Source organism: Pristis pectinata, chromosome 26, assembly GCF_009764475.1.
Source record: "Pristis pectinata isolate sPriPec2 chromosome 26, sPriPec2.1.pri, whole genome shotgun sequence".
Taxonomy (NCBI): Eukaryota; Metazoa; Chordata; class Chondrichthyes; order Rhinopristiformes; family Pristidae; genus Pristis; species Pristis pectinata.
The window spans coordinates 31,682,937-31,791,604 of record NC_067430.1 but is presented as its reverse complement, the minus strand read 5'-3'; the positions used below and the strand labels follow the sequence as shown (position 1 = coordinate 31,791,604).

Below are 108,668 nucleotides of genomic sequence, written 5' to 3'. Positions count from 1 at the left end.
AATGAAGACAACACTGGAGACAAGTTTTGAAGAGTTAGTGTTGTGCTGTGATAACTGTCTAATTTTTGATTATTGTCAATTACCCTACTGTAAGTGGTCAGATACATCATGTCCTCCCATGCAGTACTGAAACTATGCATGAAGCATTGCTGATGCTCCATCTCATAACTGGAAGCAGGCTAGGAATGGGCACTGTTATAAATTTATTTAAATTTAGTTTCTGGAAATTTCTAATTAGTAAGACAATTTAAGGAAATACATTAAAGGAACCAGCCAAGACATCACTCGTGTCAAACTGCTTTATTACATCTTAAATAACAGTACATTTTAATATAGTATCTATCTTGCATCCAGCTTTCTTGTAGTACACCGACTTTAAAATTAAATACAAAAGGCAAAAGGAAAGTTGAGGAAAGACCTACAGAATTAATGGAAAGTTGCTGGTCCAGGCCTACGCACAATTACAGCACATCTGTACAATTTTGCAGGGATAGAATGGAAAAGCTACTAATGCTAGTAAAGAGCACTTCTGTTTACAGTAAAGTATGGCTGCAGAAAGTTCTGCTGTTCAATTCAGCAAATTCAGAAAGCCAGAAACCTGTCCCTTACAAAATGATTCTAACATTAAGCTTTCTACAAATTTCAATTTTTAATGGATAAACAGGATGGTTTGTTTAAGAATCATTTGTGAAGATCATTTAAACAGGTCAAGTTTGTTGTGACGGCACTACTCAAGAAAGTGCATAGCTTTTTATTCATTATGCACAGGGCGGCCATGAGTACAATGGTTACAATTTAACAGGTGTGTCTTAAAAGAACATCTATTGACTTAATTCCATAAGCACTTTATGCAATTCTACAGCATGCTTCTATAAGAGTAAACCCATGGTAAAAGGAAAAACAAAAAAAAAACTCCCAAAAAAAATTAACTTAGAAATTTCAAGATTATTTTCAACATTGAACTTACATCATTTGATACACACATTGACCAGATCCAAGCACAGGACATCTGCAGCTGCTAAAAGCAGGAATCTCCAGTAAGCATAGGCCTGCTAGGCCCTGAACAACTTTACCAAGAAACCAGTCAGCTTAAAATTCATTGGGGAGTTTTCATTTTTCTATGTTATCCACTAAAGTGTAGAGGGGGAAAAATTACATTTTAAAAACAAGCGTTCATTACTATGACCACATCTTGGTTAGTTTAGTTCCAACATATTTCATACGCAATATCTGTGCAACAAAAGGTCCATGACACAGGACATGACCAAAAAAAGATAGCTTTGATACTAATTTACAGTCACTGACAAACCAGGATGATGCTGCTCAAGGACTCCCTTGTAATCCAGAAAATTTCATACTTAAATTGCTCAGCTAAAAACAACTTAAAAATTGAGATGCGTGTTAAAACAGTTTTTAACCCTTAACTGGCAGCAAACCCGCATGGTTCTAAAACTTTAAACTACTGAGAAAATTAGCGATGTATTCATGATTACCAAGTTTTCTTTTAAAGTTACATTTTGCGGGATAATAGTGTTTTCAAGACAAAACAAAATAATGGTCCCAAAAGGAATGCGCAATCTTTTTTTTATATATATACCACAGAATCTTCCATTTAAAGTTGTCTAACTTTGTGCTCTTCATTATAGCAAAGGTTAAAAGTACATTTTGCCCTTTGAAGTTGGGGGTGTCCAAGTCAGTATCAGTGGATCGGATATGCAACGTAATTGAATGTGGAATGATCTTCCAGTCACCTTGGAGTCCGTCTGCAATCTGAAAAGGTGAAAACAATTCATAATGACTGTTGTACCCTAACTTCTTGCTTAGGGTAACATTGGAAACAAGCATTCACTGAACCAGCATACACACAACTTAACCAAAAAACAAAAGACTGCATATGTGTTCAACTTAACCTTCCATTCCATGGCACTTGCTATTGTTAGACAACAAATACACATCAACATTATTTTTTTAAAACTAAGCAATCAAATTATGACCTATATTTCATTCATTAAATGATCACATCCCTTAGACTCCCGTATGAAACATTTAGCTTAATGCTTTGGAAATATGGAAGGTATGCCCAATTTTCAACTAGCTCTAATGCATCAGATAAGATGATCAGATAAGTCTTTCACCAAAATAAAACTTGTGGTCTTCCCTGGTGGAATGTCAAATCAAATGCTGATGATGCTTTGCTTGAAGTTAGTTTATTAACATAGCTAACACCAAGCAACCAAAGACTTGTATTTGTAGACATTTTTGGTATGGTAGCTTGCACAGATCAAGTTATGGCCAGTGATATTGTGGGACTAAAAGCATTATTTTACAAAACATTTGCTTAAAACATCATAGCAGCAGGTGATTCCCAAAACATCCAATTGGTCAAGAGGGATGTAAAAAAACACATGGAATGAAGGAAGAAACTTGTATACTAACTCAGGAACTGGTTGCCAAATGGAAGATGTTAACTTTTCAGTTCAATGATCCAAACTGCTTTACCAATGTGCAACTTTTTTTTAAAAAAAATATTTCTCTAGGATCATCCCATGAATTTCACACGACAGCTTCCACCTTTGAAAATGTGCAATTTTCACCTTGCTAATACTATAATTAAGCTCACTTATGTGCAACTAACCATGTCTCAAGTCTAAAATGCCCCAAGAAATCAGTTTATCATTAACATTACAAGTGAAATGCCTTTTTTCAGACATTTGATCAGTTTGCTGTATGAATATCAGATTTGGAGTACATCCAGCCATTCAATCTGGACCAGCCTAACACACAGATTGCTGAACTTTCTTTTGAATTGTTGAGAACCCGTCCCAGAAACTGCAGGAAAACTTTTCTGTTAATTTGTTACTTCTCTCCTGATTCCCAGTAAACTATATCCAAAAAAAAACTATTTTCAGAAACCTACAGTTACATTGGAAGAACATTCATCCTTCCAGACTTGTGCAACCTGGTTTGAACAGACTTTTCTCTTCACAAAACTATCACATTAACCAACAACAACCAGCACATTTTCTAGATTTTTTATGAATTGGCATTCCAAAATACAGAGGCCAATATAGATGTCACCAAATGCAGTGAGATTTCTTGGAGCACCATAACAAACTGTTCCACCAGTGTCTCCTATATATTAAGTGTTTAAAAAGTGCATGTGGACTCTGCCTATATTTGAAATAGCTGTGAATTCAGTGCAGGATGAAAACCTTCAATTTATATGACTTGAGAGATGAGAGGACACTAACTGCATTTTCTCGCATTAAGTCAAAGTGGATTAACGGAAATGATTTGCTTTTGTACTAGATTGTCACATCAAGTTTGAACTGAGCCCAGTAAAAGAAACAAGCCTGGAAAATAGTGACAAAAATGTTAGTTTAAAGCACGACTGGTGAACAAACTTACAGGTTTAGTTCCAGATCTTCAGAAAACTATCCCATGATCCTGTTGCAACTGCCATGCCATCATCAGTAACACCCAGGCAGCTCACGCGGTTATCATGGCCAGCCAGAACACCTGAAATAAAGAAGGTCAAAAGCTTCAATATTATGGAACTAAAAATTGTACTTGGCTTTTGATAAGGGAGGAGAGGGCAGTACAGAAAATCAGCAGGAAAAGAAATTTAGTAGTTTAATATGAATCAAATATTAAGAAGATTTGGGCCTCTGTTGACCCACATTTGGTATTTTATAAAACCATCATTTTTGCCATTATATACACATTGAAAACTTATTGCTAACATTTTAATGCTGTTTTCAGAAATGATGCAAAGATACACACTAGGAAACAGAACAGTATCAAATCAGAGATCTACTAGCAAATATTTTCATAACCAAAGGATAAAATGACATAATTAGGATGAAACAAATACCAGCACGGTCAGCTTTCAGAGTATCCCAAACATTGCAATTGAAGTCATCATAGCCAGCTAGCAGGAGACGACCACTCTTGGAGAATGCCACAGATGTAATGCCACAAATGATGTTGTCGTGGGAGTACACCATCAACTCCTGATCAGCACGCAGGTCAAACAGCCTGCAGGTGGCATCATCCGAGCCAGTTGCAAATGCATTTCCATTAGGGAAGAACTGAAAGTAGGAAGAGACTTGCATTTATACAGCACTATTCACAACCTCAGTACATCTTACATTTTAGTACCAATGAAGTCCTTCTGAACTGTAGTCATGGATAAAATGTAAATTGATAGCAACCTACTCACAAAGCAGTCTGGTAATTTAGTGATGTTGGCAATGATACCAGTGATAAATCATCTTATGGTTCATGGGTTCCTGTATGTTCCTTGGTCTAACATATTCATAAGACAGACATTAAACTCGAAAATGGTCACAGACATTGAACAGTTTTTTCAGACTTTGAAAAGTCTGCCATCAGTATCCACATGAAAGATTCTCTTATGTTGGATTTCTAGGTTCCTATCTTCTTGAACTGCTCCACAGATGTCATTTAGAGGAAGGGGCCTAGCCCTGCCTTAGAATGACCAAATTAATTTTAAAAGGAGTCAACTTTTGCAATTTACCTGACAGCTGACTCAGGAACTGCTGAACGAAAATGTTCAAGCACTGGCATGTTGCAATGTTTTTCTGAGGAACACAACTGAAGATGAAGTATTATTTTGAACGTCAAGGCCAAGATTGTGGGGTAACTAAGTTTCTCCTGCTCTTTGGGCACTATGCACAAAGAAAATCGACAAGCCGACAAGAAAATCAACAATTCAAGGAATGAGAGGGGGCACGGAAGTGAACCTTTCCAGTAATGTCCACACAATTTTAAACTTCGATGGCAAAGCAGCATGAGAAAAAGCTACCAAGACTTGCCCCAATTCTGCGTGAGCTTCAAAATAATATGGGTTTGCTGGGATGCACTTCCCCCAGAACACAAACACTGCACATCATGACAAGCAGTGATAGATACATTGTTACATTGAGAAGTTTTGCAATCCAATCTCATCTAACTGTAAATGTATTAATTTGAACTAGAAGAATCTGGGAAAATCTAAACCTTAAACCTTATTTTTATGCCATTTATTTCAGGAAAATAATGGATATTTTACCAGAACTCTGTATTGTGGTGAAAAGGCAGCAGTACTGCAGTCATACTTAAATGGACTGAAGAAAAGGCTAGACTTACACAAATGGCATTTATATCAGACTCATGTCCAGTGAAGGTCTGTCTGCACATGCCTTCTCGAATGTCCCAAAGTTTGCCCGAGGCATCACAAGCACCAGAGACAAAAAGCCTTGTATCAGGGGCAAGAGAAAGGCTCATAACATCACCAGTATGGCCAGTAAATGTGGTTGTTTGCTGCCCAGTTTCAATATCCCAAAGAGCACTGTTGATAGAATATGGAAGAAAAAACTTCAGATTTCACAATAAATGTATAACACAAGTAACAGTTAAACTATTTCAACAACTTTACTTGGCAACATATTCAGAGAAATCAGAACATTAAGGTGTGCTTAAATCTGCATGGATCTTTAACTCGATGTTAACAATAATCTTTGCTTCCTCCCTGGCTACCGGAGTGGTACCAGAGCATTGGAGGATGGCAAATGCTGTTCTGTTGTTCGAGAAAGGTAATAAAGATAATCCTGGGAATTATAGACCAGTGAGTCTTACGTCAGTGGTGGGTAAACAATTGGAGACGATTCTTAGGGACAGGATTTAGAGCATTTGGAGAAGCATAGTCTTATTAGGAATAGTCACCATGGCTTTGTGCAGGGCAGATCATGCCTCACGAGCCTGAGTTTTTCGAGGAGGTGAAAAAAACAAATTGATGAAGGTAGAGCAGTGGATGTGGTGTATATGGACTTTAGTAAGGTATTTGATAAGGTTCCACATGGTAGGCTTGTCCAGAAAGTCATGAGGCACAAGTCCATGGAAACATGGCTGTGTGGATTTGGAATTGGCTCGCCCACAGAAGACAGAGGGTGGTAGCAGATAGAGAGTATTCTGCCTGGAGGCCGGTGACTATTGGTGTTCTGCAGGGATCTGTTCTGGGACCCCTGCTCTTTGTGATTTTAATAAATGATTTGGATGAGGAAGTGGACGGGTGGGTTAGTAAGTTTGCAGATGACACAAAGGTTGGAGGTGTTGTGGATAGTGTAGAAGGTTGTCAGAGGTTACAATGACAGGATGCAGAGTTGGGTGGAGAAGTGGCAGATGGAGTTCAATCTGGTAAAGTGTGAAGTGATGCACTTTGGAAGAACAAACTTGAACAAGGTTAATGGCAGGATTCTTTGTAGTGTGGAGAAACAGAGGAATCTTGGGGTCCAAGTCCATAGCTCCCTCAAAGTTGCCACTCAAGTTAATAGGGTAGTTAAGGCAGCATATGGTGTACTGGCCTTCATTAGTCAGGGGATTGAGTGCAAGAGCTATGAGGTCATGTTGCAGCTCTATAAAACTCTGGTTAGACCACACTTAGAATATCGTGTTCAGTTCTGTACACCTCATTTATAGGAAGGATGCAGAAGCTTTAGAGTGGATGCAGAGGAGAACTACCAGGATGCTGCCTGGATTAGAGAACTTGTCCAATGAAAAAAAAGTTGAGCAAACTACAGCTTTTCTCCTTAGAACGTAGGAGGATGAAAAGCGACTTAATAGCGGTGGTATGTCTCATAAGATTATGAGAGGCATAGATAGAGTGGACAGCCAGCACCTATTTCCCAGGGCAGCAATGGCCAGTATCAGAGGACATCTGTTTAAGGTGAGTGGAGGGAAGTTTAGGAGAGATGTCAGAGATAGATTTTTTTTTTAAAAAACAGGATGGTGGATGCCTGGAACGCATTGCTGGGGGTGGTGGTAGAGGCTAATACAATAGGGACATTTAAAAAACTCTTACATAGGCAAGTGGAAGGAAGAAAAAAAAAGGAGGGTTATGGGTTGTGTAGATGGCCAGATTGATCATGGAGTAGTTTACAAAGGTTGGCACAACATCATGGGCCGAACAACCCATACTGTGCTATACTGTTCCACGTTCTACAAATCCAGCATTGCTTTTGGATAATCAAGGTTGTCATTAAAATTTCAATTCTGAAACACGATTAAAGAAACATAGCCAATTAAAGTAGACCATTTAGTCCCATGAGCTAGAGTTATTCACTAAGATTGCAGTGGAACTGTTTCTTTAGAAACTGTTTACTCTCACCTTTCTGCTCTTTAAGGACAATTTTTAGTGACTTTTCAAAGCAGACAAAATGCATATGGCATTGAATATGCTTAGATCTTCAAATAAGTTGCTGCAAAACTAAATATTGTAAGGAAAGCATGTTGCCCATTTGACAAAGTAGACCTAAAAGATGAATCTGTTGAGCAGGATCGTCAATATGGTTTCAACACTAACCAGGTGGTGTCTCCTGAACTGGTTACAATTTGGTTATCATCCAGGAAGCGGCAACAGGACAGGTAACCTGTAATCAGCAACAAGTAGAAATTAATACAGTGAGAAGGACATACAAAAATGCCAGTTTGCATTCATCTTTAACAAACCTGCTCCTGTAGTCTTTAAACAGTGAATTAGTTTACAGTAATTCAACAATATGCATTATGCACTTTTTAATCAATTCTTTCAAGCTAACAACCTTTTTTCTGCAATATAGTTTCAGTCACTTATCTTTCTGTAACTTAACTCCATGCCCATTTTTGGGACAGCCTAGATATATGGCAAGCTATTCAACTCTCGTAGAATCACAGACAAGCCAAATGCCATCTTCACATATGTCCTGCTTGTAGAATCTACAAATGAGCTAGTAAAGCCACTGTCTCACAGCTCCAGTAACCAGTGTTTTATCTTGACTTCTGGTGCCGTGTGGCGCTTGCATGTTCCCCCTCTGACTGTGGGTTTCCCCTGGTTGCTCCAGTTTCCTGCCACATCCAAAGACATAGATTGGTAGATTAATTGGTCACTATAGATTATTCTCCAATGTGTAGAATTTTGTTTTGGAAGGGGAGGCATGGGTAAGATTTGATGGGAATGGGGCAAGAATAAAATGAGTTTGTGCAAATATGGGTGCTTGATGGTGGACCCCGACTCAGAGGTCTGAAGGGCCTGTCTCAGTTTCTTCAAAATCCATACTGGTACACGGCCAAGATCAATTAATGCAACAAGTCAAGCACCGAAGCTGGGATTTTCTTGTATGGCTCCATTTGTCACAGACAAATTCAATGTGCATCGCAGTAGCACAGTAATCCACTTCAGCTTGTATCAATACACGCAATAGTGAGAGATGCAAGAGATGGGAGAGTTGTACTACTGATCAGGGAGAATGTCACAGCAGCACTTACAGGACATCCTGGAGGGCTCATCCAATGAGGCAATATGGGTAGAGCTCAGGAATAAGAATGGTGCAATCACTCACAATGGCAGAGTTATACTATAGGCCTTCAAAAGCCAGCTGGAGATAGAGGTACAGATATATAAACAGATTATAGAAAGATACAAGTAACAGGGTAGTTGTAGCAAGTGACTTCAATTTCCCCAATATTGACTGGGATTCCCTTAGTATCAGAGACTTAGATGTGGCAGAATTTGTTAGGGGGTTTGGAGAAAGTGCAAAAGAGGTTCACCAGGATGTTGCCTGTATTAGTTATAAGAGGTTTGACAAACTTGAGTCGTTTTCTCTGGAGCAGAGGCTGAGGGGTGACTTGATAGAAGTATATAAAATTATGAAAGGCATATAGAACCATAGAAAACTACAGCACAGAAAACAGGCCATTCAGCCCTTCTAGTCTGTGCCAAAACATTATTCTGCTAGTCCCACCTACCTGCCCCCAGCCCGTACCCCTCCAGACCTCTCTCGTCCATGTATCTATCCAATTTACTCTTAAAAGAGCGAGCCCGCATTTACCACATCAGATGGCAACTCATTCCACACTCCCACCACTCTGAGTGAAGAAGTTCCCTCTAATGTTCCCCCTAAACCTTTCCCCTTTCACCCTAAAGCCATATCCTCTCGTACTTATCTCTCCTAATCTAGGTGGAAAGAGCCTACTTGCATTAACCCTGTCTATGCCCCTCATCATTTTGTAAACGTCTATCATACCTCCCCTCATTCTTCTCCGCTAAAGTCCTAACATGCTCAGTCTTTCCCTGTAACTCAACTCCTGAAGACCCGGCAACATTCTTGTAAATTGTAAATCTCCTCTGCACTCTTTCAATCTTACTGACATCCTTCCTGTAGTTCGGCAACCAGAACGGCACACAATATTCTAAATTTGGTCTCACCAATGACTTATACAACCTCACCAAAACATTCCAACTCCTGTACTCAATACTTTGATTTATAAATGCCAGGATGCCAAAAGCCTTTTTTTTACAACCCTGTCTACCTGTGACTCTACTTTCAGGGAATTATGTATCTGAACTCCCAGATGCCTTTGTTCCCCCGCACTCCTCAGTGCCCTACCATTTACTGTGTATGTCCTCCCTTGATTTGTCCTTCCAAAATGCAACACCTCACACTTGTATAGAGTATATAGGATAGACAGAATCTCTCCCCGCCCCCCCCCCACCACCCAGAGTGGAAAAGTCAAATACTAGAGGGCATAGCTTGAAGGTGGGAGGGGAAAAGTGAACGGATTTATGAGGCAAGTTTTTTTAAAATTAACAGATTGGTAGGTTGCTGGGGAGGTGGTGGAAGTGATATGACAGCAATGTTAGAGGCATTTAGACAGGCATGTGAACAGGCAGGGAGTGCGGGGGTATAGACCATGAGCAGGCATTTAGACAGGCATGTGAACAGGCAGGGAGTGCGGGGGTATAGACCATGAGCAGGCATTTAGACAGGTATGTGAACAGGCAGGGAGTGCGGGGGTATAGACCATGAGCAGGCATTTAGACAGGCATGTGAACAGGCAGGGAGTGCGGGGGTATAGACCATGAGCAGGCATTTAGACAGGCATGTGAACAGGCAGCGAGCGCGGGGGTATAGACCATGAGCAGGCATTTAGACAGGCATGTGAACAGGCAGCGAGCGCGGGGGTATAGACCATGAGCAGGCATTTAGACAGGCATGTGAACAGGCAGGGAGCGCGGGGGTATAGACCATGAGCAGGCATTTAGACAGGCATGTGAACAGGCAGCGAGCGCGGGGGTATAGACCATGAGCAGGCATTTAGACAGGCATGTGAACAGGCAGCGAGCACGGGGGTATAGACCATGAGCAGGCATTTAGACAGGCATGTGAACAGGCAGGGAGTGCGGGGGTATAGACCATGAGCAGGCATTTAGACAGGCATGCGAACAGGCAGGGAGTGCGGGGGTATAGACCATGAGCAGGCATTTAGACAGGCATGTGAACAGGCAGGGAGTGCGGGGGTATAGACCATGAGCAGGCAGATGGGATTAGTTTCGATTGGCATCATGGTCAAAGGGCCTGTTCCTGTGCTGTACTGTTATGCGTTCTATAATACACAACTTTAGGAACAGTGAGAGACAACTATGGGCCCTCCTTCCACTTTAACTACAATCGTGCTTAGGTTCAACCTCCACATAGTGAATACAAAACCTGTGGAAGAGTTCTACCCACTTAATCAAATCACAAAGTTGAGTTTAAATCCTAGTCCATTTTGAGCATAAAATCTGAAAAGTACTGAACTCAGGAGGTTCCATCAGTCAAATAAAATATTACAGGGCGGTCCTGTCTACAACAAGAGGTAAAGACTTCACTGGCTATAAAGGAGAGATCCAAGGCAGTTTGAGGTCATAAAAAAGGTAATACATGGTTTAAAGTAATTTTTGATACAACAAAGAAATTTGGTAACTCCATCCAAATTTTATGCTGAATCTTATGATATAAGGGATGCAATACTGGAATAAGAGTCTATCTGGTTGTCCACTTCCATCAATCTGCTTGGGAGCTGGAAAGCAACAACAGTAATTTAACCCACTCAAAGGGAAGGCAAATTAACGATTTGACACACTGATTCATTTGAGGCTAGACTTCAAAAAAGCTTGTACGTTCTCCATAGGGAAGGCCTGCTAACGTCTGGAAATATCCTCAGGTGTTCATGTCACTGACTCTCCCAGAATGAGGTGGCCATCAGGGGCAGTGACTCAAACTGCCACCCCCTCAAAATAAACCTGTGAAAGCTATTTAGCAACAGCTGTCCCCTAAAGGCTGAGCATATTAGTAAATAAATAGCATTTGGTCTCCCACACAGGGTTCATTTATACTAATCTAGATCAGATTTGGAAGTTATTACAAAAATGACTGCTGCTATCAGTCTAAGCAACTGGCACGAGTTCTAACCTGAACAGCAGGATACAGGAACATCTTGGGTTGTTCTTTTCCAGGTGAAAAGTAATACCATGCCAGACGTGCCAGAGCACATGAGAAAACAATAAGCCTTGCACTGGTTGCAGCTGGGAACAGAACCCAACAAACCCAAGAATTAGTCTTTCTATGTTAAGTGGCTCAGACTGGAGCACCACCAGCATCAGGAAGATCAGTGGCGAATCATTCAAAAAGATGCAGTTAATATGCACATTATGCATCTTCTGGTCTCGCTAACCTCAACTGGATCTTAACTCTCCCTCAGCATTTTGTGCCAGAGAAGAACGAATAATTATTGTAATTCATATAGATGCTCATTAAATTTTACCAATTGCCTATCCATCATTAACCCATTTAGTAATGTTCCCCAATTTACAATAGCCAACTTCCACCTCGTATCTTTGTGACTTTCTTTGTTCAGTTTCAGTAGCCTAGTTCCTGATTCTATTGCCTCACTCTCCACCTTAATGAACAATTGTGCTTTGGCTGCTCTTCCCTCAAGGACCATGCACAAAATTGAGTAGTTCCTTTCACAATACCCAGTATAGTTCTGTCACATCAATATAATGGTCTAAGGAACTATTACAGCTACTTCAGGAATTCCTCTTCCAGTTATATTGCTAATTTAGTTTGAGCAATTAACGTGGATTAAAGTCGAGCACGTTTACAGCTGCACCCGTATTGCCTGCATCTAATTTCCTGTTTAATTCCATCCACTACCACCAGTGTCTGGGGGCTCAGACAGTGTTTTAGATCCTCTCTTACAGATTCCACATGATTTTGAGCTTGTGTCCATCCTCACCATTCTTTACTAACGCCTCCACCCCCAATTCCTTTCCCTTTTTGCCTGCACTTCCTAAATATTGAAAATACAGTAAACAAGCAAGTATTTTAGCCAAGGAATAAATTTTATGCAGTTAAGTTTGTCTTGTACCCAGGCTAACTACGCTGAACCATTGCACCTCAATTCTTAAATGAAAAGCTACCTGTAAATTAGGTTGACAAAATGGATTAATGAGACCATGTCTATGTAGATGGTGTTTTGTGAATGTACACACATCAGTTCTCTAACTTCATCATCTTTGTTAGGATTGGTACTACAGATTGCACGGCCATAACTTGCAGGCACGTAGGAAATTGGACATTGCATTTTCAGGTTTCAATTAATGCAAAACAGCTGATGCACTTTAAATGCAAGGTCGTTGATCTGAAGCATTAACTGTTTTTCTTCTCCACATGTGCTGCCCAACAAGATGACTTCAGCATTTCCCATTTTTCTTTCAGATTTCTAGCATTTGCAGTGTTCTTTTGGTCGACTAAAGAATTTTAATACATTCTTGAAGTAAAGCCCTGACACTAACTGGTAACAGTTTGACTATAGGTCCACTGCAATAACTTCAGATGATCAAACTTCACTGAAAACAAACTTTTACAATGCACATCTGGGAATTTTAAGTACCATCAGGTATAAAACACAAATCAAGACAGCCTCAAGGACCTTATCAAGTGGACACGTGTCAATTCATGTCTCGTCACTAAAAACTAAAATAGTTTAGGATGGAGACCTAAACAAAGAGGAAGAATGTGGCCAAGTTGACTTCAGGTTCAAAGCATGTAGGCAACAACGTTTACTTCACATTGATTTACTTATTTAACAATTTCATTTGTACCAACACAAAGTGCATATTATATATTGATTGCAAGCTTTAAGCAACAAACCATGTGGATTTCACCATTTTATCATCTGTAAAGCCATGTTGGAATATTCTTTGGATTCTTGAGGAATCTCAAACTATAAAATCTAATTTTGAATCAGAAGTTTGATTTCCACTTATATTACAACACTAAAAGCTAAAACAAAAATACTATTACTGGCAATCGACCTGCAACACAACCAATTTATAAGGAAGTCAAACTCACCACACATTATCTGGAAAGGCAAAGCCACATGTGGGTGCAGAAGGTCCATTAAAGTGAATATAAACACAAGGTTACCAGTTCAGGAATATGAAAATCAGCCACTCTGGTAAGGTTTTAACTTTGTAAAGTAGCTGATTGTGATACAATGATATTTTACAGAATAGAAAACTGTAATGACAATATTAAACACAGTTACAGAAAACACTAGAGGCACAGGTCATCAGTCTCTGCATAGAAAAATGGACTAGAGCTCATCACAGTGAACCATCTTTTTCCCAATTCTGATGGGAATCATAAATCTCTTGAAAATATCCAAAAGTAGAAAACTCTTTCCAGAAGAAATTGCAAGGTGTTGAGTTTTAGAATAGCCTCCCAGTTATCATGGCACTTTTGTATGAAATTACAGAATTACTAGAACATAGCTGGAAATAGCACAATTAGAAACAGAACACTGGTATACTGGTCCCAATTTGATGCAAGAATTGAAGGGAAAAGGTTTCGTCTGGAGTGCTTACCTGTATGCCCAGCCAGTTCACGACTGACACGGACATTCCCTTCACGGGTTTTTAGGTTGTAGATGGAGCAGATGTTATCCAAACCACCACAAGCAACATAATTACCAGAAGGAGCATATGCACAGGTCATGACCCAGGAAGATCGCAGAGGTATGGCATGAACCTATTTCACAAAGAGAGGAGTCAGCTTGAACTAAAAAATACTATTAAAAAGGCACTGCTTTCAAAGGCTCAATCTCAGCGGGGTTGCACTAGAGAGAAAGAAAAAGCAAATAGAACTTGCAGAATAATAAATGCTACCCTACTCCAACAGAAAATATAAATGCATCTTTCAGGGCTTGTTATGCACTACAAATGGAAATTAAAGTACAAAACAAACCTGAAAAGTTATCAAAAAAGCAGCTTCTGAAAATGCTACAAATAAATTGCAGGTCAGGCGGCATCTACAAAGGGAGAAGCAGGTAACATTTTAGGTTGATAACCTTTCATCCAGTTTCTATCTCCACAGGTGCGGCCTGATCTGTTGAGTATTTCTAGCATTTTCTGTTTATATCTTGGGTCTAAAAAGTTAGTTTTGATTAAAAGTTGGCAAGACCAACGACACCAACTCAAACATAGGATTAGCTTTGGATTGACCTTTAACATGTTTTTCATAATTTTATAGGTTAGCTGGAAATATGCCCACAAGGACCTTTGTCCAGTGCTATTCATTAGAATCCAACTGTAGTGCCACATTGAACACATTATGTGGACAATCTGAACCAACTTGAGGAGCATACCCAGTACACCCATTTTGAACTTAATTGTTTTTCACTTTGGTCAAAAACTTAATTTTAAAGAGACAGAGCAGTTAAACAATTCACTTGTATCTTTAAGGAATATCTTTAAGGGTTAGGGCTACAATATCTTTAAGGAAAACATCCTGTGTCCCATGGAGATATTTTTAGATTAAAAACTGCTTTTGGTGACCAAAAGTTTAGTCAAAACAGTGGGTATTAAACAGGTTTTAAAAGGAGATGGAAGGTGAAGAGGTAGATGTATTTAGGGAACAAATCCTACAACGTGGGGCTACAGGGATGAAGGTGTAGCCGCCAATAAGAAAAAAGTGCACGAGGGGTCAGAATGGAACTCTCTTCAAGAATTTGGGGGGCGCGGGGCAAGAGAGAGAAGGGGGATGGAATTTACAAAGATAGGTTCATGGCCTCAAAGAAATTTAAACAAGGATGATAAAAGCTAAATTACAAGGGCTGGGAACTGATGAAAATCTATGCCAACAAGACATGCAATGGACCAGTGCTTGGTTCAATGTAGGCCAAGAATTTAGCTGAATTTAGAATGAGCTGAAATTCATACAAAGGACAAGAAACTGATCAGGTGAGCATAACAACAGTCAAATTTGCAGTAACAAAGGCACAGATGTGAATTACAAAATGACCAAGAGCAGGGAAGTGGCCACATTGTTAAAGACGGAAGCAGGCAGTTTGTGTGATGAAATGAATAGATGGTCAAAATCCAGATGAATGTCAAAAATAACAACACTATGAACAATGTGAATTAATCCAATATAAGGTGATGTATTCATGGGCTGTATAGCGTCTATGTTTTATAGTAAAGACAGTGCCTTCAGAATTTCTAAAATTTTAGCTGCATAGGAGGCTATAACTGGGTAAAGCAAGCTGGGAACAAGCAAGGCTGGTCCCACTCAACAATCAAGAGGCACTGAAAAATAAAGAAACAGTCAATTGTATCAATAAGCACAGAGAATGAGGAAACTATTAACAATATCAGCTATAAGAGGCAATGAAGGGAAGCTAGAGGTCATTACCTAGTCTGATCTCATCATTCAGGGCCGTCTCATTTTAATGCTTACTGATCAGGATCAAACCTAACACTCTTAGTGCTTTTACAGCTTACTTGTGCACAAGGCAATGCCCCTTCTCTCCCACAGAGACGATTGTAAAAGTTGTGCAATAATCGAAAGCCACAAATCAAAGACTGCAGCTAAACAAAATTATTGTCCATGGTTTTCAAGGTGTTGTGGGCATATTTTGTAGGCTTATTTATAATGTTAGGTGCATCTGTGGAAACTTTAAAGCAAATTCAATTCCAAGTTTCAGATTGAACTAACCTTGTTTGTGGTGTAGCTATCCCAAATGATCAATTTCCCATCCTGGGAGGCACTGACAAGCAGTCTACAGGGGAAAAAAAACAGCTGATACCACTTTCAGAATTATCTGGAGTAGGTCCAAACAAGATTGTTCAAACATGGGTTTAAAATTCTAAAATAAACAAGTTTTATTTTACACTTGATATATATCCTTTAAGTGCATTTTTTTTCCAGAAATCAATACCCTAATGTACCATATAATAAGCAAAGTGCATCCCTCAGAAAATCCTGACTATCATTCAATTAATTGGAAGGCAAATCACAAGGATCATATCTGATGTTACTTCAAACTAGGTTAGAACATTATTCACATCTCAAATTGTCAGTTTTTCTTTATCATACTTGCTAAATAAGCTCAACAAAATACCCAAGATTTAAATGGAATCTTTTGAGTAACTATCAGATGTTCGTGCCAATCAATTTTCTTTTACCACAGCAGATTTAATATCGGAATGTCAGATTCAATGCACAAGGGGCTGTATGTCATTCAACACCAAAGGATTTCAATCCCAAACTGTTTGAATTATACATTTTAACAGATGTTCATTCTTAAAAAAAGTAATTCACATTAAATAAAGGCTATGGTATTGCAATATAAACATTGAACTTTAAGCATTTATAGAAATGCATATTTAATAAACATACTAGGTGTAATCAGGCAGCTTGAACTTGGTGCATTGAGCTCATGACACTCAAGCAGCAGTGCAATTTACAAATTACGGTAAATGTCACCGAGCAATACTAATCATGTTCTAATTTTATCACAATGTAAAAATTTAAGAATATTTTTTCACACTTTCATAGCAGTAAATTATTCCCACACGTGCAGCTATACACTTGAGAGCTTCCCTTGTGCGTCATTAATTATCAAGGGTTTAATAACTTGCCGCAAAAGCAAAGGCCTATAACACATTAAAATTTAAATAATCAAAACTAATCTTACTCTGTGTAGGCTTCTGTATTATCTTAGAGTTCACTGTTATGTTATAGCAGCAAATCAGGCCAATCCTTGCAACTTTAAGGCTACTTGACATCATAATTATAAACACCAATAAGCCACGATAACCTAATCACTATATAGTTTAGGTTCCTCCGTATCACCGCTATGGCTACAAAACAAAATTTAAGCTTTAACTACAATGCATCAAGGTATGTTTTTAAATCTTTCGAAAAGGTATACAATTCCTATATTCATTTCACTATTGGATTATACATGATGCATTTCTGTTAAGAGATCAAGACCATAAGGCACAGGAGCAGAATTAGGCCATTCAGCCCATCAAGTCTGTTCCACCATTCGATCATGGCTGATTTACTTTTCCCTCTCAACCCCATTCTCTGCCTTCTCCCCGTAACCTTTGACACCCTCACTAATCAAGAACCTATCGACCTCCACTTTAAATACACCCAATGATTTGGCCTCCACAGCCGTCTGTGGCGATGAATTCCACAGATTTACCACCCTCTGGCTAAAGAAACTCCTCATCTCTTTTCTAAAGGAACGTTCTTCTATTGAGACTATGCCCTCTGGTCCTAGACTCTCCCACTACTGGAAACATCCTCTCCACGTCCACTCTATCCAGGCCTTTCAATATTCGTTATGTTTCAATGAAATTCCCCCTCATCCTTCTAAACTCCAGCTTATACAAGCCCAGAGCCACCAAACACTCATACGTTAACACTTTCATTCCCGGGATCATTCTTGTAAACCTTCTCTGGACCCTCTCCAATGCCAGCATATCCTTCCTTAGATATTGTGCCCAAAACTACTCACAATACTCCAAATGTGGTTTGACCAACACCTTATAAAGCCTCAACATTACATCCTTGCTTTTATATTCTATTCCTCTCGAAATGAATGCTAAAGCTATGGAGGTCTACAACAAATGTTGTGCTCCAATCCATAAATACAAAAACACCTGATTTACAAAAAGCACTTTGCGTGTCATGTGTTATTTTCATGAAACCATAAACACAACAGCCAGAAGAATTGGTAAACAGCAAATCACCCAAGTGCAGGAAGCCTCTGCTGAGTAAGCAAGCAGTGGAATGTTTATTGTATTCAAAAGGAAGCCTGATTTATTAATAAATTTACTGGAAACAACAGCTCTCGTGCTATTATATGCCATGAGAAATTAGCAGTGATTGATACATCTCAACCAAATTAGACCCATTCTGCACAATAAGGAAGACGTTTATTATTTTGCTTGCTACTATTTCAAAATCTGCAGAAATGCTGGGTCATACCGATTACCTACAGATGAATAAGCTTATTCCTTGATGAGTTCTCAAGTGTATGTGCATCTTATCACATGGCAGTTAGATTTCCCTAATGGACCAATCTACACCTGCCTCAGTTTAATTAGCTGGCAATTTAGCTTGAACATTCGCACATGTGTACTTTAAAATCTGGAGGTCTTAACCCTTCTTTACATGAAAGGCAAACTTGCAGCTCTGTAACATCTTTCATGACCTTGGGTCATGGGAAATTTACAGCCAGTTATTTACTCTTGAAGCGCAGATGCAATGTATGAAGTAGTGCTTATATCAGCATGGCTGGCCACATCAAATGTGTGCAGGGGTTGTATACTCCAAAGATCCCACTACAAGGCCAACTATAGCAAGGAATGCACTCAACAGGACATCCATAAAAAAGATATAAAAAAACAATGCTCAAAACTGAAGGCTTGAGGCATTGATAATAGAACAAAGAAACTTGTTGTAAAAGGGGAAAGATTGGATAAGCTGGGCTTGTTTTTCCTGAAGCAAAGGGGCTGAGGGGTGACCTGTTGAAAGCATGTAGAATTATGAGTACCATAGATAGGGTAGCTAATCAAAATCTTTTTCCCATGCTAGGGGTATCAAAAACAAGAGAGGAAGGAGTTAAGGGGGAATCCAAAGGGTAATTTTTTTTTAAATATAGTGGTTGATATCTAGAACTCTGTCAGAGATGGTTGTACAATTACTACATTTAAGAGATATTTAGATAGACATTTACATAGGTAAAGCATGGAAGGATACAGTCCTAATGTGGACAAACAGCATTAGTGTAGATGGGCAACGAGGTTGGCATGGTAGTGACGGGCCAAAGAGCTCATTTCCGTGCTGTACAACTAAGACTATATGTGATGGAGATTTCTCATATTTGTATCCCAGTACAAAGTTTAAAGGAAACTTAGTGGTAGGTGCCTGGAATGTGCTGCTAGGGGAAATGATGGAAGCAGATACGACAGCAACGTGCAAGAGGCATTTAGACAAGCATGTGAACAGATAGGGAATATGGGGATGGGGTGTGGGGGGGGAAATGAGAGGAGAGATATAGACCATGTGCAGGCACATGGAATTACTTTGGATTGACATGGCATCATAGTCAGCACAGACATCATGTGCTGAAGGGCTTGTTCTTGTGTACCGTTCTGTGTACATGACTATTCAGTACATCTCATGCTAAGAATAAAATCCTTCCAATGTCATAACAACAAATTGAAATATAATTTTTAAACTTCTATCATGCTGCTTTAGAAGTAAACTTGTTGACATTTAAATTTTGGTTTCATTTACCATCTTCCCATTTCAGTGGATCTGGTTTGATAAAATACTGGTATGGAGTACTGAACTGTGTACAAGTATGAATGCAACCAAACAAGTTTCTCATGAAAAATAATTACTGCATTAATCTTATCAACTGGATATTCCAGTCACTGCTATGCTTGCAATGCATGCATAAAAATTTAGTGGTTTCATCACTTTGATGAAGTCGTTCCATTCTTGAATAAAGGGACAAAGATGACTCTGGATCATATTTGACTAGACTGCTAAATAATTAATTTTGTTTCTTACAAAATCAATTATTCCAAACCAAGGTGGCAATTGCACTGTGTTACAAAATGTATGGTTAACAATTTAGAAGTATGTTTTCATATATAAAAAATACCCAATTGTTTATGTTGTGCACTAGATTCCCTCCAGAGTCATTAGGTAATGAAAACTAGCCTTTAGGGAATATATTACCTGCAAACAAAATTCCATTTAAAATAATGCTGTGCCAATAACTAGACTGCTTGTTACCTCCCCTAGATGATTTATCCTTCATTGCTGCTCTACATTGTCACTATTCATCTGACTCAATATTAACACTTAGGAAACAAGAACTAACGATATACACACCTGGAGTCAGTACCCCAGTGCATCGCATAAATTTTAGCAAGGTGGCCTCGTAGTGTTCGTCTAGTACGCATCTGAATTCGACCCACGGGATCAATGTTAGCTGTGATCTACAAAGAAACAAAAATTATCCTTGATTAATCTTTATATACCACATTAACTTTTGTTAGCCATCACAATAACCAATCTGAAAACATCTAGTTACTGATGTCCTCTCAGCAGCTAAATAATTACATTTGTATTTCCCTTTTTACAAAATTGACTAATTGAGAGCAAGAAGGTTGGTGAAAAAAAATGCTACTTTAGTCCATACGAAGTTATCCTTCCTCACATAAGAACCAATTATGAAAAGGCTCTCATGGACTGTACTGGTTTCCTTAACCAACATAACTCTTCACAGAGAAGTTTAGGACTGTATTGCTAATTTAATTAACTCAAAGATGGAATGGAATGAAAGATTCTTCCCTAATAAAATTCCTGAACCTGAGAGTTTACAAAAAATGGCAGGAAAGGTACTTGACTTAATGTATGCTGGATGTTTCATCATTAAGTACCCAAGGATGAGAATAAGAAAGTTAAACCTAAATGTTTGAACCTTAAAGGCCATAATGAGAGCAAGTATTTTAGGCAATAATTCTGAAACGAGGTGATTCATGTCAAGGTTGAAAGTTCAAGACCTCTTAAGTCATGACAGAGTTCACCGTTCTTTTCTGTAAGTTAATTTCAGTGGATAAGTGGACTTGACAGGATATGCGGACTGACTGTTTCCTGCCTGAAACTCACTCAGTCTCTATGTGCAGCATTTCACAATCAATCTATAACCTTAGCAGCAACAATCCAATCAAATGCTTCCCCATTCCTTACTGAACTTACACACTAATGAATGTTATCCTAAATAGACATTTGTTACGCAACTTCTGAAGTAAATTAGTTGTAATATTATGCACCCTGGAACTTTCATGGTGGGTCAATGGCACAAAGACCAAATAAAAGGCAAGTCTCTGTCACACTGCTAAGTGAAAATCACTAATTGAAACTAAAGATATTTCTCCCCACATACTCCTGCTACATTTCAAAATGCACTAAATGAAACTTAAAATCCAACCAAGCTGTTAATGGAAAAAAAACAAGCTCATTGATTTAATACTGAAACAAGTGACCACCACCAATCGTCTTGGGAGCATGAACACATCCAAAAAATGTTGCTGACAGCGTGCGCATTTCCAGAAAATGTAATAGGCTTTAGAAGAAAAAAAAATTCCGCTATCATAAACCATCTGGATAATTCTGCAGAATGAACCACAGAACTCCATGTTAATAGTGGTAGTGGGCTAAACTGCAATGTCAAGTTTTCAACTGGTGATAAAACTCCACTATTTCCCTCTTTGTAAAACGCTTATTCAATTCTTTCAAATTCTCGTCTCTGTCTTGACTACCATTTTTAACTAGACTTATTCTAATAATGTTTTTTCCAATATCTCCCAATACCTTAGCTGACAGCTCACAATTAACCTCCAACATGCCACAGTATTCCCTTAATGACAAACTTCAATTTTAAACCTTAGATTCCTCTTCTTGCTTCTATTATTTCCCATTATAAATGTCCTAATCTTTATTTCTTTATTTCAATTCTTACATTCCCTTCCATTATGGCATGCCTAATTGGTGGCCAAACTCTAATAAGGTGTTCAGATTTACAAATGGTAAAGCCTTTCCAGTGCCTTGACTAAGTTATCACTTGAATGCTTAAGTATCAAAACATGAAATATTGTAGAAAAAATTAAGTATCTCTAATCACATTACCTGGGCCAAAGTGGCATCCGCACATGCTTTTCTGGCATCCTGAAAAATAACAAGACAGTAAATAAAAATACACCAACCTATTCTAATAAAAGTTCACCCAGAACCATATAAATAGGTTGTACAGCATTAATTCAATATGATCTATCCCTTGGAAAAAAGCCATTTTCTGTCAATCCTTTGATGTCACAAGGGTATTAAGGCTTGACCAGGTGAGAAACGTCAGGAGAGTTCAAAATAATGTAGCTTTTTTTTTGTAGTCCTAGATTTATATTTATTTAATTTTATGACTTTCTAATAACAGGATTTGAATTCATGACCCTTCAGTGCCATAAACATGCAAATAACTAGTTTGGAGCTTGGTGTATATTATCTCTAAAGATACATCAATAGGTAGGACTACAAATTTACCATTCCCATCAATTTAGACTGGATAGCAAACCAGGAAGCTAGCAAGAAATCAGTTGAAATGATGGTGCACCGGACTAGTGAATTCTGATGATTCTACCTGCAAATGGTTTTCACTCTTCTTGAACAATAGTGCAATGAAAATCTTGTGTTTGAAGACTGCATGGTAAACATCAATCCAGCTTGCTGAAATTGCTGTCAACAGCATATATCCACCAAATTAAGCATGAGTTGCCAAAATGGGAAAGTTAAAAGGCTAGAACATTTAGATTTTGAAAGTGAAAGTATGAATTGGGAGTCTTTTTTAAAACCAGGAACAGTGACAGGGGGTGAAGAGCAATACAAGGACATGATCAGAGATGACCCAGTGATTGAGATGATGAGTGGTGAGGCCATGTGAGATAGCACAATCTAGGGCCTGACTGTGAGCGTGTGTCAGGGAGCTTAGATAAATATAAGCAGTGGTTGCACCTGTTCTGATACACTGCTTACAAATTTTACAAACAGCTGTAGCTACAAGGGAGCAATGTTTTTTTTATAGCTTTTATAGCTTTCATTAACAGCCTCCAATTGTCCCATGAGAAAATTAAAGGCAGTATTCCTGTACAAATGAGCAGGTGCCTTAAAGTTTAAGTGCTCACAAAATGTCGAGGAAAACCACAGTGCAGGGGAGCATTCACAGAATCAAGAAAACGATCACACCTACATCAAGTTAGAGAGATCATAAATGTTTACAGAATAGGAAGCAGTCATTTGTCTGGCTGCACTGATACCACCCAAAAAATGGACTTGGTGTAATTCCATCTCCCACATCTTGAAGGTCAAGGCTTTTGAAGAGATCTTACTTACTTGGCAGAAGTTTGTTTTTAATTCTCTCTCAGGATATAGGAGGCATTAGCAAGTTCAGCATTTATTGCCCACTACTAATTGCCCTTGACCTGAGTGACCTGCTAAGCCACTGCAATATGCAGTTGAACCAACCTCATTGTTGTATCTAGGATCACATTCTAGGCAGAGTGGGCAATGGTGGCAGACTTCTATTTGATGACAATCCAGTAGTTACTGAAGTTAGTTTTTAAAAAAATCTCATAATTGATGTGTAATAAAAATTATGAGTTTAGTCTACTAAGTTACTGGTCCAGTAAATTAACTGCTGCACTGCTACATCCACAAGATTGCAAGTGATCAGGGTAGGTGGTTTCATTGCAAAGAGCAAATAACCCAGCAATCGGCCAGTCACAATTCAATATCAATAACTGGTCAGAAACACCTCTTCCATCAAACCATCAATGCTAGCCACACATCATCCAGAATTCTGTGTACAGTTGCTGTGTAGGAATTTACAGACAAACCCATATGCTTCCATACAGTCAAGTGCACTCATGCATCTACACACTCCCATTCAAGTTTAATTTTTAAATTTTAACATTAATGTAATAGTTCACATGCCAGAGAGGTAATACTCACTCTGATCTGATTCTTCAGTTGCTCAGCCTCCTGACGTAACTGCTCCAGCTCACTCATTTTCCTGTACTAAGCTTGCCTCCACTGGAACACTCCAATATCTTGAAAATAAACAAAAGCAAGTTACGATCTGAAGATGATCAGCGATTGGGTACAAAAGACACCAAAACAATTTCATATAATCTGGGTTATTCACTACGTGTGAACAGCACTTTTCATATTTTTAACTAAGGTAAAAATGTTGGAATTGGGCTAAAAACATGAAACTACAAAATAAATGCAAATTGCATTTAATTTTAGTCATTCTGAGGGGTAAATTATGATCAAAATTACAAGTGTGCTGACAGCAACTTCATTCTCTATTTTCCAGCTTTTAAAATTTATTCATTGAAAATAGACAAAGCATATTCAACAGATCGGCAACAATTTTACAGACAGCACAATGGACCATGCAACTTTTCCAGAGTCATACATTACTTTCTTTTAAATATGCAGCAGCCAAAGGCAGAAAATGAAATCCACCACCAGAACCATATGAATTAGGACTCCCATCCCACCAAAAAACTTAGTTACATACTTACTATTCTTTTTATCAGGTTCTAAATGTCAGCTTGCCCTAAAGCTTCAACACTTTCAAACAGTCTAGTCCATTCACTATGTGTGAATGGCAGAGTCTTCTCACAGTATAATTCACTCAAGGTTAAGGGCTGCTGATTTCACTGCTAAGCCAAATCGGTTTAACAAAAACCTGCTGATTATACAAACTCATGGCAATCCATGACCCAAATCCAGTTACAGCCACAAGACAATTTCTGTTTATGCTGCTATCTTTATGTTAAGCCAACTGAAAGCTGGCATTCAGGTGCATCAACGAGAAGGTTCCACTGGTGGAAGCAATATTACTGAATGTTATTTTCTGAGAAACTAGAAAAACTTGGGCAAAGAATCTAATCAATGTAGAATCATAAAAAGCCAGTTAGTCAAACACTCAGAAACAAATCTACCAGTAACAAACAACCTGCTGGAAGAACTCAGCAGGTCGTGCAGCATCTGTGGGAGGAGAGGAATCATCAGTCCTGATGCAGGTGTTCGACCCAAAACATCAACAATTCCTTTCCCTCCACAGATGCTGCTCGACCCGCTGAGTTCCTCCTGCAGATTGTCTATTGCTCCAGATTCCAGCATCTGCAGTTTCAAGTCTCAACAAATCTACTAGCCTAGGTCTCTATTATTAAATTTACAAAATATAACGGACATAGTATTACACCCTTTTTTGCTACAAGGCACCAACATTTTAAATTTTCTTGAACAATCGAACAATCAAACTACAAAAGTAAGCTTGACCAGCTAAATTTTTAAATTTGGTTTTGCTTTCGTTACAGATAAAATTAACAATTTTAAATAAGACAATTTTAAATTATGCAAATATTTGCTTATACCAATTAAATTTACAATATGGTGGTTGATTTAACTGTCACCGCCCTACTCACCCAAATGCCAGCTTTATTTGAAGTGAAGACTGACCAGCACTTCACCAGAATTAAGCCTTCGCTACAAACTGGCTTCCAACGTGCACATTGATTGGCCTATTCTTCTAAACTGAGCTTGTGGTTAGGGCAATGACACCAAATCCTTTAATCTTTTTATGAAACAGCATGCCTGGGTTAAAGCTATCAGAACAAGATCTAATCCGTAGGGTTGTCAGTACCATTTATTGCTCATTGTAGTAAATGACCTCTCATTTTAATCACACCAATTTACTCGGTTGCAATATTGCCTTAACCTCCTCAGTGCTACGTCAATACTGCTCCTGTATAGACTGAGACCAAATATGGGCCTTGTCTTGCTACTAATGCTATTAACTCCCATCATGTGGGCCAATGATAATAAATACATTGAGTCAGAGACTATATACATTGGCTAGATGTTTGCCATGTTAGCCTATGGATTAACATCTGGTTTATTTGATACATCTGAAAACTCAAATCAGATTTGCAGTCAAAATATTTAAATGTTCAGAATGAGCACCCTAGGTGCAGGGTAACAAGTAACAATCCTTATAAAGCTTGTGCTGCAATTATGGTGAGACTTTTGTGTGAATTGCCAAAATTTGTTATTAGTTAAATTTATAGTCTAACGTCAAAATATTGCATAAAGCAAGTTGAAAATTGCAACCTGAATGACAGCAATCTTAGCAAACACTTATGAACTGGCAAAAGTTAAGATATTTAAGTATTAGTCGTATGTATATCGAAACACACATTGAAATGTGCCTTTTTGTGTTACTGAGAATGTGCTAGGGGCCACTCTTCTGGCATCAACATAGCCTGCCCACAACTCCTAACCTGTACATCTTTGAAATGGGGGAGGAAACCAGAGAACCCAGAGGAAACCCTCGCAGACACATGGAGAATGTACAAACTCCTTACAGACAGCGGCGGGAATTAAACCCAGGCCGCTGGTGCTGTAATAGTGTTATGCTAACTGCTACACTACCGTGCCATCGGAAACCAGCTGATAGCCAATAAAAAGCTTGCCTCTTGATGGCATAGGGACAGGAATAAAATTAAAGGAATGCAAGAGTATTTTTTTTTTGCAAATGGACAATTAAAACCCATGGCCACAGAGCCTCACTAATTTTAATTAAACTATAGGTATCAGCTACATCTTTTATGTATATTCCAATGAGGAAAATATACTTTGTTGTACAGTAACAAGTTGATCTTAAACAACACAATTTACTGAATGCCGTTTGGGTTATACTAATTTATGTAACATTGGTATAGGGTATACATGTCAATGATGATTTACAATTGCAAAAAGCATTGCAAATATGCACAAACCAATTGTCATAGTCTAAAATAGTTGCTCTAAATATTTTTAATCAATGTTCCCGTGTTAAGATGAACAAAAGTAATGGGGCTGATATCGATTGAATCTGTGGTTTACAGATAACCCGATAAAGCAGTGGGAGTAGTAACAACAAAATAACCTGGATCCTCCTGAAAATCACTGGACGCAGAGCAGTGACACCAGAGCTCCATCATGCAAACTTCCCAACATTTCAACAACCACTTTATCTGATTAGTTTTTAATGTCCAAATTTGCTTTGGGATAAAATGGACCATTTTTTTTAACCCTAATGGAATGTCAAGCATTTAGAGCCAATGAATTCCTCCAAATGTAGTCACTTTACTAATAGAGAAATGAAAGATCCTACAAGGAGCAATACAATGACCAATTTAAAAAAAAGGTCAATTGATTAAACTCATGACCAGGCTCTGGCAGCTAGAAAATGAGTGCCTACTGCAGTCATTCTGAGCTGCTAACGTTGCATTTCTCCAAGTGGATTAGTAAACATGGATTGCATACAATAGCTGATTTGGTAAGATAGATGCTGACACATGCTGAGGAATTGAGAATAGGAATTAGGGAGACCAGAACGATTTAAGGCTCTGTTCTTTTACAGTAAGGAACAAACTGACCAATTGGTATTGGTTTATTATTGTCACTTGTACCGAGGTACAGTGAAAAACTTGTCTTGCATACCGATTGTACAGGTCAATTTATTACACAGTGCAGTTACATTGAGTCAGTACAGAGTGCATTGATGTAGTACAGGTAAAAACAAAAACAGTACAGAGTAAAGTGTCAAAGCTACAGAGAAAGTGCAGTGCAATGCAATAAGGTGCAAGGTCACAACAGGTAGATCGTGAGGTCGTAGTCCATCTCATTGTATAAGGGAACCATTCAATAGTCTTATCACAGTGGGGTAGAATCTGTCCTTAAGTCTAGTGGTACGTGCCCTCAGGCTCCTGTATCTTCTACCCAATGGAAGAGGAGAGAAGAGAGAATGTCCGGGTGGGTGGTCTTTGATTATGCTGGCTGCTACACCAAGACAACAAGAGGTAAAGACAAGGAGTGTCCAAGGAGGGGAGGCTGGTGTCCGTGATGTGCTGGGCTGTGTCCACAACTCTCTGCAGTTTCTTGCAGTCCTGGGCAGAGCAGTTGCCATACCAAGCCGTGATACATCCAGATCGGATGCTTTCTATGGTGCATCTGTAAAAGCTGGTGAGAGTCAAAGGGGACAAACCAAATTTCTTTAACCTCCTGAGGAACTAGAGGCACTGGTGAGCTTTCTTGGCCGTGGCATCTACGTGATTTGACCAGGACAGGCTGTTGGTGATGTTCACTCCAAGGAACTTTAAGCTGTCAACCCTCTCGACCTCAGCACCACTGATGTAGACAGGTGCATGTACACCGCCCCCTTTCCTGAAGTCAATGACCAGCTCTTTTATTTTGCTGACATTGAGGGAAAGGTTATTGTCACGACACCATTCCATTAAGCTCTCCCTCTCCTTTCCATACTCCGACTCATTGCTGTTTGAGATATGGCCTACAACACTGGTATCATCTGCAAACTTGTAGATGGAGTTAGAGCAGAATCTGGCCACACAGTCATGAGTGTATAGGGAGTAGAGGGCTGAGGACGCAGCCTTGTGGGGGGAAAAAAAAAATCACATTATGCTATTATTCTTCCCAATTCTACAACCCTACATTAATGTTTCCAGAAGACTCAAGATGTTTTCAGTTTTTCTCTATTACTCTAATTTTGGGCAAGTCATTATCAGCTAAACTTCACAATAAGAGCAGGGTACTGTGCTACCCATCAGGGAAGCACAGCATGCAACCAGCAATAATCTCAATATAAATTTGGCCAGAATCACATTGGTCAAGTCTAATCCATCAGATGAACATTAGGAGCTGCTAGAGACATTGAAAACTCAAGCAGCAGGAACTAGTGCAAATGCAACATTCAATATTAAGAGGAGAGAAGGTGGTGATAGTTCACAACCCAATGGCATGAAATTCAATTTTCCTACTTCAGGTAACCAACACTCCCTGTGCTCCTTTCCCCTTCTGATTCCACCCCCACCCCCACCACACCCCCCCCCCCCAAAAACTCTGTCACTCAGTTTTACTTCACCTCTCCCACCTGGTTCCATTTTCCAATCACCCACACACTCTACCTTCTGATTCTCCTAACCATCCCCCCCGGCCCCCCAACCAAACTGGCTCCTCATCACTCCCTTATCTGGTTCCACATTATCTTCCTTACTCATCAGACAGCACATCTGCAGCCTCTTGTTTCCACCTTCCAGCCAGTCTCCACTTCCACTCTCCCCTGGTTCCATCTGTCCCCCTTTTTTCTCTTTCTTTATTTGCCACTACCCATCACCCACCATCTCCTGACTCCAATCCTTTCCCACCTGGCTCCATTCGCTCATCTCCCTCTTCATCTAGTCCCACCTATCGCCTGCCAGCCCCTGCCTCATCCCTCCCTCCCACTTCTTTAAACTGGCTATCTCCCCTCTACACTCAGTGTTGATACAGGGTCTCGACCTAAAATATCGACTATCTCTTTGCCTCCACAGATGCTGCTTGACTAGCTGAGTTCCTCCAGCAGTTTTTTCTTTGATCTAATATAAATGCAGCTTAAATAATGATATACTAATACACTTTGAATAAACCCACAGATTTTACCTTTGTTATTCTCTTACAAAACTGCTAGTTGGGCTCCTAGAGGAAATCAAATATTAAATAATCAGTTTCTCTCATAGGTTTCATCAACCAGGCCAAGAACTGAGAGAATAGTCACGACTCAATGCAAAGCTCACAAGAATGTTCTATGCAAGGTTCCCCTCCTTAAAACAATGAAAATTTAAATAAAACCTGAAGCACATGAATAAGTAGCCTTTAGTTATTTATTACTATAGTCATTTGGTCATTGGGTCTATGCTGCCTTGCAGCAGAGAAATCCCACCTATCCCATTTCTACCTGTCACTTCCCTGTGGCCTTGCAACTTGCACTCTCACTTGCTCTTTTTCCACTCACCTAATGTTTTTTTTAAAGCAGTAAATCTTTGGAATGTTGGAGGAAACCAGAGCACCCAGTTGAAGCCACCCCTACAAGGTGATGTGAAGATGCGCGAACTCCATAGATAGCTCACTATATCAGGATGAAGCCAGATCACTCACCCTCAGCAGCTGCTGTACCACTATTCCACAATAAATCTAAGATAATTGAACTACAACTCCAGTTTCCATTATTAATGGAATTTTGATCGGTTCAGATTAATGCTGCTCAAATAATGCTTCTTTGGAACCCAGCAACACTTACCAGAAACTTGTATTGCTCCATTTGCCCACTAATGCTGATGAAGGCTAAAGAGAAATGGCAGTATTAAAGATCTGCGAATACCCTCTTTCTTGGTAGGTGTGGCTAACTTTTTCTTAGAAGTCCCACTTGCAAGTCTTGAGCACAAAGCTTGAGGCTGGCATTCCATTTCAAAGGGTGTGCTGCATTACTGGAGGTGCTGTTTTTGGAGGAGACATTGAGACCGCGTCCACCCTTTCAGGTTCTATAGAATTATTTTGAAGAGGAGCACCTCAACCAAATTAACTGGTCATCATCAAGCTGCTAGTTGTGAGAGCTGGCTGCCATGTTTTCTATATTACAAGAATGATTTCACTTCAAAAATACATTAGTGGCTGCAAAACACTTTGGGACTTCTAGAGGAAAAAAATCAGAGAGGCTGGAAATATTTAGCTAAAACATCATAGCACAGAAACAGGTACTCTGGCCCACCATGTCTATGCAGCCCATCATGTACCAATCCCACTTACCCATACGTTTTCTTCTATATCTTGGTGATTCAAGTGCTCATTCAGAACATTATGTATTGTGTAGAGTTTCTGTCTCCACCACCTTCTTAGGCATTGCGTTCCAGAATGGAACCACCCTTTGGGTGAAAAAAATTCCTCGGATCTTCTCTAAACCTCCTACTCCTCACCATGAACCTAAGACCAGAAGGCATAGGCACCTCTACCATAGGGAGAAGTTTCTTACTATCCACCCTATCAATGAAACTCAATTTTGGATACCTCTGTTTCTCTCCAGAGATACCGAGTTACCAGCCAAGTATTGCATATCAGCCTTTTAAAATTTTATACTATATACACAGGTCTCAATCTGGAGGTCAGGATACAAGTTCACTTCCTAACGCGAATTTAAATTCACAGTTAAATAAATTGGAGTAAATAGCTCGTCTCAATAACAAGACTGTAGTGAGAATCATTCTGGCTTGCACTGCAGACCTACAGTTACATGATTAAACCCCAAGTGATCAATGAAGTGGCCTTGCAACTCACTCAATTCAAAGGAAAATTAGGATTAACAGTAATTTCCAGTGAATATATAAAAACTATGCAATCATGTCTAATGCGTGTCACTTGCGTCGTAGAACAATCTGGTATTCGTATAGAACTTTTTGTATCAACACTTCACATGGGGTTAGCTTAAAGTTCTTCAAACTGTGTACTTGGCAGCTGATCTACACAAAGCAAACATTTTTAAATCAGATTGGGGGGGGAGATACAATGAGACACCCTATTCCTCAAATTGTCCCACAGGAGATTTTGTGCACTTCGGAGTAGCAAACTGAATATTTCAAGTCTCAGGGAACTTGGGAATAGTTGCAAATAAAGGTCTTCACAATTTATTTCACATACTGATGCCAAAGAACTAGAAAAAATATTGTACAAGACATCAACTAATTAAGCTTCAAGATATTTACAGGAAGCTCAATGCAACATCTTTCTTTGTACTCTTTGAACTTAAAAATCCTACAAATGTTCTCCTTACTTGATTCATACATGGAAGATACAACTATACAACAGTACTCCAGGGAAAATATAGTTCAAGCGGAATAAAATGTGAAATTTCACTCTTTGTTAAACACCACTGAAAACAGAATGCCAAAAACTGAGTATGTTCCAATTTTTAACACCCATGCTAATTCATTGCTACTATTCTAATTGTACTAGCAGGATTCAATAAAGTTGACAGATTTTGAAGCAATAGCCAAATAAATTTAGGTTAAAAATGAGACTCCAAGCCTATCCAGCCAAATGAATGAAACTTGGTGATAAGAGCATATTATGAGATTGCATTGCTTTGATATCCATCAGTAGAGAAAGTGTGTATACACTCAAAATATTTTAAAGTTATTCAAATATTATGATTTTTGCTGTTAAATAAACTTCAAAATATAGAGTCAAAGTTATATAGCATGGATACAGGCCCTTCAGCCCAACTCATCCTGCGGACCACGATGTCTATCTGAGCTAATCCCATTTGTCTGTGTTTGGCCCATAGCCCTCTAAACCTTCTCTATCCATGTACTGGTCTAAATGTCTTTTAAACACTGTAATTGTACCTGCCTCTACAGCTTCCTCTGGCAGCTCGGTCCATATACCTACCACCCTGTGTGTGAAAAAGTTGCCCATCCAGTCCCCTTTAAATCTTTCCCCTCTCACCTTAAACCTATGTCCTTTGGTTTAAGACTCCTCTACCCCTGGGGAAAGACTTTGCATGCAACCTATGTATGCCCCTCATGATTTTTACCAACATCTATAAGGTCACTCCACAGCCTTCTTTGCTTCAGGGAAAACAGTCCCAGCCTATCCAGTCACTTCTTTTAACTCAAGTCCTCCAGCCCCAGCAACATATAGCCACAATCACATGCTAAACTTTGACTTTTATGCCTACTGATGATTAAGAACTAGCACAAAAGGATGAGTCAAAGAAAAACATCTGCCTGTGATTTGCATTAATACAGCTTATGCTTTCTACTTTGACAGAATTTTTAGAATTATCACAATGGAAATTTCAGAAAGTATTTTTAGACCAATGGCGAGGCCCTCACGCACCAAAATCCATTTCAAATTTATTCCATTAGACATGTATGTCATTTAATTGGAGATCAGAAATTTAAAGATGCTGCAGATTAAATGTTAAGAATTATCCTTCAAACTACAGTGAAGTCTTGGATAAATCATAGTTGAAAGTGTAAAAAGTCATCCAGACTTGGAATTCAATAAAATTCAGTTAAAGCTTAATATTTAGGATTCAATTATAGCAATAATGCAAGATTGAAACACTGGCATTTATGTTGCATTTTTCACAACCTTGGGATTCTGAAAAGTGCCTTACCCTCAATGGAGTACTTCTGAATTCTGGTCATGGTTGCAATGTAGAAAATATGGCACCCAACAAGATCCTACAAACAGCACTGTGATAATAATTAGGTAGTACATTTTAAGTATTAGCTGGTGGACAGAAAGTGGCCAGACCACTTAGGATAATTCCCCTGCTCAGCTTCAAAATAATGCACATGACCTTCTACATTCATCTGAGAGAACAGAAGGGGCCTCTGTAAAATCCCTCATCAAAAGATGCTACTTCTGACAGTATAGTAATTCGCAAGTATTGCACTGGAGCGCCAGCACTAAAGTCTTGACGTTAATTGTGATACAAAGATTAAAAACCAATGAAACAGTTCTCTGACATTTATATGTTATGATGCAAGTTCAATAATCTAAAAGAATGTCACATAGAGGATCTTTTTGGTTCCCTCCCAATGCCAGCCTGGGAGCAGATGAGGAAGTTTAATACAAGCAATAGTGGAAGCCCTCTACATCTTGTAGCATCTAGCTCTCAGTATACTGGTAAACTTGCACTTAAGAAAATAAATGCAATGGGAGCCAAATTTACACTCAAAGGTTAAAACATTCTAATTCTCACACTGGAGCAGAATAAAAACAGTATGGAGGAACCAGTACGATCTAAGTAAATGAGTTTTGCTACATGGTCCAAAAGCTATATCTAGAGATTACATTGCTTTGGAAAAATAAATCCAACTTGATTTACCTTTACTCCAGAGTGCTAATTTCAACCCAACAAATAACTCAGCAACCATTCCAAGTCACAGTCACATGGGTGACTCAATTTTAACTTTAAATAAATTTCAATGTACTATATTAACTGAAAAGGAAATGAAACCAACCATATATCAGTGATTTTGGTAAGTGCTTTGAATTACCTTAAATATACTGTCCCCACAACATGAAAAAAATTGCATTTGTCCCCATATAAAGCACTGATGCAATTTAGCATGAATTAAATGAAGATGGCTCTATTCTATCAACTACAGCTGAAGCTATTATCCAACACAATTGCAGGATCCCCTCAGGTAATTAGAAAATAATAAGCAGCATGTTGCCGATTACCTCTCTCCATACACACTCTACTCCAACCTCTCCAGCAGCATTCAATTACTTCTGTCAGCAAGCACCAGCTGGCACTGCAGAGTTGATTAATCCCAGTCCCAAACACTCAGCCAAGCTTTGTAACAATTCTAATCTGTCACTGCTACCCAGGGTTGCTTCTGGTGGAATCACTGGAGCCTGAGAACAAATGTCTTTGGGTGGTACGTATATAGTTTCTGTAATAAGCAAGACACCTCTTAGTTACACAAAAGGTCCAGCAACCAAAGCTGTTCAATTGCTTGAGAAAGCTGTGAGCCAGTTGATTGCTCGTGTGCAACACATTTGGATTTTTATGGCAGCAGTACTCAAAAAGGCAACTCAAAAGAAAACTGTTGGAAACTCTGACTCCCAGGAATCTCAATGCTCATAATTATGTACACATTTGAGAATGGAAAGAATTTGCACATGGCTAATACTCCATTTAACTAAAAATGATTTAATTTTTATGTAGCTGTTTTCTTCAATTAATATTTCAAAGACATTTGAACCTAGCAAGAACAATCTTAAACACTAAGGTGCCACAAGCAGAGAGAGGATGCAATTTAGCCAGGACAACTGAAAAGTACAACTTCAAATTGTACTAAAAACCCAGAAATGAAAGACATCTATAACTACCATAGCAAAAAGAACAACACCTCCACTACTATATGGAAATTGAGGCTTGAAGTATGGTTTATGCAACTCAGACAAATACTAACAATTGAATCAGCTCACAGTTCCATAATTTCCAGCAGGTACTTGAACAGAACATTGGATAACATAAGAACTTTCAGGAAAATCAGAGGACTGGGACTCATTTTGTAGTTCTACCAAAGTCCCAGGAGAGGCCAAATGGCTTCCCTTGGTGTTGTACCCCATGAATCTATCAGTTAAACACCGATCTACCTTGAATTGTTGAACATTTGGGAACACCATAATTTTGGTTGAAAATCCTTTTGTGAAGTTGCCATTCACCACCGGCCACTTCTAGAGTGCATGAAACAACAAAGTCACATCGCTCAAGTTCCACTCCCAAGATCTAACCAGATTCAGGTACAGCACTAAGGGATATACCATTACAGGAGCCTGATTGGAATTAAATGTTAAATACCCCTATCAGAACAAAGATCCAATTTTACTCTCCCCTTACCTGTGTTTTGGTTAATGCTGACCTTACCCCATCACCAACTAACACACATTACTGGAGGAACTCAGCAAGTCAGGCAGCATCTATGGAGGGAAATGGACAGTTGATGTTTTGGGTTGAGCCAGTTCATCAGGACTGCCTCATCAGGACACATTCTCTGGTCATAACTACCTATATGATTGTTTGTAGGCTCTCCCCTCCCCTTCCCTACCTGCCAGTCCTCCTTCACCACCCTCAGTCCACCCATCACCCACTGGCCCATATCTCACCACTACCCCTCTCCTCTTTATACTGGCTATCTTCCCTCTCCACTCTTAACCCTGATGCAAGGTTTCAACATAAAAACGTCAACAATTCCTCTTCCCCACAGATGGTGTGCAACCCATTGGGTTCCTCTATAAGATTGTTTGTTGCTCCAGATTCCAACACCTGCAGTCTCTTCTGTCTCCATGTGACAAAAGTTATCCCTCCTTATCCTTTTTGATCTGGAATCTTTGTCACCATTGAAGTGGCATTGAAGGACTGTCATCGTTGTCTGGATTGGTGGGGACTTTACTCATCTGGTTCCATTGTTATTAGCTGTAGTCACTTTCACTGATGTGTTTTCCTATGCCTCTGCTGTATAATAATCTATTCTTAACATCTTTTTACTCATCCGCATTGCCGCTAAAGAACCTAATAAATAAACAGTGCACCAATTTCCATATACATGCAGGTGACACAAGCTGCAACCCATCATCACTTTGTAACCCTTCTTTCTAATAAAGGTCCAACATCAAGTACTGGATGAACAAAAAACTGGCAAGATCAAACCCACCATCAGGTTCTGCAACAAGTTTTCTTGCCATTACTTCATTCCTTTCTCTGGCATCTATCTGAAACTGAACCAGCCTGCTTGCAACTTTGGTGCTTTAAGATCATCTCCAGCCTACATCCAGTTGATTTGCTCCTGAAATACTCATCCATGCTTCCGCTATCCAACAAATGCTCATGACTGGTGACCCTCAAACTACCTTCCACACTTGGAAATTATCCAAAATTCTGATGCTCGTATTCAAACTTCCACCAAATTCAGCCTTGCTTATATTCATTATGCTTACTGAACTATAATGGTTCCTGGTTATGCAGCACCTCAAGTTTATTACTTGTGTAAATTTACAGCAATATCCCTTCCAATCTTCATTTTTATTTTGATAATGTTCCTGTGAAATGTCTTGGAAAGACTTGTTACAATAAAAATAAATTACTGTTCAATAATACTTGGAGAATCCGTTGTAGTTAAGGCTTTGGAGACACAAGACTGCAGATGCTGGAATATGGAGCAAAATCTGCTGGAGGAACTTAGCGGGTCGAGGACCATCTGTGGGAGAAAAGGGATTGTCGACATTTCGGGTCGAAACCATACATCAGGACTGAGTTAAAACTGAAAAGAATTATAGCCTTAAATGTTAAAACTGACATCCCCTGTACTCCCAACAGGTGTAGCAAGAAAAATCTTTTTCCCCCCACTAATAAACTATGCTAACATTAAATAGCAACCATAAAGAATTATTATTTTGTTTTCAGAATGTTAAATGACTTACAAAATTTGCACAGAGTACTGAACAATCCCCATCTCCGAGATGGTAGGTGAAATTGCAGGGCAGAAAGGGGGGGGGGGGGGGGGGGGGGCAAAAACACAAATTTGAAAGAAATTGCAGAATCTGAGGGACTTCCATCCAGATACTGTGGCACTTAGAAATTTTGTGGCGTCCAATATTCAACCAAAAAACCAACAATCTTGGTAAGCAGACACTGACTGACAGAATCATTTTGTGCTTAACCTTTCTTTTGGCAGATTGCAAAGCAGACTTGCTTTATCACCCCTGCATTCTTGAATAAAATATCAGTGTGAAATCCACAAGCTCCCTGAAGGAAGCAGGATTAAAGTTTTTTTTAAAACTGTCTCTAACAAGATGTTGGAAAGATGTTTCACTAGCTAAGATGTCCAGAATCAGGTGTCACAACCTCAAAACAAGGGGCTGGCCATTCATGAATAATGAGAAGAAATTACTTCACTCAGAGGAATTTTGAAATTCTCTTCTCAGGAGGGTTGCAGAGCCTTATTTGTTATATTCAAGAATGACAACAGATTCAAGGTATTAAGGGAATCCAGAAATTGGCAGGGCAGACATGAGGTTGACTGGTCTCCTCCTGCTTCTACTAGATGGCTTGCCTAGCAGATGTTTTCTTTCTACAGACAAGTTTATCTGCCTTCATGAAATTCACAACCAGATGTGACTGTTGGAGAGAGCACAAAGAGGGCAAACCATAATTTAAAAATTCTTAAGGGTTTAAAAGAGGAAAAACGATTATTTGGGTAAAATTGGCATTTGATTATATTTTCCCATTTAAGCAGTCACTGAATTATTTCAAAAATAGGATGTTATTCAAAAACATAATGGACATACATTGACTTTTCTTAGAGCTCTGGTACTAATCTAAAAACAGATTACAGTCCTTTAATCACCAGAAATATTAACTACAATGTCATGTCATCCTTCACTATAAAAACTATTGTCATTTGAAAAGTGTTATTGGAAACTGATCAACTAATTCAACAATCAGCAAAAACAAAATGTGTTTACGTAAAGTATCTCATAAGGGTTACTGAATCAAAAATTCATAAGCATGAGTTTTCATTTGTAATACAATTAAAATTGAATTAGTAACTCCAATAGGCAATAGATATAAATTGCAGACAATAAATCTCAAATGTACAAAAATGAAATATATTACTTGAACAAGTTTTCCAATGAGTGGAAACAGTTGAGCAATGTTTTCCAAAAATCAAATTTTGTAGACAAAAAGTTGGAGTGCATTATAAAACTGCACTAGTTCATCACCAGTATCAAATTACTCCTCAAAGGTATTCCTCTGCTGCTGCCCTGAAATGTTTAAGGATTTCTGATTTAATATACTGCCTTAGTACTTTGAGGCATCCCAGGCTACTTCACAGTCTAGGAACTGCTGTGAAATTGTCACTTTCTGTAGGCAATTTAGCAGCCAAAGCAGATACATAATCACCCAAACAGAAAATTGGAAGTTAGTTTTGTTTTGGTAATGTTGGTCAAGGGAAAAATGCTGGCCTGAATAACAAGAGAATTATTTCCCAAACTGCTATTAATACCGCTACTCACATTCATATAATAACTACAAGTAGAAAATGACCCAAAGTGAAATCCAAAAATGCAAGTAAAACATGGGACTCCGTATCAAAAAGTGAAAGAACATTTTACAAAAGTGCTTTGCCGATAATTAGGTTGCGACTAGTAAAGGAGAAGAGCTGGTGGCTGAAGAAACATCTAAATAGGCAAGTGAATGGAATGGGCACACAATAAAAGCAGTGAAGTGCTGGAGGCAGGCGAACTTAGCATCAGAGTATGTAAGAAATAACAAGGGATCATGTCAGTGGTTATCAGGAAAACAAGAGTCCATTATTAAGGTTGTAAGAGGACATTTTGTAAAGTAATATAATTAAGCAGAGCTAACTAGATTTTATGAACGGAAATAGCATTTGACAAACTTAGTTCATTGAGTATAAAGGGAACCAGAGGAAGGATGTATTAAGATTTCAAAAAGGTATCCTACAAGATGACATGTAATTTACCCAACAAAAGAAAAACTCATGGTATTAAGGATAATATATTAGCATAGACAAAGAATTAGTTAACTAACAAATATTAGAGATAAATTAGTCATTTATAACTAACCTGTGACTCATGAGGTCCTCAGTTATTTAATTTATACTAATAACTTGGATGAAGAAACCCAGTGTAGTGAATCATAGTTTACCGATTCTAGCATTCAGAAATGAAGTATCTGCACTCCAGATAACGTAGGGTGGAAGATGACAGCTAGGGAACAGAGCACAAAAGCCTCAGTCTGAAGGTGAACGAGAATTTCCCAGCTAATAGGCTTAGATGGATGCTAATGTTACAGAGGAGAAAGTAGACAAATGATTGAAGATGAAAGATATTGAACTTTGTTCAGGATTGAACAGGATGCCATGTTGATAATAATCTGATCTAGTCCAAGCCACAGGTGGATGCAGTTAGTGACAAGGGTGCGGAATTTGTGGTTGGAGTAAATTCTAATGGTCTTAGTCTTCCCAGCATTTAACTTGGAAATTGCAGCTCATCCAACACGAGATGTGTAGACTGATAGGACAGGAGCCATGGAGAAGTCCACCGACACGGAGAGTGAAGCCGAGCATCAGAATGCACATGAAGGTGACTTGGAATGCTGTTGACAAGGGTAAGCACATGAATGAAGGAGGATGCAGTGGGCCAAAGAGACACAAGGGAAATCTGGGGAAACAATGTGAGCACAAGCAGCAAAACCATGAGTGGAGCCTTAGTTATCAGATAGGTAACAGTACAATAAAGTGAACACACGCATGAACATGCAGCAGCAGGCCACTCAGCCCCTTGTACTTGCTCTGCTATTTAATATGGCTGATCTGAATGTAACCCCTCTGTGCATACCCTGGCATTCACAGTAATCCTTCACCCTCGAGTTTCTCAAGAATCTATCTACACCTGCTTTAATAATATTCTATGCTTCCACTGTTGAGGAAGTGCCATGAACTCACCACTCAAAGAAATTTCACCTCATGTCTGAAATTGGCAAACCCATATTTTTTGAACAGTGACCACTAGTTTCAAGTTCTTCCACAAGGGAAAATATTCTCTCCACATCCATCCTGTCAAACTTCCTCAGGAACTTATGTTTCATTCAAGTCTAGATGAGAGATCTGCAGAGCTGAGATGCAGATATAGGCATCTTGGTGCATGATACGCGAAAGCCTCGTATGCATGTACAGCAAGTAATTAGGAAAGCTAGAGTCTAACCAAGCCTCACTTTTTCCAAAATCCAGCAAATAAGTCTAGTCTGTCCAATCTTTCTTCACAAGTTAGCCCATCCATCAGGCTGGTTAAATTTCTCTGAAGAGGGCAGCATACATAAGGTGTAAGCAGCAAGGATCGGACAGGGCTCGTGAGGAATATAGAGCAGCAAGGAAGGAACTTAAGAAAGGGCTGAGGAGAGCGAGAAAGGGACATGAAAAGGCTTTGGTGAGTAGGGTTAAGGAGAATCCCAAGGCTTTTTTCTCGTACGTAAAGAGCAGAAGAATGGCTAGGGTAAAGGTAGGTCCGATTAAAGACAAAGATGGGAGGATGTACCTGAAAGCTGTGGAAGTGGCTGAGGTTCTCAATGAATACTTCTTTTGAGTATTCACCAAGGAGAGGGGTCTTGATGATGCTGAGAACAGTGTAGGTGAGGGTAATGTTCTAGAGTATGTAGATATTAAGAGAGAGGATGTGTTGGAATTGTTAGAAAATATTAGGACAGATAAGTCCCCAGGGCCTGACAGAATATTCCCCAGGCTGCTTCATGAAGCAAGGGAGGAGATTGCTGAACCGTTGGTTAGGATCTTTGAGTCCTCATTATCCACTGGGATGGTACCGGAGGATTGGAGGGTGGCAGATGTTGTCCCCTTATTCAGAAAAGGTAGTAGGGATAGTCCAGGGAATTACAGACTACTGAGCCTTATATCCGTGGTGGGTAAACTGTTGGAAAGGATTCTAAGAGATAGGATCTATGATCATTTAGAGAAACATGGACTGATTAGGGACAGCCAGTATGGCTTTGTGAAGGGAAGATCTTGCCTCACTAGCCTGATGGGGTTCTTTGAGGAGGTGACCAGGAAGATTGATGAGGGTTGTGCAATAGATGTGGTCTACATGGATTTTAGTAAGGCGTTTGACAAGGTTCCGCATGGTAGGCTACTTCAGAAGATCAGAGGCCAAGGGATCCGGGGAAGCTTGGCCATGTGGATTCAAAATTGGCTTGCCTGTAGAAAGCAGAGGGTTGTGGTGGAGGGAGTGCATTCAGATTGGAGGGTGGTGACTAGTGGTGTCCTGCAGGGTTCGGTTCTGGGACCTCTACTTTTTGTGATATTAACTTAGATGGGGGGTGGAAGGGTGGGTTAACAAGTTTACAGATGACACAAAGATCGGTGGTGTTGTGGATAGTGTGGAGGGCTGTTGAAGCTTGCAGAGGGATATTGATAGGATGCAGAGCTGGGCTGACTAGTGGCAGATGGAGTTCAATCCAGAGAAGTGTGAGGTGGTACACTTTGGAAGGACAAACTCCAAGGCAGAATACAAGGTAAATGGCAGGATTCTGGGCAGTGTAGAGGAGCAGAGGGATCTTGGGGTTCATATCCACAGATCACTGAAAGTTGCCTCGCAGGTGGATAGGGTAGTTAAGAAATCTTATGGGATGTTAGCTTTCACAAGTCGGGGGATCGAGTTTAAGAGCCGCAAAATAATGATGCAGCTTTACAAAACTCTGGTTAGGCCGCACTTAGAGTACTGTGTCCAGTTCTGGTCGCCTCATTATAGGAAGGATGTGGAGGCGTTGGAAAGGGTGCAGAGGAGATTTACCAGGATGCTGCCTGGATTAGAGAGTATGGATTATGAGGAGTGACTAAAGGAGCTAGGGCTGTTCTCATTAGAGAGGAGGAGGATGAGGGGAGATATGATAGAGGTATACAAGATATTGAGAAGAATAGATAGAGTGGACAGCCAGCGCCTCTTTCCCAGGGCGCTAATGCTCAAAACAAGAGGACATGGTTTTAAGGTATTGGGTGGGAAGTTCAAGGGTGATGTCAGAGGGAGGTTTTCACCCAGAGAGTGGTTGGTGCATGGAATGCGCTGCCGGGGGTGGTGGTGGAGGCTGATACATTGGTCAAGTTCAAGAGATTGTTAGATAAGCATATGGAGGAATTTAAGTTAGAGGGATATGTGGGACGAAGGGCTAGATAGTCTTAGGTGTGGTTTGAAGGGCAGCACAACATGGTGGGCCGAAGTGCCTGTATTGTGCTGTATTGTTCTATGGTTTTAACTGCTTCTAATGCATCAATATCCTAAAAATTTGTAGAGCAAAACCATACCAAGCACTTCAGATATGAACTCACCAATGCCCTCACTAATTGAAGCAGAAACTCCCTACTTTTGTATTCAATTCCCCTAACAATAAATAAAATTTCCCAATTACTTCAACTGCTTACTAACTTTATGTGAATTATGTATTAGAACACTCATATGTCTGCATTTCAGAGCTCTGCAACCTTCAGTATTTAGATAATATGCTGCTTCATAAAAAAAATTCCCTGCCAAAATGGACTATTTCATTTTATTCTTTTTGACAATTTGCCAGAACTTTGCCCTCTCACTTATCTATATCCCTGTCGACTTCTCATGCCCTCTTCACGACTTACTTCCATGTATTTATGAGCGCTACAAGGTTTACTAAACTATTCACCAAAATAATGGGAAGTTTAGAAACAAAAAGAGACACATAAAAGTGGACTTGGAAGACATCACATTTATGGCCTGGAGATGAAAGGGATGTTCCAGATGGGGTGGCTATATGCAAGGAGAGGAGGACTGGAGGTTTCACTTTGATGAATGGGTAATTGATTTTGAAAGAGACAGACAACTATTTAATACTTGTACTTGGCAGCCATGAAAAGAAATAATTAGGTTAGAGTGAGTAGTATCAAGAGAGCAGACCAATGGTGAAGATGAGCTCTGAGAAGGCAAGGGGCAGGGGTGAATTCAATGATGAGATGTCACAGGGGCAGAATTGAGTGCCCTGGTGAGAAAGGGAATCATGGCCAGGTAAACAGGTGTTCAATATCATTAAACAATACTGTACTCCTTCAGTATTTAATCATGTTATGTTACACATTCAATAAAGAAGCTCAAATCCAATCCATCAAGTTAAATGCAAGCAGCATTAACAATTCCAAGCTGATGGGCAGGACTTGCACGAACTGAATATTCAATTCTGATACATAATTTTGAAATATTTCAGTATTGCTTCAAATAATGAATAATCAAAAGGCAGTTTCAAACTTGACAATTTTTTTCTTCAATTTGAAACTTCAATATCATGGCCTTTCAAAGAAACTAGGCCTTACTACTTGTTAGCCTCAACTCCAAGCACAAGTTAGTAACTACCTGATACTTTCTAAAGGAGAAGCAATTTTGCCAACTAGAACTACTGTACACTATCAAATGCATTTTAGTTGAAAGTAGTAACAGATTAACATTAACCATGACACTAGATTTTATGACCCCTCAGCTTGCTCTTCCACTGAACCCATTGTTTCTTGATGTGTATGGAAGTCAATTTTTAAAGGTGAGACTTTCATATTATGAAGTGTCAAGTGAAGACTACCAGAAGTTCTGGGAATCAGAAAAAAATTGTACCATCTCAGAATAGAAGGAACCTTAAAGAAGCTATTCCTTCTCATTCTACCTAATACTGATTATCTTTATACCACAAAACATTAACTTTCTTGATTATGTTTTAATTTTTCATTATGTCACACAGGAAAATAGATTGATCACCTCAATGCTTCTTTTGAAATTGATCTCCAAGAATTTAAAATTAGCCAGCATTCCCCTGCAGAAATACAAGCGTTTTCTGTGACTGAACTTGTCTCTCCAGTTGCTGTTGATGGGCTGCTGTAAAGCTTTGACAATTTGACAAGGAGACCTAAACTGCCTTCAAAGGTGAGGCAGAAATTCAAATGCACTTCCTCCAACCTGATCTGTTCCATTCAAGGCATTTGATGAAGTCTCTTCTACATCAGCGAGACCAAGCATACTAGGTGACTGTTTTGCAGAGCATCTGTGCTGTGTGCAACAGCCACCTTGTGCTTCTGGTTGCGTATCATTTCAACTCCCCTTCCCATCCCCATACCAACCCTTCTGTCCTCAGCCTTCTCTACCACCACAGAGGCCAAAGGGAAACAAAAACAATGCTTCAATGGCATTAACATACAATTTTCCAATTTCAGGTAATCCACAGCCCATGTTCCTTTCCCAATCCTACTGGTCCATCTAGGTTCTCTCTCCCCTTGTTCACCTGTTCCATTCCTCCACTCCCCCATGCCCTTTAGCTAGATCTGTTATTCTCCCTAACCTGGTTCCACCTGTTCATCACAAAGACATGCATCGACCTGGGTTCCTTCTCCCTTGGCCTACCTTTTGAATATAACCCCCCTCCTCCCAATCTGGTTCTACCTGCCCATCATCTCTCCATTATCTAGTTCCATTTATCACCTTCCAGTCTGTCTCTACCTCCCCCTTCCACCACCAATGTGGATCCATCTGCCCAATGTCCCCCACCTTATCTGGTACCAGCCCCTCACTGTCTCACTCCTCCCTCTCACCTCTTTATACTAGCTACCTTTCCTCCACACTAAGTGCTGATGCAGGGTCTCAACCTGAAACATCAACCATCCCCTTGCCTCCACTGATACTTCTTGATCTGTTGAGTTTCTCCAGCATTGTTTTTACTCTCCACATGCCAACATCTGCAGCTTCTTGTCTCTTCCATTAGACTGTATCCTTCTCTAAAGTTAGGATCAATGAGCTATTATGGAAAATTGTTATCTTGATTACTACAGGAATGCAAGTATTACAAACTCAAGCATTTGTTGAAAGATTTAATTTCAAATATCCCTTGTGTCCAATATTATTTTAGATTTAGAGACCCAAGCAGAAAAACCTAGGATAACTTCACATGTGACATTAAACTCAATCCCTGCCTGCCTTCAGGTGGATGTAAAATATTGTACCACACCATTTTTAAGGAGAGTTGTCACTTATGTCCTGACCAATGTATACCCCCTACTCAACCTACTGTAACAGGTTAATAGGGTAGGTTATTATCATACTACCATTTGAATGTTTGCTATACATTAACTGACTGCTAGGTTTTCACTGGACCACATTGAAAAAGCACAATAAGCTGCAGAGTGCTTTGAGATGTCCTGAAGGGGGTGTAAACGATACTGTATAAATACAAGCCTTTCTTTCAACATGCAGGCTCCTCTGTATCTTTTATTTCTAAACTTGGCAAATTACTCTTTTGCAATAAGAAAATTATTGTAATTTTTGTGTCAAAATTCAGTTAGGAGCAAACAATGCCTAAATGATTGCAATTTCTTTTGTTGCTTGAACTGACATTTCTGTGTTCATGAATTCATGGTGTCATCTTATAAAAACAAAGGCCCTTTACAACACAACAGTGAGTGTATGCTGATGTTTACTCAACATCTGTCTGGAATTGCCACCTGCAGAAATCTGCATTACTTAACATATTAACACTATACTTTCAAATTAATTGTTTAAGATTTTAACATATCTGATTTAAAAGTATTTATTTTTTGAAAAGTTCTGCACTGTCAGATATGCCATTTTTGGATGACATACAAAAGGCTCCGTGCAAGACAAAAAATGCGAAAATAGGCCATTCAGCCCCTCAGGTCTGCTCAGCCACAAAGAGAGATCATGGCTGGTCTTCTACCTCAACATTTTCCTGCCTTAACCCTATAAGCCTTCAATTCCTTGAATGCCCAGAAATCAATCTCCATTGAATGCAATCAACAACTGACCGCACAGCACTCAGTCACAGAACTGGAATGATACAGCACCTTCGCCTCATTTCAGTCATGAATGGTCAAATAATTTTGAGAATGATCTCTAGCTACGAACTCAGTCAGGGAAAACAGCCCCACAGCTACCTGATCAAGTTACGTTTTGGTTATGTTTCAAAGAGGTCACTTCTAAACTCTAGAGATTAGAGGCATAATCTACTAAAACTGACACAAAACTCTCTCAATCCCAGGAACTAGTTTAGCAAGCCTTCATTGTACTTATGTATATCCTTCCTTAGGATGGGAAACCCACCTTGTACACAATACACCAATGTGATTTCACCAAAGCCCTATATAACTGTAGTGGGGAATCCTTACTCTTATGTTCAAACCTTCTTACAATGAAAACCAATATATAATTTGGAGAGACAAGAAATTCTGCAGATGCTGGAATCTGGAGCAATACACAAAAAGTGCTGGAGGAACTCAGCAGGTCAGGCAGCATCCATGGAGGGAAATAAACAGTCAATATTTCATGCCAAGACTAGAAAGGAAGAGGGAAGAAGCCAGAAAAAGGTGGGGAGAAGGGGGAGGAGTACACACAGGCAAGAGATAGGCGAGTCCAGGTGAGAGGGGGAAGGTAGTGGGTGGGGTTGAATGAAAAGCCTCATCATGGGAACAGATGTGGCAGAGGAACTGGGAGAAGGGGATAGCATCCTTACAAGTGACAGGGTGGGAAGAGGTGTAGTCAAGGTAACTGTGGGAGTCAGTGGAAGGTGCCTATGGTTAATCTGTCTCTGGAGATGGAGACAGAGATCCAGAAAGGGGAGAGAGGTGTTAGAGATGGACCAAATGAATCTGAGGGCAGGGTGGAAGTTGGAGGCAGAGTTGATGAAATTGATGAGCTCAGCACGGGTGCAGGAAGCAGCCCCAATGCAGTCATCAATGTAGCGGAGAAAGAGTTGGGGGGCGTTACCGGTGTAGGCTTGGCACATAGACTGTTCCACGTAGCCGACAAAGAGGCAGGCATAGCTGGGGCCCATGCGAGTGCCCATGGCTACACCTTTAGTTTAGAGAAAGTGGGAGGAGCTGAAAGTGGTGGTGGTGAACTGATTTTTTTTTGAATGGAAAGCCTCAGCATGGGATTTTTTTTTAATATAATTTGCCTTCTGAATTTCCTTCTGTACCTGTTACTTGTAAGTGACTGTGTACAAGGAAAGCCAAGTAACACATAGCCCCTCAAGTCTGTCTCATTAAATATGATCACAGCTGATCCAACTCAAACCTCAACTCCTCTTCCTGATCTTTCAAAAATGTATCTACCTCTTTAAATACCAACACTCAGGGTAGAGAATTCCAGAAATTCACTCCACTCTGCTAGAAGAAATTCTAATGCTCCTGTTTTAAGTTAACTGCCCATAACAGCCACTTAACTGTTTTGTCATAAACACTGATGACAAACTTTTGTAACTGATGGAATTCAACTATGCAACTTCTTATTCAGAGTCAGATATGCTACCATTGTGCCGCTAGGTTAACACACCACATCAACTTTTTCCAATCTCCCACAATATAAGCATTTGCTTTTCTACAAAAGTGGAAACCCCATATTTTTTTTCCACAATGTAATCTACCTGCCACATTTCTGACTGCTCAGCTAGTCTATCCACATCCTTGTGAAGCCTCTGCGTCATTCCCACTTTGCTTTGTGTCATCAGTGCACATGGAAATATTACATCTGAGTCCTCAGCCAAATCATCAATAGAAATTGTAAATAGCTGGGGCCCACACATAGATTCCCAAGTTAGCCAACAAGTCACAGTTTGTTAAATTTAAAAAGGACCCATTTATTCCTAAATAATGAAGCGCTGGAAACAGGTCAGGCAACATTCGATGTAAAGTAATGTTTCAAGCCAATGATTATCAGAACTAGAGAAGTGAGAAAACAAAAGTGTGTTTAGTTTCAGAGAGGGCAATAGATGCCAAGAACAATGGGAATGTTTACGATAGGTTATCTGGTTGACAATGTTTTTGCAGCTTGTAGTTAATAGATACTGAAAATCAAAAATCTGCAGATCTTGGAAATCCCAAACAACAAAAAGTGCTAGAAGCAATCAGATCAGACAACATCCACTAAAGCAGCAGCAGCACACACTAGTTGCTGGAAATCTGAAATGAAAAGACATTGGAAATATCCAGCAAATTAGACAACATCCAAGGAAGAATTCAACATCAAGCCCTGGGGCCTGCAAAGTACACAGAAGGTGTGCTGTTGCTCAATGTTACGTTGGGCTTCAGTGGAATAGTGCAGAAAGCCCAAGGTCAACACGAGTGACAGGAGGCTCAGGCTGCTCTTGCATACCAAATCCAAAGCACTCATCCAATTAGTAAAAGGCTTTGCCGATACAGAGACAAGACTGCGAGCAGTAAATGCAATACATTAAATTGCAAGTGAACACCTGCTTCACTTGGAAGTACTGTGAGAAGGGATGTAGAAAGGCAGATATTGCATCCCCTGCAGCTGCACAGAAGTGCCTTGAGAAAGGGAAAGGTTGGAGGAGATGGAAGAATGAACGAAGGTATCATGAAGGGAATGGTCTCTAAGGAATGCTGAAAGGGGAGGGGAAGGGAAGATGTATCTAGTGATGCAACCTTGTTGAAATGGTGAACAGTAGAAAATAATCCAATGAACACAAGAGGCTGGTGGCAAAGAAGGTGAGCAAAGGGATCCCTAACCTTTAACAACACTTACCACACTTAGAAGTACTTCCACTGGCTGTAAAGCCACTATTGAAATACAAGACATTTTCTCAGTATTGTCCAACTGATCTAGATTAGTGAGAGGTGGCAAGTGTTCCAGTAATGAGCATGTTTTATAAAAGAAAATAATTTTTCCAAATGTGTGCATCACCACCAAGACTTGCATTTATTTCTTATCCTTAATTGCCCCTGAACAGAATGGCACTTCATATAGCATTTATGAGTCAACCACCTTGCTGCAGGGCTGGAGCAACATATAGGCTAGAACAGATAAAGATAACAGATTTCCTCCCCTAAGGATATCAGTGAAGCAGATGGTTTTACAACTATCCAGTAATTTTGTGGTCATTACCAATGATAGCTTAGTTTTAAATTTTCCAAATTAATTGAATCTTAAATTCCACAGCTGCTAAGGTGGGATATGAACTTGGTTCTATGGATTACATCACACGCACAGTAGATAACCATCACGTCCAATGATTACCCAACTGTTTATGACTTGAAGTCCCTGAAAAAAAAACTCAGTCCAACTTTGAAAATGCTCAAATGTGCATAAAAGTTATATTGCTATTATAATACTTTGAATATGGAATTTTCAATGCCACATTTAAATGGATTGTTCAAGTTCAGTTTCCAGAGTTTATTTGAATGTGCATTTGGGCAAGAGAATGTATTGGGAGAAAAGTGGAGATGTATTTAAGAATGAAAGGAAAAAGGTCTGTTTTGGATCAACCAGTCTGCATGTTGGATAGAGCCATTATGGCTTGGTAATAGCAGAGGTCAATAAAAGAGATAATCACACGCATATAACCCGATTCTTCTCTCATGGACATAATTGTCAAAGAAAGATGCATCACTGACAAGGATGTAACAGCAGAATACATTGTAGTTAATTATGTGGACGTGGGAAAAGTACTTTGTGACTACTTGAGTTGTATAAAAAGCAGCAGTGGGAGGACTCAAAGAACAGAGATCTAAAGAAGTGCTCTGTGGAAAGGACAGCAAGATGAGGATGGACATAAGCCACATAGGAAACTAGTGGCTACTGATCAACAAAAGTTCAGTATGCCCATTCGCCATTGGGAAACTGTTCCCAAGGACAGAGATGGCATAAAACCTGCATTTTCATGCTATAAGAGCCATCTGAAATGTCAAAGGACTATAAAATCTGTTTAATTATATTCACAAATAGTGGTCGGCTAATCACTAACTCAGTAAGTGTACTTCTGAAGTCTTGCCATTACAACCAATGAGAATTATTTTTAAAAACTGAACAGTCCAACTGGATTTTATTACAAAATGGAAGTCCAGGATTTCTGTACGTGTGGTTAAATGCTCAAGACTCAGACTTACTGGGCACAATATCTGCCAAGCTCAACCTTCCCAAGATACCACAGGATTTATCCAAGAGAAACTGGATGATAGATTCTGTGCCAAGTTAGAACTGCCACAGGATCCTTGATTCCATCGATTTCGATGAGCTTTATAGGTTTGTTGAGAATAAAGCAAAGGAGAAGCTTGTTTTTAATTATTTTGGCTTTACTTAAAATAGTTTTTAATTATCTTATCAACTGACTTTTAATCTTTTAGACATTCAAAGACACTTAAAATTACTTAGAGCTTTTTTTTAAACAGCCGTGTGCCACTGGAGTCTACCTTTGCAAGGAATTGTGGATGTTTTGAGCCAGCAAGATAGGCCCTCCATATTTGGGCATGGGGTGACTGCAGCTATCAATTGTGCACAACAGAAGTATTTGGCCCATTCATTCTACCACTATTGAAATAGTATGGATCAATGAAGTACTCTTGTTTAAAAAAAGTTTAAAATTTCACCCAATTCTTCAATTATTTTTCACAGTTAACAGTCTGTGTAAAAATCTGAAATTATGCAAAGAGCCATGCAAACTAATTTGATACTCAAATACTTGATGGATGGACTGGGCAATAAAGCCTCTTCACCTAGAAAACATAACCTCTACCTTTCAAGAACATTTACAATAGCATGCAGATCTTAACCCCCCAATAAACCCTTAAAGTGAAATATTAATATGTTAATTGAAACAAGAGTCAGCCCCCTACCCCCAAGCCGACTATTATTCAATATCATGGCTGATCTGCCCCAGGCCTCAACTGTTCTGTACTGGTTCCCCATAGGCACCAATCCCCCAATCTTGCAAAAATTTATCTACCTCTGAATATCTAAAATGGTCTACTTCTGGGGCAGAAAATTCCAGATATTAGCCATCATCTGCAAGAAGAAATTCCTACACAGCTCATTTTTAAATGTTCACTCTTGTATCTTGTAACTATTTCCCCTCACTCTATACTCTCCCACCAGTGGAAACATCTCAATATCTAATCTGTCATGCCCCCTCAGGATCTGAAGATTCATTCTTCTAAACTCCAAATATAGAGCCAATTGCTTTAGCCACTGTGATAGAGCCACCCTCTCGTTCCAGAAATTAATCTAGTGGAATATTTCTTGGACTGCCTCAGATACTAGTGCATCCTTTTATAATTAAGGAGACCAAAACTATACACAGTACTCTTGGTGTGATCTCATCAACCCATATAATTGTAATAGTACTTCCCCATTTCTAAACTCCAACCCCCTTCCAATTGAGGCCAATCGATACATTTGGGAGTACCAAATGAGGCGAAGACATATACCATGAATGATAGAGCCCTGGGGTGTATTGAGAAATAAAGGGACCTTGGTGTACAAGTCCAAAGATCCTTGAAGGTGACTGCGCAAATACATAATATGGCTAAGGCAGCATATGGGACTTGGCCATCATTAGTCAGGGCATTGAATACAACAGCAAGGAACTCATGCTTCAACTTTATAAAATATTGGTTGGACATCTACTGAGGTACTGCATGCAGTTCTGGCCACAACACTGCAGGAAAGATGTGACAGTACAGAAAATGTGCAGAGGAGATTCACTATGATGTTGCCTGGGATGGTGCATTTCAGTTATGAGGAGAGACTGGGTCTATTTACCCTGAAACGGAGAGGGGTTAAAATTGAAGTATATAAAATGAGAGGTCATAGATTTAAGGTAAGAGATTCAGAGGCAATCTGAGGGAGACCTTCTTCACCTAGAGAGTGGCGAGCACCTGGAATACATTGCCCAAGAGTGCGTGGAAGCAGATTCCTTGACAGCATTTAAAGTGTCTAGAATGACCACTTCAATGGCCTAGGCATAGAAGGCTATGGGTCAAGTGCTGAAAGATGGAATTAGTACTATCGACCCGCACTGGTTGGCGTGGATGTGGTGGGCAACCAAATGGCTTGTTTTCCATGCTGTGCAACTCTAGGACTACTATATCATTTGCTTTCCAACTACTTGCTGTACCTGCCTTCTAACTCTTTGATTTGCACAAGAACACCTAGATCCCTACAACTTGTTTCCAATCTCCCTCCACTTAATGTCCTTTTGATTCCTCTCACTGAAGTGCATGACCTGACTTTCCCCACATTAAACTCCATTTGTCAAGTTTTTGCTTGCTTACTCCAAGCTATATCCTGTTGCTTAGTCCAAATATCCTTGTCACCACATCCTCCCAAATATTTTACTGTCATCAGCAAACTTGGATACTTTGCACTCTCCTTCCTCCTCCAGGTCATTAATATAAATAGTATAGACCAGGGTCCTGCTGCAATGAATAATATAAATAGTAAGTAATTTAGGGCCAAAATTTAATCCTTGTCGCATTTCACTACTTACATCCTTCCAGCCTTAGAAAGACCCCTTTATCATGAAACACCAAGGTTGGTACTTTACCCTTAAAGTGCTGAGCATTACTTTTAAATCAGCATAATGTAATGGTTTTGAGTAAGCTGGTTCTTAAATGTGGAAATGGTTCAACCAGCCTACTGTGGCTCACATATTAACAGCTATGAGCAAAACATCTGAGAGCTTGGGGTCCTACTGCAATGAATAATAAAGATAGTCTCTTAAGAACATTAACTTGACTCTAGGTTAGTGTAGACACAAGAACATGCTGGAATCTGTAACACAAACAACCTGCTGGAGGAACTCAGCAAGTCAAGCAGCATCAATAAGGAATTGTTTACATTTTGGGCTGATGCAGGGTTTTGACCCGAAACATCAGCAATTCCCTGCCCCACGGCCCCCCCCCCCCCCGAAACAGATGCTGCGCGATTGCAGTTGTTGCTTTGTTGCTGCAGGTTAGTGTATGCTATTTTAAGTTGAAGTTCAATACGTCAATTTATGAGGCAAAGTTAAAACACTCAAATGACTTATCCATTAATATGTAAATAAATCCAAGTAAACACGAGATTGTGAATTTTTCATAGTCCAGGAAAAGAATTTCAGTACTATTAAAATATTTCTAACTGTAGCTCAAAGTTCACTTTCCTTACAAATGACATAATATTGTAAAAATTATTTATTCATCAAATTTTAATCAGGCAAAGTCTGTCACTATCAATTTTGGAAAATGGATAACTTCTGCTTTCTAACATTGTTAGAGCATAAACTACTTCCTTTTTCTCCACCTCAAAGTACAACAGTAATCCAGCTGCACTAGTGAGAACTTCAGCTCCACATTGACATAATGGTGTATTATGAGCAGGGTACATTTTATGAGCGGGAGCTGCTCATAATTGGCCTGTGCCCTTTACGACTAAATTGAGAATACCGAGCATAATTCACTTCGGTACAAGTGGAACCCCCACCCGTGTTACAGCCATTCAGGTAATGGAAATTCACCTTTACAGAATTTGCAAATCCCTACCCAGAACTGAGATACAGAATAAAATTTGCTATCGCAGAATTTATGTGGAAAAGGGTAAACAATTTTTTTTCCCAACTTGTGTTTCTTAATGGGTACACAGAAATGCATGATATGGATCAGTCCTGTGAAAGAAACCCATCCCCCTCCACCATAACGCAAGGGTCGCCTGTGCTTTGGCTTTCTGCATCACTGCTGTGAAAACATTATGCTCAATATGCAGTTTGATAATGAATAAAAGAAAGCAAAGAAACTATAATATGTTTCAAATGGAGGAAAAGCAGGAAAGTATAACATTTGTAAAATTAGACATTATAATCCCATTAATAACCTCAATTATTCAAACTACACAGATGAAAGAACTACCGAGCTACGTAATCATGCACAAAGCTCAGAGCCCACCTTAAAATAACCAGTACTACATTTTTATATTCAGAGATCAGTATGAAAGGCTAACAGGGTAACATAGTAACATTAGAGATATACCCACTCTTACTTTATGTTGATTCCACTTACAAAATACTCTCAATCATCAGTTTATTCCTTGCCTGGCAATCTTTAAGTCCTTTTAGTGTGTTAATATTCCAATCCCTTTATACTACATTGGTCCTCTCATAAAGAGTAGCTTATGCTTGTACTGCTCAATCTTATTATAGCGCTGCAGGGGGTGGGGTTCAACCAACCCACTTCTTACCAATGCATTTCTCATTTCTATTTCTGGATCTACTGCCTTCAACATGAAATCAAGCACCACAGAGCTTAACTGTGCATTAATTCATTAAATAACATTCAATCCATGCTAACCTAGAAAACTTAAAATAGATTACTTATTACAATCTACTTGAAGATTTAAACACCAGGTAAAGTACATCAAAAGGAATGCTGTTACTGCCCTGATATCCAGTGTACAGGCGAATAATTGCAATGCTAACTTCAGTTTAGCTTGAAGATGGTCAACGACATGCCTGTTCTTTCTTCTCCGTCCAGAGACACATAGTCTATGATCAAGACAGCTTTCTGATAAGGCTAGATTGGGGAGGTACATTTCAAAACTGTGTTCTCCTACCAATTTAAAGCATTCAACTGACACTTCACAGTTCCAACAAGCAAAATAATGATGATTTTATCCAAGATTGTCTGTTGTTTTCCATTCCAGTCAAATAAAGATAGCCATGCCCAAATGCTAATTGGAGTTGCAGTCTGGATATATAGTCAGACTAAAAAAATGATTTAGCAATCAGTTTGTAACAAGGAGAATCACAGGTCACAGATCTTTTCAACATTTGTAAATCTCCAAGTAGTATTGTTCTTAGTTCACTATGACTAAATACCTTTCTAGCTTTTATTTTGAAATTTGTGTTAATGCTGCAATTTTAAATTGTACTGTAACACACAAGGGAAAGCAACCAAAATGAAAGGAGAATTTAATTTGGACAATGAAAACCAATAGCTAAAATACAATGCAACACCATTCTCAGATGTGCTAGCCAGCAGAATTCTCAAATTTGAGCATAAAAACAGAAGAATGTACATCTTTGCAGACCTCACCCACTCACTTAGATTAAATTCATTTTTCAGGTCATGACCTAGATTTTGCTTAATATTTTTTGGGTTCCCATTTAAACAGGTCCTCCTCACTCTATCTAGCTAGTTATGAGTTAATAATATGAAGGGGAAAACAGGGCACTGGTTCTCAGTGAATGCAGAGATTTAAGCATTTGGAAACAAATGGAAGAGGAAGTCAGGTGAATTAGTCAAGTAGAGAGAAACGGGTGAAATAAAAATTAAAATCTCAATTACTACTCACAGAAGTGAGCCTGTAGCTTCAACTGTTACCTGTTTGCCCCAGAGAGGTTGAGTGCCACTGCAGTAACAAACCTTATCAGCAAAGGTAATTATACTGTACTCAGAGCCATAACTTTCTGCAGCAAGCTTAACTGGCAATTAATGTGCAAATGCAGCAATTTCATAAACCACATCAGTAGCTGTTGATAGGGTAATGCAAATTGTACAATTGACGTTCATAGGGTAATTTCTTCTTTACCAGTTGTTGGACTTTGGGCATGTTAAAGCCAACATTTTGGTAGCAAATCCTTGGCAATGAAAACTCAAATGTTTAAAGCTTAACTTTCAAAAATTTGTGGTATAAGTGGTGGCCATTTGGCCAATGCATGCTCATATTTATGTTCTTCAGTTTAATTCCACTTTGGTCCATAGTCATGTGCGCTACATCACAGAGAGTTCATTCAGTTACCTTTTAAATTGATGAGGTTATCTCCCTTCATCCTTTCACAGTGAATTCCAAATCCTCATCACTCTTTGCTGATGTTTCTCAAGTCCTCTCCAATTCTTCTACCAATTATGTTAAATCTATGCCCTGTGGTTATTGTCCTCACTTTATCCAGGTCTCTTTAACTGTACACATCTTCCCTTAAACAATCCCAGCCTAGCCAATATCTTAACCAAAATTCTCTAGCCACGACAACATTTTCATAAATCTCATTTATACCATCCCTATACTGTCTTAGTTTGATGCTGAAGTTGCAATAGAAATCTCATTATTCACCTGATGCATGCAACAATAAGTCTGAAATGAACCTCAACTTACCCCCACAGAGAACTTTAGGTAAAAATTTGGTTAAACTCAAATACCTCAACTTACTCCTGCATGAATCCACAAACTAAAACTACATTGCTTGTGGCACAATTCCCATTCAGGGTTCCCTGTTGTGGTAAAGAATGGTAAAATGAACAGCAGAAAGTAATAATTTAGTATTTCCATATCAGAGTTACACTGTAATGCACTGCTTAAATAAGCTGCTGGTAGATTCAATTGTCCATATGGACATGTTCATTATTTGCACCCTTGCTAAATGTACTTATCACCATAATGGAGATTTTCTGCAAAGGGCAGAAAATCTGATTATCTGAATAATACAATTCAGCTTATTACCAGCACCCAAATTAATATTCCTTTCACAAGAAACAGGGATTCTATTGTCAAGATTTAAGCACGACTGCTTTTTAAAATAAATCCACACAAGTTCACTTGGTACCCTCAATGTCAACACATTCTGAACTACTGTCAATGTAAAGCTCTTTTAAACCTTCAGTTAATTTTAATATATGAATACTTTCAATGTTTTCAAATAGGTCAGTGAGCTCTAACAGTAAAAAATAAAACTAAGTATCAGAAAATGGTGGAAACACAGGTTCTGGAACCAAAAAGTAACAAGTCTTGTTAAACATTACCAGAATTTTTCATTTCAGATTTCCGGTTTGTTTTTACACAAGCTAAATTAGATTTGATCAGATACCATATCTGCAGTGGAAGGCAAATACATTTCATTCTGAGCTACTGCATTTCAGAAGACAGCTTTTTTGTGCAAGGAAGTCACACCCATCACATCTAGACAGATGCAACAAAAATTCACACTAAGGACTTCAAAACAACTTGCACAGAAGTGCTTCCTTCAAATGATACAGAGCACAAATCCCTTTGAATGGAAAGAGAAAAAATTTTGGTCAACATTTTCTCATTTACCCAAGTGTCAATGTAATAGCCTAACACTGCAACACTTCTGAAATCCATAGAGGGTTTATACACAACCAACCCTTCAAGCTATAATTCCTATGAAAATTAAACCTAGGACACCTACACTTTTACATAAGCACAGCAACACAAGCTCAAAATTAAATGCACACATTGTTCTGCATTCAACACAAATTCAAGGCTCCTGAAGTGGCCATGTGTTTCAAACTCATTAAATTTAGTAAAAGCCTTACTCCAATCTACAGAAATGCAGAGCAATCAAATGACAGATCATCTTGAGAGGTTTCAGCTGTAAAGGCCACACCTTATCAGAACTGGTGTTTGCTGCAGCTAAAATATGCCCATTTACTTACAAAAACGCTTCCCTCATTGTAAATCAAAATAGAATGTAGACCAAGTTCCTGATCAATACAATATCTTAGTTTGCCACCTTCAAAAAACAGAACAGGTACTTTAACCATAGAATACTAGGCATGTAATTATTGACTTCCAATAGTCAGAAATACCCCAAAGTATATTGTAACTTAACCATGTAGTATAGTGTTATAATTTTTTTTGGTAATGGACTTGGCAAACTAGTGGTTATAGCACTACAGGGAGCAGTTTTTGAAGTATCTCAGCAGTAAATAGCAAATTTGATACAATAAACATGATCACTGTGGAAGCTGCTGGTTAATTTACTAATTTAGGAAAAGATTATGCCCCTACCACACCTCGTCTGGCCTACATGGGACTCAGGTCACCACTGCATAGCTAACTCAATATTCTCGGGGGAACTAAAGATCAGTGATATTTTTCATCCTTTTGTTCACATTCCATATAAAAATACCACAGAAATATTACACTCGACCCCAGAATTTCAAAAATGCAAGAGTTCCTGCTTCTAATTAATAACTAGGTAATACATTAGTCAATTTCATACCTTCAGGCAAAAAAGTCAAATTAGCCAAGTCTCATTAAAATTGTCTACAAATTTACAAAATTAATAGAAAGCAAAAAGTTTCCAAAAAGAATTGAATGACTATTCCAGAAATGCAAATTAAGTTATGCAACATCAAAATGGTTGCTTCACCTGTCCTAATCTTTTAAGCTACATTTGCTAAAAATGTGCTACAGCACCAATTTTAGCACTGTGCCCAAAGAACTACCCAAGACATCAGAGAAAGGTTAAAATCATAGCTCAGGGGATTATTGCTGTGTACATTAAGAGTTGTTAACATTTTCCTTCCTCTTCCAGCCTCTTATTTTGTTTCTCATTAGTCATTTTATTCAAAATGTTTTTATAACAACTCAAATTTAAAGTTATTCTGAAAGCATATTCAAACTCATGTCAAAGACAAGTAATTCTAATTTGTAAAGAATACAAAATAGGCATTAATGCTGTTGGCTCACTAGCATTTAATGCATAAATCAGAAAGAAAAGGCAAGAAATTATAGAACCTTAAATGAAGTTACTAATTCTAGTATACTTAAAACTTGATGAAGCTTGAGGGTGTCTGACATCTGTATTTAGTTCAGTCTCCATTAGCTCATGTTTATAAGCTTAGATGTACAATAAAATCCTATTAATGCATTAGTACCATACATAAATGATCTCAAAAGCACAGATAGATAGCCTGGAACTGCCATCCATTTCCTGCCTGTGTGGAGAAGCAGCATTGCTGACAATAGCTCACATGGTCCCGATGGGAAAAACTATACTAACAAGTGAGCTAACCACCTCCCTGATTCAGGCGGAAAAACATCTCCCCTGGCACAGAGGCCCATAGAAAAACAAGGACATCTGTACATATAACAAATTGTTCCATAATAATCAGCTTCTTAAAACTAATACACTTTCAAAGGAACTGGAGCTTATGAAGGATCAGAACACTGCATGCAATGCTGATGTGGAAAACAGGATCAGCTTGAAATCATACACTGCAAATGAATTGATGTAATCAGGATTAAAAGATATTCTACCTAATCCATAAGGTACATTTTGTTTTACAAATATTTAGATAACATATGGTATATAGTACTAACAACCTGTCAGGATAATAGAAACCCAAACTGCTGTGTGTCATGGTTTTAACTGAAAAATGGGAGTATTTTTTAAGCCATTTTACTTCCCACATACCCTAGATTCCTGAAGACAAATACATCTCCAACCACCCCAGCTAACTCAGAATGAATAGGATTTGAATATGGGATTCACATGGCTTGAAATGGCCCCCAAAGGATAATTCTATTTTGTCTGGAAAGCAAATCACTTGTTCCCTTTATTAATGAAAGAGAAAAGAAAACATTGCAAGTATTTGTTTCAAAAGAGTTTTAACTATGAAATTATCTTAAACATGCAGGAAATCTCAAACATGCACTCCAAAGCCAGTAACTCTAGTCTACATTGCACAAAATGTAAATTTTTTTAAAATTAATTCCCTTCCCCAAGAATCATGCAAATTTAGAATTCACATTCAACCCATGAGCAATAGTAGCAAGGCCTTAACCATTCTTGGGTACACTCCTTTTGATACAATGAAGTGAATTGCCACACTAGGCAGTTAGAAGTGAAGCTTGTTATTTTGGGACCAGAGCAGCATGTAAACCAAACCAGAGTCTCTTCCATACAAGTTTGATTTTATATGGTGCCTCTTAATATAGCAAAATTCTGCAGATATTTTGTTGAAATATTATCCAAAAAAATGACCAAGCTATACACATAGCTACCGGTACAGATGAAAAAAAGTTTGACCAAAATTATATAGAACCATGGAATACAGGCCCTTTGGCCCATCATGTTGTGCCAACCTTCAAACCACTCCTAAGACTATCTAACCCATTCCTCCCACATATGCCTCTATATTAAATTCCTCCATATGCTTACCTAACAATCTCTTGAACTTGTCCAATGTATCATCCTCCACCACCACCCCAGGCAGCGCATTCCATGCACCAACCACTCTCTGGGTGAAAAACCTTCCTCTGACATCTCCCTTGAACTTCCCATGTCTTCCTAATTTACCTTAAAGCCATGTCCTCTTGTTTTGAGCAATGGTGCCCTGGGAAAGAGGCACTGGCTGTCCACTCTATCTATTCCTCTTAATATTTTGTATACCTCTATCATGTCTCCCCTCATCGTCCTTCTCTCCAATGAGTAAAGCCCTAGCTCCTTTAGTCTCTCCTCATAATTCATACTCTCTAATCCAGGCAACATCCTGGTAAATCTCCTCTGCACCCTCTCCAACGCCTCCACATCCTTCCTATAATGAGGTGACCAGAACTGGACACAGTACTCTAAGTGTGGTCTAACCAGAGTTTTGTAAAGCTGCATCATTATTTTGCGGCTCTTAAACTTGATCCCATGACTTATGAAAGCTAACATCCCATAAGCTTTCTTAACTACACCATCCACCTGAGTGGCAACTTTCAGGGATCTGTGGATATGAACCCCAAGATCCCTCTGCTCCTCTACACTGCCCAGAATCCTGCCATTTACCTTGTATTCTGCCTTGGAGTTTGTCCTTCCAAAATGTACCACCTCACACTTCCCTGGATTGAACTCCATCTGCTGCTTCTCAGCCCAGCTCTGCATCCTATCAATATCCCTCTGAAAGCTTTGACAGCCCTCCACACTATCCACAACACCACCGATCTTTGTGTCATCTGCAAACTTGCTAACCCACCCTTCCACCCCCTCATCTAAGTCATTAATAAATATCACAAAAAGTAGAGATCCCAGAACTGATCCCTGTGGGACACCATTAGTCATAGCCCTCCAATCCGAATGCACTCCCTCCACCACAACCCTCTGCTTTCTACAGGCAAGCCAATTCTGAATCCACACGGCCAAGCCTCCCTGGATCCCTTAGCCTATGACCTTCTGAAGAAGCCTACCATGCGAAACCTTGTCAAACACCTTACTAAAATCCATGTAGACCACATCTATTGCACAACCCTCATCAATCTTCCTGGTCACCTCCTCAAAGAACCCCATCAGGCTAGTGAGGCAAGATCTTCCCTTCACAAATCCATGATGGCTGTCCCTAATCAGTCCATGATTCTCTAAATGATCATAGGTCCTATCTCTTAGAATCCTTTCCAACAGCTTACCCACCACAGATGTAAGGCTCACTGGTCTGTAATTCCCTGGACTATCCCTACTACCTTTTTTGAATAAGAGGACAACATTTGCCACCCTCCAATCCTCCGGTAACATCCCCATGGACAACGAGGACTCAAGGATCCTAGCTAACGGTTCAGCAATCTCCTCCCTCACCTCCCGAAGCAGCCTGGGGAATATTCCGTCAGGCCCCAGGGACTTATCTGTCCTAATATTTTCTAACAACTCCAACACATCCTCTCTCTTGATATCTACATGCTCTAGAACATTACCCTTACCAACACTGTCCTCAGTGTCATCAAGACCCCTCTCCTTGGTGAATACTGAAGAGAAGTATTCATTGAGAACCTCACCCACTTCCACAGCTTCCAGGCACATCTTCCCACCTTTGTCTTTAATCGGACCTACCTTTACTCTAGCCATCCTTCTGCTCTTCACGTACGAGTAAAAAGCCTTGGGATTCTCCTTAACCCTACTCACCAAAGCCTTTTCACGTCCCCTTCTTGCTCTCCTCAGCCCCTTAAGTTCCTTCCTTGCTACTCTATATTCCTCACAAGCCCTATCTGATCCTTGCTACTTACACCTTATGTATGCTGCCTTCTTCTTCCTAACTAGTTGTTCCACCTCTCGTCACCCATGGTTCTTTCACCCTGCCATTCCTTCTCTGCCTCACCGGGACAAATTTATCCCTAACATCCTGCAAGATATGTTTTAAGGAGCCTCTCAAAAAGAGCAGGGAGAATTTGGGAGAATTCAAGAGCCTAAAGCCACAGTGGCTAAACATGCAATGGACAAAGAAATTGTAATTAAAAATCAAGGACATAGAAATGGCCAGACTGGGAAGAGCACCGAGAGCTGCAGAATGTTACTGAAATGGAAAGGAATGAGCTAATGAAATGATTTGAAAATGAGGATGAGAAATTGAAGAGGGCCAGTACATGTCAGGAAGCACAGGGGTGACAAGATTCAGTGCAAGTTAGGACATGGTCAGCTGAGTTTTAAATGACTTCAAGCCCAAGAAGGGTGGAAGATGGGTGGCGGACCAGGACACGTGAAAGATCTTTTAATGACAGGACAGTTTTACATCTACTTCCATTTATAAAATGTTACAATAATAAATTTCAATTCTCAAATATCTCAAACCAGCAAGATCTAAATTTATATTCCATTGATTAGCAGTCCAAGTCATTAAACATTAGGTTATTACCGAAGAATTTAGGGCCCAATCTGCAGTACTGTTCAATTGTGTGGACTTTTCCTCAAAAATATTAGATAAGCAGGGAGAAAAAGCAAGGATTTACTAGAAAGTCAAGGATTAAATGGTTAGAATTAAATCTACTAGACTCATCAGGAGTAAATAGGAAACACCCTTTTACACAATAGTGGCAACCTGGAACTCAAAAAGCAGCAGCTACCAAATTAATTGAAATTAGATAGAACAAGAGCGTTATTAAATGTGTCTATCAAGGGATATGGAAGTAAAGTTAAAATACAAATTGGCCTCAATCTAGCTGAATTTTGGAACAGGTTTGTGGGGCTGGATTGTCCATTCCTCTTCCAGATGTTCAGATTATGTTACAATGCTTCTAAGTTTTAGATTTAATATAATCTGGAAACATCCTAGCTAATAATTATTTAAAGAGGAAAATTTTGAGAATAGCCTGCCCCTTTAGCTTCTTGAGTATAAAATGAACATTACATACAGCAAAAATAATGAAGGTGGGGGGGGGGGGGGCGGGGAACGACTCAAAGCATTAAAACAAAAGAACAGCAGGTCTGAGGTTTCAACATACTCTCATGGTTCAGAAAATGCTTAAGAGACCAGCTGCATATTCCTAGGCATCAAGACATTTCAAGTTTTGCCAAACTTATCACCTGTTATTTAGTAAAAATAAGCAACTTTGTGAAAAGGAAAAATTGAACTGAAATCAATGACCACATTGATTAAAGAACAAACTGGACCGGAAGAAATTATCATGGGCTAATGTGTGATACCACATGCGGTTCAATCATCAGTTTCATTTGATAAATGGTTATAGGATAAAGTAGTATTAGTGGAATTAGTTCAGGGAAGCCAAAATTCATAAAAGCAGAAAAATAAAGTAGTAAAAGATGTTTTAAAAGGTACAATTAAATCTACTCTATTAAGTCTAAGCAAAACCCCTATTGAGTACATTACGATGGGTACAAAAATCTAAACATGCACAAGATTTGCATTTCAGATATATAACAAATGCAATGAAAAGACATTAGGAATAGCATGAGTGCATAAGTGGACATCCTTCACTAATACCAAAACTGAATGAAATGAGGAGTGAGGGGACTAAAGAGACTGAATAGAAAGGACCCACTTAGCAGAGAGGTCAATAACTAGAGCGGCATTGAATTAAGGCATTTGGTAGGATGAGAGAGAGGAGTTAAGGAATTCTTGTTTCCACCCAGTGATGGGGTTCCAGAAATTATGGCCTGAAATAACGATGGAACCGGAAACCCTCATCACGTTTAAAACTCTCAACCTACAATGCACAAACCAAGAGCTCAGAAATGGGATTCACCCAAAGAGATCCTTTTTTGGCTTTGTGGATAGGGGCTGAAATGCTGCCTTCCTATGCTGTAGCTTTCTGTGAAATAATTGCAAATGGGTCTCAACAGCACACTTTACCAATAGTATCAAAAAACTGAATAGTAGACTATTGTAGAAACAATGCATAGTTTAAATATGTCAAAACATGATTTAAACATCTAAAAGAAAACTTCCAGAAAACTATCAATATGCTATGCAGATTCTTGGCGAAGATGGGGGAAAGAATAGTTTCCATTCCATTTTTGGCAAATCAACTCTGCAATAAAAGTACTTGTGTTAAACCCTGGTGTATCAGGTTTTTTTTTGAATATTTTAATCCCATACTATAAATTCCAATTACCAGGTGTGAGCAAAATTCCATGGCCTTCATTTAACCACAAGCTATACTTAAATTTTCTAATTAATTATAAAAGTTGCACCCAGTTATTTATTCAGAACAGCAGGATTTTCTGGGAGAATGAGAAACATTAACTCTCACATAATTGACAGATTGATTTAATACTGCACTTTTTTTTTGCTAACTAGCTACACTAGTTTTGCAGCAAAAGATCTATCAGGATGGCTTGAAACCTAGTTCACAGACAGCTTATTGTCATCCTTTCTGATATTAAAGAGGATATAAAACACTTCAACATTAACATATTATCTCCAGTCCCACAAATGATAAAACACAGACACACAAATTTATTTGATGAAGAGTTAACACTATCACCTATTCTCATTTTCACAATTACTGTGCTCACATGTGACGGGTGGAATGGAAATAAATCATCTGGAATAGCCTCTTCCTACCACTGTACATATAAAAATGGAGGCTTACAGAAGCTGATCACTTAGCTATTCACCGTCAAGAAAGTGTGGCAAGTAGTACTGCTAAGGGAAAGTGAGGAATGAAGCCAACTCAGTTTCAATGCTAGATTTCTTTACTAAAATTGGGCCTAGGCATTTATAACCTCTTTTTAGTGCATATACCAGGCAGATCTTAAAAACAATTATTCTGCAATGCACCTTGCCTTCACTCTTTGGACTTTAATTATAGACTGTGAAGCAGGATTCAAATTCCCAATACTATTCCTCCCTTAATATGCATTGTATGCAGCAGAGTATCCAGTAGACAAATAGAACCTCAAACAGAGAAATGACAGGTCCAAATGCAGCAGGACCCCACCTGATTATTTCCCATTACCCAAGATGTTAATACGACATTTTATGGAACATTTTTGGTAGTTACTGTGCATAACGCAGATGGAAAAACACATCCTTTCCCAACGCAGGACCCCACCTATTCTTTTTAAACAAGGTTTAAAAAAAACACCAAGGCCCGAGCCCCTCTTACATTAAGATGGAGACATTAGTGAAGAATTATGACCAGATAGCCTCGTGCACTGCCGGTAAATGTGCCTTGCAGATAACACATGGTCAGAAAGCACCAATTGGCAAAAGTCAGGAGACTGGGGAGGGGGGGAGGGGGGGAGAGGGAGGGGGGGGGGAGGGGGGGAGGGGGGGAGGGGGGGGAGGGGGGGGAGGGAGGGGGGAGGGAGGGGGGGAGAGGGGGGGAGAGGGGGGGAGAGGGGGGAGAGGGGGGGAGAGGGGGGGAGAGGGAGGGAGAGGGAGGGAGAGGGGGGGAGAGGGGGGGAGAGGGGGGGAGAGGGGGGGAGGGAGGGGGGGAGGGGGAGGGGAGGTGTGTGTGGGGGGGAGGGGGAGGGTCGAGGTGTGTGTGGGGGGGAGGGGGAGGGTCGAGGTGTGTGTGGGGGGGGAGGGGGAGGGTCGAGGTGTGTGTGGGGGGGAGGGGGAGGGTCGAGGTGTGTGGGGGGGGGAGGGGGAGGGTCGAGGTGTGTGGGGGGGGAGGGGGAGGGTCGAGGTGTGTGGGGGGGGAGGGGGAGGGTCGAGGTGTGTGGGGGGGAGGGGGAGGGTCGAGGTGTGTGGGGGGGGAGGGGGAGGGTCGAGGTGTGTGGGGGGGGAGGGGGAGGGTCGAGGTGTGTGGGGGGGGAGGGGGAGGGTCGAGGTGTGTGGGGGGAGGGGGAGGGTCGAGGTGTGTGGGGGGGAGGGGGAGGGTCGAGGTGTGTGGGGGGGAGGGGGAGGGTCGAGGTGTGTGGGGGGAGGGGAGGGTCGAGGTGTGTGGGGGGGGAGGGGGAGGGTCGAGGTGTGTGGGGGGGGAGGGTCGAGGTGTGTGGGGGGGGAGGGTCGAGGTGTGTGGGGGGGGGAGGGTCGAGGTGTGTGGGGGGGGAGGGTCGAGGGTGTGGGGGGGGAGGTCGAGGTGTGTGGGGGGGGAGGGTCGAGGTGTGTGGGGGGGAGGGTCGAGGTGTGTGGGGGGGAGGGTCGAGGTGTGTGGGGGGGGGAGGGTCGAGGTGTGTGGGGGGGGAGGGGGAGGGTCGAGGTGTTGTGGGGGGGAGGGGAGGGTCGAGGTGTGTGGGGGGGGGAGGGGAGGGTCGAGTGTGTGGGGGGGGAGGGGGAGGGTCGAGGTGTGTGGGGGGGGAGGGGGAGGGTCGAGGTGTGTGGGGGGGGAGGGGGAGGGTCGAGGTGTGTGGGGGGGGAGGGGGAGGGTCGAGGTGTGTGGGGGGGGAGGGGGAGGGTCGAGGTGTGTGGGGGGGGAGGGGGAGGGTCGAGGTGTGTGGGGGGGGAGGGGGAGGGTCGAGGTGTGTGGGGGGGAGGGGAGGGTCGAGGTGTGTGGGGGGGGAGGGGGAGGGTCGAGGTGTGTGGGGGGGGAGGGGGAGGGTCGAGGTGTGTGGGGGGGAGGGGGAGGGTCGAGGTGTGTGGGGGGGGAGGGGGAGGGTCGAGGTGGGGGGGGGGTGATGGAGGGCCGAGGTGGGGGGGGGGGGTGATGGAGGGCCGAGGTGGGGGGGGGGGGTGATGGAGGGCCGAGGTGGGGGGGGGGGGTGATGGAGGGCCGAGGTGGGGGGGGGGGTGATGGAGGGCCGAGGTGGGGGGGGGGGGTGATGGAGGGCCGAGGTGGGGGGGGGGGGGTGATGGAGGGCCGAGGTGGGGGGGGGGGGGTGATGGAGGGCCGAGGTGGGGGGGGGGGGGGTGATGGAGGGCCGCGGGGGGGGGGTGATGGAGGGCCGAGGTGGGGGGGGGGGGTGATGGAGGGCCGAGGTGGGGGGGGGGGTGATGGAGGGCCGAGGTGGGGGGGGGGGGTGATGGAGGGCCGAGGTGGGGGCGTGAGGGCCGAGGTGGAGTGGAGGAGTGTAGGTGATGTGGGGGGCGTGGAGTTGGGGGGATGTGGGGAGGCAGGGAGGAAGAAGGCGAGGGTGTGTGGGGGAGGGAGGGGGATGGGGGGAGGGGGGAGAGGGGAGAGGGGAGGGGGGAGAGGGGAGAGGGGAGGGGGGAGAGGGGAGAGGGGAGAGGGGAGGGGGGAGTGGTGGAGGGGAGGGAGAGGATGGTGGTGGAGGAGGAGAAGGTGGAGGAGGAGAGGGGGTAGAGGGGGAAGAGGAGATTAGCCGCCGGGGGTAGCGGACGGGCGACGCCCCGGCCCGAGCCCGCGAATAAAGGGGCGCGGGGCGGAGGCAGCGCCATGTTGGCCGTGTGGGCCCGGGCTGAGGGGGCTCCTTCCCCAGGCCGGCGGCGCGCCAGCCCCCGGGACAGCGCGGCCCCGGACAGCCGGCGGGCGAGCGAACGAACGGACGGACGGACCGCCAAAACCCTCCCCCACCCCGGCCCACACACGGCCGGCCGCTCCCATCGAGCGGCCGCTTGGCCCCGCTCCGCCGCCGCCCTGCCCTCCCCTCGCCCCCCAGCCGCCGCACTCACCCGGCGGGCTGCCGCTCTCATTGACCGCTCCCGGCCCGGGGCTCGGCTCTGCTCGGCCTCGGCGTCAACCGTCGCGATGTGGGCCGACTGCGCTGGCGGATTGGCTCCGGCGAGGGGTGTGAGGGGCGGGCGGGCGGGCGGTGGCCGCGGGCGGCGGGTACCTCAGGCGGACTAGGCGCGGCGGCCGGCGGCCATTACAGGGAGACAGTCGGCGCGCTCTCGCTCCGGCGGATGGGCGCGGTGCGGCACTCGCCCCTGCTCGCAGCTCGGGAAACCCCACGCTCTCCCGCCTCACCCTCCCCGCGCACGCGCGCGCGCCTGGGAGCGGCGTCCGTCGCGAGCGCGCGCGCCCGTGACGCGCCCGCGTGGTGGAGGGTGGTGGCTGGTCACGTGAGTCCGGGGCCGACAGCAGCGCCCCCTGGTGTCTGACAGCCGGAGGTTAATTCCTTCAGCGGGACCCGAATGTCCAGGGATCCATGGACCATCCCCCAGCGGGACAATGTCCAGGGATCCATGGACCATCCCCCAGCGGGACAATGTCCAGGGATCCATGGACCATCCCCCAGCGGGACAATGTCCAGGGATCCATGGACCATCCCCCAGCGGGACAATGTCCAGGGATCCATGGACCATCCCCCAGCGGGACAATGTCCAGGGATCCATGGACCAACCTCCAGCGGGACAATGTCCAGGGATCCATGGACCATCCCCCAGCGGGACCCGAATGTCCAGGGATCCATGGACCAACCTCCAGCGGGACAATGTCCACGCATCCATGGACCAACCCCCAGCAGGACCTGAATGTCCACGCATCCATGGACCAACCCCCAGTGGGACTCGAATGTCCAGGGATCCATGGACCAACCCCCAGTGGGACAATGTCCACGGATCCATGGACCATCCCCCAGCGGGACCTGAATGTCCAGGGATCCATGGACCAACCCCCAGCGGCCCATGGATCCATAGACCATCCCTCAGCAGGACAATGTCCAGGGATCCATGGACCAACCCTCAGTGGGACAATGTCCATGGATCCATACACCCTTCCCTCAGTGGGACCCAAATGTCCACGGATCCACGGACCCTTCCCTCAGCAGTCCCTGTCTGCTGAATCTCCCCCCCCCCCCACGAGCCCAACCCACACCAGCCCACCACTGTTGCCATGGCCCCACAAATCACAGTCCTTCTGGTATATATGCAAGTCATGATGTAGTGTGACTATGTTTGCTGCCTCTTCCAACCCTTCAGATCCCCACCACAGTCTAGGTGAAAACAGTTCTCCTCTTCCTCCTCTAATACTCCTACCACATAGTTTAAATCTTTATTCTCTGGATTATTCCCTCTCTGCAAAGGGAAACATGTCCTGCCTACTTATTTATCTAGGCCCTTCAATTTTGTACACTTCAGTTAGGTAACTCCTTCTACTTCCACTTCAAAGAAAACAACCCTATGTCACTCAATCTTTCTTTATAGTTACTATTTTGCAGTCCTGGCAAAATCTTTGTAAATCTCTGCACCATCTCAAGTATAATCACAGCACCCCTGTGATGCAGTGACCACATCTGAGCAGAGGATTAAGCTGTGGTCTGACTTGTGCTGTATACAGTCCTAGCATAACTTCCCTGTTCTCCTGTACCTCAACCAATTACGGCAAGCATCCAGTATGTTTTTCTAACTCCTTTACTGACCTGCTAACTTTGAGGATCTGTGCACATACCTTTTAGCTCTTTCAGGTTTATCCAAAGGCAAATTTATTTATTAGCTGATTTATAGAAGTGTGGTCATTTTCACAAATCAGGAACTAGTTTTCTTGCAGCACAATAGAAAGTGATATTCATCAGACAATCAGTTTTAGGTGTTGGCTGAGGAATCAGTTACCCCAGGACATTGAAAGGACTCCCCTGTTCTTTTTTAAAATGCCCTGGCATTTATTACATTGACCTGAGAAAGAAGGGGGAGCCTTGGTTTAACATCTCAGCACCGTCAACAGTACATCGCACCTTCAGTTCTACAATGGAGCATCAGACCAGATTTTTGTGCTAAAAGCTTTGGAGCAGAACATGAACCATCTGGTTCAGAGGAGAGAGTGTGATTCACCAGGCTACAGACAACACTGAATGAATGTATGACATTCTACAAAGCTCCAGAGTCCTGAGGACTGTGTGAAGCTTTGTTCATCACAAATCTTTCAGTTATGCCAAACGCTAATATTATATATAACATGTATATACACCTACAGACAGACACACGCCCCTGTGGAGGTAACACTGCAGTGTTTTAGCTTTTCGGATAAATACAAATTATACACAGCACAGTGCTATAAACCTCCAGTAATGAATCCAATCCAACACTGACCTATATATATAACTTTTATTGTCTTCATTAATTTACTTACCAGGGTCAGTCTGATTTCTCAGATATTCCCTGAGAATGTATCTATTGTTGACGCTTTTGGGATTAATGGGTTGAGGGCTCCGTTTCAAGTGCAAGCAGTTGAGAATGTGTAGTTGGTTGTTTTGTGTCGATGCATCGCGTGATTTACACATCAGAGCTGTCCAGGGACATGACACCGATCTCTGGAGATCAACATGCATTCCCAGTTTGCATGTTCAGTGTTCAGCACTGTCACTTTCAGAGGGAGCCAGAGACTCCCAGGTTTTGCAACCATATTAACATTAACATGCAATACCATCAGGGGCATTGCAAGCAATCAACAATGCACAAGCAACAGTAGCTTGCATTTATATAGCACCCTTAACATTGTAAAACTTCCCAAATGCTTGATGGGAGCACAATCAAAACTTGGCATTAGGAGATAGGCCAATAGATGGTGAAAACCTGGAGCAAAGCTGAGGGTGTTGTTAAAGTCACACAGTTATCGGCATGGACACAGGCCCTTCAGCCCATTGAGCTGTGCTGACCATCAGCCACCCATCCACACCCATTGACACGATTCCATTTTTTATTCTCTTCACATTCCTATCAACTCCCCCAGCAGACCCTACCCCTCACCCACACAATGAGGGCCACGTACAGTGGCCAATTAACCTACTAACTCACATATCTTTAGGATGTGGAAGGAATATGGAGCAACTAGAGGAAGCCCACTTGATCAGAGGGAGAACACGGCAGCCCCGGAGGTCAGAGAGTCGTTTAACACAGAAACAGGCCCTTTGGCCCAACTTGTCTGTGCTGACCAAGTTGTCTACCTAACCTGGTCCCATTTCCTCGCGGATGGGTTTGGCCCACATCCCTCTGAACCCCTCCTCTCCATGTACCTTTCTAAGTGCCTTTCAAACATTGTGATTGTACCTGGCTCAACAGCTGCCTGTCAGATTTGATCCCTGGTCACCGGGGCTGTGAGGCAGCAGCCCTGCTAACTGCACCGCTGTGCCACCCGGCGGGAGATGGAGGGGTTTCGGGAGAGAATTATTTCAGGGAAGAGCAAGCGAGCTCTCCCTGGTGTCCAGAGACACTGTGTATTCTTCAAACACCATCACTAAAACAGATGATCTGGTCATGTTGCACTGTGGTTGTGGGAAATTGCTGTGTCAAAATTGGCTTCAGTGAATCACAACGTTACAACAGTGGTTACGTTTCAAGAATCAGGTCATTGGCTGTAAAGTGCTTTGAAAGGGCTGTGAGTGGTGCTATATAAATGCAAGTCTTCCTCTTCTCAACCAGGCACGTTCATTGCACCTAAATGCAGGAGACTGCAGATGCTGTAAACAGGAGCAAAAAACAATCTGCTGGAGGAACTCAGCAGGCTGAGCAGCATCTGTGGGGGGAGAGGAACTGTCAACGTTGACCATTCCTTTGCCTCCACAGACGTTGCTGGACCCACTGAAAAAAAGCTGGGTATTTGAGAGTGTGGCCATTGTACCTGCTCGCACCGTGCAGCCTCCTTCAGGGGCATGGTGTACGTCCTGTTCGTCAGCTGGTAGATCCAATAATGAACAGATCCAAAGCCCTGAAACCACTCAACAGCCCATCCCAGAGCAAAGGCCAGCAAGATTCTCAGCTCCAGTCAGGTACATTTGACAAGTGCAGTTGGAACAGCAAGAACTGAGCCGGGATACTGACATTCCTCTCTTCCAGTTAATAATTCATCTTGCAGTTCCTGCAATATTTATAATGAACTCTGACAAGAAAAGCCCTATCCTTTTGAAATATTTTCCCCTAATTAACACTGCAACAGGGAACGTGCTTTCCTCTCTCAGGCCCACCAAGCTAATGGGGCCTGTTGTCAGTACCCCACAGACCAGGACCCCGAGCATATTTTAGATGTGATCCAGGTAAACAGGTGAACTTCCTGCTGCCGAAATCCAGGAAGTTCAGCTCACTCCAGGAAGTTCGTCAACAGGACAGGTGGCCAGTAAGAGACAGCACTGGGGAGGGGATTGGGGGGGAAGAGCCAGGGTCGGAGGGATGTTTCCCTGAGCAGGACAGACCCAGTTGTGTGAACTCGTACAGCAGAGGCGCTACACAATTCATGCGTGCCATTAGTGGTGAGCAGGGTCATACTGTTCATGTTTCTGAAGAAAACCTAGTGCTTCGTTTGGAAAGTCCCTCTAACCAGCAGCGTGCCAGCTTTACACTACTTAAATTTCTTGCGGCTTTACTAACACTGCAGTGTACTGCTGAGGGAGTGCTGCACTGTCAGAACGTTCAGCTGAGCTGATAGCCCCTTCCTTGTAGATGTATAGATCACATGGCACTAAACGAGCAAGGGGGCAATCCCAGGCCAACATTCACCACACTCTACACAACGGAAATACACATTATCTGCTCATGATCACATTGCTGGGATCTTGCTGTATACAAGGCCCCCCGGTAGCAGTAGAGATATAGAGGAGCAGATTGGCAGGCAGTGTTTGGAGAGAAGCAGAAATAACAGGGTTATTATAATGGGAGACTTCAACTTCCCAAATATAGACTGGAACCTGCTTAGTGCCAAAGGTTTAGATGGGACAGAATTTGTTAAGTGTGTCCAGGAGGGATTCCTGACGCAGTATGTTGACAGGCCGACTAGAGGGAATGCCATGTTAGATCTAGTTTTGGGAAATGAACCGGGACAGGTGAAGGATCTATTGGTGGGTGAGCATTTGGGGGACAGTGACCATTGCTCCATAACCTTTAAAATTGTCATGGACAGGGACAGGTGCAGAGAGGACAAGAGGTTTTTCAATTGGGGAAGGGCTAACTACGAGGCTATAAGGAGAGAACTTGGGAGTGTAAATTGGGATGTCCTTTTTGAAGGAAAGTGTACCATGGGGATGTGGTCGATATTCAGGGATCTTATGCAGGATGTTAGGGATAAATATGTCCCGGTGAGGCAGAGAAGGAATGGCAGGGTGAAGGAACCGTGGGTGACGAGAGAGGTGGAACGACTTGTTAGGGAGAAGAAGGTAACATACGTGAGGTATAAGCAGCAAGGTTCAGACAGGGCCCGTGAGGAATATAGGGTAGCGAGGAAGGAACTTAAGAAAGGGCTGAGGAGAGCTAGAAGGGGACATGGAAAGGCTTTGGCTAGTAGGGTTAAGGAAAATCCTAAGGCCTTTTTCAAGTACGTGAAGGGTAGGAGGATGGCTAGGGTGAAGGTAGGTCCGATTAAGGACAAAGGTGGGAGAATTTGCCTGGAGGCGGCGGAAGTGGGAGAAGTTCTCAATGAATACTTCTCTTCGGTATTCACCAGGGAGAGGGGTCTTGATGATGCGGAAGGGAGTGCTGGTAGGGGTAATGTTCTCGAGGTTGTTGATATCAAGAGAGAGGATGTGTTGAAGTTGTTAAATAATATTAAGACAGATAAATCTCCGGGGCCTGACGGGATTTTCCCCAGGCTGCTTCGAGAGGCTAGGGAGGAGATTGCTGAACCGCTGGTAAGGATCTTTGAGTCCTCGTTGTCTACGGGGGTGGTGCCGGAGGATTGGAGGGTTGCGAATGTGGTCTCCTTGTTCAAAAAAGGTAATAGGGATAGGCCAGGGAATTATAGACCGTTGAGTCTCACGTCTGTGTTGGGTAAGCTGTTAGAAAGGATTCTAAGGGATAGGATTTATGAACACCTTGAGAATCATGGACTGATTAGGGACAGCCAGCATGGCTTTGTGAAGGGAAGATCTTGCCTCACAAGCCTGATAGAGTTCTTTGAGGAGGTGACCAGGAAGATTGATGAGGGCAGTGTGGTGGATGTGGTTTACATGGATTTTAGTAAGGCATTTGATAAGGTTCCTCATGGTAGGCTTCTTCAGAAGGTCAGAGGCCGAGGGATCCAAGGAAGCTTGGCTGTGTGGATTAGGAATTGGCTTGCATGTAGAAAGCAGAGGGTTGTGGTGGAAGGAGTGCCCTCGGATTGGAGGGCAGTGACTAGTGGTGTCCCGCAGGGATCGGTTCTGGGACCTCTACTTTTTGTGATATTTATAGATGACTTAGATGAGGGGGTGGAAGGCTGGGTTAGTAAGTTTGTGGACGACACTAAGATAGGCGGTGTTGTGGATAGTGTGGAGGGCTGTCGGAGCTTACAGAGGGATATTGATAGGATGCAGAGCTGGGCTGACAAGTGGCAGATGGAGTTCAATCCGGAGAAGTGTGAGGTGGTACACTTTGGAAGGACAAACTCCAGGGCAGAGTACAGGGTAAACGGCAAGGTACTTGGCAGTGTAGAGGAACAGAGGGATCTGGGGGTTCATATTCACAGTTCGTTGAAAGTTGCCTCACAGGTGGAAAGAGCAGTTAAGAAGGCCAATGGGATGTTGGCTTTCATAAGTCGTGGGATTGAGTTTAAGAGCCGCGAGGTTATGATGCAGCTTTACAAAACTCTAGTTTGGCCACACTTAGAGTACTGTGTTCAGTTCTGGTCGCCTCATTATAGGAAGGATGTGAGGCGTTGGAGAGGGTGCAGAGGAGATTTACCAGGATGCTGCCTGGATTGGAGAGTGTTGAATATGAGGAGAGGCTTAAGGTGCTAGGGCTTTATTCACTGGAAAGGAGGAGGATGAGAGGAGACATGATAGAGGTATATAAAATATTGAGAGGAATAGATAGAGTAGACAGTCAGCGTCTCCTTCCCAGGGCACCGATGCTCAAGACGAGAGGTCATGGCTTTAAGGTTATGGGTGGGAGGTTCAGGGGAGATGTCAGAGGGAGGTTTTTCACCCAAAGAGTGGTTGGTGCATAGAATGCACTGCCTGGGGTGGTGGTGGAGGCAGATACATTGAACAGGTTCAAGAGCTTGTTGGATAGGCATATGGAGGAACGTGAGATAGAGGGATATGCGGGAGGAAGGGGTTAGGTAGTGTGAGGGTCTGATGGACGGCACGACACGGTGGGCCGAAGGGCCTGTTTTGTGCTGTATGGTTCTATGGTTCTATGGTACAGACTACCTGTGGACTCCCTACATTCTGCCAGTGTCTTTCACTCCTGAAATGGAGTCACAGTCACAGTCTGGTACAGCAGGGAAACAGGCCCTTTGGCCTATCAAATCCATGCTGACTTTTTTGCCCATCTGCACTTAATTACATTTGCCACATTAGATCCATGTCCTTTTACTCCTTGCTTATTTAAATGCCGTTTAAAATGTCTCTTAAACATAGCGATTGTATCTGATTCCACTGCCTCCTCTGGCAGCGAGCTCCAGGTATCAACCACTCTCTGCATGAAAAACTTACCCCTCAGATCCCTTTTAAAACTGCTTCCTTTCACCTTATGCCTATGCCCTCTTGTTTTTGATTACCCCTATTGTGGCAAAAAGACCATGACTCTCTACTCTACCTATGCCCCTTATAATTTTATACACCTCTATCAGGTCACCCCTCATCCTCCTTTGCACCAGGGACAACAAACTCACCCTATCCAATCGGTTCCCACTTTTAGGGAGCTATGCACTTGAACCCCAAGGTCTCTCTCTGTTGAACATTCCTTAGCTCCGTGCCATTTACAGTATATGTCCTACCCCTATCTGACTTCCCAAAATGCATCACCTTGTATTTGTTGGGATTAGATTTCATCTGCCGACATTCCACCCAACTTTCCTTCTGACCGATATCCTGCTGTAGCCTTAGACAACCTTCCTCACTCTCCACAAAGCCATCAACTTTTGTGTCATCTGTAAACTTACTAATCATGCCTCCTCTACTCACATCCAAGTCATTAACATTTATCACCAACAACAGAGGCCACAGCACCGATCCCTGTGCTGCACCACTGGTCACAGCCCTCCAGTCAGAAAAACATCAGAGGCATTTCCTCTGCTTCCATCTCCGCGCCAATTTTGGATCCAGTTAGCCAGCTCACCTTGGATCCCATGTGCCTTAACCTTCTGGCCCAGCCTACCATCTGGGACTGTGACCCTCAAGCACTTCTGCACTAGAGAAATGTAAGGGCTATTAAATAAACCTTTTACTATACATAACATATTCTTTGTTATACGATAGTAAGTCTTGTAGGGCTGATGGAAGGGAATAGCTTCAATGATGTTGGTGCCGAAAGAGCAGCGACACTTGCAGGCTGTCCCCCAGCATGTTCTCAGTAACACAAAATGAATCATTTCACTGTGTGTTTCAATGTACATGTGACTAATAAATAAATATTTATCGAAATATCTTCAAATGCCACATTACTCTTGTGTGGCTGAACCACAGCTTTAGCTATATCCTTGCAGCCCAATTCATCTGCATTACATGAGCATTGCAAGGGCTGACATCACTGCCTGGTCTGTATTCATCTGGCATGTGTGTGCAATGTATGTGGCACACAGTCACTCTGCTGTAGGAAAGACACCATTAAGCTGGAAAGAATGCAGAAGAGATTTACGAGGATGTTGCCCAACTCGAGGGACTGAGTTATAGAGAGAGAGGTTGAACAGGTTGGGAATTTTTTCACTGGAGTGTAGGAGAATGAGAGGTGATCTTATAGGGGAGTATAAAATTATGAGAGGCATGGATAGGGTCAATGCACAGAGTCTTTGTCCCAGGGTTGGGGAATCAAAAACTAGAGGGCACAGGTTTAAGGTGAGACCGTAGAGATTTAATAGGAGCTTGAGGGGCAACTCCTTCACCCAGAAGGTGGTCAGTATATGGAATGAGCTGACAGAGGAAGTGGTTGAGGCAGGTACATGAATAACATTTAAAAGGTACTTGGACAGGTACATGGATAGGAAAGGTTTAAAGGGACATGGGCCAAACGCAGGCAAACAGGGCTAGCTTAGAAGGGAACTTTGGTTGGCATGGACCAGTTGGGCCGAAGGGCCTGCTTCTATGCTGTATGACTCTATGACAAGCATCAACCTGGATTTTCCCTTCACAGGTGGTGATGTGACATGTTGCTGAACACATATCTAGGAACCTGGGCTAATGGTCTGAAGATATGAGTTCAAATCCACCGCAGGAGCAGCGGAACTTAAATTCAGTTAATTAAATAAAACAGGAATAAAAGCCAAGTATCTGTAATGGTGCCATAGAACATAGAACATTACAGCACAGTCCAGGCCCTTCTGCCTACAATGTTACGCCGACATTTTATCCTGCTCTAAGATCTATCTAATCCTTCCCTCCAACATAACCCTCCATTTCTCTGTCATTCATGTGTCTATCTAAGAGTCTCTTAAATGTCCCTAATGTATCTGCCCCCCACAAACTCTGCCAGCAGTGCGTTCCACACACCCTCCGCTCTGTGTAAAGAATTTACCACTGACATCCCCCTTATATCTTCCTCCAATCACCTTAAAATTATGCCCCCTTGTTTTAGTCATTGTCGCCCAGGGAAAAAGTCTCTGACTGTCCACTCGATCTATGCCTCTTATCATCTTGTACACCTCTATCAAGTCACCTCTCATCCTCCTTCTCTCCAAAATGAAAAGCCTGAGCTCACTCAACCTAGCCTCATAAGACGTGCTCTCCAATCTAGGCAACATCCTGGTAAATCTCCTCTGCACCCATTCTAAAGCTTCCACATCCTTCCTATAATGAGGCGACCAGAGCTGAACACAATATTCCAAGTGTGGTCTGACCAGAGTTCTACACAGCTGCAACATCACCTCGCAGCTCTTGTACTCAATACCCCGACTAATGAAGGCCAACACTCCATATGCCTTCTTAACAATCCTAGCAACCTGCGTGGCAACCTTGAGGGATCCATGGACATGGACCCCAAGATCCCTCTGTTCCTCCACACTACTAAGAGTCCTGCCATTAACCTTGTATTCTGCCTTCGAATTCGATCTCCCGAAGGGTATCACTTCACACTTTTCCGGGTTGAACTCCAATGCAACTAGTGGATTATTGTAAACATCCAAGGAGTTGAGGGGGTGGGCAATTAATCCTGTCCTTGTCAGACATACCCATCACACCTAATGCATGAGTAGTAATATTCTGTCATTTCAGTTTGTTCATTTTTGTGTTATATTTCCTTTGTTTATCTTCCTTTTACATCTTGCTGTTGCTCTCATACTTTCCAAATCCATTACATTTGAATGCCTCTTCATTGCATTCAGCACACAACAAAGGCTGGACAAGTGACAGGAGGTTTAATGGAGACACAGGAGACTGCAGATGCTGAAATCTGGAGCAAAAACAAACTGTTGGAGGAACTCAGCAGGTCAGGCAGCATCTGTGGAGGGACATGGGCAGTGCAGATGCAGGGTCTCGACCCAAAACATCAACTGTCCATTTCTCACCACTGATGCTGCCCGACCCCCTGAGCTCCTCCAGTAGCTTGTCTTTTGATGGGAGGTTTAATGTCAGTGTGTGACTTTAGTGATGCGGGACTAACTGTGGCAAAGTTTATTCCTCTTCTTCTCATGTTGCAATTTTCTGGAAACAATAGCTGTAAGTATTCAAATTACTTGATTCTGTGATGTCCAAAAGGCGAGAGCAGTGAAGTTAGTGAACAGTGGAGTTCGATTAAAACATGGAAACCATTCTTACAGTTTCATATAATTGGAAAGCATCAAAGTTATTGAATTAGCTATCAAAAGCCCATTTAGAAAAGTTTAAATGAATTATTCAGGAGATGTTTGCTTTAACACACCTAAAATCAATAGCATGAAAGCTGCTGAAGGGGAAAGGACTTTGTAAGATGACTTTCAGCTTCTGGATATTGTTCGTTGAACATTCAAAACCGGCAGAACGCCAAACTTCGTCCCAAATTCCTTTTTGACAAAGTTGCCAAACAAGAATACTGTGCAATACACAGCCAGAATCATAAACCGGCATGGAGATGAGGGACCAAATGGCCTCCTTCTGCATCTTAGATTTTTATGATTCTGTAATAATGTGCCTCAAAATTAGCACTTAGAAGTGTGAATAATTTATAAATAAAAATGGTTGCTCCTCTGTTGAATGGCCTAAGGTTTTCATCCAAGTGCATTAAAGGCGTCAGACAGTAACATTTTACAAATTATCTTCTGGACTGTATCAATGCACTAGCATCAAAATTATTCTAGTTAATGAGATTCAAAAATAAAATATATCTATTTTGTAAAATGTGTATATGAATTAACACTGCACCTAAAATAAATAGTGGTATTTTTAGTTTGGTCGACGATAGAACTTCCAGCTGATGCCACTTAAACAAAGAGCAAAGAAGTAAATATTTTGTTTAGTGAATAAGAACTCAGTAATCCCAGATTGTCCCTAGCTGTTAACTTCTGTAGCTGTATTTGCTTATCTAAATAATGTTCAATGTCCAGGGGTGTTGGACAGGAGGGGTGTGAATCTCCGTGGGCACGTGCCCTGTTGGAAGCCTGGCAGGAGCACTTTGAAACGCTGGATCCCAGGCTATTTGTTGTTGATGTCACTTCTCTCCGGTTTCCTTTCTGAAATTAGGGCCTGTCGTCAGAAGAAGCCTCTCTGGATATTCATTCTCCAAGTTTTATTACAGATTTTACTAACTACACTTCTGCAATTAAGTAACCTGCAGCAAATTGAAGATAACATAATATTTCAAATAATCTGTCACTGCAATAGATACTTGACTGAAATTAGCTACCTATATAGTTCGTCCAATTCTTTTCAGCATGGTCCATCTGGGAGAGAATTTGGGAATGAAATATTTCCTTCTTCCAATATCTGTTGTAGGCATCACCCAGACTTAGGCCAATAATACACAGGTCTTTGTGAGTTAGAACGAAATCTATTTGCATTAATATTGTAACCAGACATAAAGTTCTCCTGCTGCACAAGCACCACTTCTGCACCAGCCTCTGTGTGTCTGACTGGGATTGGTACATTGGGCAGGGACCTTACGCTTGCTGTGAGATACAAGAGACTGCAGATGCTGGAATCTGGAGCAAAAAACAAACCTGTTTTGTCCTGAAGCAGGGTTTCGACCTGAAAGGTCGACAATTCCTTTCCTCCCACAGCTGCTGCTTGACCTGCTGAGTTCCTCCAGCAGTGCGCTTGTTACATTTGCTGTGAGACTGCCAAGACATTTCACCTTTGAGGCTGACATCCAACGAGATCAGGAAGTCTACCTCTGCTCATTCAGAGCTTGATTTAAACCCAGTTTTGACAGAGGCTGTACTAATCAACTGTTCAACCCTCCCTCCAGCTGTGTGTCCCCACAGTGAAGTTCCAGAACTCCACACCAGATGTTCTTAGAGTTAGAATGGGTGAGAATCAAAGTAAATGGGGTATTCACTGGTTTTAATGAATTATGAACTGGATTTCAATAAATTTGCATGTCTCATTGTGTTAATTTAATGTGATCAATAATCATAATGCAATAGGTTTAGCACAGTTCCTTGAAAGTTGTGTTAGTACAGTTACTAACGAAACAGAGCCTGCTGCAGAAACTCAACAGACCCGAAACATGAACTGTTTCTCTCTCCTCAGACCTGCTGAGGGTTTCCAGCATTTTCTGCTTTTATTTCAGATTTCTGGCATCTGCAGAGTTTCTGATTTCCATTTACTAATTATCAAACGTTTCCCTATTGAACGGTGTTTCCCTCGCTATATCTTCCCAATGTTCGAACCATTTCAATGCAGTTGGCTTTCCTGTTCTGTGCTCAGTGATGCAAAGGTGTTACCGTTGTAAGTTCTACATTGTTGAATACAGCATCGTAGGAGAGGCTGTGTGATGTCAGTCCTTCAGAACTTGCCTGCCGAGCTTGCTCAGCATGCCTAACAAGAGCTCAGGGCTGCTCGGAGTAATTTTAACATGTAGGGGTAAGGTGAGGCCAAATCTGTACCAAATGTGGGAGAGGGGAACAGAGTGACTGTGCCTGATATTGGGAAGTAAATTGGTTTACAGTAACTCTACAGTGAGGAAAGGAAAGATCTGCATTTCTGAGGTACTGTCCAGCTCTTTCTGAATGTCCCGAATCGCTTTGCAACCAATGAAGTACGTCACTGAATAGCCCATTCACACACTCGTGCCCACACAGAGCAATATGATCTTCTTTGAAATAGTACCATGGGATCTCTTGGAATCACTTGGAGAATGGCCGTGGCCTTGGGTTAACATCTCACTGAAATAAGGAACCCTGTACAAGTGTGCAGAAAACAGAGACACAAGAGATTCTGCAGATGCTGGAATCTGGAGCAACACACACAAAGTGCTGGAGGAACTCAGCAGGTCAGACAGCATCTGTGGAGGGAAATAAACAGTCGACATTTTGGTCGAGACCCTTCATCAGTCCTGCAGCAGTTCCTCCAGCATTTTGTGTTGTGTGCAGGAAACAAAACGTTTTGTTCCACTAACTGCGTCACAGTGAAAAGGTGCATTTTTATTCTGACCCCTAATTAAAAACATTCTGTTTTGTAACATGATTTATTGTAAAAATCTATCTGTAGAAATACATCCAGAAATGTAATATAACAGAATAGACTGATAATATTAGTCCAGTACTGGCTCAGAGGCTACTGACTAACCTGCAAAAATATGAGAATTCATTGCATCAAGACATTGGAAAAAAGTCTTTAAGCAGAGTCTGGTAACAGTAGGTGATATGTTTTTTGTACTAATCTCATCTATTGTTTTGCTTGCAGTGTTGTGCAGAGTGGAATTTACCAGGAGACATAATCAGTTGTACTTTTGTAAAACCTAACGGTTGAACAGGTTCCACAGAGACCACGTGGGCAGTAAGGCAGAAGATTCCTCCTGCTTATGGTAAACAAGGTAGGAAAATTCTCACACGCTCTAGTTCATGACAAAACACAAAGGAATGATGTCAAAGTACAGCGAGGCATTATTTGGAAGAGGCACAGCAATCCAGGCAGGGTAGAGACATGCAGAAACAGGAACTTGGAAAGTCACAGCGTCACCCCACGGGGGGGTGTAGGTGAGGTACGTTGCTGCCTTGTTGGCCACTCATGGTGTCTAAGGACTAAAAATCTCCTGGAGCAAAAAGCAACCTGTTGGAGGAACTCAGCAGGTCGAGCAGCATCTGTGGAGGCAGAGGGATGGTCGATGTTTCCGGTGGAGACCCTGCAACAGGACTGAGGGTGTAGACAGGAGATGGCCAGTGTATGGAAGTGAGAGAGGGGGGAGAGGCAGAGGCTGGTCGGTGATAGGTGGAACCAGATAAGGGGGGACGATGAGCAGATGGAACCAGCAAGGTGGGGAGGGGATGGGAAAGGTGAACCAAAGGAGAGAAACCCAGGTATGTGGGTGAGGAGCAGATGGAAGATGGAGGAGGGTGGCAGGGTAATGATTCTGGGTAACGAGGGGGGGAGGGATGGGAAAAGTGGACAGGGAGAGACCCTGGTTGGACTGGTGGGAGTGGGAAAGGAACGCGGGGGAGTGGGTACCTGACATTGGGAAATTTATACCATTGGGCTTGACACTGACTGAGCAGAATACAAGGTGCTGTTCTTCTAGTTTGTGTTTGGCCTCACTGTGCAGTGGAGAAGGCCGAGGACACCTACCAGCCTTTGTCTCACACCTCTCTCTCACACCGTCTACCTCCCCTCTCCACTCTCAGTCCTGATGCAGGGTCTCGACCCAAAACATCAGCCACCCGTCTCCCTCACGGATGCCGCCTGACCCACTGAGTTCCTCCTGCAGTTTAGTTTTGGCTTCAGACTCTAGCATCTGCAGTATCCTGTGTCTACAAAGCCTTCCTGTACTTGCACTGTTGGCAGGAAGTACATTTGCACAGAAAGTTTAGTCATTTCAAGTATAAATGCCCTTCTGTGAGTGTGGTAATTGTTAGAGACTCTCAGTCCTGCTCGCTGGTACTCACCTGTGGCCTCACTCCTTCAGCGCTGATTAAGAATTTTAAAACGAATGTATTTACACATCTTTCAGTCTGTTCTCCCCTCTTTGTTCCTCTTACCGTACTCGAGTGGTCATTGATCCCACTGTCTTGCCCACATCTCATGGTTCAGCTGTAGCTCGTTTGGAAGTCCCTCCGTCTTTTCCCTGTTCACTCACGTCCCAGATGGTCGTGGAGAAACCTGTGCTGCTTCCATCCATCAACTCTAACAACCTGCAGGGCAAAACATTACCGAGATTAAGTGGGCAAGGAGGTGCCAAACTAATGGTGCGGTGTTCGTTGGCTGTCGCGGGGGTTCTTAGGGCTCTCTAATAGAAAATCTTAGACTTTGTTAGAAGTGGGGACCAGAGAAAACCTGTGAATACAGGGAGCTGCAAAATTTATACTTTGGAAAAGCAAAGTCTACAGTAGAGTCTTAGAGTTAAACAGCACGGAAACAGGGCCTTCAGCCCAACCGGTCCATGCCAACAAAGGTACCAAACGGAGCATCCCATTTGCCTGCGTTTGGCCCAAATCCCTCTGAACCTTTCCTATCCATGAACCTGTCCAAATTTCTCTTAAACCCTATAATTGTACCTGTCTCCACCACTTCCTCTGGCAGCTCGTTCCATATACCCACCACCCTCTGTGTGAAAAACTTGCCCCTCAGGTCCCTTTTAAATCTTTCCCCTCTCACCTTAAATCTATGCCCTCTGGTTTTAGACTCCCCTACCCTGGGAAAAAGACTGCGACCATCCACCTTATCCTTTCCCCTCATGAATTTATAAACCACTATAAGGTCACCCCTCAGCCTCCTTCACTCCAGGGAAAACAGTCCCAGCCTGTCCAGCTTCTCCTTATAACTCAAGCCCTCCAGTCCCAGTAACATCCTTGTGAATCTTTCTGCACCCTCTCTAGATTAATCACATCCTTCCTGTAGCACAGTGACCAGAACCCCACACAATGCTCCAAGTGCGGTCTCACTTGTTAAATTACCCTGGTTTATCTTGAATATATCTCAGTACATTCCAGCTGCAGGGAGCTGAAAATTGACAGAGGTCACTTCCTATTCAGTCTTTTCATCGACCGCTTCACTGCTGCATCAGACCAGGTCTGGATGTTAAAATACGAGTGAGAAAATGATATACACCACTACAAATGCTCAACTGGCCAGCGAGTTCAGAGCAGGGCTGTGAGCTATGAATCTGAGGGACTAGGTGGTAAGTCTACACAGCTCTGTCATGTGGTTTTCAAAATGCCTTCTTATTCTTAACCATGCAGTGTTGTTGAGAAATAGTGGCCTGTAGATTCATGGCCCATTAAACTACTGGTAATTAAGAGCAAGAACATCCTGTAACCACGTGATAGTTATTCCTGGAATGACAATCCAAACTCTCAGCGCAGGAAGGAAAGAAGTTAAATTATTGATTCTTATTGTTGCCTGTAGTCAAGTATTGTTAAAGACATTTAAAATGTTTTATCCAGCAATGAACTTTGACTTTGACTCAGGATTTCATCAGAGCAGCTCACCATCTACATGTGTGTGGTCCTTGGGAAGGCAGGTCTGATCTGACCACAAATCCCATTTTCTTGGACAGTCCCAAACATTCAGAAACATTCAAAAATCATTAATAATTAATCATACTATTAAAGTATTAGAGAGAAGTATCTAAAAACACTAAAAACCAATGAAGTACATTTAGATTAGATCAATTAATTCAAAAATATGCACATTGCCTGCAACTTACCTCTCTCCTTTACAGCTGTTCCTCTCCATTGAAATGATGGTTGCTAATTCTCCACCTGGTCAAGTTCATCGCAGGTTTACGAGGAGTCCAGCAGTGGAGCTCAGCGGTTTCGAAGGCTGCACACAGTATGTACATGCTCGTGTGGGAGTGCCGAATTTCCCCGGGGTAAGCGTGGGCAGCTCCAGTTAGAACTGCTGGCATTTTGCAGAAATTTTGCATCAATCATTTCTTCCTTTTCCTTTCTGCCTTCATCTTTCCTGCTCTCAAACCAACCCTTGTTGTCTCCTCCTGACCTTACCTCAGGGGGAAGGACATTGGTGAAGCATCAGGAGGTGGCTAGGCCTTGGACACCTTGAGCAATTCCTGACATGATGTGCTGTCCTTGAACCATTACACCCAGCTTCCGCTGTGTGAGACACAGCTCCTCCATTGCTGTAACTCTTCTCATGTCTTCATCAGCTGCAGACTAATTGATAGAGATCGGTTGCCATTGAAGGTAAACTACTCTGTTATCAATACTTTATGTAGCTTTCTGGTTGGCACAAGGTGGACCACATGGACCTTGTTCTTCTCCAACTTGTCCAGTTGACTGGTGCATTGGAGACCCGGGATTTCACAATGGGAAGCTGCTCCCTTCTGGCTTTAACAGGCTGGAGAATCAGTTGGAGTAGAAGGCTTCGCTGATGTTAAGATTCCATTGGAACCACTCTGTGTCCACAGTGATGCAGGGGTGGCAGGAGGGGGTGGTGGGAGGTGCATGGATGGTGGAGCTGCCTCTCAGGACACGTTCTGATGCTTCAGTGAGACAGCCTGGGCTGGACATGTGCAGTGAAGCAGTGGGGTAGGTCGTAGCTGATGGCAGGGCTCGGCTGCTCACTGAGGAGGAGGTTGGTGCACACAGAGCAGCCCGTGGCTCATGGCCCGTGGCCCTGGCATTCATGTGGCAGCATGTCTCACATTAAGAACACATCCTTCACAAGCTGACACCATGGGAATGACCACGGGCCAAACACTGAACACACAGACCAGTGCTACAATGCTTCAATGGGGCATGAATGTGGTGTTTATAAATTCCCAGGTGAAGTCCCACGTGGTAGCATGGTAGGGAGGGATGCAGGCATGTTGGCAAACTGGTCTGAACTTGGCCTGGTGATAGGAGGCAGAGGGTGGTGGGGGGGGGGGGGGGGTGCTTCTTCTGACCAAGTCTGTAACAGGTGTGAGGTGATGCATGCTTGGAAGTCAAATCCTGGTGGGACATATGGAATAAATGGCAGGGACTTAGGAGTGTTGAATCCATGCATCCCTGAAAATGGCAACACAGTTGGATAGTGTAGTGGAAAAGACATTTACTGTGCTTGCCTTCGTAGGCCGAGGCATTGAGCATAAGAGTCAGGATGTCATGATGTAGTCGTACAAAACATTGTTTAGATCGCACTTAGAATCCTAGAGTCATACAGCAGGGAAACAGGCCATTCAACCCAACTCATCCACACCGACCAAGGGCACCCTTTTGTATTAAACCCATCTCCCAGCACTTGACCCGTGGGTGATTCAAGTCCACGTCCAGACACTTCTTAAACGCTGTCAGCAACCCAGCTTCCTCCACTCTCTCAGGCAGTGCCCTCCAGGTACTCACTGTTCTCTGGGTGAAGAAGCTCCCTCAGATCCTCTCTGAACCTTTTCCCCCTTATCCTATATCAATGTCATCTAGTTTCAGTTACTTCTGACATGGAGAAATATTTCCTGCAGTCTGCCCTATCTATACCCCTCAATCATGCCCCCACTTAACCCCCTCCGCTCCGGGGGAACAGACCCGGCCTCTCCAGTCTCTCCTCATAACTGAACTGCTCCACCCCAGGCAACACCCTGGTGAATCTCATTTGGACCCTCTCCAGCGCTGTCTCATCCTTCCAACAGAGTAGATGTCGAGATGTTTTCACTAGTGGAACAAGGGACATAGTTAAGACAAGAAGGTGGTAATTTACCAGTGAGGGGTGTTGGAATTTCTTCTTGCCAAAGGTGGTTAGTCTCTGGAATTCTCTAGCTCAGATGGGTGCGGAGGCTGGGTCTCCATAGGTAATTAAAGAGGAGGGAGATACATCTTTGAATGATGGGGAACTGGGAGCTATGGGGAACCGGCACAGAAGAGGAGCTGAGGTTTGGGGCAGGTCAGCCAAGATGCAGCAGTTTCGAGAGGCCCCATGACCTACTCCTGCTCCTATTCTCTCGTGTCCTTTTATTTTTGAGATGAAACATAAATTGGTGGAAATATTCAAGGAACAGCTGTGGGAAAAGAGAGTTAGCCCTTCAGGTTCATCTCCTGTGGTTAGAAGAGAGACCTGAAACGTTAACTCTCTCTCCCTCAACCCATCAGTTGGGTTCACTTTGGCTCTTGGATTTGTGGGAGAGATGGCAATGTCTGGGAATTGTCCTGTGTGAAATAACCTTACTCAGATATACAGAGCAAAGTGCACAGTTGCGAGAGAAGGGCACTGAGCGAACACCTACCCTCACCACTGCCCCAAGGATCAAGGAACATTGCATATTGAAAACTACATTGACACACACGGAATTCAGACATTCTATTCTTCTCCATAGTTCCCGTCGGTAACGTTTATGGCTGCTTTTCAGGTAGACAGAATTTTCAGGTGCATTACATCCCGGTATGAAAATTTATGTAGATATATAGATAAATCTTTTCCAAACCTGCCTGGATAATTAGACTGGGAAGGATCAAACAGCAAATAATATTTTATTTATGTGTCTCGTTGGTTTCTGTAACAAGAATGTTTCAAGTCATTTTAAATGATTTAGGGTGAAAACAGATTTGAAATATACCCATCGAAGGCACATCTTTGTTGAAGATTTGTAAATGTCAGTAGTGACACTATTTATACTTTGGCATTGATTGTTTTCACAGTTACTTGATATGAACCAGAACGAATGATATGATTACAGTGAGCAAGCAAGAGCTGACAGCCCATGTGTTATAAAGCTATTAACAATCTCCTGAAGTAAGCTCAAAAGACAAACAATGAGATGGAGAGTTACTGTCCTTGTGCAGCCTGCCAGCATCTGACCCCCGGTCACCTAGAGCAGTGTCTGACCCCCGGTCACCGACAGCAGCGTCTGACCCCCGGTCACCGACAGCAGTGGCACAAAATACAGCAGACAGCAGACCAGAGGTTCTATTTTTAAAGAGATTGATGAGGAGAGTTCTATGTAAAAATATGAATTAGTTTGTCTGTTTAATGTTACTGTGCTTTACAGTGTGGATCCAGGAACTCCGTGAACATTCCATGATTAAGATTCTTCACTGTTTGAAACAATATTCCTCACAAGGTAAAGAGCCATAAAACATTAAACATCAAATGCCTAAATGATACAAAATGGGTAAGGTAACTATTAATATCTAAATAAGACGTGACAAGTTAATCCCCTACAAGGAAGCTGCAGAATCTTCAGAGTCCCTGTTGCCAATGGCAACGTTTGGGAGGACAGTTGCAGTTGAGGAAGCGGAGGTAAAGATGCTTCCATCCCGGGTGAAGGGTCCCGACCCAAAATGTCGGCTGTGCATTTCCCTCCACAGACGCTGCCTGACCCGCTGAGTTCCTCCAGCAGACTGCTTGTTGCTCCATCCCAGGAGACGGCTGCCATCGGTGTAAACCCTTCATCACCTCCCTTGCACAGCATCATGTACCCGTCCCTCTCTCCGTAAGAAGGGGTTTATCCCCCAGCTGACCCCAACAAGGCTTGATCACCTGGCTGGTGCAGCACAGCATCACCAGTCCATTCAGAGGAAGAGACTGACGTGTGTCTCGGTCCTGGGCTCTGAGCACCCTGCACTTGGCTCTGGGGGAGGGGGGGACGGGAGACAAGGCGACACTGAGATGTTCAATTTAGAATTTAGGACATGTTTATAAAGTGGACTACTCTCCCACACCAGGCCCAATAGTCAGTTCAACTGTCTCACCTCCTCCAGCCCTCTGAGATCTCCATCTTCATACAGCTTTGCTCTAATGGCTAAGCCCAACGCCCGTTGGTCCAGGATGTGGCCGTGCCTTCAGCTGCTGAGACCTGAAGCTCCCTGGGCCTCTCTGCCTCCTCACTCACTGCCTCCTCACTCACTGCCTCCTCACTCTCTGCCTCCTCACTCACTGCCTCCTCACTCTCTGCCTCCTCACTGCCTCCTCACTCTCTGCCTCCTCACTCTCTGCATCCTCACCCTCTGCCTCCTTTAGGACCTTCCCTGGAGTGATCTCTCTGAACGGCCTGTATTTGTTGGCCCAGTGTCTCTGTGTGTGGCTCAGCCCCTGTGAACAGCTCTGGGACTGTACATTAGAAGCTTTAAGTGCAAGCTGTTGATTAGCAGCCACTGTAAAATGGTGCAGTCCTTGTGTGGTGTCCAGTGACAACCTCTGATGGAAACAGGGGAGCTCGGATAATTCCACCAAATGTCCAGCAATTCCTTGAAGACAGAAAAAAGTCAAATTTCTACAATTCTAATTAAATGTCAGTGTTGGAAAGGTCTCAGGCGGACTGCTTCACCCTACACATGGAGGTGAGGAGAGCTTTATTGTTAGTACATTGAATTGCATCCAAGTAACATCAATATTTTATGGAATAATGAACCAGTATATTATTAGATTTAGTTCATACTAAATCCATTTTAGTCCATCTTGTGCCCAGCATGACTAATTGATTTTGGCACAAAGTATTTTCTGCAGCATTTGTTGACAGCAGCTGTGGAATTGTGCCAGGACTGAAACTAAACTCATTTCCATTCCAGCCACTTCCGCTGGCATCACATCCAAGGCAGCGCTGGATTAGATCCGCTGCAGGGGTCTGCACGGGCTTCAGAGGGTCCACACAGGTCACAGAGGGTCCACATGGGTCACAGAGGGTCCGCATGGGTTTCAGAGGGTCTGCACTGGTCACAGAGGGTCTGGGGTCTGGATCGGTCACAGAGGGCCTGGGGTCTGGATGGGTCTCCGGGTCCAGACCCTCTGGGTCTCAGAGGAGCTGTTTATTCTTCACCCTAATAGGACAGACTTTGGCCCAACAGGTTAAACCAAAACTGAGGCAGCATGAGGGAGGCGCTGGTGGAGAGTGAGAAGCGTTTTGAAACAGTAACTCTGTTTATGTCAGTGAACGAGGTCGGGGACACACACAGAGAACCCATCCCCAAAGTCAACGATCCACGTCTGGGGGAGGGTGCAGATGGACTTCATCAGCTGCTGGACCTACTGATCCACGAATGAGTTTCTCCCTTAACTTCAAATCTCACCCCAGCAGCCGGGGTTTAATGGAAAATAAACAGCTCATCTCTGGGGAGTTCACGATGCACCCTACTAACAAGGAGATCGGCCGTCCGCACCTGGTCTGACCTGTACATGGCTCCCCGACAGGAATGTTGTTGACTGTAAATTGCTCCCTGGAATGGCCCAGCAGCCCCTCGGTTCAGGGGCAATTGGAGATGGCCAGTAAGTGGCTCGCACACCTCATCTTCACCATGGACGCCCAGTCCCTATATACCTCCATTCCCTGTGAGCCTCACCGCCCTCTGCTTCTTTCTTGACCAGAGACAGAACCAGTCCCCTTCCACTAACACTCTCCTCTGCCTGGCTGAACTTGTCTTCACCCTAAACAACTTCACTTTCAATTCCTCACACTTTCTGCAGACCAAGGGTGTAGCCATGGGCCCCAGCTATGCCTGCTGCTTCGTTGGCTACGTTGAACAGTCTCTGTTCGAAGCCTACTCTGGCCCCATTCCTCAACTCTTTCTCCGCTATATCGACTGCATTGGTGCCACCTCTTCTACCTGTGCAGAACTAGACAGTTTCATAAATTTCGCCACAAATTTTCACCCTGCTCTCCAATTCACTCGGACTCTCTCTGACACCTCTCTCTCCTTCCTCGATCTCTCCATCTCCATCTCAGGAGATACCTTATCCACCGACATCTTCTACAAGCCCACTGACGTCCACAGCTACCTCGATTACAGCTCCTCCCACCCTGTCTCTTGCAAGGGCGCGATCCCTTTTTCTCAATTTCTCTGCCTTCGCCACATCTGCTCTGGTGATGAGGCTTTCCACTCCAGGACATCCGAGATGTCCAATTTCTTTTCTAACCGTGGCTTCCCCCCTACTGTGGTCGAGAGAGCTTGCGCCTGTATCTCTACCATTTCCCGCACCTCTGCTCTCACCTCACCCCTCCCAGACCCAACAGGGATAGGGTCCCCCTTGTCCTCACATTTCATCCCACCAGCCTACGCATCCAATGCATCATTCTCTGCCACTTCTGCCATCTCCAACGGGACCCCACCACTGAGCGTATCTTCCCCTCCCCACCCTTTCTGCCTTTCACAGGGACTGCTCTCTCCGCCACTCCCTAGTTCACTCCTCCCCCCCAATCTGTCCCTCTCCCACGCTGGGGACTTTCCACTGCCCCCGCCATAGGTGCAACACCTGCCCCCACACCACCTCCATCTGGGGACCCAAACAGTTCTTTCAGGTGAGACAGAGATTCGCCTGCACCTCCCTCAATATCATCTACTGCATTTGGTGCTCCAAGTGTGGCCTCCTCTACATTGGTGAGACCAAACGCAGACTAGGTGACCATTTCACAGAACACCTGCGCTCCGTCCGTAACCGCGACCTGCATCTCCCCTTTGCTTCAACTCCCCCTCCCACACTATCACTGATATGTCAGTCCTCGGCCTCCTCCACTGCCGGGAGAATTCCAAGCGCAAACTGGAGGAACAGCACCTCATTTTCCGTCTTGGAACTTTGCAGCCTAACGGCATGAACACTGAATTCTTCCACGTTAGGTCATCCCCACCCCCCTCCCCCCCCCCCCCCCCCCCCACCGCCCCCCCCCCCCCCCACCAGGCTTCTTCTCTTCTTCCCTTTCCTGGCCTCCTTTTGTTTTTCTTTCTCTCCTTACCTTTGAACCCCTCCCCCCCCCGCGGTGGATCTGCTCTGCCCTCCTCCCCATCACCTGCCCATCACCATCTCTTACCTGCATCTACCTATCACCACCCTGTGCCCACCCCGCCTCCCCTCTTTTGTCCACCTATCACTGCTCTGCTTTTCCCTCCTATATATCGGGCTTCCCCTTTTCCTATCTTCAGTCCTGAGGAAGGGTCCTGACCCGAAACATTGACCGCCTGCTTTTCTCCACGGATGCTGCCTGACCTGCTGAGTTCCTCCAGCGTCAGAGAACTTTTCATCAGTAAGTGGTGGTTGGAAGGTGATAACCAGACCCTCTGGTCAAACCGAAAATGTCGTTTTGTCTTGCACGGTGGAGGAGTGTCCAACCAGACCAGAGCTTGTGAAACAAACTTCAATGTTGTTCCAAATGATTTTATTCTGGGAATAATTTCGGATGAGGAGTGAACGGAATTAGGAACAGACGTATTTTGAACAACTTGTGAACACAGTTGACCCGAGACAGAACATTGTGACCAAGTACATTATAGTCATGGAGAGATCCAGCATGGAAACAGGCCCTTCTGCCCATCGAATCTGTGCTGACCATCAACCACCCATTTACACTAATCATGCATTGATTTTTCATTTTCATAGAACATAGAACATTACAGCACAGGACAGGTCCTTCGGCCCACAATGTTGAGCCGACATTTTATCCTGCTCTAAGATCTATCTAACCCTTCCCTCCCACATAGCCCTCCATTTCTCTATCATTCATGTGTCTATCTAAGAGCCTCTTAAATGTCCCTAATGTATCTGCCCCCACAACCTCTGCCGGCAGTGCGTTCCACGCACCCACCACTCTCTGTGTAAAACTTACCCCTGACATCCCCCTTATATCTTCCTCCACTCACCTTAAAATTATATCACCTCGTGTGAGCCATTGTCACCCTGGGAAAAAGTCTCTGACTGTCCACTCGATCTATGCCTCTCATCATCTTGTACACCTCTATCAAGTCACCTCTCATCCTCCTTCTCTCCAAAGAGAAAAGCCCTTCCTCACTCGGCCTATCCTCATAAAACATGCTCTCCAATCCAGGCAGCATTCCTTTCCCCACATTCCCATTAACTCCCCCCACAATCTACCCCTCACTCACACACCAGGGACAATTTACAGCGGCCAATTACCCCACCGGCCCGCACGTCTTTGGGATGTGGGAGAAAACCGGAGCACCCAGGAGAAACCCGCACAGTCACAGGGAGAACGTGTAACTCCACACAGACAGCGCCGGAGGTTGGAGTCGAACCCGGGTCACTGGTGCTGTGAGGCAGTGGTTCCATCATCTGTGCTACCCATATTGCAAGATGTGGGAGCATTCACTGCCCACAAGGTGGTGGTGAACTGCTGTGGTCCTGCTGGTGGGGGTGCTGGTGAGGGAGTTCCAGGATGGGGACAATATACTTCCACTTCAGGACGGTGTGGGACCTGCAGGGGAACCTAGGGGTGGTGGTGTTGCCCTGCTCCTGCTGCCTTGTACTCCTCATTGGACGAGGTGACAGGTTTGGGAGGTGCTGTTGGAGGAGGGTGGGTGACTGCAGGGCTCCTTGTAGAAGGTGCACACAGGGCACCTGGTGGAGGGAGGCAGTGTTTCAGGTTTCAGCAGTGGGCTGCACTGGAGCAGGCAAGAGGCAAGTTCTCCATCACAGCCCTGTGCTGTGGTATCATCACACCACTGCAACACGGAGGCCCAAATATTCCTTCACCCATGTAATGCCAGTGAGAGCTCAGTGTCCGTGCCTCCCGTCTCGCACTGTGACTCTTGTATCGGGGCCTGAGGATGGGAATCAGTTACTACCACCCTGCAAGCCTGTGGTGTTGGGGAGAACAGCCCGAGGCACCAGGGTCAGCCACGCTCCCCACCGTCTGTTGGCACAACTGAGCCCACTCTTGTTGCAGAAACAAAGAATGATGTGTGTTCAATGGAGTGTTTCACACTCCAGAACAACCTACAGAGGAGGGAAGTGGAGATCCTGCAGGAATGTCAGAGACACTCCCGGTGAAGCCACACAGAGATGGTGGGAACGGCGGACAGCCCAGTCTCTGCTCTCCAGCCTGGTCCCAGAGATGGGCTTGTACAGGGTGCCGGGTCACACAGGCTGGTCCCAGAGATGGGCTTGTACAGGGAGCCGGGTCACACAGGTTGGTCCCAGAGGTGGGCTTGTATAGGGTGCCGGGTCACACAGGCTGGGCCAGATCCCTCTGTGCCTGACCTGCAATGTCACCAGGCCTAAACAATCCACAGCACCATCCATGCTGACACGTGACCCTCGACGTGTGCACAGAGGAGGTGCTGACCCCTGAACCTGTGGTACAGAGGAGGTGCTGACCCTCGACCTGTGGGATGGAGGAACTGATGAAGGGAGATGGACAATGTCCTGGCAATGTAGGTTTACCGTCGCCACCGTGAGGCAACGGCCTGTATTGTAGTGACAGAAGCTGTTGTCAATGTGATTGGATGGTGTTAGAACATGGAGCATAGAACAGTACAGCACAGCAACAGGCCCTTCGGTCCATCGTGTCCGTGCTGAACTAATGAACCCCTGGGGGTTCCTGTGGGAGGGCCGAGCGTGGGTGTGGGATGGGTAGGAGTGTCTATGACGGTTTTGGTGGCTGGGTCAGTCTAGGGTGGGGCACAGCAGCAAGGTGATGCTGTCTCAGAGAGCGGACACACGGTGCACAGTCACACCGGCCCCGGGGAGGAACGGCAGGATCCCAGACCAAGGGCATGGTCGGGGGGCAAGGTTCACTAGTCAGGACCCTAACACATTCCTATTGGTTGGAGCCTTACACGGGCTAGGAGGGGCAAAGGCATTGTGAACCCATGGGATTTTCAACAAAACAATCCTCCATTTATATAGCGCCCTTAATGACCAAAGGCATCACAGTGGTTCAGCTGGTGGAGCTGCTGCCTCACAGCTCCAGAAACTGGGGTTCGATCCCGATCTCCGGCGCTGTCTGTGTGGAGTCTGCACGTTCTCCCTGTGACCATGTGGCTTTCCCCCAGGTGCTCCGGTTTCCTCCCACATCCCAGAGACGTGCGGGTCGGTGTGGCAGCACCTGGCTGCTGAAATTGCCCCTGGTTTCAGTCACCGGTGAAAGAATCAAAGGGGAGTTGTGAGCGAGTGTTGCTGGGTTCAGGGAGGTAAGGAGGGGCAGTGGGACTGAGGGGATTGCTCCTTTGTATGCTAGCATGGATTGAGGGGTTGAATGGCCTCTTCTGCCCCAGGACAGGTAAGTTCGCATCCAGATATGGAGCTGCTGGCCGAAGCTCAGGAAAGAGGCAGGTTGGAAGGAGAATCTTAACGGGGCGGAGAGTTGGACAGGTTCAACATTCCAGAGCTGATGGGGCATTAGATCTGACCCACCCCCACCCACCCCCCTACCCATATCCCCACCCCCACCCACACCCCCACAACCCCATCCCCGCCCACATACCCACCCACACCCACATCCCCACCCACCCTCACCCCCACCCACCCCTACTCACCGCCCCACCCACACCCACACCCACCCCAGCCACACCCGGACCACTGCTGGGATGTGGGGGAGTGGCAGGGGGAATTCTGGACGGTAACTTCCTGACCAGATCCGGACTCAGCTTCTGATTCTCATGTTTCACCCCTTCCACAGCCGGACCCCCGGGATGGACCCTCCACAGCCGGCCCAGTCCCACAGCTGGACCCCCAGGACAGACCCCCACAGTCGGCCCCGTCCCACAGCCGGACCCCTGGGACAGACCCCCACAGCCGGCCCCGTCCCACAGCCGGACCCCTGGGACAGACCCCCACAGCCGGCCCCGTCCCACAGCCGGACCCCTGGGACAGACCCCCACAGCCGGCCCCGTCCCATAGCCAGACCTCCGGGACGGACCCTCACAGTCGGCCCCGTCCCCACAGCCAGACCACCGGGACAGACTCCCACAGCCGGACCACCGGGACGGACCCCCACAGCCGGCCCCGTCCCACAGCCGGACCCCCGGGACGGAGCTCGTCTGTCCTGGTCTCCAGCGGATTCCCGACCCCCACAGCCGGCTCTGCTGACACATCTCCAGCTGACTGCTGGCCAGTACATTCCATCGGGCTCAGGGGGACAGAGCACGTCCATGGCAGCTGGTGAGGGCCTGTCTTCACCAACGCACCAACACTGCCCTGGGACACTCTTCCCCAATGTTGAAAATACCTCCCAGAGCTTTCGGGGAGGGGCGGGATAGGAAGGAGGGGGCAAGCGGGGACCACAAGACACATCTGCCTGGTAACCATATGCTTGACGTGTTTGATCTGTGTCCGTGGTCCTGTAGAGGCCACGATCCCGATTCCGACACATGACCCTGGATGTCTGAGCCGCTAGGGGCTTCCCTCGGGATCCTGGGTTCAGAGGTCAAAGGTTGAGATGACCAGGCCCGTAACACCTACAGTTTAGGCTGGAGGTCAGTCCCAGGTCAGTCCTGTGGCAGGACACTTGGACGGGACTAGTCCTGACAGTGTTATTGTGTGGGGAAACCACAGTCAGTCCTTAAACACAGCCCATCCTGCTGACCCCAGTCCTGGTCACCTCTCACCTCTCACCCCGTTCCTGCTGACCCCAGTCCCGGTGACTCCTCACTTCTCACCTCTCATCTCTAACCCTGTTCCTGCTGACCCCAGTCCTGGTGACTTCTCACCTCTCACCTCTCACCCCACCAGGTTTGGAGCAGACGGCACTGACGTCTCTGTAACGGAGAACCACGGTGGATTGTTTGCTATTAATCAAAACTATCAGTACCCCTGGCATACAGGAGCCCAGCTCCTAGCCCAACGTTTTGGTGTGCTGGTCCCCCTCAACAATCCAGCACAAAGCAGGAAGAGGTGTTTAATGAATTGCCCTCTCTCCGCTCGGGGTAAGTCTGACATTTACTGGTGTCTGTAGGTGGCTGGGGTTTAGGCTCAGTCTCTGCACAGCACAGCCACAGATGAGAGGAAGCTGAGAGCGGTGCAGCCACAGGAGCTGCTCTCCTGGGCTGTGCATCAAAGAGGCAGCAACTAGAAAGGACTTCAATGGTCTTCATTGCTTTCGGTGTCCGACCTGGAACCTGCAGGTTCAAAGAGCAATTGGATAAGACATTTCCAACCATTACAATAAACAATCTCTGCAGTTACGTAGCATCTTCCAGGCAGAAACATCTCATGCTGCCTCACACTGATTCAGCGGAGACAACGAATGGCCAATCAGAACCTCACTTCACTCCTTCTTGTGAACTGGAGGACATCGTCTATTGGTTGCCCACAATCTGGTCAACACTGACCTTCAAAGACATCCGTGAGGCTGTTGGTCAGTGGCTGGTGACCGGTGCCCTGTCTGTCAGAGTTGGCCGATTCCTCGGAACTTGCCGTAACCACAGCAACCGTCTCCGAGGAGAAGAGATCTCCAGCTTATGTCGTTCCCTTAAGCAGAACAACTGTCCCAAGAACTTTGGTCACGGGTGCAGCAGAGGTCATGAAGCAACTGCACCCTCCGGTCCCCACTGACAGCGCCCCGCCCCACAGAAGTGGTCTGTCACGCCCACTCCACTGGCCACACACCTCCTGCCGAGCTGACAGCTTGCTGCTGAGTGATCATTTGCCACCGGTTCTGGGCAGGCTGCGGTGTTTTAATCAGTGCCTCTGCACTCACGCTAAAATTAACCTTTTAATCATCACGTTATGAATGATGTTACTAAGTGCAGCATCAGCAGGAGTTGTGAGGAGCAGGTTTATATTAGTCCAGAGTGTGAACCAGCTTCCTCTCTCCCTCAGGAGGGTTTAAATAACGCTGGTCTAATGGTTAGCCGTATTTGGAGTGCTGGTCTCTCCCCGTGTCCTGGGACCCACAGACACCTGTTCTGAAACACAGACACACTGGGCACATTCCTAAACCCAGGGGTCCCAGTGCAACAATCTGGACCAACCTGGCTCCAGCAAAGGCAGCAGGTCTTTGCAAGGTCTCTTTCACTTTACAGTTGCACCTCTCCCTCAGTGTCCGTGAGCCCTGGGGTAATGACACTGCTCACTCTGTTACAGGACACTGTGTTCCACATGGTTCACCCATGTTCCCAGCCCCCAAACCCGTGTGCTGGTGGGGTCTCCCCGCAGGACGGTCCCATGTGCTCCCAGTGCTGCTACGCTGGGCAGGCGTGACCTCACACACTGGAGCAGAGGGGTTCCACTGACACACAGACCGGCCACAGAGGTACCTGAGGTCGGAACTGACAGGGAGAAGGGAACGTGAGGCTGGGCATCCTACAGGGGGAGATACTTGGAGGGTCAGGGGTCAGAGGTGTGGACACTCAGAAGGTCAGGCGTTAGAGGGGACACAGAGGGTCAGGGGTTACAGGGGAGACACAGAGGGTCCGGGTTGGCGGGGAGACACTCAGAGGGTCAGGGGTTAGAGGTGGGGACACTCAGAAGGTCAGGGGTTAGAGGGGACACAGAGGGTCATGGTTCAGAAGTGGGAACGCAGAAGGTCAGGGGTTACAGGGAAGACACTTGGAGGGTCAGGGGTCAGAGGGGAGACACAGAGGGCCAGGGCTTAGAGGGGAGACACTTGGAGGATGAAGGGTTGGAGGGGAAACACTCAGAGGGTCAGGGGTTAGAGGGGAGACACTCAGAGGGTCAGAGGTGCTGCAGGTGAAATGCTCCGTCTTCAGACCCACCGTTGCAGAACGATCACCCTCGCCCTCCGTCCCTCACCCTCTGTCCCTCACCACGACATCGTCCCTCCAGCCTCGGCCTGTGCTCACCTTTCCCCCGAACCAATGGGGTGAGAGTTCCCAGAAAGTGCTCCCGTTGGGCTGTGTGTTTACCTTCTGTGTTGGTGTAACCCAGGTGACGGAGAGTCCGGGCTCTGTGCTGCAGTCACTGGGAGTGGCACCGCCCTCCCTCGGCGAAGGGCTGAGTCTGTGCCTCGTCAGTGCCGCAGGGCGACGGGTCCCACTGTCCCAGACACACCTGTTCGCTGAAGGCCCAGGGTCCAGGGCCCCGCCGGTGGAGGAGGCTCCACCGGTCCCATCAGGAGCAGCGCTGGGTGCTGGGCGCTGGTGTGAGGGCTGCCAGGGGAGGACATTATCTTCACCGACGGCTGTGTCACAGCACCGGGTGGTTAAAGACTTGTGTCCCCACACCGCTCCACGCCCGGGGACGGTCCCGTTAAAGGAGGAATCCTGCAGACAATCTGTGCACAGCAAGATCCCACAACTGTGCCATAAAAATAACTCGTTGGTCTGATTTGGTGAAGTAATTTGGGGGACAGATATCGGCTGGCCTCCACTGCACCCAGCCCACGCCTGGTGTTTAGAGCCATAGAGTCACACAGCACGGAAACAGGCCCTTCGGCCCAACTGGTCCATGCCGACCAAGGTGTCCATCTGAGCTAGTCCCACTTGCCTGTGTTTGGCCTATATCCCACTAAACGTTTATCACGGCTTGGTACGGCAACTGCTCTGCCCAGGATCGCAAGAAACTGCAGGGAGTTGTGGACACAGCCCAGTGCATCATGGACACCAGCCTCCCCTCCATGGACTCTGTCTACACTTCTCACTGCCTCGGTAAAGTGGCCAACATAATCAAAGACCCCACCCACCCCGGAACCTTCTCTCTTCTCCCCCCTCCCATCGGGCAGAAGATACAAAAGCCTGAGGGCACGTACCCCCAGGCTCAAGGACAGCTTCTATCTCGCTGTTATAAGACTATTGAACAGTTCCCTAGTACGATAAGATGGACTCTTGACCTCACAATCTACTTTGTTATGGCCTTGCACCTTATTGCCTGCCTGCACTGCACTTTCTCTGTAGCTGTGACACTTTATTCTGTATTCTGTTATTGTTTTACCCTGTACTACCTTGATGCACTGTGTAATGAATTGACCTGTACGATCGGTGTGCAAGACAAGTTTTTCACTGTACCTCGGTACAGAAGACAATAATAAACCAATTTACCAATTTATCCTTGAACCTGTCCAACTGTCTTTTAAATGTTGTTATTGTACCTGCCTGAACCACTTCCCCCAGCAGCTCGTTCCACACACGTTCGCCTGTCCCAGGACACCTGACCCACCACCCGGCTCCCAATGGTCAGCTGACCTCGGCGCTGTGGGTGTCCGAGGGATGGAGGGGGCCTCGGGTGGTGGGTCAGGGTCCTCAGCACCCTGATGGGCATTTGACAGCTTGTCGGTTCACCGTCTCTGATCACAGAGGTCCAGAGGCAAATGGGGAACGTTCAATTCATTTTAAAAAGTTTTAAAAATTAAAATATTTTAAAACTAAAACAAAAATTAAAATCACATTCAACGTGTAAATTTATGAGAGACATTAATGTTAATTAAAATAATGTGTAAAACAACAAACCACTGAGCTTTTCTGTGACGTTGTTGACCGGGTGATGCGACCGGAGTGAAGCTGTGGACCTGAGGGAGGCCGTGGATCCAGCCCTGTGGCCCAGGACGTTCCCAACCCACTGGATCCGGGGAGGGGCAGGAGGTGGGCACACTGTACCTGACCTCCGGCAGGGTCTGAGTTCTCACCTGTGGTGTACATGGATCACAGCGACACTCTGGGGGAGGTTCTCTCTGGAGCTGCTGGGACTGGTGGAACCGCTGGAATCACTGGAACTGGAATCACTGGAACTGCTGGAATCACTGGAGCCACTGGGACCACTGGCCACCCATCAGTATTGACCAGAACATCAGAGGATGCCTGATCTTCAGAAAGGGCTGTGCAAATGCTTCCATCCCCCGAGTGGTCCAGACTTGTTTGGGGGGGTGCCTCCTCTGACAGAATGGCCCCCCCTTGCTACTGCACTGGGGAGGCAGCGTGGGGTGTGTGTTCACACCCTTACAGCAGGTCGTGACGCGACACACCTCGGACAGACTCGGCCACAGCTGGCACTGAGATCAGACGACAGCACACAGCTTCAGGTAGAGTCCAGGTCTGATGTCTGTGAGATGCACATGGCCACAGTTTGAGACATTTGGCTGCCCTGTCAAGCAGCTGATGGTCACACTGACAGACACAGAGTTTGCAGAACTCTCAGTCTGCCAGGATGTTCCCTCCGTAACTCGAACCTTCACCCTGGGAACTGTCGCAACAGAAATAGACACACAGAAGGCTCCCAGTTTTGGATTTAACCCGGGGAGGTTTGGAATTTTACTCCAGTAACTACTTTCTTGCTGCTTGGGGATTTTGTGTTCAGCTGTGAGAGTTGTAGTTTGTTTGCGGTGACGGGGATGATTCAGTAATGTCTCTGCCTGGTACCAGAGGGTCTGGCTGTCATGTCCAGCCTTGGGCCAGTGACCCTGGCTCTGCCTGGCCTCAGGGTCGTGGGGTATTGCTCCGGGAGCTGCTCTCCATGTCCGGTGGGAGTAGCGAGGGCCGGGAGACGACTCTTGGGTCAAACACCAGACACTGACCAAAGTACTCACTCAGTCAATGAGGAGTGGACCCGAGCAGGTGACCTTTGGCCTGACCCTGCTGGAAGGGTGGGGGTTAGTGGGGTCATTATGTCCAGCACCCTCCCAGGACATGTAGAATGGGGCAGGAGGGGTGGATGTGGAGAGACACCTTCACCCCAGATGTCCAGGACTGCGTGTCCCTCCAGAAATGGGCGTTAATTCCCTGCACAGCCACTACCCCCTCCCTGCTCCTCCCTCCCCCACTACCCCCTCCCCCTCTACCCCCATCCCCCACTACCCCCCTCCCCTCCCCTTCTTGCTCCTCCCTCCCCACTACCCCCTCCCCCACTCTACCCCATCCCCCACTACCCCCTCCCCTCCCCTTCCTGCTCCTCCCTCCCTCCTCTCTCCCCTCTCCCCCTCCCCCCTCCTCGCCCTCCCCTTCCCCCTCCCCCTCCCTTTCCTCCTCCTCCCTCTCCTGCCTCTCCCGTCTCCCCCCTCCGTAGGGGCCTGTGCTCCCTTCAGTAACACGGTGACTACAGAGGCAGAAGCCCCTGAACCTGAGCTTCGAGTATCCCCCAGTGGGACAGCTCCCGTGCCGGGCAGTCGCTGGGTGGGCTCGGTCCCCGCAGTGTGGGCACAGAAACCTCTCAGGCAGGGGTCCCAGCTTCACCTGCAGGATGAGGGCTGTTACATCTGGGGAATCCTCTGGACCCCCGGCATTCGTGGCTCACTGGTCCACAGGCTCCCTTTCACACCGGAGAGTAACCAGAGGTCCTGCCTGCCTCTTGGGAGGAGGTACGAGGTCCCAGCTCAGCACGCCAAGTGAACTGGGAGCAGGAAGGGCTTCAGGATTCTGTTCCTTCACCAACTGCTCTCCAACAGCTGAGCTAATCTTCATCCTGGCGCCGTTTATGGCGGTTGACGGTGTCTTGCCCGACAGTGAGCACCTCAGGCGTTCCTCCCGGTGTTACCCCCATCGGACAGCTGACCGGTTCCCTCACGTCCCTTCTGTTTCTACATGGATACACCCTCCCCCTCCCTCTCCCCCTCCCCTACAACCCTCACCCCTCCCCCTCCCCACAAACCCCCTCCATCTCCTCCTCATCCACCCCTCCCCTCCTCCCCCACCCCCCACCCATTCCCCCTCCAACATCCATCTCCTCCCCGTCCACCCCTCCACCCCCACCCCCTCCCCTCCATCCCTTCTCCCCTACACCCATTCCCCCTCCCCCCAACCCCCTCCACCACCATCCCCTCCCCCTCTCCCATTCTCCCCGCATCCCCCACCACCCACTCCCCCCAACCCCTCCTCTCTCCTACCCCTCCCACCACCACCCACTCCCCCCCTCCCCACGCACTCTCCAAACCCCTCCCCCTCCACCCCCTCCTCTCCCTCCTCCCCATCCCCTCCCCCTCCACCAACTCTCTTCTCCAACCCCCTCCCCCCTCCACCCCCTCCTCTCCCTCCTCCCCATCCCCTCCCCCTCCACCAACTCTCTTCTCCAACCCCCTCCCCCCTCCACCCCCTTTCCCTCTCCCCTGCCCCCTGGATGTCTCTGTGTGAGAACATGAAGTAAGTGTTGGTCTGTGGCTGTGCCCGACGTGTCCACTCCCCACGGTCTCACTGGCTTGTTTGTCCTCCCCCTCACCCTCCACGTCACCCCCAGCCATTCCCGTCACACCCTGAACCTGCCTCGTCCTTCAACCCCAGACCCCTGTCCCCACTGGGGCTTTTCACACCTGCTACAATTCTGACAGAAACCCAGCCAACTGAGACCACATTCTGCAAGTTCTTGATTAGCTGGAATGGGATGTGAAAGGTGCTATAGAAAGGCAGGTCCTCCTTTCTTCTCACTTCTGTCGACCTCTCCCTGTTCTCCTGCCCTCTGGGATCTGCTCAGCCTCTCAGGGTCAGCTGCAGATTTGATGAAGGACTTTCACCAGAAGTGTTTCTCCTGAGTTGTGTCTCCTGGAAAATCTTTTTACATCCTAGATTTCCACAACTGCAGTTTTTCACCTTGGTTTCCCTTGGATGTGCTGACTTCATCTCCTGCAAGGGAAGGGAGAAACAATCCTGGATTTATTTGGGTTTTAAACATTGGCTAATGCCTTTTGAAGATCCAGGTATCACTGCCAGCGATGTTACTTCCTTCCAAACAGTCGCTGCCTGGCACTTGCAAAATAAATCTCATTGTGGAACAGCTGAGAATGTGTTTTAAAGGGGTTTCTCAAAAAAGATCAAAAGAAGGAGTTGAGAGGAACTAGAACAGTTCAGAGGAAAGAAATATCCAGGTTCTAATCAGTAATGAACATTAACAGATTTGGCAATTAGCTTAGACTCCAATAAGTTTAGTCCTGAAATTACCTATTCAGTTTAACATTAACATAATGCAAACACAACTTTACAGTGGTTCTATTCAATGGTAGATACTTATCACAGGGGAATTATTACATGAAAACTCACATTTGAAAATCAATATGCACCATCCAGGAATAGATCTGATGAGAGCCTCTGTCAAACCATAAAAGGCAGCTTTAACTTTTAAACCCCAGGGCATTGAGAGATTACTCTCTTCAATAATGTAAAAGATGCGTCTGTCTTCTGGCTGGACTAGACCACTCGAAGATCAAGACAGATCTCTGCCCCTGGTGCTGCCCTTCCCTCACCATGGTAAGTAACATCTGAACAGAGTATCAGCAGTTTATGTGACTATAGAGAACCATTGGAAGCAGTTTCTCAAACTCCACGTCTGTTTTGACAGATAGCTCGGAACATTGATTTATTGTTGAAATAGCACCTTATGTCTGGGCCACAGAATTTTAACTCAAGGCTTCCTCTGATGGCTGGTGTTTAACTGTTGCCCAGGAATGACTGTGAGTGCGCTCGGCAAATTGAATTTGCATCCATTGTATCAAATACAAAGTTTTCCTCCGTGAGGGAGAGGGAGCAGGTGCAATGAAGCATAAAATGAGGTATAGCTCTGGTGAAACAATCTGGCGGAAACCAAGGGTGTCCTTTCAGGCTGAGTGTTTGTGTCGAGTTAATGAACATAAAGTGTGCAGTGATTTTAGTAACTGGCAGAGTAATGATTAGAATGACCCTGTTCCCCAGTGGCTCCCAGTGAATGGGGCCCCTGTCCAGCCAGGTCTGGGTTGGGAGACGCTGGAGCAGTCACAGCTCTCTGGGGCTGCAGTGTGAGCCGGCCGTAATGCTGTGTCTCTGCTGTCTTGTCCATAAACACAGGCAACAATCCAACCGCAGCTGTCAGCTCTGCCCGGGCTTCCTACCTCCTCACTTATACAGCATCTGTACCTACAGCTTTCCGATGGTGCAAAGCTGTTACAAATTCCCAAGTTTATGAATGGTCTAAAATCTTCAATAATGAAGTAAATAAGAAAATAAAAATCCAAAAATACTGTATTGAAAAAGGTTAATTTGATCTTGGAATTAAAATAATTCAATTAAAATTAAATCAATTTTTCTAAAGGTAAATTGGGAGGCTGGAAACAAGTTGGATCACTTGGCCAGTTAATGTTTAACAAACTAATCAAAGGAGGATTGTCATCGTTGGCTGCTTAATGCGTAGTAATTAATTCAAAAGTCAGTGAAGGAAGCAGTTGGAATGGAAGGCAGATAACCATCCCACCTCCCACTCTGTCCGCGCTCCCCCCACGGCTGACAGCCACTCTCTGCCCCTCCTGCTGTTTAAACGTCCTCACCTCCATTCAGCTACATCTCTACCGCTCCCTGCCCCTCCCCGTCCACCCCTCCTCCAACCTTCTTCCCCTTCCCACCAGACTGCCCCCCTTTCGCTTGCCGTTCATTCACGTTTCAAGTCGAGTTTATTGTCACGTCCACAAGTGCGGTGAGGTTCAGGTGCAGTGCAGAACTTGTAGCAGCGTCACAGGACGTGGGTACAGACAGCACCACATAAACTGTACAGAAACTGAACCACTCTGTGGAAATGAAAAGGTAAGACCTTTGGTGCAAAACCAAAACGAAGAACAATCGAAGACAAATCCGTTGTGGTGCAAAAGGTGGTCGTAATGTTCCGCTGTTTCCTCTTGTTGACTCTGGTGCCCGGTGGCACGTCTGTCTAGCCTTGTCTTCCTCTGGGGGTGGCTGTGGAGGGGGGCTGTGGGGGAGTGTGAGGGGCTGTGGGGGGGTCTGGGGGGGTGTGGAGGTCCGTGGGGGGCTGTGGGGGTGTGAGGGGCAGTATTGATCTGTGGGGGGGGTGTGGGGGTTGTGGGGGGCTGTGGAGGGGCTGTGGGGTCTGCAGGGAGGTGTGGGGGCCGTGGGGGGGCTGTGCTTGGTGTAAGAGTGCCCAGGGTATTAGGAGATCCGTGGGGGGCTGTGAGGGTTGTGGGGGGTGTGGGGTGCTTTGGGGGGGGGAGTGTGGGGGCTGTGTGGGGCTGTGCTTGGTGTAACAGGGTCTGTGGGGAGCAGACGGGAAGGTTGGAACTGCAGGGGATGGAGAGCTGAACTCATGCTCACCTCCGCGTTCGATGTTATTCTGAAAGTGTGGCACTGCCCCCACGGGATGTCCTGTCAGTAGCCACCCTGTAATCCCCCCCCCCCCACATCTTCCATGTTTCAACAAGATTACCTCTCGTTCTTCTAAACCCCAGACAGACCAGAGCCACTCCTCAGTCCCCCCCTTCAGCCCTGGAATCCACCTCGTGAACCTTCTCTGACTGTCCCCTCAGATAAGACCGGGTTCGTAAGGGGTGCACCAGCTGTGGTCTCACCAGAGTCGGTTTCTGTGCCTTATCCCCATATTCTGTGCCCTCTACGCCCCTGAACAAGCAGCCGAGAGGTTTTGCCCACAAGTTAAATGTTGTGTTTTCACTGGCCTTTGACATGTTTCTGACTCTTCAAGCCGAACACGCTGCCGTCCGAGTTGTTGGCTGAGTACAAGGGTGTGTTTGAGATGTTCGATGAAGAGGGGAACGGCTTGGTGAAAACAGATGACTTGGCCAAACTGATGAGCCTGCTGGGGATCAACGTAACCAAACGGGACCTCGCACAGATGGTCAAGGATGTCGACAAAGAGGGTGAGAGCTCTTCCTCTGTCGCTGTGAAGTGATCAGCTTGATACTGAACCGGGGGAGCATGAGGTTGGCAGCACACTGGTTAACCTGCTAAACTAGTAACCCAGAGAGCTGGATCTGTGATCCAATGACACAAGTTCATTCTGCCCGTGGGAGCAGGACATTTAAAGATAGCTTATTACATAGTGAAAGGCTGGTATCATAGAACACAGAACACAGAGCAGTGCAGCACAGGAACAGGCCTTTCAGTCCACAGTGTTGTGCCAAACTAATGAAACGTGTACTTAAATGCCCAACTAAACTAACCCCTGCTGCCTACACAGTGCCCTATGTCCTTCCATTCTCCACACCACCTCGTCATTCCTTTCTATGCACAGCTTATTTATTTCTGTAATTTATAGATTTGATGCCCTGTGCTGTACTGCTGCCGCAAACCAACACGTTTCACATCAGTGAGGTTTCATGATAATAAATCCGATTCTGATTCCCTGCACATTCATGTGCCTGTCTGAGAGCCTCTTAAACACCTCGATCATATCTGCCTCCATCACCTCCCCGGCAGTACATTCCAGGCACCCTCCCCTCTGTGTAAAAGAGGGGTCTGTGAAATTACCTCTCTGGATGAGGACTGGGGAACAGCTCCCATTTGGTAAACTTCTTTAAACAAGGAATTCTGCAGCCTCCCCCGATGTGCTGACACTTGGGTATCCTCTGAGATGCTCAGACGGTTGCTTCAAATCCAAAACACTGGAAACACTCTGTGGGTCAGGCAGCATCTGTGGAGAGAGAAACAGTGAACGATTCAGCTCAAAGACCTTTCATCAGATCCTTGGGTCAAGCTGCGGTTGAAACTGAGTTCATTGTTCCTTCGTGCTGTGTTTTGGAGGGACAGTTGGTCACATCTCCCTCAGTTGTGGTTGGACAGAGAGAATCGATTCTTGTCCTTTGGCAGGTCAGCTTCCCCCAGGGGTCCTGGGACAGAAGCACTGGAGTATCCAGTAAAGGAGGGGCTCTCCATGGCATCTGGCATCTTGTCTGATATCTCAAAGTACTGTGTGTGTGTGTGCGTGTGTGTGTGCGTGTGTGTGTGCGTGTGTGTGCGTGTGCATGTGTGTGTGTGTGTGTGTGTGCGTGTGTGCGTGTGCGTGTGCGTGTGCGTGTGCGTGTGTGTGTGTGTGTGTGTCCATCCATGTGTCAGTCCTCCATCCTGGGTATTTATGATGGAGAACGAAGTCTGAATTAATATATAAATCCATCATTGCGAGTGCCAGTTGCTGAGACCGGTGTCCCCTCTGTTCTGTTTGACACTTCGACAGGGAAAGGTCTGTTTAACTGTGACGACTTCCTTGTCTTGATGGGCGATTACCACGAGAAGGCGAAGAATCAGGATGAGGAGCTGAAGCAAGCCTTTCTGGTGTTCGATCCCGACCTGAAGGGCTACATTGACTGGAACACACTGAAGTAGGTGGTTTCAATCTCTCACTGTCTGCTGCTCCGGTACAGAGACATTTGTGCTCCAGATGTGTGAGACCTGCATGTCCAGGATCCCTCTGCATGTTCCTGATCTCTTCACTGCCCCGTGTACCTGAAGGTCCTTGTGGCCAGGTCTGTAATAGCATCATAGTTCAGCAGGTAGCTGCCCACCTTGGATCCTGGGCTTGTTGGTTCAAGCTCCATTCGGAGATCTGAGGACAGGACTTGCTCCAGGGAATGATCTGGGTCAGAGCGGTGGTCTTTGGGTAGAAGGTTAGCTGAGGACTCGTCCGTTCTCCTCTGGCTGTGACAGGGAGAGTTGACCAGATCCCCCGGACTCCTGGCACCTCCATTAACATCCTGGGGGTCACCATTGACCAGATGGACCAGTCACATAAATCCTGTGGCTACAGGAACAGGGAGGCTGGATATTCAGGGAATACCAGGAACACCAGGGGTCCTGGGAATACTGGGAGTCCTGGCAAAACTGGGAGTACCGGGTGTCCTGTGCATACCGGGAATACTGGGGGTCCTGGGAATACTGGGAACACCAGTCCTGGGAATACTGGGGGGTTCTGGGAATACCGTGGATCTTGGGAATACCGGGAATAATGGGTGTCTCGGAATTCTGGGAATGCCGAGTGTCCTGGGTGTCCTGGGAATTCTGGGAATGCTACGCCCTGGGAATACTGGAAACACCGGGTGTTCTGGGAATTTAGGAATACTGGGGGTCTGGGGAATTCCACGTATGCCCTGGGAATTCCGGGAATGCTGTCCTGAGTACTGAGGAAAGTCGACAAGGGGCGTTGAGCAGACCCCCCCCCCCCCCCCAAGCAGTTTGCGGGTTCCCTGCTGGGGCTGGTTAGGTGGGGGGGGGGTTAGGTGGGGCTGGTTGGGTGGTGGGGTTAGGTGGGGGGGTTAGGTGGGGGGGTTAGGTGGGGCTGGTTGCGTGGGGGGAGTTAGGTGAGGGGGTTAGGTGGGGGGGTTAGGTGGGGGGTTTAGCTGGGTGGGGGGTTTGGGTGGGGGGGTTAGGTGGGTGGGGGGGTTGGGTGGGGGGTTTAGCTGGGTGGGGGGGTTTGGGTGGGGAGGTTGGGTGGGGGGGTTGGGGGGTTGTTAGCAGGGTGGGGGGTTGGGTGGGGGGCGGGTGTTAGGTGGGGGGGCCGGACACGGGAGCACAAACTGTGACGTCCTCGTCTGAGCAGGGAATGGAATCTCAAACCCCGACCATCAGTCGGCAGCGGGTTCAGGCTGACCGACTGCTGCAGTGTCGCCGGCACCGTCGCTCTGCTGAGGTGTTAAACCAGCTCCCTGTCCAGTGTCCCGGTGGGTGGAAACGATTGAGGAAGAGCAGCTGGATCCCACCCAGGACTGAGCACTGGGATTTACCCCTCAACCAAGCGTCCTGACATTGGTATTCAGATCACGCTGCCTCTGCTGGGATCTTGCTGTGCACCATTTCTCCACTCTAGAGGTGCTTACATCAGAACATCCTCACTGGTTAAAAGATGCTAACAGATGCCAACCGTTCTTGACAGAACATTCTGGAACTGCCAGGGAATGGTGAGGGTAGGTTTGCCTTCAGCTTCATGCCAGCAGAGGGCAGGCTCACCTTTGGGATGGAGCGGGAGCGGACGGCGGGAACAGACTCTGCTCTCTGTGACCCCCCTGAGGAGCGGGAGGGAGGACGGTGCTGATCACTGGCAGCGATTGCTCTCCGAGCCCTGCCGTCCTGTATCTGTGCTGGGAGTGCAGACACCACGAACACCGAGAGCGGAGC

The 108,668-nt window shown here is 44.4% G+C and overlaps 2 protein-coding genes across 3 annotated transcripts in view; one reads left to right on the top strand and one right to left on the bottom strand.

The window, feature by feature from the left end:
- Positions 1 to 285: 285 nt before the first annotated feature.
- Positions 286 to 67,396, bottom strand: LOC127583304 (guanine nucleotide-binding protein G(I)/G(S)/G(T) subunit beta-1). 2 transcript variants are annotated; one of them, XM_052039143.1, is made up of 11 exons: positions 67,034 to 67,396; positions 23,736 to 23,833; positions 21,864 to 21,902; positions 20,064 to 20,170; positions 15,858 to 15,921; positions 13,730 to 13,892; positions 7,364 to 7,430; positions 5,152 to 5,353; positions 3,875 to 4,091; positions 3,409 to 3,519; positions 286 to 1,770 (listed from the first exon to the last, which is right to left on the bottom strand). In XM_052039143.1, the coding sequence occupies exons 2-10, from the start codon at positions 23,790 to 23,792 to the stop codon at positions 3,413 to 3,415; spliced, it is 1,023 nt and encodes a 340-aa protein (XP_051895103.1). In that variant the 5' UTR covers positions 23,793 to 23,833; positions 67,034 to 67,396; the 3' UTR covers positions 286 to 1,770; positions 3,409 to 3,412. The 2 variants fall into 2 exon arrangements, with proteins under 2 accessions (XP_051895103.1, XP_051895104.1); XM_052039144.1 differs by having other exon boundaries at positions 67,195 to 67,277.
- A 36,095-nt stretch (positions 67,397 to 103,491) lies between these two features.
- LOC127583250 (calglandulin-like) overlaps positions 103,492 to 108,668 on the top strand; it is a 6,749-nt gene continuing 1,572 nt past the window's right edge. Inside the window, exons 1-3 of the mRNA XM_052039018.1 lie at positions 103,492 to 103,572; positions 105,247 to 105,421; positions 106,735 to 106,879. Of these exons, the coding sequence (XP_051894978.1) occupies positions 103,492 to 103,572; positions 105,247 to 105,421; positions 106,735 to 106,879 (401 nt within the window). The remainder of the gene's footprint in view (positions 103,573 to 105,246; positions 105,422 to 106,734; positions 106,880 to 108,668) is intronic.

What these genes read in the sequence shown, in the direction of transcription:
- LOC127583304 (XM_052039143.1), bottom strand. Translation starts at nt 23,792, where the DNA reads ATGAGTGAGCTGGAGCAGTTACGTCAGGAGGCTGAGCAACTGAAGAAT. An exon ending in CACTGGGGTACTGACTCCAG is followed by an intron (nt 15,922 to 20,063) that starts GTGTGTATATCG and finishes TTTCCCCTGTAG; the next exon opens with ACTGCTTGTCAGTGCCTCCC. An exon ending in AGTTCAGGAGACACCACCTG is followed by an intron (nt 5,354 to 7,363) that starts GTTAGTGTTGAA and finishes TTCTATCAACAG; the next exon opens with TGCTCTTTGGGATATTGAAA.